Genomic DNA, 144,179 nt, shown 5'->3' with positions numbered 1-144,179 from the left:
TCATTCTGCACATATTTATTGAGAACTTCTGATGTGTCAGGCACTGTGTTAGGTGTTTGAACAAAATTTCTCCTCTCCTGGAACTTACATTCTGGTAGACAATAAAAGATTAAGTAAACAAAATATAGTAGATGTGGAAATGATGATGTTATTCTGGATCCTATGAGAAACAAATGCCAAGATGGGTTAAATGTACAGAATTTTATTAGGAGAAATGACTGTATGAAAGAACATGGGAGGATAGGCAGAAAAGGCTGGAGCTGGACATGTCTAAGAGGCAGGTGAAAGAGAGAGGGAGGGAAAGTTGAGTGGAAGCATCCTAATCTGTACTGCAGTCCAAGGGAGATTGTCAAGGCCATCAGAGCTCTGGCTCCAGGATTCCACTCAGGTCCCCCAGATTTTCCCAGCTCCAGCCTTTTCTGCCTACCACCCACACGATGGTGCCAATCAGTTGTTGCAACTCTGCTGCCTCCTAAATTCCCACATCCTCTTTTTTTTAATCTTGTCCTCTCCTACACTAGCAAAATCTTGGGTTTTCCTCTAGCAGAAATGAGATTTGAGAGGTAAATTGTTTTTAGGAAAAGATCCAGACTAATAATTGGATGACTGCCCATTTGTTCTGGGCACCAAATATGCAATTCTGACTAAGATATTTATCATTACTGCTTTCTTGTCTTTAATTTCAGCCAGGATCTACAAATAAACATAATCAGAAGTCTTGAAGGTTTGATTTTTTTTTTACGCTTAAATATGCATCCAACAGTAATCAAACTTGGCACACACCCAAACAATCCTCCCATTCTCTGGTCTCCCTAAGTATCCCTTCTGAGGATGTATGAGCAAGGACAAACTACTCTCAAGTATAATTTCAGACTCTTAAAACATGGGTTTCACCTTATAGTGACTGACGGGATGAGGGCTCTGTGGCTGGGGAACTCCAGCCAACAATGTGGGGAAACCTCAGTAGGGCCAATAAGTTTCTCCAGAGGACATTCCCACACCATTCTGCCTTAGGCTGTTACACCCAGCTGTAGTGTTCTAGGAGCTAGACAGAGGAGGAGGCTGGGGATCCAACCCCTTCTCATAAAGACTGACTTAACCTTCAGCCTGTGCCTCTCCTTGCCCCGTGTCCTTGGGCAGTCCTTGATGAATGCCACTTATAAAGTCAGGCAGCTGGTGTTCCAATCCTGGCCTTGCTACTTACTAGCTATATGGCAAATTACCTCTCTGAGCCTATTCCCTCATTTTTAAAGTAGGGATTATAGCACTTATCTCTCAGCACTTTGCAAGTATGCATTTGCCTATAGAAAGAATGCAACAAATACTAGCTATTATTATTACTAATATCAAAACTGCAAAAGAAATTAAACCATATGTTCAATGTTTGGGTTGTCCTTTTACCCTTTTCAGCTGAATGTTGATATGAAAGTGCTTAATAGCATTCAAACACATAATAATAAGTTAGTTGGTAATTAGGATTCACTTCAGCAAAATTTAATTAAAGAACCTGTAGGGAAAAGAAAACAGACAGAGCCAATTGTATAGCTTCCCAGCCTCTGCTTTCACCTAAGAGTCTCACTGGGCTTGCCTGCCTTTTTCTAAAGGGTGGGGGAATATTCACACAGTGCCGGGCTCCAGGCAGTTACCGAATGTCTCATCACATTTTCAAAGGCTCCCTCCTCTCTCTTGCGTAACCGGTGAGGTCAAAATGGGCACCTTCCTGAAAGCCAAGAGTGTCATTTCTGAACAGCGTCCAAGAAAGAACTGCATTCCACAGAAATCCAAGTCAAGCAATAACAAAAGGTGGCACTTGGTGTTTAAGCCACACTAAATACCTTGGTGGGCCAACTTCTTAATATAGTCACATTAACACCTTTGATTTCTCCAAAACCTAAAGATTCCAAAGTTTGCAACAAATTGCTGAGCAGGGGGGTCAGGGGTGGGGTGTAGAAGGAGGAGAACAAACCAACGTAAATTTACCACTACATGAAGTTTAAAGTAGCTATAGATTGTCGTATTATTATCAAAGGCAATCAGTGGAAGAAAGGCAAACAAGTGACTTGGCACTTCTGCCTCAGTCAAGGTAAGGCTCTCTCCCCTACAGATAGCGAGCAGGTAAACCAGCTTTGTACAAACACACACAGACCCACACATCCGGGGATGGCTGTGTGTTGCCAGAGCAGAGGCTGATTAAACAGTGTGTTGGCTCTCTGTGTCACTCCTGGAAAATACTGAATTGGGTAAGGAACAGTTAATAAGAAAATGTGCCTTGCTAACTGTGCACATTACAACAAAGAGCTGGCAGCTCCTGAAGGAAAAGGGCTTGTGCCGCTGCCGTTCAAACTTGTCAGTCAACTCATGCCAGCAGCCTCAGCGTCTGCCTCCCCAGCACACCCTCATTACATGTGTCTGTCTGGCCTGATCTGTGCATCTGCTCGGAGACGCTCCTGACAAGTCGGGAATTTCTCCATTTCTCCACTGGTGCAAAGAGCGGATTTCTCCCTGCTTCTCTACTGTCACCCCCGCTCTTCTCCCCCAGGAGGCTCCTTGATTTATGGTAGCTTTGGACTGGCTTCCCCGTCTGACTGTCCTTGACTTCTAGAATGGAAGAAGCTGAGCTGGTGAAGGGAAGACTCCAGGCTATCACAGTAAGTCTGCATACAGTTATAACTCATTAAGGTGGTTGCTTAGAGGAAGGCAGACCATGGCCGGCTGCCCCTGTCGCTGAGCCCTCGTAAGTGGAAAAACAGAACTGTCAGCCTTCAGGGACGCGTCCCTGTTTCTCTCTTAACCCTTATGACCCTCTGTAACTCTGGGGCTTCAGAACCTGAGTGCAGGTCAAATGTTCTTGATTTTCAAAAAAGCTGTGCCTGCATTTTAAACAACAATCAAAAGCTGTTAAGGCAGTCTGATTAACTATCTTTCACACTCTGAGTACCTTAGAAATGCAGTTTTTCCTTAAATGTCCATTTGACTGGCATTAGATAAAAAAACAGATCCCCAACTTGGAAACTTTTTTAAGCTATGAATGCCTCAAAAAGTTAGAATTTTTTTTAAAGAGAGAAAAAGAAATTTTAAAAATGACCTGAAACTTTGTATTTGTAGTGTGGTAGCATGTTCCAGAAAGCCTAAGATAATTAAAATGAATGTTAATATATGTAATTTAAGCATTAAACAAAAGTAGGTAAAAGCACGTATCAGATTAATTCTAAGATATCAGTTTCCAGCAGAGTCACAAACTGAATAAGATCCTGATAAAGGAATGCAGTGCATGCAGTGGATTTGGAAAATATTTTGTTAATACCGAGAAGGAAAATCATACATTTTTTATGTCTGTTCCGGGAAAAAGTCAAAGCCAGAAATAAATTACTTTTCTTAAATGATCCAGCTTTCTTTTTAATTTTATAAAACCCTGTATTTGGCAGTAACTTGGAAATCAGTGTCACAATCATTTATCACTAGCTATAACTTTTGATGTAATTGTTTTAGGAAGAAAAAGATCTTTGGAAAGCAATATCCCAATTTCTCAGCATTTTCTGCCACTGACATTAGGTATAGGAAAAAAATGAGTACTTTTTAAAAACTGATGCTAGATCAGGGATTTTTTGTTGTTGTTGTTCTTAAAATTTTCATTGCATAACTAATTATGCTAATCCTAATTTAGATTTTTTACTAATTGATACAATGTCTTAGTTTCACCCAGAAAACATTCAGTAAATTGAAATGTCTTCTTAGCCAATAGTAAGACACCAGAAGTCTATTGATAAGATTGACACTTTTCCATAAAACAATGCTTTGTTAAATGTCTAGCTTCTAATTATTACATTTTCCTCTCTTCAGAAAACCTTGGTCAGGATTATTGTTTGTTTTGTTTTGTTCTTTTTTGTTATTAAACTCAGCCACCATCTCAGCTGTCCTGCTTTAAGGGACAGGAACTCGACTCTGCTCTGTTGTTTTTGGCATGGGCCTTTTACATTACAGCTGTTGTCTAAAGGTTACTTTATTAGACTGCGTGAGTTGTGTGGTCACAAGCTCCACTATTTCTAATGCTTATATCTCCTAATTAGCTAATTGAAATAGACAAGTAGACCCTTGTTCTGAATTTTCCTCTTTCAGTTGGGGCACACCCTTGCTCAAGCCCTTTTTCCCTCCAGTGTACCTTATAACTCTTACCAAAGCCACACATGTTCCAAAGATACGGCTGTATACAGTTATTTCTAAGGCTAGGAATCTTAGTCACTGAAAGTTCCAAACGCAAATAGAGACAGAAAATCCTCATAATGTCTTAAAAACCATCAAGAGAGTAAGTAGGTTCCTGAATATACAGATGTATGCTTTTTTGATGATTAAAAAAAATTTTTTGGATTATTCCATCAGCCTAAATATATCCCATTAGAAGGGATTAAACAAATCTCCCAAGTAAGATCACAAAGTAATTCTAGCTTGGAAGTAATACACTTGTTTAAAGGTTGTAGGGAAAAACTGGAAAAAGTTTATGGGAACAAATTTCTCATAAACCAGCCTACACCTCACCAGGCTAAATCCAGTCACATTTGTCACCACCTAGAGGAAAAGTGGAGCAGTGGTGTGTCCATGGAAACAACACATCCACTCTCCTCCCTCTTGGACGCCCTGGGACATGCCAGCTTCCCTCGCCCTCGCCCTTGTCTTGCCCAGGAAGCCACCTCAGCTAGTCTCTTTCCCCCTAGGAAAATAAAATCAGAGTATGCTGAGAGTTTGCAAGAATTATTTCATTTTTGGAAGTACTTAAGCCTCAGAATCTCCAATCTAGACTAAAACTCAGAGTATCTTCTCATTTTAGCTTTTTTCTCCTACTTACCTACACTGAAATAATTTTTTGTATACTTCAAGAATGAAATCAGAAGGCAATTCCCCAATGCACCCAGACGTAGCAACACATAGACCTCACTTTGGAAGAAAAAAAAAAACTTTTACACTCTAGGATTTATTTGATTTTTACATTAAAATTTGTTTCTCCAATTGCTGGCTATAAAATAAAATAATCCTCACAGTTGTATTTATTCTACCTGGTTTCAAGTGCCTAAAGAGTCATTATTTTCACTGCAAAGAATTGAAAAAAATAAATATATATACGTAGAATTTGACAGAACAAAGATCCAAGTGTCAGTCTTTTTCTTTTTCTCAAAAAAAAAAAAAAGGTTAAACACATTAAGTAGTTGAAATATGACACTTAGGCTCTCAAATTGAAAACTAAATTACTATCGTGATGCCATTCATTTCTCATATCAGATCAGTAAATTGAATTTTAGATTAGTCAGATGTCTTCTCAAAGATTTACAGAGAATAAGAGCAAAATTATGAAAGTATGCAGAGACAATTGTTCAAGGGTAGGTACTTCAGTTTGGGTATACCACATATAGATTCTATTTTACACAATTACTTTCATGTTCTTCCTTAATACTTTATCCATGCACCAACTCTTCCCTTACCAAATTAATGGTCAAAGTACCCCTTTGCCTAGAAGTTCAGTTTTCAACTATAATTTAAAAACAGGGCTGCTTAAAATTAATTATTATGTTTGATCTTTAAAATGTCTCTTGAGGCCCTTTTCAAGTCAGTACACACTTGAACAAATAGCTGATCTTTCTACAAAAGGTGAGATAATTGAAACTCAATAGTATTTTGAAATAGACTAGTAATTTGAAATTCACCTTTAACAATACTGGAACTGAGGATACCCATGACTCCAGCATTCTCGAGAAGCGTGAGATGAAGGACTGAATGTACCACTGACAGAGTTATCCCTACAGAGTTACTGTCTGAAAGTGAACGTGGCCCACACTGAAGAACAATGAAAAGGCCCAGGGGTCTCTCCTCAGAAACACAAAGATTCCCTTAGGATGAGTAACATTGCGTATACTCTTAACATCTCCTCCACAGCTAACACATTTTCTTACCCCCATGCCTACAGCGACATTGGAAAATACCATTACAAATATGGATATGCTCAAACTGGAAAACTAGATCTTAAACTGTCTTGCTATCATAGACTCAGTTCTATTTGAAGGATGAACTCAGAGGAAGTTTAAGAACTAGAATCCAATTTCAGAGAACAGACTCAACTGAGGAAAAGAGAGGAAGAAGAAAGCTGACATTTTTATTCTCCTCCAGGCTTACCTTTAACTGTAAGGAATGTGTGTTATCAACACAGTCTCTCATGCCTTTATTCAATTAATGGTTATTAGGCACCTACTATGCACCAAGCCTTGTGCATTTAAATGAAAAGAAGTGAAATAAGGGGAGTCTGGAGTGTGAGGAGTGGGAATGGGAGTGCGTTGTAAGTTAAAATAGAGTGGTCAGGGTGGGCTTCACAAAGAGGGTGACGTCTGAGCCTAGATGTGAAGGAGGTGAGTTCTGTCAAAAGTTAGACAATAAAAATAATCACAAGTACAAGCACCTGCTTAGGACTGCTTCCATTTGGAAAGGAGCCATACAAAGTCCTGACACTGGAATTTGAGCAACAGAGCCAGATTTTGCCGGCCAAAGCTGCTCATGATGAAAAAAAAAAAAAAAGCTCTCACATTTCCCCCAATCCACTCCCTACTGCTTTCCACTCCCAAATACCCAAATAAATTTTTCTTGACTTGGAAATATAGGAATTTAAGAGACATGGAGTTCTTTACATAAAACAGAAATCTCCGCAGTACAAGGACCAATATTAAAACAAGAACATGAACACAGATGGGTTCTAGTTATTTCTTTAGCACATGTTCCCTGTTACAAGTGTCTCTGGGCACTCTACCTCATCTTGTTCCCTTTTTGTCAGTATCTGGGCTCTTCTAACAGTCAGTAAGACAGTTAGTGACCCAAAAGCAAGACCTGCTGTGTGATTTGTGGGGCCCAAAACACAAGGTAATGTGTTGGCCCTTGTTCAAAAGGTATTCAAAATTTCAAGGTGGTGACAACAGAGCTTTGATCTAAGTGCTAGGCCCTTCTGAGCATGATGACCTGGGTGACTTCACAGGTCACAAACCCAAGAAGTCAGCCCTGCTTCTGTATTCCAGACTGGCCATATATATTTTTCCTTATTCGCTCTATCTGAATGAATAAGAGAGTAAAAACAAGTGTAAACTAGCCTGGGTCTTTAACAAAGGCATACCTTAACATGTGTTTGGATCATTGTATTTAGAGTTCTAAGGAATTCTTAAAGTACTAGTGGCCAAAGAATGCATAATGCCCAATTGTTAACCAACATACCTCATGATTAAGACATAGTTAGAGGAACAACTTCTAATTTGTCAAGAGCTTCCAAAGAAATTCACATGAAGATGGTACATGAAGATGTAGCAATCTTCTAAATAAAAAAGTCCCATGCCGGAATATTCAACAATGAAACCTCAGCACAATTTTCCACAGTGCTGTACCAAGATTACATGTTTCTTCCAGAGAGGGAAAGGTTTCTTCAAACAAATGTGGTATGCCACACTTCTTTGCCAAACATAATAGCCCACCCATAAAGGAGACCATGTGATGAGGTATAATAATTTTGATAGCTCATTAAGGAAACTGCTTTTTGATAACTGGGGAAGGTTTTTCCACTGTGCAACAAAATGATAATGCTACTTTGCTAACTCCTCTACTGACAAAGATCCCCATGAACTTTCTGAACATTACTGGATGGTTGAAAGGAAAAGCTGCTTCTTTAGAAAACTGTGATTAAAACAAATTAGAGAATAAGCATCTAAGACTAACCAGAGTATAAACAAATGCAACACGGTTCAATGCTAAAACTGCAATAGGACTTCCACTTTATAATCTATAGTCTCAAACTACCTACCCTCTCTTAAAAAGAAATAAGAATATTTTAATTTATTTAAATGATAGTAATGTCATTTTGGGAAGAGACTCCATGAAAATTTACCGCCTTAAGAAGTTCCCTTACCCAGAACCCTGTGGCATGCACATTTTCCTAAAACATCATCAAAGCAGTTTGAATGAGATCTATACTTACAGTTTTTACATAAAATCCCAGGGACTGAGAGGATTCAGTCAAGCCACTTAAGACGTAGAGCTAGTTTTTTCTAAGCATCAAGTTTTCAATCTATTAAATGCATCAGTGATTGGCACAGGATGATGTAACATGGCAAAGTGGGCTACAACAGCTATTCCTAATCAATTATGCTAACAACTCTGGAATAAAATGGACATCTAAGAAAAAGAATTGTGAGATTTCTAACAATAATAACAGTGCCTATTCTTACATAGCATTTAGGCTATGAAAAATAAAACTTTCACATCCATTTTATCTCATTTGTCCAAGTAGCCCTATGAGTATTTTCAAAAGTATATGTTATCATTCCCATTTTATAGCAGAAAGCCTAGGCCAAGAAAAGCTAAGGAATTGGTCAAATGTTGGAACTTGAATCTATTCCTCTGCTCATCAGATTCTCTGACCACAGCATCATGATAAATTTTTATAAACATCAAAATCACACCCCTGACCCCTGTTCAGGACTTCCTCAGATTCCTGGCTGGACATGGTAGCTCATGTCTATAATCCCAGCACTTTGGGAGGTTGAGGCGGGCGGATCACTTAAGGCCAGGAGTTCAAAACCAGCCTGGCCAACATGGTGAAACCCTGTCTCTACTAAAAATACAAAAATTAGCTGGGCATGATGGTCTGCACCTGTAATCCCAGCTACTTGGGAAGCTGAGGCACGAGAATCGCTTGAACCTGGGAGGCAGAGGTTGCAGTGAGCTGTGATTACGTCACTGCACTCCAGCCTCGGTAACAGAGCAAGACTCCATCAGAAAAGAAAAGACAGAAAAGAGAAAAGGAAAGGAAAGAAAAGAAAAAAGAAAGAAAGGAAAGGAAAGGAGAAAAGAAAAGAACTTCCTCAGATTTCTATTGTTCACTCTTATTAATACAGTTTGACGTGGAGCCGAGAAGAAACTATGGAGGGTCTGCTTTGCTTAACCACATTTTCTAACCCGAAACAGTTCTCCACCTCTGCAGTCTCCTCCCACCTTCCCCAGTTTGCAAGGAATAGAAGTGGGCAAGAAGAGACTGCGGTGTCATTTCAGAAGTATTTGTTATTGTTTTTAAGAGGTTTGGAACAGAATCAAAGTCATTTTTCAGAGCACCTAATAGTTCAGGCCCCTTTTGCCTCTGCCTTCCTCCCCATCCCACTTCCTTTACGTAGCCTCTTCCCTGCAGCCAGGAATTCTCAAGACAAAGACATCCTTGCATCTTTCACAGTTCCAAACAAAACAAAACAAAAAAACCGTCCTGAGTGAGTGAACGAATGAACGAACAAATACAATCAAGCTGAGAAAGGGTGAAAGCTAATGATTGTCTGGCCTGCTGACAGATTTTTTTTCACTGAAGACTGGCCAAATTTACCATCGCCCCTTGATTATTCAGGGGTCTGTTTTGTGTTTGTTGTTTATCCTGGTTTTGTTTTGTTTTGTCACTATTTGTTAGAACAAACAAGATAGGGTAGACAAAGGAATAAAAGAGTAAAACACACGCTGGATTCTGTTTAGAGGTCTGTTAGAATGTGTTGTAAGGTTGGGAAAGAAGACTACAATTACTTGATAAATGAGGTTTAGAAAATTTGTGCTTTTTAATTCACCCCGTAAATAGTAGTGATAACCATGCCCAATTTCCATGGCTAACTTCAGAATTAGGATATTTCAAAGCTGGATGCAGACCTAATTATTGGAACAGAAGAAAATGTAGAAACTTCTTTATCCACGTCCTCACTCTCTTTACACCATGCTCAAGTTCACCCAGCTTCTCCTTGAGCACTTCAGTATCACATGGATCAACACCCCCCAAAACACCCTTTTCCATTTGAGAACAGCTCTCTGGGTTAAGAGTTCTGATATAATGTACCAGAATCTGGCCGCCTTTAACTTCCACCCAATCTTCATGACTCCTGCCACTGAAGCTATACAGTTTTGTTTCTGGATTTCAGTCATTCTTCACAGACTCATTCCAGACAATCTCCAAAATGTCAGCGTAACTGTTAGAAGTTGGTGCTAAAAGTTGATCAGAACTCTGATGAGTATAGAGACCTTTGGTGCTATAATGTCTCTTATTTGGGGAATTGTATTTCTACTGATATATTTGGAAAGCAATAAGGAAGAAAGAAAATAATAAAAATAAAAGATAAAAAAGCATCACCCCTGGTATTGTAGAAAATCAGGTTCAACACAAGTTCCACCACTCGATCAATCACATGACTTGAGAAAGTTAATGAACTCTCTAGTTTTCATCTTCAGTGTCTCTAAAGTTAAGAATTGACTTGAAAGTTCAGTAAAGAAGCCAGATACCCGCCCCATCTGGGATGTGGGGAGTGCCTCTGCCCGGCCGCCCCATCTGGGAGGTCTACCACAGAGGCCAGAAGCAATGTGGGGGCTGGACGTGGTGGCTCACGCCTGTAGTCCCAGTACTCTGGGAGGCCGAGGCGGGTTGATCACTTGAGGCTAGGAGTTCGAGACCAGCCTGGCCAACATGGCAAAACATATGAAAAATACAACTGACAAACCAACCAACCAACCAAGCGACAACAAAACAGGTCTACCCTGGAGTCACACTCTAATTTTTTCTATTTTCCTCCCTTTCTGATCCTTTATCCCACTTTCTTTTTCTTCCTCTTCCTTCTCCTTCTTCTTTGTCAAATAGAGGATTGAGTTATTATCATTGATCTACACAAAGTCCCTCTCTCATTTATTTTCTTTAATTCCCACCCCCCATTTCTATTCCCCGTCTTCCCATGTGCAACCTTCCTAATATGTTTGATGTGCATCTTTTTGTTTGTATGTACTTTTAGAAAATGTTTATTGTTTTGTGTGCAAAAAAAATTTAAAAAAAAGAAGCCAGATACACAATGAATATATAAAAAGCAGTAGCTTTCTGAAAAACAAAAATTAATCAGAAAATATAACGTGAAAATATCCTACCCTTAATAGCTATAATATTTTACAATGTTAAAATTTAAAAATAATACTAGTAAGGAAGTATGCCAGATTTAGACAAAGAAATGTTTGCATTTTTATACCTACTAAGGAAATGTGCAGTATTTATACAACAAAACTTTACCAAGTGACATACTATATGTGACAAGAGACACACACTATTCCTGAAAGTGCAGTTTTAAAACAGAAAAGCTATCATACACTTCCAAATTTATTTTAAGTTTAATACAGTTTCAATCAATATCTCCAAGGAGGTATTCTCATCCACAGTATAAATTGTGGTCAATTTATATTACTAAACATGTAAAAATAATCCCAATTTTATATGAACTATAATAAATTATGCAGATATAAATCTTATATAACATTATCAATCTCTGATTATCTCTGGATAGTGACCATTAAGAGTAACTTTTTAAATTTCATCAAGGTCTGTAGATTTTTTTTGATTGGTTGGTTGCTTGGTTGATTTCTCTGATTTGGTGGAGAATGTGGATAAATAAGGAATTAGTTGGGTTTTCAATTTTGTTTCTGTTGGAATTTAACAAAATGATTCCAAAGTCCAACTAGAAAAACAAACTATGGCCGTTAATCAATACATTTTCTATAACAGCAATAAAGGAAAACTTGAATATATCTAATTGGTAAATGATCTAAACTATGCAGTATTGGTACCAGAATCAATAGTTAGAGAAACTATACAGATAACCTGCAACCAGACCCTAATGTACATTTTTAAAAATTGGTAAGTAATAAAAGTTTCATCCTAAGTCAATAGGAAAGAATTATTTGATAAAACTTCAGATACATAGTTAAAAATTTAGAAAAACAATTACTCAGCATCTATGATGAATCAAAATAAATTCAGCTGAATTAGTCGTTCTTTAAAAGAAAATATGGATGAATAATTACTGATTCTTAGATGATAAATAATATTAAAAACATAAAAAAAGTTAGTTATTATTAAAACCATCTTAAACTTTCATCATCTGCAGATCTTGAAATAATTAAGCAATAAAAACTATTGTGAGTTTTAAATGCTTTGTTTTTAGTCATCAACTGCTACCACCTAGACTTATTCCTTGTCTAAATACCACATTCCTTGTCTGGATGCAATTCACTCTACAACTTTGCTAGGGATTAATCCATAATTTCACCAGTCTTTAAATATTCATCATTCACCTCTTTGCCTCTTCAAAAAAATTGGGTCATTTGCCACTTTCAGTCTTCTGGTATCTTTTCACTTCATCCAAGATTCCAAAGAGGTTACTTAACAATATTTTTCTGTCATGTCTATAAATTTTTCTACCCCCTGAAATGAAACCCATCAGAGACTGAAGACTAGAGCAGCTCTGTCTTCAATGCTGTATTTCCTCTTCAGCTTTGATTTCGCTTTAGACATTTTTGTTCTACCCTTTTGAGGATCAAGATTATTCTCCTTAATCAAAAATATGAAATTAAAGTAGAAACAGAATCATATTTTATCTGTCATTTTAATATTACACTACACTATGTATCTCAGCAGTTATCTTGTTGCCTTTATCTTTTTGTTCTCAGCATAACACACATGCACAAACACACACACACACACACACGCATGCACTGTTTGTGCCCTCAGTGTTTTCACGTTTCACATCTTCACATCACCCTGGATTTTTACCTTATTTACACTATTACAAATAGGTGTCACCGTCTTATCTTTATTCTTGGTTGTGTGAGCTTATCTGGAAACTCTCAGTGATAGTAAATGATTTGGTTTTATTTTTTTAAATAGTAGCTCTCTTTTCTTCTTACCCGACATCATTTTTAATTGTGTGTCCATGTTTCCATTCGTAAATTGCCCATGCCTTATAATCTATCTTCCCTCTTGAAATTTTTGCTCCATTTTCAATAATTTTTTTAAGAATGTTTCTCAAGAATCGTAAAATATACTTTTACTGAAATCTGGTAAACTTCTAATTATGCCTTGGCTTCTTTCCTAAGAATACTATTAGCATATCTTTTTTTCTAAGTTACCATTATTTGCACACCACCAACTCTGCATTGTTGGTAGTACCTAAATTCAAATAAGCAGTTTCTACTAGTGTTCTTTTCAGACCCTAAGCAATGAAAATATCAGCAAAGCTAATCATGAAGTTATAAGATTATCAGCTTCTAGCAAAATGAATATGAAAACATTCAACTATTTTAATTCTTCAATCATTGCACTAACTTGCCCCTTCCAATTGTTTCAGTTGGTTTAGAAAAACCACCTATACCCTCTTTCTAGTCAAGTAGCATGATGGCTTCTGTTTTTCTTTACTTTTATCCTTGCCTAAATGCCCACAACCATGCTTTTCTTTTGTAGAGTTAGTGAGAAGTAAAAAGAGCCCAGGACTGAGAATTAAGATCTTCTTACTAGTCTTCGTCCTGCCACTAAATACCTTTCTAAGCAAGCCACTTAACCTCTTAAGGTTTCAAACTCTAATATGTAAAATGAAGCATTTGGACCGTAGGATCACTAGATCTCTCACCACTTGCAATATCATGACTCAGTGGTTGCCCTTTGTGCTCCCCACAATCTGTTTATTTGAAATAACACGGTTCGTTCATTGCTCCTTTCAGTTATGTGGCCAAATTCACCAAGTCCTATTACAAATAATATCAGACTGACCCAAAATAAACTTCCATGTGGGTTCCCCTTCTCCTATACCCATTAAATGTAGGTGCTTCATGGAGGCTCTCCTTAGCCTCCTTTTCTTTTCATAAAAAATGTCTCTCATCGTGCTCTCATCTATCCCTTTCAAAACTCACACATCTTTATCTCTAGCTCTGACTCTTCATCTCTCTCCATCCAACATTCCAACTGCCTAGCAGATAATTCTACCTATTTGGCCCAAGGACACCTCAAACTTGGCGAATCCATCACCTTTTTTTCCAAACTCTTCCTTCTCCCGATACTCCTATGTCTATGCGTCATTCTGCTCTCTCGTCAGTTTCCTGAACATAAGAGCCTTGCATTCCATTTGACACTTTCCTTTTCCTCAACGATATGTCATCAGTTGCCAAGTCCTGACAATTCTAACTCCTTGCTAACTCTGACATCCATGCCCTCTGCTCCTTCTTGTTCAAGCTCTCATGGCCTTATGTATGAGTTGTGCAGTGGCCTAACTGATTCTCCTCTTCATATTCTCTCCTTTCCATAGCTATTACACAATGAGGCCATATTCAGCTTCTTAAAACATGCTTTTAACTCTATCATTCTTCTTCCCCTGAAAACTTTTTATTGCTCCTTATCTCAATATGTAAATAAATTCTGAACCCTTTGTCATGCCATTCAGTATTAGCTACTGAAAATCTATCCTCATCTGGTTGTTCTTAATTTCCTGCCACTCCCTATATGGTAACTTAGATTCCAGACTTGCTGTTCTAAATAATGTCCCACATTTTTTAGAATTTGCTCACATCAAGCCCTTGACTTGAATGCCCTTTTTCCATACTCCCCAGCCTCACTGTAACTACCCAAAATATTCCACTCAGATGCTACTCCAAAGCTTCTCTTAATGACATCAGCTAGGAACAACCTCTCCCTGTCTCCCCTCAACCTGCATCATACATTACTAATGCCTTAGCGATAACATGTATTACTGCTAAAGTTGTTATTATATGTTGGCTGGCACAGTGGCTCACGCCTGTAATCCCAACACTTTGGGAGGCCAAGGCGAGTGGATCACTTGAGGCCAGGATTTCAAGACCAGCCTGGCCAACATGGCAAAACTCCATCATCTCTACCAAAAATACAAAAATTACCCAGGCGTGGTGGGGCATGCCTGTAACCTCATCTACTTCGGAGGCTTAGGCATGAGAATCACTTGAGACCAGGAGGCAGAAGTTGTAGTGAATTAAGATTGTGCCACTACACTCCAGCCTAGATGATGGTGCAAGACTATGTCTCAAAAAAAAAAAAAAGAAAAAAGAAAAACTATTACATGTAATAACTTTATTTCTCAGACTATAGTTACTTACACAAATGACTTTCTTTAGCCAAAGTAGGAAGATTGCTTGAGCTCAGGAGTTTGAGACCAGCCTGGACAACACAGAAAGACCTTGTCTCTCTTAAAAATAAAAATAAAAAATATAGGCCGGGCGTGGTGGCTCATGCCTATAATCCCAGCACTTTGGGAGGCTGAGGCGGGCGGATCACAAGGTCAGGAGATCAAGACCATCCTGACTAACACAGTGAAACCCCGTCTCTACTAAAAATACAAAAAATTAGCCAGACGTGGTGGCGGGCGCCTGTAGTCCCAGCTACTCAGAAGGCTAAGGCAGGAGAATGGCGTGAATCTGGGAGGCGGAGCTTGCAGTGAGCCGAAATCCCACCATTGCACTCCAGCCTGGGTGACAGAGCGAGACTCCGTCTCAAAAAACAATTAAAAAATAAAAAATATAGCCAGGTGTGGTGACGTGTAGTCCCAGCTACTTGAGAGGCTGAGGCAGGAGGATGATTTGAGCCTGGGAAATTAAAACTTCATTGAGCTACAATTATGCCACTGCACTCCAGCCTCGGTGACAGAGCGAGATGCTGTCTCAAAAAAAAAAAAAAAAAAAAACAGAATGTAAACTCACGTCTACCAAATAATTTTTAAACACTGCACAACTCCTAATATCATCTTGAATATAGCGTTTGCACGTAAGTAGCTAAGCATTGAATAAATCAATAATCAAACAACTCAGGATCAATTCTGCCTTCTTGACAGGATTAGGCATATTAGAATTTAGCACACTGTTAATAATATAACTAAAATACTTATACTCAAGCATTGTGCTTACTTTTATCAAATATGTGATTGTGTTAATATCATTAGATCATATTAATAGATGGTCACAATAACTATAGTTGTACAAGGCGAATAAATTAATTTTCAAAATAATTAAGAGATAACCTTTAACAGGTTGAAATCTGTGGGCGTCAGTTGCTAAAATAGGCTGTCAGATGGCTAAAAATCTAGGTAAACGTCCATTGAACAAAAAGTCAAGGTAGTTGGACATTGAGAAATAAGCAACAATATGTTATTCATAATGGTTACATTAATAACCAGTAATGTATGATGTGCCAGGTTGCAACAGCTATCTACAGAAGTGCTCCAGGTTCTAGGGAAATTTGGGGAAGCAGATGGCATTTCACTTTTATTTGCTCCATGAGAAACTGGGAAGAAATTAGCTGACTATGATAACTTTTGGTACACTAGCAATCGAGCTAGATAAACATCTTAAGGTTGACTTATAGTTTAGTCTGCTATACTGAAACTAAGTTATTGTCATATTATTTTTCATTAATGCTAACAGAGTTCAATGAAATTTGGCAAAGGAACAATAACTCTCTGCTGATGAATATCTTATGAGGAAAAAGTACGCCTATCTTAAAATAGGATCTTGCCTATAAACATTATGAAATTTCCTTCCTACCTACCTCGACTGATATAAGAGAGGCATCATATTACCTCTGAGTGACAAAACATTAGTATTCCTTAGCAACTCTTGTATAAGCCTGGTGTTGCCAAAACACTTCGGATGGCATGCCTCTACCCACAGATTCAGTTACCTGATTACTAACCCCAAGACGAAACTAGCCCAAATGGCAAACTAGCCCAAACGGGCAATGAGCAGGGGTGGGGAGGCATTGCTGGGTTCAGCAATCCTGTCCACCCCACAAAACATGCTCTTCTCTATGGGCTTTTCATGGAGAGCTAGTTGCAGCACCAGCATCTAGGGAGCTAAAAATGTGCTCCCTACTAATGAGAGGTCACACTCAGTGCCTGTTGTCCTAGTGCTGCCTCCTGGCCACAGTACTTCATGAGGGAGAAGAAAAAGGCAGAAATTGTGACCAGCTTGATTAACTTTCCACTCCAGGGAATGGCACAGTGAATTGGCTAGGAGTGTGGAGGCTGACTTCAGGCTGCTTGGGTTCAAATCCTAGCTCTGACAATTGTCAGATGAAACTTGGATGAGTTAATTTCCCCTAAATTTCCATTTCCTCTTTGCAAATGGAAATTACCTCAGTATCTCTTTGTTATGACGAGTATTAAGTAAAATGGTGCCTGAAAAATAATTGCCAAAATGTTTGGCACAATGAATTTAAAATACAATTAATATTTGCTCAAATAACAACCTCTAGAGAGAGTGAAGAATTGACTCAGAGAGGCTTTCAGAGTTTTTGTTACTAATGGCCAGATTTCATCCAAAGAAGTGATTCTCAAGATCCATGCCTGTTGCCTAGCTATTTTTTTTTCAAAATAAATACTTAAGAAATTTTAAAAGTAAGCTGATACAGCCTGAGTCACACAGTGAGACCCTGTCTCAACAAAACATCAAAAAATTATCCAGGCATGGTAGTATGCACCTGTAGTCCCAGTTACTCAGGAGGCTAAGGTGGGAGGATTGTTTGAGCCCAGGACCTCAAGGCTACAGTGAGCCATGATTGTGCCACTGCACTCCAGCCTGGGCAACAGAATAAGACCTTATCACAACAACAATAATAATAATAATAATAAGCTGATGAAGTCATATATTCTCCTTACATGCAAAGAGAAACACGGCATACAGTTGGAGAGCAATATGTTGCTTTTCTTCAACAAATGTACCTGAAATTATACATCAAAAAAAGAGTTTTTATCTTCAAAATAGTCACATCAGGGAACCCATGCACTTATATATCAATAATGCACTTATATAAATAATGCTGCCAAACATTTTTGGATCTCCTTCTCCTAAGTTACCTTTACGGCTTACTTCTTTTGGATGTCTTCATTGGCAGCAAAATTTTATCCTTTGGGAGTTTTTAATTTTGAAAGCAGATTTAAAACCAACACATATGAATAAGATGGAGAAGAATGTCACCTCTGATCAAAAATGAGGAAATAAAGACCTTTTTGCATAACTAGTCAAATGTCTCAAGCAATTCCAGAGAATCTCTAAAACATTTCAAGCTAATGAAAGCACTGTCAGATTTAACATGTTGCTTTCTATGTGATTAACAAGTTATATATTTATTTAATGTTATTAAATACCTCTACAGCACTGTAACGAGCACTGTTCTAGAAACTTTTACATATATCAGTTCATTTAATGCTCACATCTTATGAAGTAGGTACTCTCAGTATCCTCATTTTACAGATGAGGTCATTGAGACACAGAGAAGTTAAGGATTTTGTCCCAAGACAGAGCTAGTAAGTGGAGGAGGCAAAAGTCAAACCCAGGCTGTCTACTTAGTATGTTTGCTATATTTTCTTAAAAGTACAACCTTTTTGTATCAGTAGTTATGCTTTCTGGGTTGTCTGAGGTAATGTAATTTAAACTTGGTGAAAGATACAATATATCTTCATGAGTTTTGTTTTACCTGAGCTAAAAGCCTTCTTAGTGTTAAGAAGCACTACCTCAACTATTTTCCTCTATCTTCCCACAGCAAGCTATACAAGGAGGAAACAGTCCCAATTTCCAACTTCCTAGTTTTCTCTTGATCCATAGGTTGACCTGTTTTTCCACATAAGGAGTCCTTTCACCCAGAAGCTTCTTCAACCTTGGACCGGATCAGTCTCTCTTCTCACGATGTTTCCTCACACCTATTTCAAAACTCGTCTCCTTACAATTCATTTTTTCTATTACATCACTCAGTAGGTCAATCTTGCTAGATTAATGGAGAAGAAGGAAAAGGGGAGTGAAGAAGGATGTTTAAGCCCTCTTTGAAAAAGTACCTTTTCATATTCTTTCCCATAAGGAAAATGCTTCAAATGTCTCGCTTTGCTCTCCTTTGCTTTGAAATAGGAGTTTCCAAAGCAGCTTCATACCAATGCCAAAAAATATCACTAACGGGCCATTCAGATAGTGACAACAACCCCAAGGAAACATAATTAAGCAAATTTTAAAAATAAAATATACTGGAACTTTTTTATTTCAGGATAAAAGAAAAATACAGGAAGAAATCTCACAGAAGCGTCTGAAAATAGAGGAAGACAAACTAAAGCACCAGCATTTGAAGGTAATTTATGGCTTTAATTTCATTTCAGTGATTTTGTATTCAAAAATTCTATTGGTACTCAAATTTCAATAGTAAAAAAGCTTTAGGAAAGAAAAAAATTTCAAGATAGTTTGACTAACATTGTAATAACTATAGGGGAGGCCAACAAAGCAGTAACATTTGCATATGAGATTAATACCTTCTAGCAAACATGTGCAAAGTTGAACACATGGTTTTATTACTTTTATCCTTTATAACTGAGTTTCCCAACCTTGAGAATTCAGCCTTGAGAATTTGGCCCTGCTCGCAGTCTTGCTTAACATCCCCAGGGAGTGCATCCAGCTAGGAAGTGCCTTTTGAAATCAATGAAAGGCCAGTCATTCCCCCAGGGTTGCAGAACAGTGTCTGGCCTGGTCAAGGATGCTTGTATTTAAAAGCTCAGTGCAATAAGTCCAATGTTGTTTGAGTATGCTTCGGGTTTTTGTTTTATTTTGTTTTGACAGAACATGAGATCATAACCAGAAATAACTCTCCATGTTTAAAATCAGATTTTACATCTTTCACTGGGTGTGGCCATTTTGTAATTACAGCACATTGCGTTTCAACATTTTATTACTTAGCTTAGTGACAGGATACAAGCAAATGACAAACAGCAGCTCCTTGTGAAAAGGCCCAAGCAGGAAACTACTTATCTGACAGGGCTGCTATCAATAGATTTAATGAATCCCCTTAATGATACAAGGCTGCACACTCACGGGGTCTACAAACTTAAGTTAAACTTGCCAAATGCAACTGACTTCATTTTTCTAATGGAACAAGTACCTGCCTCTGAAAAGAAACATAATTTAAGATTCCAATTAGCCTCATTCTCTGGATTCTGTTTGCTTCTTTGCTTCTAAACAAGTTGACATTTCCGATGTTTGATGGATAATTTCAAAGCACAGTTAGTCTCCTCCCCTTCCAATATGTCACATTGAATTTACATGAGTAGTATACATAGTCAAGAAATGTAGTGTGTACTCCTAGAAAATCAATGAAATTTTTAAAAAAAAGTGCCAAGTTGTTCCAGTGCAATTTAAATGAAGTCAACAGTCAAATCTAGAAAGTTTTTTAGATAGGCCATTTCTAACTCCAAAACCAGAGGTCATTTGCTCTCCTTTCCTCTCTCTCACTCTCACACACACACTTGCACAATTTACACACACACACACAATCACACACACAATACACACAATCCAGATCTCCCAATGAACTACTTCCTTCTTCTGAGTAAAATGATAGCTCTCTAGGTATCCTTGAGAATGGGCAATTGCTATCCTTGCAGAATGGGTAACCACAAAACAGTGGAGCTCACAGTAGAAGAGAAGATTTAAATATCCCCTTAGTTCATTCTAGAAGTAAGTTTCGCATGAAAAGCCTGACTCACTGAAAGGTCCATTTCTGAAGTAGCACCTCATTTCAGCACTTGCCAAAAACAGTCTGGAAAGTAGTACATGATCTTCCTTATTGGTTTCTCTCCAGAACACAGGAGACCTCTCCTGATCCAATCCAATCAAAACATTTATCACGTTTTGGACTGCCATATACAGTTGTGCAGATTGTGTACTGCACAAACGTACCTGAAATGATGGTGCTAAAATCTTGTCCACATTCCTTCGCCAGTCGTGCACTCTGGTTCAGGGATGCTTATAGCTGGAGCGAAAGGTTTCAATTTTCTCTGCACAAAAGTGCTATCCACTTTCCCAAGCTGTTCATTGGACAAAAGGGGTGTGTGTGGCATGGAGCAGGGCTAGGAGTTGGGGGAAATGACACATTGTCCTAATTTGGGAAATTCAAGATTAAATAAACAAGATAAATGATAGTTGTTTTAATTTAAACTACAGTATAAGTATTCTTTAATCTGGGGTGGTCAAGAAGGCACTATTAAAGGTATGGGACTCAAGTTGAGTCTTAACTGATAAGTAGAATTTATATGGATGTATATAGGGCCTTCAGTCAATAAATATTTATTAAGTACATATTATGTACAAGGTATGAAGCTAGACACTAAGAATATAAAACAAGTGAAATTTGGCCTGCGTCCTTAAAATGGCAACTGATACATAAACTCATAATAACAGTTGTTCTGTAATAAACAGTGTATGGGAGGCGTAAACTGAGAAGAAAGAGTGGCTATTTCAGTAGAGCACATTCTTCCAGGTTTTGTAGAAAATAGTTGTCTATACCAAACAGCAACAAGGCATAATTCCAAAATGGGGTTCAAAATGTGCAAAAGTATTTTTAAAAACAATTCTACAATGTCTTCACCAAATTAAAAAGCTCTGTTGGCCTTTATAGTCTGTCTCTTATTTTCTTCATCCATTTGTCCTAGTCTTCATGACTATCCTCTCCACTTTCCTGATTGCAAACTAGTTCATTATACTTCAGTGATACACATTAAACAACATAAGCATACACATTTACAAAGTGTTCCTCCTATATCAGAATACACACATTTCAAAATAGTTGTAGTAACTCACTCTGATATTCTTTAGCTTCTGAACCTGATGATCATTCTCATAATGTGCTAGCAAGGGAATTTCTGGGACATTTTTTATATCTTAATATTCAAACTATTCATACAGAGATTTTTTTCTGTATGGATCTTCTTGCCTAGTAATATGATCACAATCTCATGTTACCAGGAAACACAAAATACAGTCAATCTGAAAAATTTTTTACTTCCGTGAGTCCGTTCAATTCAATCTATGAAAAACCAATTTATTCCTACTCTACTGTAACTTCTGGGTAGATATAGAAGTGCTTCAGGAAAACCTTTTCCTAAAAAAACTGCAGAAAGACCCATCACCTGCATGTCATATATTTTCATTTAGTTCATATGGCTTTCAATTCTGAATTTCATTGTAAAGTAGATTTTATTATACTCATTAGCCTCATATACTAAAGTGCAAGTCTAAACCGTGACATAAAAGCAAAATAACTCTTTTGATTGCTACAGTATGTATGTGATTGCATCATATATCATTTTGATTGCACGTCCAAATTGAATATTTTATATTTAAGTTCAAAGAGTTCTCCACCAGGCATAAATAAAAATTTATGAAGTATGAACAAAGTTTTACAAGACTAAAATTAAAATTATTTCTAACCAGACTAAAAACCAAGAATATAGCCCCAAGTTAACCTAATCACATCACAAGAATGATTTGCTACTCTCTATAATTCAGCCTCATAAGACCACCCCACCTGAGTGTTTCTTATAGAGCTATGTATGCCATTGGCTGGAACTTTCCTTACAGGTGGTTTGTAAGGAGTAAAACTTACTTCTATAGGTGTTACTGTCTTCTTTCCTATGCATTAGCTAAAATTCCATTAGATAAAAATAAATTAGAATCAAGGTAAATTATTAAAATGCTGCTATATTCAGAGTTTCTTAGCATCTTTGACCCCAGAAGCTGAATCTTGACCAATGTTAATCATATTTACTGGGTCTGCAGGAAAACATTTTTGCAAACAGCTAAACAGCTATAATCAATGGTTAAGATAACACTGGGGTGAAGAATCTCTGGCCACAGAGTGGAGTAATACAAATTGCTCTTATGGTGTATATCGTCCACATGCAATTGCTTAAGATTCTGAAAAGGCCAACACAAATGTGATGATCGGGGTTGAAGCTGTTATTTACTAAATCTAGTGGTTTCCAAACCATATTCTGTGTATCCATAAGCTTTCAGGCCCCCTCACTGCTTCAATTAGAGCAGTCCAGAATTCATCTGTTTCCCAAACTATAGTTCCATATAACATTTGTTCATAATGTTATAAGTTATAATGTTATATTGGTTTTTTTTAAGAAAAAAAGATTTAAAAGTCATTGCCTTAGTAAAAAAAATAATCATCCTTTGGTAATTATCTATCACAACTAAACTTAATTTTAAATTTTTTTTAATTCAGAGATACTTCTATCTCAGTGGTATTTATTCTAGCATCCTTAAAAACACACACACACACACACACACACACACACACACACAAAGTTATTCTTACTTACTGTCAGTTAAATTTCAATATAAGAGGAAGAAGTCCCAAAAAATAAAGTTCCCATTCTCTCCTCACGGATTTTAAATATAGTGAATCCTCAATGAATAATTAACAATGAATAACTGAACAAATAATTTATAGGGCAGACTGGACACATAATGACAGCCCTTTTATTCCAGGAGAAAAAGAGAAACTTGAGCTCCTTGAAAATAACACGACCATATATCTGACGCTTCCTACTTGAGATGTAGACTACACGCTAATTAAAGCCTATCCAACATTTACAGGTCTTTTTCATTTGTTTTAAGTCTTCTTAGGTCTTTAAACTCCAAGACCAGGCATTTAATTTCCTCATGCAAATTCAAGAGGAGTTTTTGTTTTTTCCATCTGGTGAAACATAATTTTTTGTGTGTTGTTAAAGTTGACAAAAACTCACCAACATTTAGACAGATCAGTAAATTTTGCACTTAAGAATGTCTATAACCAGGGAGATTCTGAGAAGAAAGAAGGGGAGCTAAGTAGGCAAAACAATAAACAGCTGCCATACAGCCTAAGAATAACACTGAATGTGTTTAAGGCACAACAGCAACCTTCTGTTTTGCTCACCATTCCAACTAATCCCACAAAAGATTTTTTTAAGGCAGTCATTGCATGCTCTCACGGGGCGGGGGGGGAATATCAAAATGGCTTCAAGAAGCTTTTGACTTTGTTAAGGACACAAGATATATACCCATCACTAACAGGTGACACTAAAGACATCATATTATGAGGTCCCATTATGACTGTGATAAACATACAGTATGGCATGGTTCTGAAGACAGAAAGTGAGGGTCAGGATGGGGCTGCCAGGAGTATGGGGGCCAGGGATCTTCATGCTGAAGAAGAGACCCAAACTAAACCTTGAAGTATAAATGGGATTTAGATGCATAAAAACTGGCTTTGAATAGAGTCAAGAAGGTTACAATGAAAGAAAATACCAGATTTATTCAGGCAAGGCACTGAGAGAAAATAATTCCTCTTTAACGTGTCACCTATTGAAATTCATAAGATTTGAAAGCAGTAAGAGATTTTGGAAATCATTGACCGATATAAGAACATATCTTTATGTTTCCTGACATCAGAAAAAGGCCTTGAGGGAGAAATGGCTTCTAGATGGAATCAGCAGCGGAAAAGAACAGGAAGAGATGAAGAAGCAAAATCAACAAGACCAGCACCAGATCCAGGTTCTGGAACAAAGTATCCTCAGGTATGGCTCTCACTGAGATACTCCACAACTACCTTTATTTTGACTTTGTCCCATGTTGTGCATAGACATGCCATTCTTACTTTCAGAAGCATAATCAAATCTGCCATTTGAATTTCTTTTTTTTTTTTTAAGGCATGCTTTCACACTGTCACCCAAGCTGGAGTGCAGTGGCATGATCTCGGCTCACGGCAACCTCCACTCCCAGGGCTCAAGCAATTCTCCAGCCTCAGCCTCCTGAGTAGCTAGGACTACAGGCACCCACCACCAATGCTCAGCTAATTTTTGTATTTTTGTAGAGACAGGGTTTCACCATGTTGCCCAGGCTGGCCTAGAACTCCTGAGCTCAAAGTGATGCACCCGCCTCAGCCTCCCGATGTACTGCGATTACAGGTGTGAGCCACCACGGTCAGCCTTCCATATAAATTTCTAAAACACCAAAAGGCCCCAACAGAAATTTTACTTTAAATATCACCTGAGTATAGCAACACTAGATTTATTTTTAAACGCATATTGATGACTTACTCATACCTCTCTGAGCCTATTTCCTGCAGAATGGTAGTAACAATGCCTACCTTTTAAAAAATGTATGTGCTAAACTACCAGCACCTACCTAGCACATGGTAGGTACACAAACAACAGTCCTTCTTCACAGCCCCAGCCCCTACTCTCACCTTAGGACAGGTGACAAGTCTACAGGTGTGTTTACCCTGTCCTTCCATCATACTTCTCTCAGGCCCCCCCCAGTCACAACCATGATATTGGGAAGAAGATTCTATAGGGATACTCTACTCACAGTTTCCCTCTTCTAGTTCTTTGACGATTTGGTCACAGGTGTTCACTTCATTTCTCAACATCCTTTCCTGCTTATTTTGTGAGATCAGTACAGTCAGGCAACTGCTGGTGTAAGAAGTAATGTTCTAAAATTATCTTGGCTTGAAATAAGGTGATGGACATGAAAAAACTGGAAAGCTCAAATGTAAGGGGATTATTAGTATTATCACACGCAAAAAAGCACAAAAGAAACAGATACGGGAAAGGTCAGAATCATTTTCTAACCTATATAGGGAAAACATTTAAAAGATGGAATTTCTAGTGTTATAATCATGACAACAAATTAAAGTCTACCCATCTTTGAATAAAGACGACTTTCAAAACCTCATTCACTTTAATGTATTGCATTTACTGAGGACTATAGAAAAGATCTGAAACACAAAAGTATTTGGTATCTGTGCTATGACCACATTTTGTCCATACTCACTGCGCTATACAAACAGATCTCATTAGGCTTAAAACTGACAACATGAAAAAAAGGCTTCCTCTCTTCAAATTATTTCCATCCATTTTACTTGATTAATTGCATGCACTTGTATATTTAATAGCTAAAGTCACTGACTGCTCATCCTTATCTAGATGTTTTTGAAATTAACAATTCTTAAAAGGTTATATAATTGAAATGTTTGCATTTATAAACCCCTCAGTTGTTTACTCAAAGATTTGAAGTGCTTCTAAATAGTGGATAATAAATACTTTAAAAATAACCCAATAAATCAACTCTACAGTTTGGAAAACTCAATTCTTATCAAGGCATCCCTTAGCAAGACCTTCTCACCAAGATCCCAGCATAAGTGGGTGATTACTTTCTTTATTCCTCAACACAGAACCCTTATCTCTGAAGGAGTCCTGAACTTAATCCCCGTAAACCTTTCCCACTGCACAGACACCTACTTGCTTCCCCTCAAAACCTCCTTTTAGAGTCTTTCCACACACTGAACACCTACAACTTTCTCTGCATCTGATGATAATTGAAGTGGCTACATATACTCAAACTCCATTAACAGGCTTGGGCAGCATTCTGAGTAATCCGAGTATTAACCAGGACTCTACTGATTGCTTTTAGGCCTTGCCTGAATGCTCTGAGAAGCACATAAGCTCCCAGAAGTATTGACAGTGGCTTGTCTAGTTAGAGCTCCTTCCTAACCCAAAATTAAAAAGGAGAAGGAGGAGGGAGAGGAAGAGAGAGATATATTTAATAAGCCATAGTATACACCAGACAGTTTACATATATTGTCCCATTTAATCTTCATAACCCGGTGAGGGTAGGTATTATTACCTTCACTTCTTTCAGAGGAGTTAAGGAATTCACACAACTAGGAAGTGGGAGGTCAGGGACTGACCCATTTGACTACTCCACAGTGCCTGTGAAGTGATAGCACACAGCAACCTCTGTGGACTGAAAAGGTATTCTCTCTTATAGAATATCTTTGATGTGTGTTCTGTCCCTTTGATCTCCTTTCTCCAAAATCTCCAACCACACTTAGGGTCTCCCTCTATGTCCCCCTATTCTCTTTGGTAAATTACTGATTACATGTTTGTTTATTATCCAATTTCTGGCATCTCACTACAACTTTTAGATCTTCATGATGCTATGAATCCATCAATACTCCTTTGTGAACACCAAATGAGTTTAGTCCTTAAATATAAGTAATAATAACAGTAATGGTTCATTTTTAAAGGAAGTTGTATAATTTACAAAGCACTTGAACTTACATTAAGTCATTGAAAACAACAATCCTAGAAAGAAAGCACCAACACCTCCATTTCACAGATGAGGAAATAGGCGCAGAGAGAGAAAGTGACTTAATTAAGGCCACAGAGTCAGTAAAGGGTAGACTTAGATCTCAAAGCAAGCCAGGTTCAGTGCTCTCCAGCTGAAAAATGAAAAGAGAGCTGTAAATGCAAATGCTCTAGAAATAGTAAAACACCTAACACAGACAAGTATCTCTAATAATCAGCAAACTGCTTTGCTTAAGGAATGATCCTAAAAAGATGTATTTGCAAAAAAAAAAAAAAGTAAAGAATTTGTTTTCTTGTGACCTATAGAGGCATGTTTATCTGGTTAAAAATATAAAAACAACAGAATGTTCCAAAGCAACACACGAAGAGAAAAAATATCTATGCCTTGTCTGTATTAAGCAACCTCCCCTACTGCCCAGCATTATAAAAATCACATTGCCAAAGCAGCTTTACCTGATAATGGAACATTTTCTTCTCAAATGTTTGTAAAGCTGCTAAAAAAAAAAAAAAAAAATCAGGTGCATGTTTTTAAATTCAATCTTTCTCCTAAACAAGTACCCACAGTGCTTGAGAAGCTCTTATTACCAGCTAAATCAGTACAATTTCCTGTTAGCACCGAGTAGCAATGGAGCCAACTGATGAAGTTGAACCAGGGAGAGCCACTGACAATCCCTAAGCAGGGAAAGTAACTCAAACTCTGAATGTGATTTATCACTTGACTTGCGTGCCTGCGCGAGGGTGACATTTGCCACTCTGCCAGGCCCCTCAGCTAGAAGATAAGATTTTAATGGGAACATCAAAATAGAAATATTGCTATCCGTGGAGTCCATAGCAGGGCCAGACTTTGCCCATGAACCTTTCTTTCTTTCTACTTCCAAGGCGTTGTAAGATGAACTGAAACAGCGTTGCCTCTGGCATTCAAATCCCTGTTCTGCTGACATAGTACACAGGCTTGGCCATGTTCTTCCATTTCTTTGAGCCTCAGTTTCCTTGCCTGCAATGTGGGACAGTTATAGCCACTTCACAGGACTGCTGTGAATACAGAGTGCCTGATACATGGTAGGTGTACAAAAAATATTAAATACTAGTCCTTACTAAAAGGTGAAATTAGAAGAACAACACTGCACGGATCTTTATCCAGGTATTTTTATTTTTTGGCCAAGTTCTCTCCTCTCTTTATGCTAGTACAAAGAGTGTTTTTCTTGGAGTAAACTGAGAATACCAACCGATGAGGATTCTTTCCATTTGGAAATAATCTATGATTTTTTTTATGGCTTAAAGGCTAGAATGCTACCATAGGGGTTAATTTTTGTGGAACATTTGCTGTGGACCAGGCATCGTGCTAAACATTTCATGTATTTCACTGAATTCTCACAACTACCCTATTAGGTAGGTAACATTTAACGGATGAGAAAAATTGACACTTACAGAAGCTAACTCACCCTAAGTCATACAGCGAAACGTAAAGAGCCAGGATTTAAAACCTAATTAAAAGTCCTAATCGTAAAAATAAAATTGTGCCTCAGATCCTGCAGAAATTTTAAATGTTGAATTCTGTAAACTCTATACTTTTATAGCATTTTTAAGTTTCCAATCTATGCTATAATTTCACTTTTATGTGTACCACTTTATGTAGACATTTATCTGAATATTTAACATATTAAAGACATTCAGAGGGTACCCTGACTCACACATAACCTTTAAGTAAAGCATATCTGCTTATTCATCCTGTCGTTTTCTGTTCCAAAGAGAGGTAACATTTCAGAAAAGAAGTGGGTTTCCATGGTTTCTGTCTCTGAGTTACATTCTTAGCTTTGGAACAATATTGTGGAGTATTTTGCCTGGTGCCCTGATTAATACCTTAGGAGGAAATGATCCCAGGGGAAGGCTATATTGACCATCTCCTTCTGAATCGCTTTGCTTAAATAGAGTTTCAATTTGCCTCCCAAATGAGCCCCGTGCTTATTGCGACCACTGAACCATTTACTGCCTGATTGTAGGCACAGGTGCACTGATTTTTCTTTCCAGATATCCATGTGCACAAATTTATACCTGGTTTAGAAATCTTGTCCTAACACTTTCGTTGCTCTCCTCTATCCAATAGCCCACACCCAAAATGACACCCCCAATAAGTCTCCATAGGAGGTATGCCCCCAGCAACTTGTTCACATCCTCGGTCCTTCTTTCCTATCCAGCTGCCCCGCAGTTGTCCATGACCTCCCTTAGCCAAACTGCCCTGCACCAAGCTCCCAGCCAGACACTCTACTTCTTGAACTGTGTCCAAAGACCTCTGACTTTAATTGGAGCACACAGAGCGCCTGACAGAAATGTCATAAGCATGAAATGTAAAAGGTTAACTGCCGAGGAGAATGATGCAAATACACTGCATTCCCTTTGGGAAGGATAAGCTACTTATGATTAAATGTTCTCTAGTACGGATTTTTTTAATACTCCAAAGTGCCCTTCTGACCTTCTGCCTTCTTTTAATGAACTTTCATTTGTCCCCCAAATAGTTAGAAACCACCTTCCACAGATGATACAAATGGGCAAAGGTGTATGTGAAGCCTTGGATGTCTGTGTGACTATGTGTCATGAGAAAAGCCAAGTGGGCTGGCACAGCAGCTATAGCCACATCCCACATAACTTAAGGAAAATTCCTCCACAAAAAGAGCTGAAACCCAAGAAAATGCATTCTGCTCAATATCATGTAAAGTAATAATCTACTCAATTAACTAAAAAGAGAGCAGGCAAGATTCAATTCAAAAGGGAACCCCAAACGATGTAGAAATATAAAAGTTAAATTTTTTTGTTACTGATTATCATTTATCAAAGTTTAGCTCATCATTATTTCCATCCACGTTTAACCCCTACTTAATGCTTTTAACTACCTGTGCAGGTCAGTTGTACCTCAATGAAACTAATGTTTCATCAAACACGGGTGAGATATGCTACGTGAAAAATACTACATTCTAGATGTTTCTGCCTTCCTACCCTAACCCGTATCTAATACCACATGGCAGAGAGACAAGCTGCTCTTTTATGACAACATAAGAAAAAAAAAGAGGCGAAAAAAAACTCTACCATTTGTTTCTTATTAAATTTGCTGTTGCCTAGAGACACTCAAGAAATTATTCTAAGGTAATTATATGAGTCAAAATCATTCCAAGCATGTTTTTCACTCTCCATATTTGACTAATTGGTTTACCAGATTTATAATAGTTCATCTGTTGTTGTTTTCAATTTCCCAGATAGTCTGATTATTTTTAATTCAGGAGCTTCACTTTTAATTTAACAAAAAAAAGCCAAGTAAACCAAACTTAAAAGCAAAAAAGGGAAGAAGTCTACCCAGTCCAACCCACCAAAACACACACATACAAGCCCCTAGTACAACACCTAGCACATAGTAGGAATACCTGTGAATACATAGCTTAATAAATGAATTAATGAGTAAAATAGATGATGTATAGATGAATGTTAGTACTTAAAAATACCACCTTTCTAAGAGGACCAGCTAAAGAAGCCTAGACAATGACTTGAACGTTAATGAACTGAAAAGGAAAGCCTTGAAACTCTTTTAAAAATAAAAAAAGAATAAACATCCAGCTATTTTGAGTCAAGGGCAAAGTTGAATGGTAGTAGTGCCCTGGTTTTGGAAACAATTCTCAATGGCGTGTTTTAACATCTCACCAGCGCTTTGTTTACTTTCTCTCCATGTTCCCTTCCTCCATATGCCCTTTTATTTCCTTATCCCGACCCTTCAGCATTCTTTCTTGCTCATACTTGCCAATCTCATCTATATGTTAGTAGAAATAAAGATTAAATGGTTACTGGCCCCCACATGATAAGCTGAAAAGTAGATTACAATAACCTCTGAGGGTCCTCCCTCCACTCCACTTCCATTTATTTAACAACAGCTACCCTTTATGGAGCACTATTCTGAGAATGACAATTCTCTGAGGGAAGTCTAATTAGCCTCATTTTGTACATAAGGACACTAAATCATAGAAAGCTATAAATCTGGCAACAGTCATGCCAGGAGTCACATGTAGGTCTTTCTGACTCCAGACCCTTCCCACCAGACCTCACACTGCTTATTCTTGATTCATTCCATGAACATTATTGAGAACTTGCCATATGTAAGACTTTGAGTCTTACAGAGAAGATTCCATATAAACTCCCCCCTCCAAAAAAATCGTGTTTTTCTCTCTTTAAATCCTTTAACTTTTCAAAATGCATTTACATTTATTATCTCACTTCAAATGGTATTCAGTGCCTTGAAATACAAATTTGACACCATTAGCAGAGTTGTCATAGATCTTTGGCTGTGCTGACATGAGTAAAGACAGAACAAAGGAGCAACTGAACAATCCAGAAAGTGGGAGGTGAATTCGTTTCAGTGACCCGTTCTCCAAGCCTTGGTCATAAAGGAAGAATGTTCAAGAGCAGAGACTCATGGTAATAGAGAAAGGATCTGTGCTGCCTGCCACCAGGCCTAGACTTCTCCATTCTGCAGGAGAGTTTCCCTTGACTAATTTTACCATCTCAAAAAACTTCCACACCCACCCCCTTGCAATGCATCTTTTGTCTGCCATAAGGCAAATGTCACTTCGTCCATTTAGACCACCCAAGGTTATCTGATTCTTGTTGGTTATTCTATGTTTTATTAGGATTGGAATTTATATTTGTTGATCTTCAAACAATGGAGTCCTGTTCCTTGGTATCAAATATGAACAATTAACATCAAGAAACAAAGCAAAAATGAAGTGGGTAAAAAATAGAAAATATAGTGGCTGCTTTATAATATAGTCAGGGATAAATGTTAAGGGTTACCAAGGCACAAAGCCAGGAATTATTTCTGAAAGGAAAGAGTCACTAGCTGTCTACATCATTGAATACTTTTTGCCATTTCATTATATAATTACAAGTAGTTTATTCATAGAAATGTTTTTCTCTACAATTTTTTTTTAGGAAAAGAAAAGAGGCTTACCAGAATCATGGATAAGTATATCTTCAGTTAACTTGCCATGTCCCGGCCACAACAGTAGTTGATGGTCACTTGGGAAACTCATGACAGCTGGGTACAAGTCAAATTATTACAATTATTTCACTCCTATTAAATGTTTGGCATGTACTACAAGGTCCTCTACAAGCCCTAATTAAAAAACACACACACCTAGTTTCTGTCCCGCCAGAGCAGTTGAGAAGCCCATAACAAACCAATCCTTCATATCACATCAACCTTGAGACTATATGTTTATTTGCATTCATTTGAAAATGACATTTGTTTAATAACTTGTGCATGATAGTGGCTGATTCTCTAAAAACCAGTTTGGTTTCTTATTTTTCATGGCAAATGAAACCCTCAGTTTGCAAAATATTGTTCTGATTAAGAGGGTTTGCTTTTCTACTAAATCACTCTCTTCTAATGTTGCATGCCTACATGGCAGTTTCAAATCAGGATACTCTCATCTGCCCATAAGATAATTATTAATATTTGCAGAGTTATATTAGGAGATGAGATTCACCCATGCAAAAGCTATTCACATATAATCAATTATTCAGCTTTCTAAACATCTGCTCTCTTCCCAACCATCAGAGCAAACTAATGCTTGTTTTAATGTCCTTGTTCCCTTGCCTCTCTGCTTCTCATTATCTTAAAAACTGCTGCATTGTATTATTTGTCCTATTCTTAAATGCTCAGGATCAGAGGCAATAGATCTGACTTGTGGCAAACTTAGTGTTTGCTGTATGCCAAATGCCCTTTAATTCTCTGGCATGCTTACCACTAGCATGTGACAGTTTGCACTAGTAGGCTAGATCTTCCTTATTATACACATGCCCTTTGACAATGGCTGGTTCTAAGGCAGTTCTTCTTCTTCTTCTTCTTCTTCTTCTTCTTCTTCTTCTTCTTCTTCTTCTTCTTCTTCTTCTTCTTCTTCTTCTTCTTCCTTCTTCCTTCTTCTTCTTCTTCTTCTTCTTCTTCTTCTTCTTCTTCTTCTTCTTCTTCTTCTTCTTCTTCTTTTCTTCTTCTTCTTCTTCTTCTTTTACTTTAAGGACACCAGCCATATTGGATAGTTTTTGTTCTCGCCTACTGTCTATGCATTGAATTATTCTTCATCTTTTTTGATACGTACTTTTTAAAAATTTTTGTAAATGTAGGGGGTACAAGTGCAGTTTTGTTACATGGATACACTGAATAGTGGTGAAGTCTGGGCTTTTAGTGCAATCATCAGCCATATGTTCATTGTATCCATTAGGTAATTTCTCAACCCTAATACCCCTCCCACCCTCTCACCCTTCTGAGTCTCCAGTGGCTATTATTCCACTCTATATGTCCATATATACACATTACTTCACACCCACTTATACGTTAGAACACGTGGTATTTGTCTGTTTCTGAGTTATTTCACTTAAGATAATGATTTTATTTCAGCTTAGTGAAGAAAATATGCCTGATATGTAATAGGTCCTTAATAAGGGTTTGTTATATTTTAAAATTGACCCCAACTTTAAAAAAAAAAAAAGCTCACCTTCTAATAGATTACATTATCCTCAACTTTATTAAGAAAAGGTAGTTTGGCACTACCATTGGCCAAATTATCTATAAAGATGAAATATCTTTAACCTCTGACCCATTAGTAGTAATTTATCTGCCTATTACATATGACTAACACACTGCAGTCAAGATAACTTGACTAAAGTCAACTGTATGTACTCACTAATAGCCATTGAATTTCCAGAGAGATTATTTTAGATGAGTTATGATTTAAAAAAATAAAAAGACCTTTCATTTTTCACTGCAAACCTCAACTATTCAGTATTAGCCAGCTGTCAACACAAATCATGCCAGATTTGATACATTTTTTAGAAACACATAAATCCTTTAACCACTGGGAGCAAAGACTGATTAATTTTTCTGTTTTTCTAGTTAATTACCTGAAATGCAAGATACTAATAATTCTGCAAATCAATGAAAAAAATTATGAAAAATCTCATAAAATGTGTCACACTACAATTCATTCCCCATAAAGTTACACAATAGTCAGCATATGGGTTTTGTCACTTTAAAAGGGTCCTCAAGAGCAGTTACTTAAATGAGATAGAAAGGTTCATTTCTCTCACATACATCAAATCCTAACTGGTAGACATTCAAGCAGAGGAGAGCATCAATGTTACATGAGGTTATCTAGAGGCCCTGTTTCTTTCTGTCTTGTTGCTTTGCTACCTCCTAAGGGATGCCCTTGGCTATACGGTCAAAGCCAGCTCACTACCTCATCTGCATTCCACTTCAGGAAGGGAAGATAAATGGAGGACAGGCAGTTCTATTTTAACGGCATGACCTGACAGTTGCAGATGTCAATTCTGCTAATACCTTGTTGGCCAGAATTTACTCACATGGTACCATCTGAATGCCAAGGACACTGGGAAATGTAGTCCATAGCCAGGTAGACAGAAAGTCATATAGAACTCAGAGCATTCTATCACTAAAAAGAACAAAAGGAGAATGGATTGGGGATGGGGTGTGGAGAGAGGAAACGACAGGTTGTCAAAAAAGACTAGAATGTTCTTTCTGCTCACATTTACTAAATAGACATCATCCTCATACATATTATTACAACTCTTCCAATCATGCTGGATCACTGTTGAGATTTTCTGTTTAGATCAGTATTTGCAAGGACAAGTGTGTCCCTGAAGCTATATTAGTACCATGCTTGCTAAAGTTGCAGATCAAACACCCAAATGGACCTGCTAGATTTTTGTCTTCCAATGGGGTTTTCACAGGTGGTCCTCCTCTCCCAAGCAAACTAAGAAGGAGAAAAGGGTAAGTCTTTTTTTTTTTTTTTTTTTTTTTTTGAGACAGTCTCACTCTGTCACCCAGGCTGGAGTGCCGTGGCATGAACTTACTGCAACCTCCGCCTCCCAGGTTCAAGCGATTCTCCTGACTCAGCCTCCCAAGTAGCTGGGATTATAGGTGCGTGCCACCCTGCCCAGCTAATTTTTGTATTTTTAGTAGAGACAAGGTTTCGCCATGTTGGCCGGGCTGGTCTCGAACTCCTGATCTCAAGTTTTCCACTCGCCTCAGCCTCCCAAAGTGCTGGGATTACAGGCGTGAGCCACCACGCCTGGCCCAGTAACTCATCTTTACTAAGGAACTCCTCTACATCAAGCCCTGTTGTAGGGGTTTATGAACAATTACCTCAATTAATTCCTTAAGACAACCTTTAGTGAATACTGCTATTATTACCTAAATGAGAAAAAAAGCTTGGAGGGGTTAAATGATTAAGCCAAGTGTATTAGCTTTGAGATGGGTTTATTTTCTGTTTCCATGGGTAGAGCTGTAAAAAGTCTTTTCTTCCCCTGAGAAAGTGGGCTTTCACACAAAAACTCACAAAATACAGGTAAGCCACCAGCTGTTTCCTGTTCTCCCAAGATTTAGTGGGGAAGAAAGGGAAGAGAATCTCTAGTCCAAGGGGAGAATCAAGCTAGAATTGCTCACCATTCTAGGCAGAATTCAATACTTATCAGAGGCAAAGACATTCTGAGAGCCTGTGAGTCCCAAAAGAAACTGGATCCAGCTGGACATGGTGGCTCACACCTGTAATCCCAGCTTTTAGGGAGGCCAAGGCAAAGTGGGAGGATCTCTTGAGCCCAGGATTTAAAGACAACAAGCCTGGGCAATACATGGATACTTAGTCCCTTAAAAAAAAAAAAAATCCTTCTTTATCTAGCTTGGGGAATGTTGGGGGTGGGGGTTTGGTCCTAGCACTTCCATCAGCCGGCCTCAGAGGCACATCAGTAGTGTCATAACACCTGCTGACTCAGGCTATCCCAGAGAAATAGCCATTGGACCCTCTCTTTAGGTGTAGTCCTGGCTTTTAATAAGAGAGTTTGGGCTACTGAAATGCAAGTAATTCATCAGTCCCTTCAAAGTATAGATAAGAGCCAGTCATAAACTTAATTTCACACCTAGCATTGGTGGTTTCATTGAAACTGCAGTAATATAATCAAATTGCATTAGCCAGCTTTATATTTAAGACCTACTGCTTCAATTACTTTGAACGACACAGTCTTGTGTGGAAGCAAAGAAAGTCTTGCTATAAAGTGGCCTTAGCTTAGGAAACCCCAGATTCTTTGAAGGAGACTGTTCTAAGAACTCCTACCAGAACCAAAGTCAAGCAGCCAAAAAAATAAAATAAAATAAAGCCCAGACTTTAATCCTTGTTTAGATGGACTAACCCACTGAGCAGAAAAATCCCTAGTACAGCAAAATAACCCTAACGAAGATTAGGACAGAAATATTACCTTTATATATAATGGGTCAACACTTTTACACACTGGTGGGGCCCAGCTATCATTTCAATCTTCACTTCCTTCATTATCATAGAAAGTAAAAAATCCCTTAATATTGCTGAGCAAAATGAATGTTGTGTCTAAGTTCCCAAGAATCAATTTTTTTAAGTTTTCTTTCTACAGTGGCTAATTGGAGAGGAGTTAAGAGTTCGGACTTTGTAAGTAAAGATCTGATTTCAAATTCCATCCTGCCTCAGGCTGCCTGTGAGACTCTGGGCCGGTTGCCTTTCTAGGTGCCCAGCTTGCTCATCTGTCAATTGGAACTAACAGCAGTGCTCATGGGGGTTGCTGTAAGGACAAAATAGGCCAGTGCCTGGTGCAGTGTAAATATGCAATATGTGTTAAATGTTATAAATGCTAACACATGAAGTACTGAAAGGTAGGATGATGACTTTTGAATTTTGGTTTGTGTGGTTTTTCCCCTCATGAGTTCCAGTCTGTTTGGCTCCCAATGGCAAACTCTATCAGGCTGTGAGTCCTTGTTAACTCCACCAAAAGCTGAGAGAGATAAATGGACCCGTAGCAGCAGAAAAATTGCCTTCTGAAATAACCTCTTCCTGATGCATCCAGCATTTATGTGCTGTCCTTTTTTCCAAGACAAAAAATTGCATGTTGGAATTGGATTGGAGACATTATCTCGTGATGATTAAGGGAGGTTATTACTACAACAGTTCATGAAATGAAAGCTACCTGCTTTTACCCAGGGAGCTCTTGAAAATAACCCTCCTTTTCCCCAGCAAATAGGCAAGGAAAAGAAAGATTCCAATAATGGATAGCATTACAAATCCTTTTTCATGTACTCTGCTTATCTAAATTGGCACATGATGCCTGCCCACCATCTCTCAGAAATTGAGAGAGGTACTGACTCATCCATCAAGCCCCACCTAACAGCCTGGGAGGCACCAAGGAGGATATTTCTTTCTCTGCTGCCTGTTCCTCACCAAACTGAATCAGCATTTCAAGCAGCTCAATTCCCATTCTGAAAGGTAATACCTTCTAAAGATGGGGATGGCAGCACTTATGGAAATTCTAACCCATCAGCTGAAAGATAGGCATGTGAAGGTTAGAGAGTTACCCCACAGTAACCTCCCCAAAAGCTCTCCATTTGAAAAAATTTTAATTTTACATATATATGTATATACACCCACACATAAACACACATACATACACATATATATATATCTATGTACATGCATACGTGTATGTGTATATGTGTGTGTGTGTATATATATATGCATATATATATATATATTGCCTTCTGAAATAACCTCTTCCTGATGCATCCAGCATTTATGTGCTGTCCTTTTTTCCAGGACAAAAAATTGCATGTTGGAATTGGATTGGAGACATTATCTCGTGATGATTAAGGGAGGTTATTACTGCAACAGTTCATGAAATGAAAGCTACCTGCTTTTACCCAGGGAGCTCTTGAAAATAACCCTCTTTTTCCCCAGCAAATAGACTATATATATATATTTATATGTATATATAAATATATATGTGTGTACATATATATAAATATATATATATAAATAAAGTCCAGGCTTTATATACATATATTTTTTAAAATATATATATATATATAAAGCCCGGACTTTAATCCTTGTTAGATGGACTAACCCACCGAGCAGAAAAGTCCCCAGTACAGCAAAATAACCCTAAGGGATATATATATTTTTCCTATAGTGACTAATTGGAGAGGAGTTAAGAGTTCAGACTTTGTAAGTAAAGATCTGATTACAAATTCCATCCTATGCATTTCCCCAATACTTCATTTATACTTGCCAAATTTTTTCTCTTCCCCAAAACTACCTTTGGGAAGGGATTAGGAATGAGTCCCTAATTTAAGTCTTGCATTGTTTAAGCTTTAAATCAGGGCTGAATATTCTCTTAACTATGAATGGTCATTGAACAAGGAAAAACAACAGATACACAAACGTATATGTATCTTGGAATGGGAAGGAATAATGAGGAAAATATAAAAATATAAAAGAAATGGATATAAACAAATTCCTTATAAAGTACGTATCAAGAACTTACACTATACCAGGCATTCTTTTAGGTATCCAGGATTCCTCAACCCCAGCACTATTGACACTTTGGGCTAAATCATTCTTTGTTGTGAGGAAACTGTTCTGTGCATGACAGGACATTTAGCACCATGCCTGGCCTCTACCCACTAGATGTCAGCAGCACCCCTCACCCCTGCCAAGTTATGAGAAGCAAAAATGTCTCCAGACTTTGCCAAATATCCCCAGGGAGCAAAATCGCCTCTGGTTATGAACCACTGTACTAGATACACAAAAATTGCCCTGCCTACTAGTTGCAATTTTTGTTTTATGCTGCTTAAGGACAGTCAGTCCTCAAAAACTCAGTGCATTATCTGGTGTAGAGGTTGTCAAACCTCCTCTTCTCCACTGCTGGGCTACTGCTGACTTCTGACCAAGTGGAGGGGGTTGGGGGGGGTTCTGGGAGCATCTAGTTCCTTACTCTCAGTTATGCTTTCTAAGTCTCTCATCATTTCCATTAGCATTCTGATCTTTTAGAAAGCTTTTCTAGAGCAACAAATCTCTAACATTCATCTGATATTTATATTGTCCATAAATATTTGAAGTATCAAATCAACATACAAAAATAAGAAGTCAAGTTCTGCATTGAAGTGGAAATTTTAGGAAATGTTCTACATCAGTAGGCATCTCCTGTTAGAGGTTTGTGATTCTAAGTAATTAGTACCAAGATGTTTCCTAGTTATCCCTTTCAACTCAGAGTTGGCTGTGACTAAGGGATAAAGAATGGGAGGGAGGTGTTTGTTTATGTTTAGTTTTCACAAACATGTCATGATGTATTGTGAGACCACAGCGACTTATTAATGCAACTTTCATCCAGTGACTTGAAAACCTTCAAAAATATTCATTAACAGATACGCTGATGAGGTCTGCAGGCTTTCAACCTCATATTCTTACCATATTAGTCTAAAGAGATTCTTGGGATGAATCATATGGCATTACATTACCCATGGCTTTATCTTCAGAGAGAAACAACAACAAACACCAGTGCATTTCAAAATTCCCTAAGATGTCATTGGCCAAGCAGACCAAGAGCTTTGTCTCTATGCCCCAGTAAAAGAAAGGGGCAGAGACAGGAAGAAACTAGCTGAAGTCGTCGGGCTCATGCCTGTAATCCCAGCACTTTGAGAGGCCGAGGCAAGCAGATCACTTGAGGTCAAGAGTTTGAGACCAGCCTGGCCAACATGGTGAAAGCCCATCTCTACTGAAAATACAAAAATTAGCCGGGCGTTGTGGTGCACTCATGTAGTCCCAGCTACTCAGGAGGCTGAGTCAGGAGAATCGCTTGAACCTGGGAGGCAGAGGTTGCAGTGAGCCGAGATTGCACCACTACACTTCAGCCTGGCCGACAGAGCAAGACTCTGTCTCCAAAAAGAAAGAAAGAAAGAAACGAAAACGCTATGAAGTTGTTAACATTGACCAGATCTCTAAGTGTTGAATTGCTCCAGATTCAGGCCTTGGAATTCTTATCTCCTTCACTTTCTAGGAAAACTTATCCACTCCTGTGGTGATAAATACCAACTCCCAAATGTATATCTTCAAACCCAGACTTCTCTGAGCTCCAGTCTTGTATATCCAACTGTCTTCTCCATATCACACTTGATTGTCTCAAATTTAACACATCCCCCACAAATCCCCTTTCTTCTGTCTCCCAGATTTCTGTTCAGCCAATTGCATTTGCATGTTTCCAATCATTCAGGTCACAAACAGTGGAATCACCTTGACATCTCCCTTTCTCTTATCCCCTGCATGTAATCATCAACAAATTCTGGCAACTCTTTCTCTCAAATATTTCTAGAATCCAAGCACTTCTCACCCTTCTACTGGCAACCAACCTGGATTACGCCATCTTCATCCAGATTTTTAGCACAACTGACCTCCATGTTTGCCCCATCCAGTCTATTTTCCACACGGCAGCCAGTGTAACTGTTTACATTCCAAGTCATAGCATGTTTCCTCTCTGTTCAAAATTCCAATGGCTTCCCCAAAGCTTCTCCATGCACAAGGCCCTGCCTATCTGGCCATCTTCCTCCTCTCTGACTTCATTTCACCTTTCTACTCTCTTGGCTCTTCCTTCGCGCTCTATAGTTACTCTTCCATCTCTCTGGAGCACACTCTCTTTGAAACCCTCATGTTTCTGGCTCTCACTTCTTCATGTCTCTGCTCAAATGACACTTTATCAGAGAAACTTCCCTCACCACACTATGTGAAATAGTGCCCCCTCCTCAGGCTTTCTCTATATTCTTTATCCTGCTGTTTACAGCCCCTGTCCTGCTTTTCTCATCAAAAATATTTTTTCTTCATAAATAAATGTGTTTGTGTATATATATATATGTATGCATATACATCTGCAATATATACATATTTTTATTACACATTTATTAATGCAGGGATTGACAAACTATGGCCCAGGACCAAATCTAGCCCTGGCCTGATTTTGTACAGACACAAGCTAAAAATGGTTTTTATATTATTAAAAGGCTGTAAAAGAAAAAGGGGAAAAAAGATGAATAAGCAACAGAAAGCATATGTGGACTGCAAAACCTAAAATATTTAGCCTCTGGCCCCTTATAGAAAAAGGTTGCCAACCCCTGTATTGTCTCCCACTAGAATATAAACTCCTTGAGCTCAGGGACTTTGTTTTGGTTATTGTAAGATCCCCAGCACATAGAAGAGTGCCTGGTTCAAAGTAGATGCTAAGTAAATATTTTTAAAGGAATGAATGAAGACAATGAGTTTGTTTGTTTGCTTGTTTTTGAGACCAGGTCTCACTCTGTTGCCCAGGCTGGAGTGCAATGGTATGACCGTGGCTTACTGCAAGCTCGACCACTCGGGCTCAAACAATCCTCCCACCTCAGCCTCCCATGTAGCTGAGACCACAGGTGTATGCTCAGCTATTTTTTTTTAATATTTGTAGAGACTGAGGTCTCACTATGTTGTCCAGGCTCATCTCTAACTCCTGGGCTCAAGCAATCTTCCTGCCTCAGCTTCCCAAAGTGCTGGATTATAGGCATGTGCCACTTCTCTCAGCCCAACACTGAGTCTTAGTGAGGTCAGGTGACTTGTCTAAGGTCACACAGGAAGCTGGCAGATGAACCAGGTTTCAAACCCAGGTCCACCTGATTCCACAGCTAGGTCCTGATGTCCAAGAGCTGCTTGCAGCAGTGATTTGAACCCTCTTGTTTTCTACCAAAAGGCCTTCCTTTGTAGACTGTCTCTAACAGGCAAATTAGGTAAGCACCCTGTGGGACAGGGGATGAAAAAAGAGAGACATACAGTATGTTGCAGAAAACTTTTAAAAATTATATCATAACATATTTACATCTGATATCGACCATATTCAATGTACTTTCATATACATCACCTCTTAGTGTCACCAAATATCTGTATACGGTAATGACCGTAATCTGTAATTATGCTCATTACACACATTACAAAACAGAGTTTCAGAGAGATTAAGGGAACTGGCTTTCACAAGAAGTGAGTAGCAGAGACAGAATTGAATCCAGATTTATCACTTTTAGTGCAGCTTTCCCCTTTACCAAACTGGACCAACATATATCCCCACAGCTCTGCTGAAGGGTAAAACTGCTGCCATGGATGTGGAGGAATTTTAATACAATGGCAGTCACAGTTCAGTCACTTCTAAGAAACCAGCGGCTACTTCATTTCACTTAGAGGTCTGTGGCATGCAAGAAAACCTCCTCAGTTATAAACAGCAATCTACCAATGGCCAGAGGCAGCAGCAAAGTAAGAACTTTGAAACTGAAGCAATGAGCAAGAGAGCTGTCAAGCTGACCACATCTTGGGCTTTTATTGGTGTGACAATAGTGCAGCATTTTTGAGCTGCCAGGCCCATGACCATCTTCAAGAAGGAAGCCAAGAAAACTGACAATTCTCTTAGCTGACACGAATATCCACAGCTGTCACCTCCTGGACCAGCTGCTGAATCTAATCAGCCATCCTCTGAGGCAGCTGACTTTAGAGCTTTAGTGTATTTGGCTGAGAAACCATGTGTGTTACGTGGCTGCCAAGGGCCAGCCTTCTGCGTGATTGCCAGTGTCTGTATGTTTTTATAGAGGAGAGGTCACAATGCTGCCCCTGGAGTTCATTTGAATCTGACACGCAGCTGTATGCTGGCCAAGACACCAGCTCAGAATGCTTGCAACAGTCTAGTTTCAAATGTCTGTCTCTTTGTTGCTGTAAGTTCCTTATGCTGTGTCAGGCCATGTGTGCCCTCCCCACGCCCCCAGAAAATGTAGCCTCTATAAACAGCAGCAGTTGAAGCTACTGTACTAGATTTGGTCCATTTCTGCATCTCTTCACCCTACTCACTATAATACGGCCCAACTCTTAGGAAACTGAAATTAAATCAAAGTGTCATTTTCAATGGTAGAATATGCAAGAATTTTAAGTATTAAATGACTATGATTATTAAATCAGTTTAATAATTATAATGATTTATGCAAATAATTTATATGACTTGGATATGAAAAACTGATGAACTATGTAATAACTACAAATGTACCATTCCTTCGGTACAACTTTAAACTTATGTCTCTGTATTTTAAAAATCTCTTTTATTTGGAAATAACATTAGTAATTGCAATGAAGAAAATGGAGCAAAGGTCAAATGCTTTACCTAATATATTCCTTTGTCAAAAAAAGAAAACTTGAAAATTGTTCAAAGTCGGGCATTAGGTAACTTCCATGTATTAAGTATCATGCTTGGTGTGATGCTAAGTGTGACATTATGTTCTTAGAAAGTGTCTGGCTACTTACATGCATATTCCAAGGAAAGTTTATATATGCGGAAGACATATTTGAGAACTCTGCATTTGTACTGTGTTAAGCAATAAAAAGTATACCTTTTTGTTGTCAGGCTTGAGAAAGAGATCCAAGATCTTGAAAAAGCTGAACTGCAAATCTCAACGAAGGAAGAGGCCATTTTAAAGAAACTAAAGTCAATTGAGCGGACAACAGAAGACATTATAAGAGTGAGCATTAACCAATTTAAAACTGTAATTCTCTCTCAAAATGAATCCACAAATACTATATAATTTTTCAAAGCATATCCACATTTAGATTCTATTTTTTAAACTGTATTAATCATGGAGAATTCTTTTTTCTTACAGTCTGTGAAAGTGGAAAGAGAAGAAAGAGCAGAAGGTATGTTTTTGAATAACTTATTTTATGTTAAACTAAGTTTTTTTGGTAATTTGAAATTGTTCCCGTTGTAAATATATTCTAAATGTATTTTGAATTCATATTAATTTTACAGAGTCAATTGAGGACATCTATGCTAATATCCCTGACCTTCCAAAGTCCTACATACCTTCTAGGTTAAGGAAGGAAATAAATGAAGAAAAAGAAGATGATGAACAAAATAGGAAAGGTATATGAGAAATCTGTGTTGAAGGGCATGTTCTTAATTTCAGATTTTACAGTGTCAAATATTCACAACTTGCTATGACATATTATTCTTCCAGGTTAAGCAATGGTTCATTTTACAAAGTTCTGTGAGGTATGTGAGTCACTGCATAGGTGAGGATAATGAGGGTATAATAATAGCATTTATTCCATGCATTTTATTCCCTAACAAACCAGACAGGGATAAGGAAGATAAGGACCCGAAGGAGACAAGAAGCTCTTAAAAGCAGATTCCCTGGTCAAAAATATTTCTCCTATAGAAAATGTTTCTCCTATTTCATCCAATAGACCCTCTTTGGGGGTTACAAAGATCTTTTTTGAAAATGAAAATATTCCTTTGGGAAGTTTAGGCATTATTTACCTCCATGGGAGATTGAGTTACATAAATCCGATGCTTCAAAGCTTCTAGAAAAATGAAGGTTTGCATTAGAGCAGAGAGGAAACCTTTGAATTTTAGAGTGGAAGGAAAAGCTACTCTTTATTTGCAGATGGCCGTCATTTATTCATTCGACAAATATTTAGAGAATAGCTACTATGTGCCAGGTTCAGTTAGGCACATAGTAGGTATTCACTAAATATATCATGGTAGGGAGTGCAATACAGAGAATAAAGCAGAGAAGCTGGACAGGGAGAGTGCAGATGAGGGGTGTTGCAGTTTTTCTTGGGTAATCAAGGAAGGCCAAGAACCACCAGGCTATAGAGGAGGTAAGAAATACAAAATGGGTTCAGAAAGAAAGGTGGGAGGACACAACGAAAGCAAGCTGTAATTTTGCACAGAATTCTATTTGCTTTATCTTTCCTATTGAAATTCCAGCCATAGGGATCTTACCTGGGTCATGAAGCAAATCTCAGCTTCCCCAGTTCTCTCCAGTCCATTTGTCTCAGTGCAGCTGATATTGCTCTATTTTTTAGCCCTTCCTCCACTTGAAAACGGGAGTGACAATGAAAAGAAACATAAGGCAGAAAGAGAAGTGTGTGATTGTAGCCTTCTCCCTCCCGTTTCCATCCCAATTCTACATTTAAACAGCCTCTCCATTGTGAAAACTTTAGAACACACCTCTATAATTTCACCAGGCTGCTGGCCTGTACAACAAGGATGTAACTTCATAAAATATACTGTACTAGGCACTTTGCCCACTGTGAGGCACAGTGCAACATATTCTTCTTGACTAAAGAAGAGATTGATTCTGCCCATTGAGAAATGCAAAAGAAAGTATAACCATCTTGCTGAATTTATTAATAGGAAAGAGGATATCTTTCGGTTCCCCATTGAAATTATTTCCCATGTGGAACCATCAGCTTATCTTCTCTAATCAACTTCTCTTCTTCAACTCTTTCCATTTTTCAGTAATAATTCCATACACCATTACATAAAAACCCATGTTATTCCAGTTGGTCATTATATCATTAAGGAGTAAAATCAGAAATTTAAAAAATAGACAACATCTCACATAAAAGAACATGAAGGGTATACTTAATATAAAAATAAACACTGTGAAAGCAGGTTAGTTTACAAAAGAAAAGTTAACTAAATCAAAGATCAAACTTGTTTCTTAACAGCTTTATATGCCATGGAAATTAAAGTTGAAAAAGACTTGAAGACCGGAGAAAGTACAGTTCTGTCTTCAATACCTCTGCCATCAGATGACTTTAAAGGTACAGGAATAAAAGTTTATGACGATGGGCAAAAGTCAGTATATGCAGTAAGTTCTAATCACAGTGCAGCATACAATGGCACCGACGGCCTGGCACCAGTTGAAGTAGAGGAACTTCTAAGACAAGCCTCAGAGAGAAACTCTAAATCCCCAACAGAGTATCATGAGCCTGTATATGCCAATCCCTTTTACAGGCCTACAACCCCACAGAGAGAAACGGTGACCCCTGGACCAAACTTTCAAGAAAGGATAAAGATTAAAACTAATGGACTGGGTATTGATGTAAACGAATCCATACACAATATGGACAATGGTCTTTCAGAGGAAAGGGGAAACAACTTCAATCACATCAGTCCCATTCGTCCAGTGCCTCATCCCCGATCAGTGATTCAACAAGCAGAAGAGACGCTTCACACCCCGCAAAAGAGGCTAATGACTCCTTGGGAAGAATCAAATGTCATGCAGGACAAAGATGCACCCTCTCCAAAGCCAAGGCTGAGCCCCAGAGAGACAGTATTTGGGAAATCTGAACACCAGAATTCTTCACCCACTTGTCAGGAGGACGAGGAAGATGTCAGATATAATATCGTTCATTCCCTGCCTCCTGACATAAATGATACAGAACCAGTGACGATGATTTTCATGGGGTATCAGCATGCAGAAGACAGTGAAGAAGATAAGAAGTTTCTGACAGGATATGATGGGATCATCCACGCTGAGCTGGTTGTGATTGATGATGAGGAGGAGGAGGATGAAGGAGAAGCGGAGAAACCGTCCTACCACCCCATAGCTCCCCATAGTCAGGTGTACCAGCCAGCCAAACCAACACCACTTCCTAGAAAAAGATCAGAAGCTAGTCCTCATGAGAACACAAATCATAAATCTCCCCACAAAAACTCCATATCTCTGAAAGAGCAAGAAGAAAGCTTAGGCAGGCCTGTCCAACATTCCCCATTTGATGTTCAGACAACTGGAGATGGGACTGAGGATCCATCCTTAACAGGTAATAAAAATGACAAGGCATGCCACTGCTGTTCAGTCATGTGACCAGCTTCTCTTGTGCTAATGCAGTCTTGCCTTCAGGCTTCTCTGACCACCTCATAAACTAATATGCACTGAGATTTTTTTATTAATGCTGATAGGGATTATTATCACCACAGGAAAGTGATTAAGTCACTTCAAAAGATAAAGAAAGTAAAAATAAATCATTGCCTTATTTGATATTGTATTGAGGAACTTTAATAACTTGAATTTCATCTTCTATCATGGCATGGTGCTGCTTGTGAGTGTATTTGGGTCACTAATATGTTGGATCATCAATAACATATCTTTTTCCACTAGAATCTGATGACTACTTAATTTGTGCCCCACTGTGATTTAAACTTCTTATATAAGTTAACAAATTGCCTTAATTTTGCAAGAAAGTACAAGAAACAAATTTTATTTTCAGAGTATTTTATTACCTTGCTGTATCTTGTTTCTCTATATGTCTATAGTTTCATTAATTTTATTTTCCTAATTTTTCTACATTTTAAAATAGAATATTAGTTTATTTTATGTTTTCTATAAGCTTTAACTTTGCCTAGTGTTCCCCAACTTAGCATATTTATCTTTTCTATTTTCTACATATTTGCATTTCTCATTCTTTGTAAAATTTTTATAGCTTTATAGCTAACCAGCTATTTTAGCATTGAGTGGAAAATAACTTTAACACTTTTTTTCTACAAAAGTGATAGCTTCTCAATTTAGATTCCTTGTTATCACTTAAATATTATATTCTAGTTATCATTTATAAAGAATAAATAAGAACCTGACAAAATCAGTTATAATAGCTGTACTTACCTTGGCTAAAGCTGTAAATCAAATTACCCTGACATACAATTTCTGTATGTTTGCTGATAGTAATTTTAAATGTCTCTAATGGAAGGATTCTCATTAAAAAGCAATAAATATTAAGTACTGGCTAACTTCACAAGTCAAACTTGATAATTCTATGGAAGTGTGGTAGTACCTGCACAATTACCTACACAATTCAATCATGTTTCTTCCTCTACAACCCATAAGCCCAATATTAGGTAGCTAATAATACAGTAAAATGAACCTTCTCCCATTATTTTAAGTAGTTGAAGTAGGTATCCCAATGACAAATTTAATTACCTGAAGAATTTCTAAGCTTTTGGAAAGTATACATGTATATAACTTCCTCAATCAGAGTTGAGTGATATGTCCCACAGTAGAAAGTTGCAGATAACTAAGATTCTTTCAGTCTTAAGAAAGAGCTTTGTTCACTGATCAAACTTTGCCATCTTAAACTCATTTTAAAAACAAAAAAACACAGAAGACTTAGAAATGTCTTAGATATGGTCAATAGCACAAAGGACTTACATACGGTCAATAGCATAAAAGACTTAGATCTGGTCAATAGCAGTGACATTATCCACCATAAAACCTCCCTTTTCTGAACTTGGATATTAGCCAGCTCCCCCTGAACACCCTTATTTCTTCTCCTCTAACCTTGTCAACACATTTACCCCATGGAAAATGACAGGAAGTGACTAACATTTCCAGACAACACTAATCATGCCCCTGAACTAAAATAATGAAAACAGGAAAACCTATTCCAGACAAAGTAACAATACAGAGTTCTGTATTATCAATCAAAGTATCTTATAAACAGAATGCTCCAAATTCCTTGCCTTCCACCATGATATTGTTTTACATTGCTGTTTTCCAGTTCGGCGTACAGACTACAGAGCTGAGTGTATTTTTTAAGTAGGTTTTAAAAATAAGTAAGTCACAGTGTCATATGCCCTCACACGCCATCCATATACAAAGAATACATAACCGCCTATGTACTTCCATTTCACAAACACCAAGTGGGTTGAGCTTCTCCCCATAACTCCCCAAAAAATGCTTATGATACTTGAAAATTCACCATTTAGGTCAATTCCTTTATTTATGGTATAAATCCCCTATTTAATATAAATAGTCCTGGTAGGCATAATAGTTAAGAATTGTTAGTCTCTTTTCCCTTGGTATAAATATGGTTATCAATGCCTTATCTAAGAGCAATTTTAATTTGGAAAACAGCATGAAGAAGAAAGTAATGGAAAAAGGTGGACCCTGGAGATTCAAAAGACAAGATTTTTTTAGTCAAAATTTTGAACAGAGTAAGACATGACAGAAAAATTCAGGCAACATTATGTCCATCTGCTTAATGTAAATATAACATGTTCATAGGATAAAGCTCAATGCCAGACACTTCCACCACTGCATGGCCCCAGGCAGCTTTGCGTGGGAGCTCACTGCTACCCCTACCAATCAGGGGGTAGTAGTTGGCTTTCTTTGGTAGTCCTCACCAACCTATTCTTGTACTTCCAGCTCTATTCTGTCCTCTTAGAGATGTCAGTGGCATTCCAGGATGAAGTGGTGGGGACCTCAGCTCTGGGAGTTCACATGCTACTGGTGCTGATTGCCAATCTGCAACAGCCATTAGAGTCCAAGGGATAATGAGGGTAAGGAGACTTCTATCAAGTTCAGCCAGCTGAAACCATGCATCTAAAATGCTATGGGAAGAAGAGGCAGGGATCTGAGGAGCAGAAAATAGAAGTAAAAAAGAGAGCTGATGGCCCAGGGTTTTCAGCTGCTAAACCAAGACTTCTATTGCCAACATGCTCTGGCCCCATGCATTTACTGGAACTCTCACTATCTACTTGCCATAGGCTTGAAAAAAGGAAAGAAAGGAAAGCAGACTCTAGCAAACTTCTCTGAATGTCCACAGCACACAGGATGTGCCTGATTTATGGAATCTTACGGTGAGGAGTGACTGTAAGAAAAAGCAATTTGCCCGTGACTTGAAAGAGACTCTTAACCCCTCACTCCTACTCTGTTTTGTTGGTAGGGGCAAGATAGAGGTCCATAAAATCCAACAGTATAAACTTCACAAAGCCTTGCCTTCTGCCTTCTGTTCACCTTCTGCTATGTAACTACAGCCTCTCCCAGCAATTGAGACCTGCTTGCTACAGAGCACATTCTCTCAGCTCGTCCTAAATTCTAGGGAATACTCTTGGCCCTGCCACTAGAAATGATCATCCCTCTTAAAGTTTCAAGGGAAATAATGCTCTTTAGCCTCATTGAAATTAAAATATTTCATATAAGTAGAATGACAATTAAAATATTCATGGTCTTGTTACAGAATTAGATCCCATCCCTTCTCATATTTGTGCAAAAAGGTTTCTTAGGTATGGGGTCATTTCCATTGTCAAAAGGTAACCAATATATGGCATAGAAATGAGAAAACATGTCTTCCATTTTACTTTCCATTAGACAAAATTGTGCAATCAGTTACATAGCTTGTTCTTGGGCCATATTACATGTGAATGTAATATCAGATCATTAACATAATCTTTAGATCAGTGCCTTGAAAGCATCTCTCAACTTTTGGAACATGACTAAGGCAGCTCTACACTGAAATCCTAAATAATAAGAATAGAATACCAGAATACTCATCCAGAATACCAGAAAAGTGTTATACATTCTAAATCTACATTTTAAAAAATGCTTTCTATATTCAATATATTATTAGCAGAAGAATATATCCAAAAAGATATATTTGCCATTTTAAAACATACTTATATCTTGACAAAGACATTTTATAATCACTGCAACTTTTAATAACTTGTTCCTGTTGTTTCATTCATAAAGAAATTTGTTTTTGTTATTGTATATCCAAAGGCCAGAGCTCCTTTGGGAAAGGAAGTTGAATGAGCTGAAAGCAAACACGATCATGAAATAGAGTTTAAGTGTAAACACCATTTTATTTTGGCAGTACATAGCTCAGAAATGTACGTAAAACACAGTCATCAACCTATAGGAATCTGTATGTATGGCTAATAGGGAAACTGTGCACTAATCCTGTATTTGTTCCACTTGTACTGTTTGCTTTACTAATTTTTCTAATCTTTATAGAAATAGGTTCCTTCTAGTTCTGAACCTGCTTCTGCCCTAAGTTAACCATAGCTTATTATTTCTACTATCTTTTTGTGCTACTAAATCAATGCTCACATTGTTGGATAAAACCATCTGAGGTATGTTCTAAACTTTCCTGCATTCTATGAATGGCCATTTAGAGTAAAAATTGAGGATTTTTTTTATAACTCTCTTTTTTTTTCTTTAATTTGCAGCTTTAAGGATGAGAATGGCAAAGCTGGGAAAAAAGGTGATCTAAGAGTTGTACCACCTACATAAACATCCTTTGGAGAAGAAATGAAGAAGCATCTGCAAATTTCTCTTCTGGATATTTTGTTTATTTTTTCTGAAGTCCAAAAAATTATCATTACAGTGTACCATATTAAGCCATGTGAATAAGTAGTAGTTATTATTTGTGAAAAATTCCCAAAAAGCTGGGGAAAACAAATGTGTAACTTTTCCAGTTACTTGACATGATTCAGTGGGGGAAAACCAGCATTTTTTATTCTATTGATACCAAAGCATTTCTAATAAGAGCTTGTTAAATTTAAGAATAAAGTTATTTAAAATATTCTGAGTATAGTATATTAACTGGCATTGTAATTTTGATGATACAAAGATTGAAAGATCATAGGAAAGCATTGCACTTCATCACAGAAATATTCACCTCTGACAAATAAATATGTCATCCTGAATTAATAATGCCTTAATAAAAGTACATCACTTCTAAGTATCACTTCAGTTGGTTTGGTAGAGACTTCAAACCCTTGCACATATTCAGAAGGTGCATCCCGTAATGATCCTCAGATTTGGGGACTGAGTTTGGATTGTCCGGCCAGTGCACAGATGATAACTGGCACATTCATTCTTCTTAAATTAGCATCCTTTCTTTCACTCAGTTCAATGTGAACCCTGTGGTGCAATGACTGATTATGACCTCAGGGTGTTGGATAGAGGATGTCCCATACCCTCAAAGAGCACAGATCTGGTCTAATATTTCACTGATTCCTGTGAACAAGTTAGACAGGGGTCGCCAATCTTTTGGCCTCCCAGAGCCACATTGGAAGAAGAATTGTCTGGGCCACACGTAAAATACACTAACACTAACAATAGCTGATGATCTAAAAAAAATGCAAAATAAATCTCATACTGTTTTAATAAAGTTTATGAATTTGTGTTGGGATGCATTCAAAGCCATCCTGGGCCACATGCGGCCCGCGGGCGGCAGGTTGGGCAAGCTTGAGTTAGAATCTTAATATTAAAACTAATAAGAATGTTTACAGCATATTACTTCTAAGTATTCTTGCCAAGATATTCAATCCTAATTTGAAGCGGAGTACTCCCATGACAATAAATTCTTTCCTACCCTGCCTTATTTTACGTCCCTCCTTCCAACCCCCTTGAGATCCACTCCTACACACCTTCCCCTGAATCATGCCAGTATATATTATCCAGCTCGTCCAAGTCTTTCCATGAAAGTCTGTTTCCTCCCAGGACAGAAACTGAATTTCCCTGCTGGGACTATGTATGATCAGACTTTATCTTAATTATTGGTCTGAAGGTAATGAGAGGTCAGAGAAGCAGATGATTCTGAGGAGGACGTGCATTAACCTGCAAAGCCTGCATTCTGGCTGAGTAGTTTTGCCAGGGGCAGCTGTTCTCTAGCGGGACAGAGCTACTTCTGGTGGCCTGAAATGTTCTGGGAAACCTGGAGGTTGAAATTTTTGAAGTAAATTACTTTCAACAAATACCCCTATTCCAGGTCCAGGGATTCCTTCCCTTTCATGGCTCTAAGTTTAGCATAAGTGACCTCTCAAACCTGCACATTCCTTTGTTGCCCTGCCACCCTTAGGATTGAAGCATGGGTTTTATTTTCACACAGTTTGCCTTCTGTCTACAGCAGACATAGTTCTCTTTAAACATTGCCATGATGCCTGCCTGGATTTCTGGAATGCCCCAAAATAGTTGGCTGGTCTGAGCCTAATTCTTTTTCTTCAAAGCTTCTAAGGCAGTTATCAAAAAGCAGCCAACTTCACAGCACATGTCAGTACATGACAATATTTTGCCCCGTATTAGTCAAGTGCAGAGCTACTTTATAACCTACCTCTTCCCTTTTCACCTGTACCTCATCTCAATCCAGTATAAGGAAGAGTCTTAGTAACTATAATAGTACAGAGACAAGATACTGCCTTCTGTTCACCTTCTGCTATGTAACTACAGCCTTTCCAGCAATCGAGACCTACTTAGCAGGTATTTTGTACCTGAGTACAAACCATGAGTTATAATCAAACACAATTTGCTGCTCATATTGGTCCAGGTTTGGCAATTGAAAGCTCATTCAGTTGGCTCCTGTGCCCCTTTGACTTATCCATATAAGTGATTTTGCTTTGTTTTTTCCTTACTTTCTGGCATTACAAGATTCCCCAGTCTCAGCTTCTTAGTAACTATAATAGTACAGACAGCCAAAGGTTGTTACCATTAACTTATCACACAGTCCTCATTGCCCTCTGACCAGTGAGTGGACAGTCCAGTTCCAGAGTCCCATTCAGAGCATCTGCTGTGTAGAGCCACTCTTGGTTCCAAAAAGAAGTACAGCCTGAAATTAGGACTTGGGTACAGTAGTTTGAGAAGCAATCCCATGGGCAGGAAGAAAAGCACAGGAAAGAATGGTAAATATAATGGTATGTAATAGAAGTCAATGCTTTAGGCACCAGAGACTGAATTTTACTATAATCTCAAAAAGAGTGTACAGAAAGCAGCTAACATTGTCTGTCTGAAGGAAAGGACTTTAGGGCATTTATCCACCAGCTCAGGTCCCTCACTGAATGAGGGAGCATAAATTCCCCCACACTTCTGGATTGCACTTGCATGAGAGTCACACAGGTTCCCTTAGTGCCCAGAGTGAAAAGAAGAAAGAAGCACAGAACATGCCTCTAGAAGGATAGTAAGTCTGAGCTCACTCGGAACTGTCCACTGCAGTTACAGTGTTGCAAAAATGGACCATGGGGAAATGACACAGGCACCAACAGTGTCTGCCATGCTAGCTGTATAACCCTGGGCAACAAACAACTTACCTGAGCCCGTATCCTTATCTGTAAAATGAGGTACATGTCATATGTCTAACATAGTCATTTGAGGACTCAATTTGTCAGTGAATTAAAAGAACCAGGTGTCCTGCCCATCATCAAGTCTGGCTGAGGTGTCACTCATGAAGGTAGACACCATACACCCTCATTGTTTCATATCTTTATGTTTTGTATGTTTAGTGCTCATTTTAGGTCAATGGGGCATTTCAAGTTAAGTGGGATAGAAGTAAGTAAAGGAAAAGTTTGGGGAAGGGTAAGTGAAATAAAACTTCAGGGTATTTTTTTCCCAGAGACATTCAGTTGGTCCAGCTCTATTTGTTGAAACACTATTATTTTTCACATTGAATTACCTGGACACCTTTGTTAATTAGTTTGTCTTAGAAGTGAAAGTCTACATATGGATTCTCTGTTCTATTCCATTCATCTGCATATCTCTCATGAATACTGCACACTTTATTTATAGTGGTTAATATTGTAGTTTTATAATAAATATTGGAATCAAGTCAGGTTAGGTCCTCCAATCTTATCTTGCTTTTTTTAATACACTTTAAAAACAGTTTTAGATTAACAGAAAAATTGAGAAGACAGCACAAAATTACCACATACCCTGTACCCAGATTTTCCTATTTTAACTTCTTACATTAGCGTTGTACATCTGTTACAATTAATAAACCAGTAGTGATACACTATTATTAACTAAAGTCTCAAACTTTATTCAGATTCCCTTAGTCTAGCTAATGTCCTTTTTCTATTCCAAAATGCCAAAGAGAAAACTATGGTACTTTTAGTTGTCATGTCTCCTTTCGCTCTGCTTGGCTGTGACTCTTTTTCAGACTTTCCTTGTATTTGGATGACCTTGACAGTTCTGAAAATTACTGAGTTAGGTATTTTGTACCAGGGTACAAACCATGGGTTATAATCCAACACAATTTGCTGCTCAAATTGGCCCAGCTTTGGCTGTTGAAAGCTCATTCCGTTGGCTCCTTGCCCCTTTGACATATCCTTGTGATTTTGCTTTGTTTTTTCCTTACTTTCTGGCACTACAAGATGACCTAGTCTCATCCTATGTATTTCTTACCCCAGTTCTAGAATCAGCAATATATCCAAGAGTTTCTGTTGCTTTTATTGGAGAATGGTATAGAAAACAAAATCAGGGCACTAGGCAGGCTCATTGCTACTTTGTCTTTTTAAATATTGTCTTGACCATTTAAGGTTCTTTGTCTTTCCATGTGAATTTTAGAATCAGTCTGTAAACCCCTTCAAATGACGCTGCTAAGCTTTTGATTGGAATTAAATTTATAGATCAATTTGGAGAGAATTTTCATCCTAATATCGTTTGCTAATCCATGAACCCAAGAAACCAAATTGCAAGAAAACAAAAGGCAAGATGCCTTCTTTGTGCAGATGTGCAGAGAAGAACCTAAGAAGAAAAACCCACTGGTCCCTGTCAATTTTGCAGAGTTTTCCAAGAAGTGCTCTGAAAGGTGGAAGACAATGTCTGGGAAACAGGAGTCTAAATTTGATGAAATGGCAAAGGCGGATAAATTATGCTATGATCGGGAAATGAAGGATTACGTACCAGCTAAGGGAGGCAAGAAGAAGGATCCTAATGCCCACAAAAGACCACCATCTGGATTCCTCCTGTTCTGTTCAGAATTCTGCCCAAGATCAAATTCACAAAGCCTGACATCTCTATTGGAGATGTGGCAAAAAAGCTGGATGAGATGTGGAATAACTTAAATGACAGTGAAAAGGAGCCTTACCTCACTGTATCATTGAAGAAAAACCTGAGACTGGGTAATTTATAAAGGAAGGAGGTTTAATTGACTCACGGTTCCTCGTTGCTGGGGAGGCCTCAGGAAACTTACAATCATGGCAGAAGGCAAGGAAAAACAAGCACCTTCTTCACAGGGTGGCAAGATGGAGTGAGTGCCAAAAGGGGAAATGCCAGACACCTGTAAAACCATCAGATCTCGCGAGAACTCACTATCACAAGAACAGCAACCGCCCCCATGATCCAATTGCCTCCACCTGCGCCCACCCTTGACAGGTGGGGATTATTGGGATTACAATTCCAGGTGAGATTGGTTTGATCACCAAGGCAGCAAAGCTGAAGGAGAAGTATGAGAAGAATGTTGTTGACTATAAACCTGGAAAGTTTGATGGTGCAAAGGATCCTGCTAAAGTTGCCTGAAAAAAGGTGGAAGAGGAAGATGACAGCACAAGACTCCGTCTCAAAAAAAAAAAAAAAAAAAAGACGAGGAGGAAGTAGAGGAGGAGGATGAATTAAAAAACCGTTCATCTGTTTTAAAAATGCTTTTCTATAATGACTTTGTTTCCTACAACTCCGATAAGTTCAATTAATTTTAGCTTTCTTTTATATATTCCTTAGGATTTTCTACTTAATGATCAGTTTGTCTGCAAATAAAAACAACTTTACTTCTTCCCTAATCTTATGACTTTTATTTCACCGCTTTATTGCACTAAGGCTTTCAGTACAATGTTACATATAAATGCAGAGAGCAGGCATTCTTTGCCTTGTTCTGATTTTTCAGAGGGGAAGTATTATCTTTCACCATTGAATATAATTTTGGCTGTAGATTTTTCCTGGATGCTATTTATTACATTGAGGAAGTTTCCACTCCTAGTTTGCTAAGTTTTTACTATGAATGTGTCTTGAATTTTGTCAAATGCTTTCTCTGCATTTACTGAGATCATCAAATGGGTTTTCTCCTTTTTTATCTAATCTGGTGAATTTCATTAACAAATTTTTCAGATGCTATGCCAACAGCGCATTCTTTGCATAAACCTCATTTGGCCTTGATGTATTTACTCTTTGTGTAAATTGCAGAATTTAATTTGCTAATATTTCATTAAGTACTTTTTTAAATTATGGATTTTCAGTTTATGGTCACGGGGAATATAGTCTGTAGTTTCCTTTACATGTGATGCTTTTGTCTGGTTTTAGTATCAGGGTAATGCAAACCTTATAATATTAGTTGGGTAATGTTCCCTACTGCTCTATTTTCCGAAAAAGTTTGTGTACTCTCAATATTAGTTCTTCCTCAAATGTTTGCTGGAATCCATCAGTGAAGACATTTGGACCTGGAGTTTTCTTTCTGGGAAGGTTTTTTAGGTACAACTACAATTTTTTAATTTTCATTTTTAATTGTGGTAAAAATACATTAAGATAAAAATTTACCATCCTAACCATTTTTAAGTGTACAATTCAGTAGTGTTAAGAAAATTAACATTGTTGTGCAACAGAGCCCTAGAACTTTTTCCTCTTGCAACACTGAAACTCTACACCCACTGAACATCATCTCCCCATTTCTCCTTTCCCATCCCTGGCAACCACCATTCTACTTTCTGTTTCTATGAGTTTGACTACTTTCAATACCTCATCTAAGAGGAACCATACAGTATTTTTATTTTTGTGATGGCTTATTTCACTTAGCATCACGCTGTCCAGGTTCACTCATGTCGTTGCATGTGACAGGATTTCCTTATTTTTTAAGGCTGAATAATATTCTACGATGTGTTTATACCACATTTTCTTCATCCATACATGGGCATTTGAGTTGCTTCTGCCTCTTGGCTATTGTGAATAATGCTACAATGAACATGATGTGCAAATATCTCATAGAGATCTCACTTTCAATACTTTTGGGTATATATCCAGAAGTGGAATTGCTGGATCATATGGTAATTCTATTTTTAATTTTTTTGAGGAACATCCATACTCTTTTCTGTAACCGTTGTTCCATTATACATTCCAACCAACAATGCACAAGGGTTGCAATTTCTACAAATCCTCACCAGCACTTGTTATTTTCTGGGGTTTTTTTTATAGTAGCCATTTTCATGGATATGAGGTGATATCTCACTGTGGTTTTGATTTGCATTTCTCAATTATTAACAATTTTAAACATCTTTTCATACACTCGTCAGCCATATGTGTATCTTCTTTGGAGAAATATCTATTCAAGTCCTTTGCCCATTTTTAAATTTGGTTACTTGGTTTTTTGTTGTGGAGTTGCAGGAATTCCTTATATATTCTGCATGTTAACACCTTATCAGATATAAGATTTGCAATTATTTTCTCCCATTCTGTGGGTTGCTTTTCACTCTATTTCTTTTGATATACAGGAGTTTTGGGGTTTGACGTAGTCCCATTTGTCTATTTTTGCTTTGTTGCCTATGCCTTTTGTTGTCATATCCAAGAAATTGTATGACTAAATCCAATGTCATGAGCTTTTTCCCCATGTTTTCTTCTAGGAGTACAGTTTTAGGTCTTCAGCTTAGGCCTTTCATCAATTTTGAATTAATTTTTGTATATAATGTAACGTAAAGGGCTCACTTCATTCTTTTGTATATGGATATTCAGTTTTCCCAACACCATTTGTTGAAGAGACTTCCCATTCCCCACTGAGTGATCCCGGCACCCTCATCAAAGATCATTTGACCATAGACAAGAGGGCTTATTTAGGGCTGTCTGTTCCATTTGCTGATCTATATGTCTATTTTTATGCCAGTACCACACTATTTTGATTATTGTAGCTTTGTAATATGTATGTAATTCAAAAATCACAAAGGGTATAGATATAGAAAATTGTATTTTTTGATAAAAATGCAGATATTCCTCACTAAAAATATATACTCTTCCTGTGTTAATTCTTCCAGCACAGAAATCTTTAAATGACTATTATATAATTCATACCTTAGAGGTAAAGGCAGTGTATATTTATGCAAATCTCTGCATCCTTCTCAATACTTATTACCTTTTTTTATTACAGCCATTCCAATACAACATTATGCAAAGTGACGAGAACAGACATACACTTGTCCTTTTCCTGCTCATAGGGGCAAAGTGTTCAGTCATTCACCATTAAGTGATATCAGGTGTAGGTTTTCCTTAGATGCTTTTTATCAGGCTTCACACATGTTCAAGGGTCAACCAGAAAGAGATGTGGGCAAACAGGATTGGGGATCCCCTCTCTAGCATTTTCCTTTTCAGGATCACCCACTGACTCCAGCAGCTTCAGTTGCCCCAGCCATCAGTCCTCTGATTTCCTATGCTAGAGAAACTTCAGCTTTTCCACTGGATCCTCTGCCACCCAGCACTCTACTGACTACAACTGCCCTGAAGCTAAAATGTAGAAACAGAGCTCACTCCAAATAGTTTTCCTCCTCTGCATGTGGACCCCTCTCCAGGAATCTTCCTAGAGTTGTTAAAATTCTTTCTATATTCAATACTAGTCTCTTATGTGATTTGCAAATACAAATACATTCTCCCAGTCTGTGGGCTGTCTTCATATTCTTGACGCTGTCATTTGAAGCACATAAGTATTTATTTATAGCATAGTCCAATATAACCATTTTTTTCTTTTATCCCTGTACTTTTTGTATTATATCTAAGAAATCAATGCTTAACCCGAGGTCACAAAGATTTAGTCCTGTGTTCACTCTCTGAGGGCTTCAGGCAGCTGCTTTCTGAAGTTTACACTGGTTTTCTGGAGAAGGGTTGATTTGGTAGGCTCTTACTCAGACATTACATGCCGTGCAAGTCAGATATTTAGAATGTTTGATTTCAGGAAATTCTTATCCCAAGAGTTTGACTACCATACATCAATGTCTAATTGAAAAATCCAAAAGTGTGTTTAGGTCTTCATAGAAAACCCAGAGCACAGTACAATTTCTTTTACATATGAATAAGATATCACATGAAAAAGATATACTCTAGCACGTGCTCTAGGAACTTCCTCTCCCCTAAAACAGAGGTATATGACCAGGCATAATATACAATTACATTAACTTCTTTGACAACAAAATAATAAATTAGACAGATACCAAATTTACGGCCAGCAAAACCCCCAGTTTTTTTCTACCCAAAGGGATAATCCAAGAGCAATAACAAGACAATCTTTTTACTGAGATGAAATTCACATAACGTGAAACTATTTTAAAGTGGACGCTCAGTGACATTTCTTATATTCACAATGTTGTCGACTACCACCTCTATTTAGTCCCAAGACATTTCACCACCCCAAAATAAAACCTCATACTCATTAAGCAATTACTTTCTATTCTCTTCTTGCCCCACACCCAGCCCCTGATAGCCATCAATCTCTCTTCTCTCTATTGACTTACCTATTCTGGATATTTTATATAAATGTAATCATAAAATGTAAATTTTGTGTCTGACTTCTTTTACTTAACATAATGTTTTGGAGGTTCATCCACATTATAGCATGTATCAGCACTCTATTCCTTTTTATAGCTGAATAAAACTCCATTGTATTTATATACCACAATTTACCTGTTCATCAGTTGATGGACATGTGGGCTGTTTCCATCATTTGGCTACTGTGAAAAGCACTGCTATGAACATTAGCTTTTTTCCACTTTTTTTTATTGTGGCAAAAAATACATAATAATGATAAATTCTGTTATAGTTCAGTACATTACGCATATTCAGTGTTGTACAACCATCACTACTATCCATCTCTGAAACTTTTTATCTTCCTTAACAAACTTTGTGCCCATTAAACCCTAATCTTGGCCAGGCACGGTGGTTCACGCCTGTAATCCAGCACTTTGGGAGGCTGAGGCGGGTGGATCGCTTGAGGTCAGGAGTTCGAGGCCAGCCTGGCCAACATGGTGAAACCCCATCTTTACTAAAAATACAAAACTTAGCCAGGAGTGGTGGCACATGCCTGTAATCCCAGCTACTCGGGAGGAAGAGGCAAGAGGATCACTCAAACCCAGGAAGCATAAGTTGCAGTGAGCTGAGCCCACAGTAAGTTTGTCAAACAGGTCAAAGTTGTCTGCAGCTCCACTTAGCCTAGAATCCAGTCATGCCACTGCACTCCAGCCTGGGCGACAGAGCGAGACTCCGTCTCAAAAAAGGAAAAAAAAAAAAAAAAACGCTAACCTCCCATTTCCTTTCTCCCACCAGCTCCTGGTACCCGCCATTGTACTTTCTGTCTCTGTAAATCTGATTACTTTAGGTACCTCATATAAGTGGAATCATATTAATACAATAGTCGTCCTGTGTCTGGTTTATTTTATTCAGCATAATGTTTTCAAGATGAACATCAAATATTTTTTATAAAAAGTACACATTTTACTTGCAAAATTTATTAAGTTTAACACTGCAATCAAATGGCAAAGACACCATCAAAAACATGTACGAAGCAAGCACCTTTTGCTGGCATCACTTCATTAGATCCTCACAGCTGCTCTGTGAGATGGGCTTTACAGATGAAAGAATAGAGCCCAGAGAAGATAAGTGACTTACCCAAGAACATGCAGCTTGTAAACCAACAAGCAAACATGCACATTCAGGTCTTCTAATGTCCAGTCCTTTTTAACTTACAGGATCAGCTGCCTCCCATCCCATTTATAAGGATGGTCAAAACAAAAAGACACCAATGTTGGACAGCAAGTCAGGGAAGGAGATAGAACTTGATAAACTAGCTTTTGTAACTGATACGGGAGGGAAGTGCTGGGAAGGGCGTGGTCCCTTTAAATAATAGGAAAGGAGGGAAGGGAAGTGCTGGGTAGAGGAGGGCGTGGTCCCTGGCGAGGGCTTCACCCCCAAACCCGTGCCCACGGGCCTAAGTGAGGACAGGCACCCCTGCCTTCAGCGCCCAAGTGTTGCATTTCCCAAGACCACCCTGGCTCACCATGGCCCCATCCTGTGCCTATAAACACCTCCAAGATTCTAGCAGGCAGACACACAAGCAGCTGGACGTGGAGAGGAACACGTTGCAGAAGACACAAGCAGCTGGACAGCGAGAGGATGTGGATGGGAGCACGCCAGAGGAAGAGCACACGACAGATGCCGGCATGCCGACAGGCCACGACTGGCGGAAGGAGAAACAGTTGGCGGAGTTTGGCCAGGGCAATCAGAGGAGAGCCCAGGCAATCTAGCGGCCCAGCTCCAGGGGAAAACCGTCTCCCTTCTGGCTCCCGCATCTGCCGAGACCTACGTCTACCCAGTAAAACTTTGCTGAGTAGGTCACACCTTGCACTCATTCTCCAAGCCCAGGTGCGATCCGATTCTCCTGGTACACCAAGGCAAGAACCCAGGTATACAGAAAGCCCTCTGTCCTTGCAATAAGGCAGGGGTCTAATTGAGCTAACACAAGCTAACTATGGATGGCTAAACTAAAAGAGCACGTGGTAACACATGCCCACTAGGGCTTCAGCTGCAAACATTCACCCCTAGACATTGCTGTGGGGTCGGAGCCCCACAGCCTGCCCATCTGTATGCTCCCCTAGATTTGAGCAGTGGGGCACTGAAGAAGCCAGCCACATCCCCATTCCACACCCTGCAAGGGGGACAAGGGAACATTTCCTGTTTCACTGAGAAGGGCATTCCAGGCTGGTAACCATCTGTGACCTGGGTGCAGAGATGAGCTTGGTAGGGGCTGCACAAGGAAGAAAGAAGCAGGATGTGGATAGGAACTGTGAATATCCTAATCCGATTTAAAAAGGGCTCTTAGAAGATCTTTCCTTTCATTCCAACCTATAATGGATTATCTTAAACAAGGACCTTTGTTCTTTTTTTCCCTGCCTCATGAGAATATACAGATAAATAGAATTTCAGCCAAACACTACATGTGCCCTGAGAGCTTCCTAGTTGGCATCTGCTGCATTTGTCTTTTCCCACTGCTGCCTGGACTGGGGCAGGATGTGGAAGGGATGAGGTATTGCTTAACACACATTAGAGACAAAATCCTTGACAAAAAAAAGTACTAAAGTGAATTTGTTTCATTTACTTGATAACCCATACTATAGACTACCTTTGCCCTTAAAATTGATTTCTGCAGACGACAGAATTTTTTTATTGCCTCAGCTATTAATGCCAGCCCAACCACAAATTTCTAGAATTTCTTTCATTTCTTTCTGAAAAGCATACACATCTTTATTTTATATTGCATCGCTTCTTTAGAAGAAAACATGATTTTGCTCATTGTTTTTGGTAACACTGCTAAAGATATAAAAGCATTTAATTTAACAATAATTACTATCAAAAGAAGTAACTTTTGAAAAACTGCCCAGAGTGTTTATTGCAGAAACAAAAAGAAAAACTGAGAGGAGTGAAGACTAGGCATTTGCAATTTGTGGATACCAACCAACCATAAGCAGAATAATAATAATTTGGTCCTAATCAAAAGATTTGGTCTATTTGGGGCCAGGTGCAATGGCTCATGCCTGTAATCCCAACACTTTGGGAGTCTGAGGCAAGGGGATTGCTTGAACCCAGGAGTTCGAGATCAGCCTGGGCAGCAGAGGGAGATCCCTTCTCTACAAAAAAAAAAAAAAAAATTTTTAATTAGCTGGCTGTGGTGGTGCACGGAGTTGGTGCCTGTAATTCCAGCTACTCTGGAGGCTGCGGTGGGAGGATCACTAAAGCCCAAGAGGTCAAGGCTGCAGGGGGCTAAGATCGCACCACTGCACTCCAGCCTGGGCAAGAGTAAGACCCTGTCTCAAAAAAAAAAAAAAAAAAAAAAAAAAAGATTAAATGGCAAAGCCTTCTTTGGGCAACTCTGTATGTAAGTTGGCAAAGACCAAAATAGTGCCAACATATGAAGCACTGAAAAAGAAAAAGTTAAAATATCTTAGCCTCAACACTGGAAATATAGCAAGCCCACATAGTTGAAGACCAAACACATCAAGACTCATCTTTCCCTTAAAAGAATTTTCAGCTGGGCACAGTGGCTCGTGCCTGTAATCCCAGCACTTTGGGAGGCTGAGGCAGGTGGATTACTTTAGACCAGGAGTTTGGGACCAGCCTGGCCAACATGTGAAACCCCCATCTCTACTAAAAATATAAAAATTAGCCGAGACTGGTGGCACACACCCGTAGTCCCAGCTACTCAGAAGACTGAGACAAGACTCGCTTGAACCCAGGAGGCGGAGGCTGCAGTGAGCCAAGATTGCACCACTGCACTCCAGCCTGGGCAACAGAGTGAGACTTTGTCTCAAAAAAAAAGAGAATTTTTCTTTGTCAGATGTAGAATATAACTTAAGAGAAATTGATTAATATTTAGGCTCCTTAGTATAGAAAACTGGAAGAAAATAACATTTAATTTGCTATACTAAATTTTTTTTAATAAAGACATTCAAAAGGAAAATTTAGATTATAAGTAGCATGGCACATATAGAATATGAACACAGAAGGTTCATATCTAAGCCCTAAGCCACTTATGTTAAACACCTATAAAAGGAACAAAAACTAAACTTCCACATTATTTTACCCAGTAAAAGATGTAGGCTATTAGTAGAAAGTTGGTTAAGTAAATTCAAAAAATAAAAATATAAAAAAAGAAATAATGAAAAAAATTTTGAAAAGTATTAATAAAATAAAGATGTAGGCTACATTGCTGAGGCTATTATTCACACCATATAGAAATTAGGTTCTCGGGCCAAGCAGAAACTATAACATAATCAGAAAGAATACCTAAAGAAATAAAGTATGACTTCCTACATTTTTTATTTTAAAAATGCCCAGTTTATTTATTTGCTTTGCCTAAGATAGCTGCATTCATTATTACAGGGTCAGGAGACTGTAAAAACAAATATCAAACAATTATTATAAATAATCACAGAAAACAAACTGGAAAATAAACAGTGGTTACTAATTTAAGGTTTTAACCCATTACCCCAACCACCCAAAAAAAAGTAGACATTTTTAAAACAAAGATTAAGAGTTGGCGGAATTTAAGGGAAATGCCATCCCATAATGTTACCTAAATACTAGAAAGAAATCAGCACAAGGAAACAGGAACAAAGCAGTACAGTTCTTCGGTATTACAGCGCCACCCACTGGATAGAAGTCCTCACAGCACATATGAGATGTAGCCATAAAATAGATGAATTCTTGAAATAAGGAAGATAACACTATTGTGATTCAATACAGCATAAAAAACGTCTAACAAAACAGAACCAGACACATTATATTATTTCTACAAGTAAACAGAATATCTATTAGATGTGTTCACAAGTGTGAGTTTTATCAATTTTGAAATCCAAGTGTATAATCCCCAAATGCTATAAGGACTGAAATTTTATAGCCAAAACAATTAACACGTAAAATGCTATTTCATCTCTGTAGCTGAATACATAAATAGTATCTTTAAGTAAAAGATGCATACTTGCATTTCATTGCTAAGCAATTCATAATATATTTAAATGCTGGTAAAACCTACAATGGCATCTGCCTCACTTCTACCTTTACTAGGAGAAGTAACGAAATACACTGAGCAAAGGATATGTCCAAAAAACTAAACTGAAAAAGTTTCTAAATAAAGTCCACAGATCATTCAGATAAACTAGTAAAAATAGTTTTTCTTTAAAGTACCACAGCACCTTTGTAGTTCAAAATATATTTACCGTAGGCTGGGTGCAGTGGCTCGTGCCTGTAATCCCAGCACTTTTGGAGGCTGAGGCGGGCGGATCACAAGGTCAGGAGATCGAGACCATCCTGTGAATGGTGAAACCCCGTCTCTACTAAAAATATTTTAAAAATTAGCCGGGCATGGTGGCGGGCGCCTGTAGTCCCAGCTACTCAGGAGGCTGAGGCAGGAGAATGCCGTGAACCCAGGAGGCAGAGCTTGCAGTGAGCCGAGATCGCACCACTGCACTCCAGCCTGGGCAACAGAGCAAGACTCTGTCTCAAAAAAAAAAAAAATATATATATATATATATATATATATACCATAATATATCTCTTTTTTATCCTAGTGACATCTGTTGTGTTTTTCCAAATCATTATTTATTTTCTTAAATACCAACATTCTTAAAATCTCGGCATGAAATATTTGAGAGTTACTTCTCCTGAAGTACAATCTTGCCTTTAAGACCCAGAATTACATATAGGGCATGACATTAATTTATAGTCTATATGACCCTCTTGAATGTTGGTCTCTAAAGGCTGGACTTCAGAATTCCTCTACAGACATGACCCCAGTCTTCCAAGTGAGAATTCACAAATATGCTCCAGGCAGTCAGGACACGCTTCAAGTTTCTTTGGTTTGATGATAATTATCACTTGGCCTGCAAAAGCCAAGGTCTTTGCTTGCTCATAGATGGTTGATTGCAGATAAAAATATGATGAGAAAAGTAACATTCCCACAGACATAAACTGCCAACACTGCCTTTTTAAAAGCATGACCCTGAAAGAAAAATTGAGATATGAAAAAAAAAAAGTATTATTACCATTAAGGTTTGTGTCAATGAACAAGAAAAGGACTTACCTCTGTTTCCACTGCAGTAAATGACTGAAGGATCTGAATTCTGTCATCATCCAATATTTCAACTGTCAAGAATAGTAACATAAGTTTTTAAGGGCAGCGTTATGCAGGTAAATTAAATTAAAAAAAAAAAAACCTGATTTGTGCTGTTCACCCCAACTTCCAGGGTAGAAATTCTCCCATTCCAAGCTACTAATTATCGCAAACTTCCTGAACAATTAAGCCTCTCACAAATGCGAACAATCTGGCAAGAGTACACATTTGTTAAATAACTTAAAATATGCCTTCTTCTAGTCAATAAACACCACTTCAAAGTCATAACGATCTAAGCTCTTTAGTTTTCTTTATTTTTGATTGACAAAATATTGTATATATTCATGGTGTATGACATGATGTTTTGATATATGCATACATTATAAAATAGCTAAATCAAACTAATTAACATATGATAACTATCCAGGTTTTAAGTATATATGTATTTTAAACAGTAAGCCATCGGCCAAGCATGGTGGCTCACACCTGCAATCCCAGCACTTTGGAAGTAAGAGGCGGGTAGATCACTTGAGCCCAGGAGTTTGAGATCAGCCTGGGCAACAAAGTGAGACCCTGTCTCTAAAAAATTTAAAAACTTAGCCGGGTATGGTAGCACATCCCTGTGATCCCAGCTACATGGGAGTCTGAATCAGGCGGATGGCTTAAGCTCTGGAGTTCAAGGCTACAGTGAGCTATGATCACACCACTGCACTCCAGCCTGAATGACAGAGTGAGACTCTGTCTCAAAACAAACAAACAAACAAAAACAGTAAGCCATAATTCAGTGGTCATCAAAAGCCCCACGTATATAAGCCTATCAAGGATCAAAAGTAGTAGGACAGATACGTACTACTCAGCTCCTAAAGCCACCCCAGGCTCTCCTAAGTTTACAACATATACACTAGACAACAAATAATTTTTGTTTTTAGAAGGCCACCTTCACTTATTTTGGTGGATGAAAACCAGGCAGGACACAAAGGACATTTAGCCTAGAATCCAGGGTAGTTTAAAATGATACCCATTCCCTACTAATTTCTCCACTCCTAATGGTGGCTATAGGCATCCTGACCCTGCCTGGCACCAAAACAAACCTTGTCACTAAAGAGCAAGAGCAAAATCAGTCCTTCCTATCTAGCTGGCTTGCTCCTAGCTACATAATTATGCACATGACAACCTAAATGATGGCACCCAGTAAGTTTGTCAAATGGGTCAAAGTTGTCTGCAGCTCCATCCAGTGTTGACTTTGAGTCTCTTCTTCCTCCATCTCAGGGTTCCCTCAGCTCTAGGCATTCAGAGTTCCCAGGCCATACTGGCTCGAAGTCAGACCAGCAAAGTGAAAGTACTCACAAGGAAGACTCCCTCCCTAAAACCTAAAACCTTTCCTTTATATCTTATTCACAACTTCTAATAGTAACAAATGTAAAAAAACAAAGGCAGGAAATCTCCACAATTTCTACCACTGGCTGAGTGATCACAAATTTTTAGTGAGCTAACAATGTAATAGCCATTACTATCAGGAAACTCATTCTTTTCCAATGGTTTGTATAGAAGTGATTCTACATCACATGGCTTTTTTAGCAGGTTACCTTTGCGAGAGAGCCGATAAGCATGTACCTCCAGAACAATCTCAGTCCCAACATGCCAGGCTACAAATCCAATCATTGCATAGGTTTTCCATGAATCAGGAAGATTCAGTCCTGGTAAATCCATTCCCAGGAACATAGCTGCCACTACATACAAAAGAAAAAAGTTGTATTCAAATGTAGTCCCACCAAGAGACACAACTGTGTGTTTGTGTGTGTGTATTATCAAGTAAAACATACTAAAAGAGTTTGAGATAAAAGAAGATTAATATCTAAGACCAAATAGTTAATTTAGACTTTTAAAATTATAAGGCTAGATAGGGCAAGATGGGCAATTGATTATGAATTACCAATTTTGGGGGGCAATTTAGGGCATGGAGTTTGGCCTTCTAGTGAACCCATTACCCAAGTGGTGAACACAGTACCCAAAGGGTCGTGTTTCAACTCTTCCCCCATTCCTCCCTCTCCTCTTTTGGAGTCCCCAGGGTCTATTGTTTCTATATTTATGTCTGTGTGTACTCATTGTTTAGCTCACATTTGTAAGTGAGAACATGTGGTGTGTGATTTTCTGTTTCTGCATTAATTCATGTAGGATAATCACTTCCAGCAGCATCCATGTTGCTATAAAAGACATGACTTCATTCTGTTTTATGGCTGCGTAATCTACCAATCCTTAAAAGAGATGCACCCACATTTTCCAGATTGTTTTAAGTCTGCAATATATGAAAGGAGAAAAGTATAGAAACCACGGTTGATTGGACTCCCCCTCTGACAAAGAATCCCATAGACTATAGCAGTGTTAAGGTAGAAGGTGCCTACTTAGGTGTTTATTATACAAGGCATCCAAATATACTGCATAATTATTCCTGACTTTTGAAAACCACCCTACCCTGGAAGATACAAGCCCCATGGAAGGACCTGGAGATGGAAAGCTTGAACCCAGCAACCCACCTCAACCCAATTCACAAATGACCCTCAATTTGAGCTACTCAAATGTTTGGCCATCAGCATAGCTTATTCTGCTGGCAAAGGCAAATGCTAAAATAAGTCTTTAAATGAGAGTTTTAAAGTTATTTTAAAGACCTTAAACTTCAAACTGAAATAATGACTTAAATCATTACCTCTAGAAATTACTTTCTGGATTTCAACATTTAAGGCTGATTTCTCCTCAACAACCAATTACTTCAATTACTAATGCATCTAAAAATCATTTAAGCCAAATTACAACTTGCAGTATAAACAGCTAGCAATTATATATGAATAAGTGGCATCACAATCTCTTACCTGCTATTATTCTAGCAGCTGTTCCCATACTCCAATGAGTCCAGTTAAACATTTGCCTTCTACCAAAATAAGAACCAGTCAGTATTCTTAAAAACAATGGAACTATAATTAATTCTCAATAGAATAAAAAGCATGTAATTTCCCTTATTGTCTGGGAATTAGATATCTGAAATGCATTTTAAAGTATTTCAAAGTAACTATAATTTATCACTGAATTTTATAAAATGCAAAATTTTTCCATTTGAAAAGAGATTAGTTTGCCAACTAATGATATCTACATTAAGAGAGCATTTATATAGAAAGGCTCTAAGTACCTTGGGTCATGTAAAGGTGGCCTGAAGACTGCCAGAAGAGGCTGAAGAACTGCCAAAGTCATCACTATACAGCCGAGGTATGGGTGGTAACCTGCATGCTAAGCAAAGTTACATCATTTTAATGGCCTCAATCTCTCTCATCAATTTAAATCCTCAAGTTAAAAATAATACATACAGATGTATTCTTAGTATTTTTCCATGGCTTTAGAGATTCAATAATGATGATAATAATAATATGCAACATTCACTGAGTATACACATTGTACCAGGCATATACTTTACACACACTAATTCTCACTACAATGTTTGACAACTGGCTATCAATATCCCAATTTTACAAATGGGGAAACTGAGGCTCAGAGATATCAAGAACCATGTCCAAGGTCACAGAGTATGTACATGGTTGTGGTGGAATCCATGTACAGAATGCTACCTTTCCCCATCAGGATGTTGTAGGTTAGTACAAAAGTAGTTGCAGTTTTTGCAGTTTTTTTCAAGTTTTTTTTTTATTATTATTATACTTTAAGTTTTAGGGTACATGTGCACAATGTGCAGGTTTGTTACATATGTATCCATGTGCCATGTTGGTGTGCTGCACCCATTAACTCGTCATTTAGCATTAGGTATATCTCCTAATGATGTCCCTCCCCCCTTCCCCCACCACACAACAGTCCCCAGAGTGTGATGTTCCCCTTCCTGTGTCCATGTGTTCTCATTGTTCAATTCCCACCTATGAGTGAGAACATGCGGTGTTTGGTTTTTTGTCCTTGTGATAGTTTACTGAGAATGATGGTTTCCAGTTTCATCCATGTTCCTACAAAGGACATGAACTCATCATTTTTTAATGGCTACATAGTATTCCATGGTGTATATGTGCCACATTTTCTTAATCCAGTCTATCGTTGTTGGACATTTGGGTTGGTTCCAAGTCTTTGCTATTGTGAATAGTGCCGCAATAAACATACGTGTGCATGTGTCTTTATAGCAGCATGATTTATAGTCCTTTGGGTATATACCCAATAATGGGATGGCTGGGTCAAATGGTATTTCTAGTTCTAGATCCCTAAGGAATCACCACACAGACTTCCACAATGGTTGAACTAGTTTACATTCCCACCAACAGTGTAAAAGTGTTCCTATTTCTCCACATCCTTTCCAGCACCTGTTGCTGTCTGACTTTTTAATGATCGCCATTCTAACTGGTGTGAGATGGTATCTCATTGTGGTTTTGATTTGCATTTCTCTGATGGCCAGTGATGATAAGCATTTCTTCATGTGTTTTTTGGCTGCATAAATGTCTTCTTTTGAGAAGTGTCTGTTCATGTCCTTCGCTCACTTTTTGATGGGGTTGTTTTTTTCTTGTAAATTTGTTTGAGTTCATTGTAGATTCTGGATATTAGCCCTTTGTCAGAGGAGTAGGTTCCGAAAATTTTCTACCATTTTGTAGGTTGCCTGTTCACTCTGATGGTAGTTTCTTTTGCTGTGCAGAAGCTCTTTAGTTTAATTAGATCCCATTTGTCAATTTTGGCTTTTGTTGCCATTGCTTTTGATGTTTTAGACATGAAGTCCTTGCCCATGCCTATGTCCTGAATGGTATTGCCTAGGTTTTCTTCTAGGGTTTTTATGGTTTTAGGTCTAACATGTAAGTCTTTAATCCATCTTGAATTAATTTTTGTACAAGGTGTAAGGAAGGGATCCAGTTTCAGCTTTCTACATATGGCTAGCCAGTTTTCCCAGCATCATTTATTAAATAGGGAATCCTTTTCCCGTTGCTTGTTTTTGTCAGGTTTGTCAAAGATCAGACAGCTGTAGATATGAGACATTATTTCTGAGGGCTCTGTTCTGTTCCATTGATCTATGTCTCTGTTGTGGTACCAGTACCATGCTGTTTTGGTTACTGTAGCCTTGTAGTATAGTTTGAAGTCAGGTAGCGTGATGCCTCCAGCTTTGTTCTGTTGGCTTAGGATTGACTTGGCATGCGGCTCTTTTTTGGTTCCATATGAACTTTAAAGTAGTTTTTTCCAATTCTGTGAAGAAAGTCATTGGTAGCTTGATGGGGATGGCATTGAATCTATAAATTACCTTGGGCACTATGGCCATTTTCATGATATTGATTCTTCCAACCCATGAGCATGGAATGTTCTTCCATTTATTTGTATCCTCTTTTATTTCATTGAGCAGTGGTTTGTAGTTCTCCTTGAAGAGGTCCTTCACGTCCCTTGTAAGTTGGATTCCTAGGTATTTTATTCTCTTTGAAGCAATTGTGAATGGGAGTTCACTCATGATTTGGCTCTCTGTTTGTCTGTTATTGGTGTACAAGAATGCTTGTGATTTTTGTACATTGATTTTGTATCCTGAGACTTTGCTGAAGTTGCTTATCAGCTTGAGGGATTTTGGGCTGAGACAATGGGGTTTTTCTAGATATACAATCATGTCATCTGCAAACAGGGACAGTTTGACTTCCTCTTTTCCTAATTGAATACCCTTTATTTCCTTCTCCTGCCTGATTGCCCTGGCCAGAACTTCCAACACTATGTTGAATAGGAGTGGTGAGACAGGGCATCCCTGTCTTGTGCCCGTTTTCAAAGGGAATGCTTCCTGTTTTTGCCCATTCAGTATGATATTGGCTGTGGGTCTGTCATAGATAGCTCTTATTATTTTGAGATACATCCCATCAATACCTAATTTATTGAGAGTTTTTAGCATGAAGAGTTGTTGAATTTTGTCAAAGGCCTTTTCTGCATCTATTGAGATAATCATGTGGTTTTTGTCTTTGGTTCTGTTTATATGCTGGATTACATTTATTGACTTGCGTATGTTGAACCAGCCTTGCATCCCAGGGATGAAGCCCACTTGATCATGGTGGATAAGCTTTTTGATGTGCTGCTGGATTCGGTTTGCCAGTATTTTATTGAGGATTTTTGCATCAATGTTCATCAAGGATATTGGTCTGAAATTCTCTTTTTTGGTTGTGTCTCTGCCAGCCTTTGGAATCAGGATGATGCTGGCCTCATAAAATGAGTTAGGGAGGATTCCCTCTTTTTCTATTGATTGGAATAGTTTCAGAAGGAATGGTACCAATTCCTCCTTGTACCTCTGGTAGAATTCGGCTGTGAATCCATCAGGTCCTGGACTCTTTTTGGTTGGTAAGCTATTGATTATTGCCACAATTTCAGAGCCTGTTATTGGTCTATTCAGAGATTCAACTTCTTCCTGGTTTAGTCTTGGGAGGGTGTATTTGTTGAAGAATTTATCCATTTCTTCTAGATTTTCTAGTTTATTTGCGTAGAGGTGTTTGTAGTATTCTCTGATAGTAGACCGTATTTCTGTGGGATCAGTGGTGATATCCCCTTTATCATTTTTTATTGTGTCTACTTGATTCTTCTCTCTTTTCTTCTTTATTAGTCTTGCTAGCGGTCTATCAATTTTGTTGATCTTTTCAAAAAACCAGCTTCTGGATTCATTGATTTTTTGAAGGGTTTTTTGTGTCTCTATTTCCTTCAGTTCTACTCTGATTTTAGTTATTTCTTGCTTTCTGCTAGCTTTTGAATGTGTTTGCTCTTGCTTTTCTAGTTCTTTTAATTGTGATGTTAGGGTGTCAATTTTGGATCTTTCCTGCTTTCTCTTGTGGGCATTTAGTGCTATAAATTTCCCTCTACACACTGCTTTGAATGTGTCCCAGAGATTCTGGTATGTTGTGTCTTTGTTCTCATTGGTTTCAAAGAACATCTTTATTTCTGCCTTCATTTTGTTATGTACCCAGTAGTCATTCAGGAGCAGGTTGTTCAGTTTCCATGTAGTTGAGCAGTTTTGAGTGAGTTTCTTAATCCTGGGTTCTAGTTTGATTGCACTGTGGTCTGAGAGACAGTTTGTTATAATTTCTGTTCTTTTACATTTGCTGAGGAGAGCTTTACTTCCAACTATGTGGTCAATTTTGGAATAGGTGTGTGGTGCTGAAAAAAATGTATATTCTGTTGATTGGGGTGGAGAGTTCTGTAGATGTCTATGAGGTCGCTTGGTGCAGAGCTGAGTTCAATTCCTGGGTATCCTTGTTAACTTTCTGTCTTGTTGATCTGTCTAATGTTGACAGTGGGGTGTTAAAATCTCCCATTATTATTGTGTGAGAGTCTAAGTCTCTTTGTAGGTCACTCAGGACTTGCTTTATGAATCTGGGTGCTCCTGTATTGGGTGCATATATATTTAGGACAGTTAGCTCTTCTTGTTGAATTGGTCCCTTTACCATTATTAATGGCCTTCTTTGTCTCTTTTGACCTTTGTTGGTTTAAAGTCTATTTTATCAGAGACTAGGATTGCAACCCCTGCCTTTTTTTGTTTTCCATTTGCTTGGCAGATCTTTCTCCATCCCTTTATTTTGAGTCTATGTGTGTCTCTGCACTTGAGATGGGTTTCCTGAATACAGCACACTGATGGTTCTTGACTCCTTATCCAATTTGCCAGTGTGTGTCTTTTAATTGGAGCATTTAGCCCATTTACATTTAAAGTTAATATTGTTATGTGTGAATTTGATCCTGTCATTATGATGTTAGCTGGTTATTTTGCTCGTTAGTTGATGCTGTTTCTTCCTAGCCTCGATGGTCTTTACAATTTGGTGTGTTTTTGCAGTGGCTGGTACCGGTTGTTCCTTTCCATGTTTAGTGCTTCCTTCAGGAGCTCTTTTAGGGCAGGCCTGCTGGTGACAAAATCACTCAGCATTTGCTTGTCTGTAAAGTATTTTATTTCTCCTTCACTTATGAAGCTTAGTTTGGCTGGATATGAAATTCTGGGTTGAAAATTCTTTTCTTTAAGAATGTTGAATATCGGCCCCCACTCTCTTCTGGCTTGTAGAGTTTCTGCCGAGAGATCAGCTGTTAGTCTGATGGGCTTCCCTTTGTGGGTAACCCGACCTTTCTCTCTGGCTTCACTTAACATTTTTTCCTTCATTTCAACTTTGGTGAATCTGACAATTATGTCTCTTGGAGTTGCTCTTCTCGAGGAGTATCTTTGTGGCGTTCTCCGTATTTCCTGAATCTGAATGTTGGCCTGCCTTGCTAGATTGGGGAAGTTCTCCTGGATAATATCTTGCAGTGTTTTCCAACTTGGTTCCATTCTCCCCGTCACTTTCAGGTACACCAATCAGACATAGGTTTGGTCTTTTCACATAGTCCCATATTTCTTGGAGGCTTTGTTCGTTTCTTTTTATTCTTTTTTCTCTAAACTTCCCTTCTCTCTTCATTTCATTCATTTCATCTTCCATCACTGATACCCTTTCTTCCAGTTGATCACATCGGCTACTGAGGCTTCTGCTGTCTTCACGTAGTTCTCGAAACTTGGCTTTCAGCTCCATCAGCTCCTTTAAGCACTTCTCTGCATTGGTTATTTTAGTTAAACATTCATCTAATTTTTTTTCAAAGTTTTTAACTTCTTTGCCATTGGTTTGAATTTCTTCCTGTAGCTCGTAGTAGTTTGATCGTCTGAAGCCTTCTTCTCCCAACTTGTCAAAGTCATTCTCCGTCCAGCTTTGTTCCATTGCTGGTGAGGAACTGCATTCCTCTGGAGGAGGAGAGGCGCTCTGCTTTTTAGAGTTTTCAGTTTTTCTGCTGTGTTTTCTCCCCATCTTTGTAGTTTTTTCTACTTTTGGTCTTTGATGACGGTGATGTACAGATGGGTTTTTGGTGTGGATGTCCTTTCGGTTTGTTAGTTTTCCTTCTAACAGACAGGACCCTCAGCAGCAGGTCTGTTGGAGTCTGCTAGAGGTCCACTCCAGACCCTGTTTGGCTGGGTGACAGCAACGGTGGCTGCAGAACAGTGGATTTTCATGAACCGCAAATTCAGCTGTCTGATCGTTCCTCTGGAAGTTTTGTCTCAGAGGAGTACCCCGCCGAGTGAGGTGTCAGTCTGTCTCTACTGGGGGGTGCCTCCAAGTTAGGCTACTCGGGGGTGAGGGTCCCACTTTGGGAGGCAGTCTGCCCGTTCTCAGATCTCCAGCTGCGTGCTGGGAGAACCACTACTCTCTTCAAAACTGTCAGACAGGGACATTTAAGTCTGCAGACGTTACTGCTGACTTTTTGTTTGTCTGTGCCCTGCCCCCAGAGGTGGAGCCTACAGAGGCAGGCAGGCCTCCTTGAGCTGTGGTGGGCTCCACCCAGTTCAAGCTTCCTGGCTGCTTTGTTTACTTAAGCAAGCCCGGGCAATGGCGAGCACCCCTCTCCCAGCCTCGCTGCCGCCTTGCAGTTTGATCTCAGACTGCTGTGCTAGCAATCAGCGAGACTCCGTGGGCGTAGGACCCTCCGAGCCAGGTGCGGGACACAATCTCCTGGTGTGCCGTTTTCCAAGCCCATTGGAAAAGCACAGTTATTAGGGTGGGAGTGACCCGATTTTCCAGGTGCCCTCTGTCACCCCTTTCTTTGACTAGGAAAAGGAACTCCCTGACCCCTTGCGCTTCCTGAGTGAGTCAATGCCTCGCCCTGCTTCGGCTTGCGCACAGTGCACTGCACCCACTGTCCTGCGCCCACTGTCTGGCACTCCCTAGTGAGATGAACCCGGTACCTCAGATGGAAATGCAGAAATCACCCGTCTTCTGCATCGCTCACGCTGGGAGCTGTAGACCGGAGCTGTTCCTATTCAGCCATCTTGGCTCCACCCCTTCAAGTATTTTAATCCGCAATTACTTTTGCACCAACCTAATAGATGGCCACCAACATCAGAACAGCCATCTGCAGCCCAGCTGGGACTAGTGTCCCCATGTCAAGCGCAATCACCCCAACGTATGGTAATAGTTGGTTTAGCCCTCTATGTTTCCCTGAACTGTAGGTTCTATATGACTCCCTGTAATCCTGGAGCTTAACAGAGTCTTTGTCACTCAAGAAATGTTTGTTGATTCAGTGAATAACCTATATAGCCACTGTATTAAAAGCCTATCACCTCTGTTCAGAATGAAGATCTAACCCAAGAAAAAGGATTGAGAGTATCACAATAGTTTCTGCTGCATTCCTCCCTTAGTGATGTCATGTGCCTGCTCAGAACAGCAGATATTTGGATTAGACCACTTTGTACAATGATTTTTCATTTAAACACTCAAGAGAAGGGCTAAGAAGATGCTCTAACCTGTGACACACTTGGATGGAGGGATACTACTGTCTATTTTCAGTGATGCCCATGCTCAGTAGCACAGATTTCTATCTGTGACCTAGAAACAGGGACATAGTGGTTTCTAAGCCATGATAGGAAGTCCTTGTAAATAGGAACTAAAGGCTAACAAAAGAACAATATGAAAACATTCTCAAACCATGGACTCAGTTATCCATGGATAAAATTATAACCATGACTTTAGAGATATAAAGGGTCTCTATCTAATAAAAAATAAAACAGCAGCAGCAACAAGATTCTTGCATGTGTTTAGAATGTGCTAGGAACTATCCTAAGTACTATCAGTTATTTTATCCCCGATCCTCACAGAAAGCCTACAAGATAGATACTATACCACCCCCATTTTACAGGTGAGTAAACTGAGGGTCATAGTTAAATAACTTGCTCAAGGTGCCCCAGGTAATAAGTCATGGTGCCAGGATTTGAATCCGAGGAATCCAGCTTTAGAATGGTGCTCTTAACCTTTGTTCTATCGTATTCATAAATTGCAAAGGCTATATACTAGACAGTTAGAAAATAAGTGTTACCCTTGTCCCAAATGTCTGAATAAAATAAAGTTCTCATGTCTCAATTCATATCACAAAATCTTCATAACTTCCTTAAAAAGATAGGTTGACTGACCCATAAACTACCTAAAAAGCAGGAGGGAGATTTCCTAGTAATATCTGTGACCCAGGATTCATCAGTCTTATCCCTGCGGCACCAGCCCAAGATCTGAAATATGAAATTTTGATATCAAATTCTCATTGGCTATAAAACTGGAAAAGCATAATAAAAGCACAGGCTCTGAACTTAACGTATGTCACTTATTCTCAATAAGACTTATTCATTCATTCACTAAATGTTTACTGAGTACCTGCTATATACTTAAATCTGTCCTGAACACACCAGTGGATATCCCAGCTCTGACAGAGCTGACATAATAGTGTTGGAAGGGAGATCAAGAAAAAATATGACAAGTAAGTAAATTATATGAAATGGCATAAAGAGTGCTGTGGGAAAAAATAGAGCAAGGCTGGGCTCTCTGAGAGGCTTCGATTTGAGCAAAAACATAGAAGCATGTGCCAGGCAGAAACAAGAATCATGGCAAAGACTATAAAGCAGGAGCATACCTGGCATGTCTGCATACCAGCCAGGAGGCTGGTATGGAAGGAGATGGACTAGATGGAGAGGATGAGGAGGTCAGTTCAGAGAATAACTGGGAGCCAGTCATGAAGGTCCCTGGAAGAACTTTGACTTTTACTCTTAATAAAATTGAGAGACATTAGAGAAACTAGTTTGGGGTACAAGAATATGGTTTGGTTTACTTTTTTTTTTTTTTTTTGAGATACTCTCATTCTGTCACCCAAGCTGGAGTGCAGTGGTGCGATCTCAGCTCACTGCAACCTCCGCCTCCCGGGTTCAAGTGATTCTCCTTCCTCAGCCTCCTGAGTAGCTGGGATGACAGGCGTGCGCCATCACGCCTGGCTAATTTTTGTATTTTTGGTAGAGATGGGGTTTCACAATGTTGGTCATGCTGGTCTCGAACTCCTGACCTCGTGATCCACCTGGACTTGGCCTCCCAAAGTGCTGGAATTACAGGCATGAGCCACCATGCCCGGCCTGGTTTACATTTTTAAAAAAATAACTGTCTTCTTTGTAGAAAATAGATTGTGCATGGGCAAGGGTTGAAGTGGAGAGACCAGTTAAGTGGCTATTGCGATGGCCAAGCAAAAGATGATGGAGGCTCACACTCCTACAGCGTATCTGATGACAGTGACAAGTGTTGGACTGTGGATATACTTTACATGTAGAGCCAGTGGAACTTCCCAATGGATTTGACATGGGATGTGCAAGAGAGCACAGTTAATGATAATTCCAAGGCTTTGATCTAACAATGGAATTCCAGTAGCTACCATGGAGGTGGCAGTGGGTGGAGCAGGCCTGGGAGAAAAGATGATCAGGAGTCCCATTTTGGACATGTTAAGTCTGATGTCTTAGACATGCAAGTCAAGGTCCTGCATGCAATGTGAGCTAGACGTGTGAGTCTCAAGCCATGGGAGAAGTCTGGACTGGAGATAAAGATTTGGGAATAAGCATCAGTTTCTTCATTTGTGACATGGGATTATTATTAATATCTACTATATCTGAGATTTAAAAGATTTTTTAATAAACATACATAGAGATGAGGCCTCACTATGTTGCCTAGGCTGGTCTCGAACTCCTGAGCTCAAGCAATCCTCCCGCCTCAGCCTCCCAAAGTGCTGGGATGACAAGTGTGAACCACCACACCCAGCCTGAGATTTAAATTAGATAACACATATAAAGCACTTGGCACCGCTGGGTACAGAGTAGAAATCCAAATTATGTTAGCTTGGTGGTCATCACAGTACTAGTTAGAGAAAACCACTCACATTGTTCATGTTCCTTAGACATCACACATTGAATTGTCACCACTCTATAGTGAGAAAAATTCACTAAGGCTATAGCATGTATATAACTCATGATGCACCCTAAAAATACATTTCATTACTAAGTAATCTGTACTGACATCCTCACTCTACCCCAACCTCCAACCATGTGAAAGAGCCATCCAATGATTCAAAAGGGAAAGAAAGAGGGATCGATGCTGAAATATCTTTTTACCCATCATTTGAAAATAAAACAGCAATCTGTTTTGACATAAAATGAATTTATAAAAAAAATCCTATTTAAGATATATTTACCCTACTCCAGCCTCCCCTGTATATAAACGGCATAACAAAAGCAATGCAGGTGAGGACAGTTGTGATGAACATGAGCATCCGATGCACCTGCAAGGTAAAATGACAAATTGAGAAGACACTTACCCATGTAAAAGAAAGGTGGTGTTACCATGAGGAAAATGGGGAAAATACTATAGGGTAAGATTCACTGAAGGCATTTAATCAACTGACATCTAATCACAGTTTGCAGCCAGGTTAAAAAAAAAAAAACTTAGTATACAAATAAACTTTAAAGAAAACCCTAAGCTGCCATTCTCATTGTTCAAAAGTGTTTGCCAAGACTTCACCTGCACGGAGCAGCAGGAATGGATATTTCACACACAGAGCATATTTACTTGCCAAGTCCTTCATTTCCTTCCAAAGATATTTATTAAGCTCCACCATCGAGCACAGTGCTATAACAGGTGCAATGAGATAGTAAGGAAACAAACAAACAAAAAATACTGTCTCCTGAGGAGCTTCAGATATAATTGAGTCAATACGAGAAAAATATGTGAACTATACAATTCATGATACAAATTAGGAGAATAAGTGTGAAAATAGCCACTGTTTATTGATTATGCCAGGATAACTGGTGCAGACCAAAACTATCTTGGGGAAAGTAGGAGGCACCCTGTGTATGTGTGTGTGTATGGATGGATGGCTGGATGGATGGACAGACGGATGGATGGATGGATGGATGGACGGACGGACGGATGGATGGATGGAGATAGAGATAGAGGTAGAGATAAAACTATGACATGTGTATATACACACATCATCAGCATCATAAATTTAAAGGCAGTGGAGGATTTGAGTTGATAAAGAGAATACACAGAGTCTTCGAGCTGGGAATATCCACATGAGCAGATGAGACAGAGAGAGCACAAGAGCAAAGGCACGCAAGTACAAGCAAGAAAGTAGTCACCTGGCAGCAAACCACAGGCAGAGAAAGAAAGGAGAAAGGTGAGCCATGTAGCAGTACCCAGAACAAATCAAACAGACTGGCCCTCCCAGGTAATAGCGAGAAATGAGGCTAGATAAGGTAAACCTTACAATCTACAAATTTATATGCATATTAAGTGTCAAGGATACCCTCTTACAAAGTCAAAACTGTTCCAACAAGCAGTATTTTTTTCTACAGGCATGTACATTCTAAGTCAACATGAACTCAATGATTTTCCACTATATATGTAAATATCTATACTCCATGACCCAAGAAAGATAAGGTTTGTTTTGCTTTGTTTTGAAGGATATTCATTGGCTCTTGCTATGTTCCTTTTGGTAGACTGCCTCCCCATCTCAAGGGAAGGAAGAGCATGAAAAAGAACACACTGAGTTTCTCTTCCCACCCATACAGGAGATAGATGATCCCAATTGATGAGTTAATCTAACATTCAATGGCCCACAACCAGAGGAGTGACCCCTGCTTTGAAATACAGTAAGCCCCCACTATTTCTTTCTTCAGCTCCTCTGCATTCCTTGGCCTGACTTTACTCAGTGCAGTGCAGTGGGTGAATGCTCTTCCAACATCTCCCTCTACAAACAGAGATATAAGTAAAGGTCATTTGGGTCCAAAAGTCTATATTACAAAGGGACTCACATGGCCCTGACACATTCTCCAGTCCAGCCTGACTATTCCTAAAACTGTCTGTATTCTTATCTCTATCAAGCACCTTGTGTCCACTCTCAATTGATCAGGAAATCAAAGGGAAAAAGGAGGATCCCAAATCTACAACCGCAACCACAAAACGCATACACATACACACACACTTCATATGTCTTCATGTTGCAATATTCAAATACTATGAGAATTGCATTGAACTTTTTTCCCTCACCTACCTGAAACCAAGCTGCTTCACCAAGGAAGAAGGCTTTTGACCAAACTGGTTTGAAGAACCGGGCAACCAGTACACCTATGCTAACAGTAGTCATCCATGCCACAAACATTAAGGCACCTAGAAGTGAGATAAATGCAATAGTAGACAATCACAAACTAATCAAGCCATTGCTTAAATGACTAAGCCAAATGCTCAGAAAATATAAACAGCCAGTAAAATACATTCAGCTGACATAAGTACAACCTAAAAAGATGCTATACATCATAGTTTTACTACCATTACTCTTCCGGACAGCAAACACTTCTATAGCTCCTATTATGTGCTAGGCATTCTAAATGCTTTACATACAATAATTTAGTTGATCTTTACAACAATCCTATGATGTATGAATAGCAAAACTATTATTCCAGTTTTGCTGAATGGGGAAACAAAGCCATAGAGAATAAAGTAGCTCTTCCGAGGTTACAAAGTTGGAATACAAACTCTATCTGGTTTCAGCAACTGTGCTCTTAACCACTATACTAATAACTGCCTGTCTGCAGTCATTTCAAAATCTTCTCACATCTCACTCCACAAGGCAGTGAAAAACAAATAGGCACATTATTTCTGAATCCAATTACTACCAAACTGGAGCTACAACATGAGTAGAAGCAAATCAACAACAATAAAGTTACTTTCAAGCTTAACTGTGACGGCATTTATCGAAAACTTTACTATAATGGATAACTCTGGAAAATATAAAGGGAATATCCCAAATAAGGAAAGTTTCCCCCAAAACACTAAGAGTTTACAGTAGTTTAGTATACACTACACTATTCCCATACTTTTAAATCCCATCTTTTTAACAATAAGCCAGGCTAGTTTTCAAAAGAAATCAACTTTCATCTGTAGAACCAGAGTATATTAAGAGTCTTGGGTGTTTTGTTTTTTGTTTTTTGGGGGATGGAGTCTCAGTCTGTTGCCCAGGCTGGAGTGCAGTGGTGCGATCTCAGCTCTCTGCAACCTCCACCTTCTGGGTTCAAGAAATTCTCCTGCCTCAGCCTCCCAAGTAGCTAGGACTACAGGCGTACACCGCCATGCCTGGCTAATTTTTGCATTTTTAGTAGAGACAGGGTTTCGCCATGTTGGCCAGGCTGGTCTCGAACTCCTGACCTCAAGTGATCCGCCCACCAGACCCTCCCACAGTGCTGGGATTACAGGCATGAGCCACCGCGCACGGCCTAGAGCCTTGTTTTTAGGCTACTTTTCTTCCAACTTCATTCTATTCTTCATTTAGGCATTATATATGATGCCTAAGTACAGCACTACGTACTTTGTATGCTCTCAAATACTTGTACACTGATCAATGCAACAACAAAATTGTACCTTTGAAACCAAACTACTGTTATAATTAAACAAAATCACAGGCCACTCTTTTATTAGCATTTATTTTAATAAATGGTAAAAATTAAGGTCTCATAAAAGTTAAATTAACCCAGTAACACTTGACCCTGGCTGCAGTTAGAAACAACTGGGATAGTTTTTCAAAATTATAGATGTCTTAAAAGCTCCACTGGTGATTTTAGTGTGTAACCAAGGTTAAAACCACTGAATTAGCCCTAGTCTCCACTTTTAATGAAAATTAGCAAACATTAAGATAGATGATCCTTACCAACAGCTGTGTCAAAAAAAATAATAGATGATGCTGCCGGCAAGTGTTAGTGTTTAAACATAAAAGGTTTACAGGCTAGGCGCGGTGGCTCACGCCTGTAATCCCAGCACTTTGGGAGGCCTAGGCGGGCAGATCACAAGGTCAGGAGATCGAGACCATCCTGGCCAACATGGTGAAACCCTGTCTCTACTAAAAGTACACAAATTAGCTGGGCGTGGTGGCAGGTGCCTGTAGTCCCAGCTACTCGGGAGGCTGAGGCAGGAGAATGGTGTGAACCCGGGAAGCGGAGCTTGCAGTGAGCCGAGATCATGCTACTGCACTCCAGCCTGGTGACAGAGCGAGACTCCATCTCAAAAAAAAAAAAAAAAAAGCTTTATAAAAATTAGCTACATTATGACCACAGCCATTCCTAATCCAGCCAGCACTGAGTCAGCAGGTAAGTTGATTCCACAAAGTAGTTACACATGTAACCTACCATGAACCTTCAGAAGGAGTACAGAATGGGATCCTCCTATGTTCTTTGGAGAGTCTGTCACATCATATTTTTCATAGGTAATCAAAGGTTGCTGAGAGTGCTTGTAAATTCGACCTACAAATTAAAAACAAAATTAAACATGACAAAGAATAATTACTTCCTCAAATAAAAAAGGAATTGAGATATGGGCAGGGCATGGCAACAAAATTCCTTAAGGTAATTTCTTTCTTAAGGTAAAAATAATTAAATATCAACAGAGATGTCATTCATATGAAAAAGCAACATAAAGATATATGCAAGGGCACACAGCCTTCCTGAAAAAAGTTAGAGAATGTAGCCAACCAAGAGATGAATTAAAATGAGAACTAGGAATGGAGAACGTATAGTAAAAGAACTGGTGGTGTAAAGAGACAAGTTAAATAATAAATTAAAATAAATACTGTTAATATGGTCACAAATCATTGAAAATGTTAAAAAAATATTGAAAGATAATACATATTTTTTAAAAATCTACAAGCCATTGACCACCACTTGCATATAAAATCCTAGAATAAACTAACTGAAATTGGGCTGGGGGAAAGAGGATGGTTGGAAGACAAAGAAATGCATTTTATGATATATTATTTCACACATGGTCAATTCGAACTGACTAACAAACCAAAATTCCAAATAGTAGTGACATAAGCAAATTGAGGATACATTATTTTATTATTACCATTTATTGTGTACAAAATTAAATCAGTGAATGTATAGAATTATTCCAAATGTGTGTGGATCTGTGTGTGTTCTTTCTAGGAATCTATCTTACCAAAGATATATGTACAGGAATGTTTATAGAAATGTTTTCTATGCTGGCAAAAAAAAAAAAAGCAAACAAACTAAATATCCATCATTAGAGGAATGAGTAAATAAATTCTGGAACATACATTTTTTAGAACACTGTGCTGCATCAAAAATAAGACATTTAATATAACAAATATATATATATGAACCTTTGTCTAAAACAAATGATAAATATTAGACCACAACTATATCTCAATAATTTCCAAAAGGAAATACAAGGATACAGGTTATATTATCTGCCCAAAATGCAACAAAACTAAAAATTAACATTGAAAAGCTAGGGGGAAAGTTGTCCACCTAGATATTTACAAAACTATTCTTTTTAATAACCTTTGGATTAAATAAGAAATTAAAACTAAAATCACATGTCTTCATCAAGATGTATAACAATAAAGACACTTCATAACAAAACATGTGATGCAATCAAAGTACTATTCAAAAAAAGTTTTTACCATCTTAAAAGCATTTCCTAACACACACACACACACACACACACACACAGAGAAATCATTTCATTCAAGGTGTATTTAAAGTAACAAAATATAATCTGGGAAACCAGAAAAAAAAAAGATCGATTAAAAATAAAGGTAGAACTTAAGCTAGTAACCCTAAAAATCAGAAAATTCAATCCTCTAAAAGGATAATTGAAATCCATTGAGTTTTTGGCAGCTCTGATCACACAATGAAAGGAAACATCAAAATGTTAGAAATTTAAAGGATGGCTGGGTGTGGTGGCTCACGCCTGTAATTCCAGTACTTTGGGAGGCCGGGCACGGAGAGGGGGGGTGGGGGGATGGATCACGAGGTCAGGAGTTCGAGACCACCCTGGCCAAGATGGTGAAACCCTGTCTCTGCCAAAACTACAAAAATTAGCCGGGTGCGCTGGCAGGCACCTGTAATCCCAGCTACTCAGGAGGCTGAGGCAGGAGAATCGCTTGAACCCAGGAGGCAGAGGTTGCAGTGAGCGGAGATCCCGCCACTGCACTCTAGCCTGGGAGACAGAGCAAGACTCCGTCTCAATTAAAAAAAAAAAAAAAAAGGAAATTTAAAGGGTGACATAGCTGCTAATATAGAAGACAATTTTATATAAAAACACTGTATACAACTTTAAATCAGGCCCCAAAAATCTCAAAATCTAAACAAAATAGGTGAATTTGGGGGGAGAAATATAGAATTACAAAAATTGACCAAAGTAGTAGTAACCATGGAGACTAATAACTATAGAAAAATTTTTTTTTTTTTTTTTTTTGAGATGGAGTCTCATTCTGTCGCCCAGGCTGGAGTGCAGTGGCACGATCTTGGCTGCGACCTTTGCTGCCCAGGTTCAAGCCATTCTCCTGCCTCAGACTCCTCAGTAGCTGGGATTACAGGAGCCTGCCACTGCACCCAGCTAATTTTTGTATTTTTAGTGGAGATGGGGTTTCGCCATCTCGGCCAGGCTGGTCTTGAACTCCTGACCTCATGATCCACCTGCCTCAGCCTCCCAAAGTGCTGGGATAACAGGCATGAGCCAACACGCCCAGCCGAAAAATTCTTTTTAATTAGTCAAATATTTCCATCCAACATCCAGACCGTTATATGGGTGAGTTCTACCATACCAGTAAAATTTTTCCTTAATTTATTTATTTTATTTTATTATTATTATTATTTTTGAGACAGGGTCTCACTCTGTTGTCCAGGCTGGAGTGCGGTGGTGTAATCACAACTCATTGCAGCCTTGACCTCCCAGGCTCCAGAGATCCTCCCACCTCAGCCTCCCAAGTAGCTGGGACCAGAGACGCACACCACCACACCCAGCTAATTTTTGTATTTTTTGTGGAGATGGGATTTCATGTTGCCCAGGCTGGTCTCAAACTCCTGGGCTAAAGTGATCTGCCCGCCTCAGTCTCTCAAAGTGCTTGGATTACAGCATAAGCCACTGTGCCTCACCTGTTAAAAATTCTTTTTTATTTAAACTCTTCTAGAGTTTACTCTATGAGTTTCGTATAACCCTGAAATCAAAACTACGCATGTGTACATCCACACAAGCGCCCCACACATTCACACACAGTCACAACATAAACCAAAATCACTTATGAATATAGATGTAAAAAGCTTAAAGAAAATATTAGCAAATCAAATCAGTTATATATTAAGAGAATAATAAAACATGACCAAGTAAGGTTTATTCCAGGAATGTGAGGATCATTCACCATCCAGAAATCTATTAATGATAAAATATCATCTCAATCACTGCCCAAAAGACATTTGATGAAATTCAGCACACATTCATATGAATTCTTATTAAAGTTAGAAACAAAAGAATATTTCCTCAACACCATAAAGGATATCCACAAGAAAAATACAACAAACAAAATATTTAACACTGAATATCAGACGCATTTTCATCAAAATAAAAAATAACCACAAAAATTCTTGCCACCTCATTTATCATCCCACATTATTCAGCAAGAACTAAACAATGCAATGAGACAAGAAAGAAAATGAGGGCTATTAACCTGTCATTATTTGCACAGGATATGACATTTATCTAGAAAAATCCAAGATAATCAACTGTAAAATTAGGAGGCTTAAAATTTAGATAAATATTCAATAATGAATAACTTTCCTATATGAAAATATATTTAGAAAACATATGAAAAACAATTCCATTCACAATAATGTGCTTTAGGGAACTATAAAATACATAGGAACAAAGTAACCAAATATATATATATATATAAGCTCTATATGAAGATATGTAGAAAACCATAAAATTTCATTGAAAGACACATATGCAGGATAGGAATAAATGGAATATCCCAATGTGTTCCTGCATAGACAGACTCACTATTGCACAGAGTTATTACTCTCTAACTTGCTCTAAAATTGCATTACAATTTCAATCACAACCCCAACAGGATTTTTAATAGAATTTGACAAATCAGCTTGAGCTGGGGAGTTGGAGAACAGCCTGGGCAACATGACGAGACCCCATCTCTACAAAAAATACAAAAAATTAGCTGAGAATGGTGGCACATGGCTGTAGTCCCAGCTACTAGGGAGGCAGAGGTGGGAGGATGGCTTGAGCCTGGGAGGTCGAGCTTCAGTGAGCAGTGATTGCACCACTGCACTCCAGCCTGGGCAACAGAGTGAGACTCTATCTCAAAAAAAAGAAGAATTTGACAAATTATGTCTAAAGTTTATCTAGAAGAACAGATACACATGAAGAAGCAAAAATTCTTGAAAAAGAAGGCCAGAAGGAGAATCATGTTCTATCAAAACTCACAAACCTATTATAAAGCAATAGCAATTCTAACTAATGCAGGAATAGACAAATATATCAATAGAGGAACAGATACACTAGAAATAATTCAATTTATTGATAGATTTTTAGTATATGATAAAGAGGCTTTTAAAGCACTGAGAAAACATGGACTATTCAAAAAATGGTGTTAGGACACCTGGTTATTCATCCAGTGAATACTATTTTACCATGGCTTGTTGTAAAGCAGAAAATGAGAAAGAAGAGTTTTATGTAATGAATGCCTAGAGAAGAGAATGTCAAGAAGAAAAAGACAATAACTGTCAGGAGCTACAAAAGTGTCAAAAAGAAAATGATCAAGAAAACTATCAAACATGACAAGAAAGGCACTGGGGAAGCTAAAACTCCTGCATTCATTGAGTGGTAGTAATGAAAAAGAGACTCCAAGCCCAACAAGCCTGAGAGACAAGTTGGAAGAAAATGTGTTTAAACTCTGAATCACTATAGAGCCATGAACTAAGCATGAACTTAACCTTCATGAAAGCAGAAGTCCATTATGATTTCAGAGTTCCATTGTGTGGCTCCATTATAATTTTGCAGTCTTGCTCAAAGGGAGTTCATGCTTAGTGCAAGAACTGGCAGTAATAGGTTACCTACAGTATTCCTAAATTCTTTAAATAACAGGTCATGTGATAGCTGTGTCTCTACTTCATTAATTATTAAAATTGGTAGATTTCCTCATTGTGAATTACTTAATTACCCAAGTGATTTCTATCTTTCAGTTTAAACACTCAGTATTTCACATGACTGCTTATCCCAAGACAGGACAATGTCAGCAACATGAAGAAAATAGCAGTTAGAAAAAGGTTTTAAATGGATAGATTGTTAGGAGACTTTATTGAAATTGGATACATTTTACATTTATATGGGTTACAGAGATTATATGATTGCTTTGAAAATTGGCTTAAACCTTACAAAGTCTTACTGCTTTTAAGCAGGATTCAATTTATAAATGGTCCACATACAAAAAGCTAAGTAATAGAAGAGGCAATGATTTATGTGATAACTGTCCTTTGTTCCCCAGTGCAAAAAGATTGGAAAATTCATTCCTAGGAATAGCAATCTGCAGGTTTTTTTATTGGAGTGTTTTGTTTTGCGTGCTTTGTACTCTACCAGTAAAAAAAAAAATTAGCTTGTGCTCCAAATATACATATATTTTTGTTAATAAACAGATTCATGTTTATTGTATTATATTGTATTAATATCTATTACACCTAATACATATTGTATTAATATCTATTATATCTAATACATATTAAGATATTAATATGTATTAATATCTTATGTACACCAGCAGTCCCCAACCTTTTTGGCACCAGGGACCAGTTCCATGGAAGACAATTTTTCCATGGAAGAAGGGGAGGGGTGGTTTTGGGATGAAACTGTTCCACCTTAGATCAAAATGCATTAGATTCTCATAAGGATCACACAACCTAGATCCCTCACATGCGCAGTTGACAATGGGGTTCGTGCTCCTATGAGAATCTAATGCCACCGCTGATCCGACAGGACAGTAATGCTCACTCGCCCACTGCTCACCTCCTGCCGTGCGGCCCAGTTCCTAACAGGTCACAGACCAGTACCAGTCCATGGCCCGTCGGTTGGGGATCCCTGATGTACACTATAAAATATATTAAAATATTTAAAATTTTAACAACATAAAAGTAAATCTAAACAAAGTTCTAGTATTGTTCCCTGTATCACTGCCTTGCAATGTGCATAGCTTACTTGGGAAAACCCCATCCTAGAGCAGTAAGTTATCAAACTACAGCACACATAAAACCACCTGGGATGCCTACAAATGCAGATTCCATGCACCAACAGAAGAGACTCAGTGGGTCTGAGATGGAGTTCAGGAATCTGCATTGCTAGCAGTCACTCCAGGTGGTTCTGAAGCACATTAAGCACCACACTTGGAGAAACACCACAGAGGAGCCAAGACAGAGAGATATTCCCTCCCATGCCATCAGCACAGCAACATCAGCCAGCAAGGGAGGGGGAACAATTCTCTATTTTCACATGGATCATCCATCAACTAGGTGTTTCTGAGGGAGTGTTAGAACCATCATTTAAAAGAAAACATGTTCTGATTTCTACATTGCTAACCTATGAAGAAACATTTCACCTGCTGTATACCCACACATACAAAATTTATTATACAACAGAATTCCTCCATTTAAATGTTTTCCTCTAAAGTATAATTTTAAGTATAAAACTTTAAAAAGTATAAACCATTAAATCCCCTAGCAATTTAAGAAATCCATTTGAATCAATAATCATTTATGAAGCATCTATAACATCTTGGGCACTGATATGGTTTGGGTCTGCGCTCCCACCCAAATCTCACTTTGAATTGTAATCTCCATGTGTTGGAGGATGGGCCTGGTGGGAGGTGATTGAATCATGGGGGAACACTTCCCCCTTGCTGTTCTCGTGATAGTGAATGAGTTCTCAGGAGGTCTCGTTGTTTAAAAATGTGTGGCACTTCCACCTTCACTCTCTCTCTCTCCTGTCACCATGTAAGATGTGGCTACTTCCCCTTTGCCTTCTGCCATGATTGTAAGTTTCCTGAGGCCTCCCGAGCCATGCTTCCTGTATAGGCTGTGGAACTGTGAATCAATTAAATCTATTTTCTTCCTAAATTACCCAGTGTCAGGTAGTTCTTTATAGCAGCGTGAGAACAGACTAACACAGACACCAAAAGAAGCAGTCTGATATTATAGAAAGGATACAACTTTTGTAATTGGAAGCAACCTGGGTTTAATTCCTGGCTCTGCTACTTGTTTGATTTTGAACAAGTTCCTTGACCCTACTAGGTCCCAGTTTCCTTATCTCTAAAAAAAGCAACAAAATACCTACATGCAAAGCCTCTATGAGAAATAAATGAGATACATGTAATATGCAACAAGTGATAGCTGCAATCATAACAACACAATGATCTGCACTTTATAGTGGCTGTCTAAAAACACAAATACTTGACCTTTTCCTCATTAAAAATTAATTCCCTACATTTCCCATGTTCCTTTTCTTTTTGAGACAGGGTCTCCCTTAGTTGCCTAGGCTGGAATGCAGTGGTACAATCATAGGTCACTGCAGCCTCAACCTCCTGGGCTCAGGCAATCCTTCCACCTCAGCCTCCCGAGTAGCTGGGACCACAGGCGCACACTACCACACCCAGCTAATTTCTTTCTTTTTTTTTTTTTTTTTTTTTTTCGAATAGAGACTTGGTTTTGCCAAGGCTGGTAGGGAACTCCTGGTCTCAAGCAATCCACCTGTCTTGATCTTTCAAAGTGCTGGGATTATAGGCGTGAGCCACTGCACCCAGTCCACTTCCCATGTTCTAAAGTACTGAATACATACGCTCTAAAGGCCAAATTCCAACTGCACCGTTTACTTGTCTGGGAAAATTACTTCACCTTTCTAATTCTGAATTTCCTCCTAGATAAAAGGGATAATAATAGTACATCTCTAGCTTGTATTTTATGAAGATAAAAATGAAGAATCTATCTAAAATGCTTAGCCACTGACTGGCACTCAATAAGCACTGAGTAATTTTTACTCATTATAATCAAGCCATATTAAGAAATTATTACTCATATTAAGAAATTTTTACTCATCAAGCCATATTAAGAAAGTATTTTCAAGCCATATTTGCTGTTGCTGGTGCAAACAAGAGTAAATGATTTGACTAAGATAACTATATGTATCACCTATATCTAAATCTAAAAATGTTCCTTTAGCATTCTTCCTTCAGCTAAAAAAATAAATTAATAAAAATAAGCAAGTTAATTAATTTAAATGTTCCTACATTTTAACATTGAGCAGTATTTTAACATTGAGCAGTATTTTATTCTGCTTCAAAACTTTTGGGAGTCTGCTTTACCAAGAGTAGAAAATCTAAAACACATGATAGAATTGTAGGCTTTTCACAATTTGCCTGTATCACATTTCCTGCTCTTCCTTTCCTTTACCCCATCTCTGTCTCTCCACTCCAGACATCTACCTTCTCATTTTAAAAGGGGGCTATATTCTCAAAGTTTTGGAGCAAATTATCTCCTAAGAGATGAGTCATTAAATACTACATTGGTATTTCCTGCAGTTCCTCAAAAACCATTAGCCAAGACCTCAAACAAAATCAAATTATTCCTATTAATATGTGTTGCAATATCCACCGGTGTAGTCTTCTTGAGAATAAAGATTCAGACTCATAAAACTATGTTAGCCTGTACTTGGCATCAGTCATGTAGAAAGATGTGAGACAGGAAACATACCACACCAGCAAGGCAGTGTGAGGCATTCTCCCCTCAATGGGAGGTCTTACAGCAGCTTACTCAGCTGTCCAGGAGCTATTCTCTTTTTCCCCTCCCCACCTCCCTAGAGAAAGCTCAGGTCTAAGGAGATGAGATTCATATTGCGCCAGTTTCCCCACAGGAGCCAATATCTCTTGCAACAACCTCAAAGGCACCGCTTCTAGGTCCCCTGCAATGTTAATCTACTATCACTACACTCAGGGAAGCCCAAATATATGGCTTCTTATTAGGTGTTTATAGTTCTTCTGGTCACATGCATTTTACTAATCAGAAGCCATTTTGATCTTGAGCAGTGTTGCCTTATAACACAATGGATACTCTACCTCTATGTAGTTTCCAGCAAAATTTTTCTACCTTTATCCAGTTTCTGGCAAAATTTGACATTTATAGGAAAGTGTGTGCCTTAAAAATGGGCAATTAGAGTAGTTTTTCCAAAAATGGGGGAAAGAGAGGGAAGAAGAGAGAAAAAGACAATACTTGAAAAGACAGCTCAACAATATACTTACCGTCATTAGCTGCACCATCTGCTAGAAATATGTAATAGCTTGTGTTTAGATCAAATCTATTCTTAACTCCAGGAAGGGTAATGTTTCTTCTGAAAGAACACTGCATAACACCATCCGCCAACCTCCAAGCCATATCCTCAAGGGTATCCTACAAACACACACAATGGGTCTTCTCAGCACTTTCCAAAGATTTGCTAAAAATAAGAGATGACCAAAATCCTGCCCTGTTCAGTTTCCTTTCTCTGAGATCATATGTGCATGCTTTGTCTGCAGTATCATTGTTTTTCCACTTCCTCTTTGAAGAGAACAAGAAACATTTTCTCCCAATTTATTTGTCTTTATCCCATTTGGCAAAAAGAAAAAATATTATTTTTACTTTAAGCCAGAACCCCACAATTCCTCTATCTAGGTTAGAAATTTTAGCAGATGTACTAACTCCATCTGGCCACGAGTATACAATCAAAAACATTGAAAAAAAACAGTTAACAAGTACTACCCTAGTGGCCAAAATGCAACATGCAACTGGGGAGAAGTTCCAAGCCAGCCGTGGGAGTCAACCCCATGGCAAAGCTGTGCACATTTATGTCATTAAGTGATAGCTACTGCTCAGTCAGAGCTCATTTGCTATGTCATTAAGTGATAGCTACTGCTCTTTCAGAGCTCATTTGCTTGTCAATTGCCCTGCAAAAAAGACACTTCTCTACCAGAAATAGCCCACCTTTGACACACATGCCAAAAAACGGCACTTAAGACAACTGTCCAAGGCATCTCCGGCCTTCATCAAATGTGCTCCTCTTTCTCACTAGTCAAGAAATTTTGTCACTAATGTCATCCTCTTCTTAGAAACCTGTCTGTAAGCTTTTGAAAGGAAGCTGATGCCCTGACCATCTTAATAAACCATAAAGTACTTTTTTGTAAGATACAATCAAAAGGATGTAAGTGACACAAGCAAGAATTCATCTTTTCCTACAAAAGAAACTTCTGAAATGTAGAAAAGTTTCTCAGAAGTCATTATGAGAGGAGCCCTGCTGGCAGACCCCTGCTCAGGCTAGGTGTAACTGTGGGGGTTGGAGGCAATCTAGCCTCACAGCCATGCCAGTGATAGCCACACAGCTGGAAAGCGGGTCTCCAGGTGGAGGCTACCAGAATTTTCACACCTACCCTGGAATCCATTACAGGGTGACTTCGCCCCATTAAATGGGAAGGCTGGATGTACACAGTCTGATCTTCATGAATACATAGATAAGCATCATCGTCACCCTGAAAAACAATTGCAAATGAGAAAAAAAGCTCAAAGTAATTTCAGCATTTTATTTTCTCTTTTTAAAAAAGTACCTCAGGAAACCAAATATTATGTGATTGAAAACATAATTTACTGAATCATGAATGATGCTATGAATTCTAGAGAACTGGCTATGTAATTTGCGAGCTGCAAATAATTTTGTTATAATACAAAAGCACTAGAATTTCAGTGTAAAATAATAGATTAAGATAGACATATAACACGTTTATATGTTCATAAACCCATCACTAATAGAACGCCACTTTAATATTTTCATGTATATTCATCCAAATCTATTTGTATTATACCTATTTTTTCTTCCCAAATGGAAAAAAATAGAGTTCTGTTACCTTTTTTCAATTAACTTGCCATAAACAATATTCCAGACATTTATTTACTAATAAATATCTATATCCTACATATTTTAATGACCAAATACACTGCATTGTACTGGATATTTTTTGGTAACTTCTAAGATGGAAGACACTGTAAATAAATATTGCTACGTAGTGTACATATTCAATAGATTTAATGTTATATAACTGAGGCAAAAATACCTGCACTCAAGGAGGAATTAGTCAGTCTACCTCTTATCTATCCTTTAGTCTCCAAGGATCCTTAACTCTGAAAGTTAGATCTTATTCTTTAAAGTGATAATCAAGCCAGGCACAGTGACTCACACCCATAATTCTAGCACTTTGGGAGGCCAAGGCAGGAGGATTGCTTGAAGCCAGGAGTTTGAGATCAGCCTGGGCAATACGGTGAGACTGCATCCTAGAAAAAAATTTTTAAAAATCAGCCAAGTGGGCCGGGCCCAGTGGCTCATGCCTGTAGTACCAGCACTTTGGGAGGCCAAGGCGGGCAGATCACGAGGTCAGGAGATCGAGACCATCCTGGCTAATATGGTGAAACCCCGTCTCTACTAAAAATACAAAAAATTAGCCGGGCGTGGTGGCGGGCGCCTGTAGTCCCAGCTACTCGGGAGGCTGAGGCAGGAGAATGGCGTGAACCCAGGAGGCAGAGCTGGCAGTGAGCCGAGATCGCGCCACTGCACTCTAGCCTGGGTGACAAAGCGAGACTCAGTCTCAAGAAAAAAAAAATCAGCCAAGCATGGTGATGCATGCCTGTGGTCCCACCTACTCAGAAGGCTAAGGCAGGAGAATCACTTGAGCCCAGGAGGTCAAGTCTGCAGTGTGGCATGATCATGCCACTGCACACCAGCCTGGGCAACTGAGGGAGACCTTGCCTCCAAAAAATAGAAATAAAATAGAATAAAATAAAGTGATAATCAAAAAGCAGACTGTCAATTAATAGGGGAAAAAAGAATGAAAAAGAATACCAAAAAAGAAGCAGACTGTAACTTCAAAGTACATTTAAACAATGGCACAAAGGAATAATCTTGATTTTAAGTTATTATCCATGGTTTGGTCTTTCACTTGGTTTCTCCATAAACTATCTAACAAGGTTCTTTATGTGCTTTAGTCACCCAATTCCTTAAACAAGATCCAAGACTACCCGGTTATAACAAATCTTGCTATAAATTCCAATATTAGATTCTAACATATTTCTATAGTTTCAGATTCAACTTTATTTTTAAATGTTCCACTTTTAAAAACTCTCAAGGATGTACTCTTAGCAAAGTAATTACATACTGTTACACATATTACAGTAAAATCAGAATTAGCCCAATTCAAGATAAGAAATTTGGAGCAATCATGACTTAAACCAGGAGTCAACAAACTATGGCCGGCAAATCAAATTCAACCTAAAGCTTGTTTCTATATAGCTCATAGTTTAAGAATGACTTCTTTTTTTTTTTTTTTTTCTTGAGACGGAGTCTCGCTCTGTCGCCCAGGCTGGAGTGCAGTGGCGCAATCTCGGCTCACTGCAAGCTCCGCCTCCCGGGTTCACGCCATTCTCCTGCCTCAGCCTCTCCGAGTAGCTGGGACTACAGGCGCCGGCCACCACGCCCGGCTAATTTTTTTTTTGTATTTTTTTTAGTAGAGATGAGGTTTCACCATGGTCTCGATCTCCTGACCTCGTGATCCGCCCGCCTCGGCCTCTCAAAGTGCTGGGATTACAAGCGTGAGCCACTGCGCCCGGCCAAGAATGACTTCTACATACTTAAGTGGTGAAAAGAAGAATGTTTCATGACAAATGAAAATAAATCAAACTGAAATTCAATGTCCATGTTTCATTGGAACACAGCCACATTTATTCATGTACATACCATCTATGGCTGCTTTTATACTACAACAGAGTTTAGTAGCTACAACAGAGACCATATTGCCCACAAAATCTAAAATAGTTACTATCTGGTCCTTACAGAAAACGTTTTCTGAACCCCGATTTATTTTTTATTTTTTAAAAAAGTAGAGATAGATTCTCGCCCTGTTGCCCAGGCTGGTCTTGAAATCTTGGGCTTAAGCAATCCTCCTGCCTCAGCTTCCCAAAGTGATGAGATTACAGGTGTAAGCCACTATGCTGGGCCTGAACCCTGATTTAAACAATGCATGTTTTCTAGAATATCCGTCATGAATGAGACATAGAAATTCTTTTTTTTTTGTTTGTTTTGTTTTGTTTTGTTTTTAGTAGAGGACAAATATTTCATTCTTTCTTTTTTTTTTTTTCCCCCTTAGTATTTATTGATCATTCTTGGGTGTTTCTCGGAGTGGGGGGGATGTGGCAGGGTCATAGGATAATAGTGGAGAGAAGGTCAGCAGATAAACACGTGAACAAAGGTCTCTGGCTTTCCTAGGCAGAGGTCCCTGCGGCCTTCCGCAGTGTTTGTGTCCCTGGGTACTTGAGATTAGGGAGTGGTGATGACTCTTAATGAGCATGCTGCCTTCAAGCATCTGTTTAACACAGCCCTTAATCCATTTAACCCTGAGTTGACACAGCACATGTTTCAGAGAGCACGGGGTTGGGGGTAAGGTTCTAGATTAACAGCATCCAAAGGCAGAAGAATTTTTCTTAGTACAGAACAAAATGGAGTCTCCTATGTCTACTTCTTTCTACACAGACACAATAACAATCTGATCTCTCTTTCTTTTCCCCACATTTCCCCCTTTTCTTTTCGACAAAACCGCCATCGTCATCATAGAAATTCTTTTGTTACATAAAAAATTTTAATACAAATAATGGTTGATTTGAGGCAAACTGAGGATAAGAAGTCAAATAAAATCAATATAAGTAGAACTCCCAAATATTAGAGAAGATGATGGGGATAGACAGCAGGTAACTCTCAGTTCTCACTATTCCAAATGAAGAGTAACTGAAAGTGCTACTCCAACCTCAGGCTCCAGGCAGTTCTAGAAACCTCAAGTTTGAAAGCATAAAAGTACACCATATAAGAACTTCCACCAAATCCCTGGATTGTACTGAAGCTCTCTCCCCAGTTTGCCCCTCTCAAGTCAAGCATTTAGAGAGCATCCTATGAGAAAAAATTAAGCTGGACACTGTGGGAGAAACAAAGATGACTTTATTATAAGAATATGGCTCTTATAACCTGAAGCTATATTGTTTTGAGGCAGACAGATAGGTAAAGTTGACACGAAAAGACAAATTATGTATGGCCAGAGAGTTGAAAATGGCTTATCAGAAAAGACAGTAATTAAGCAGACCTTAGAAGATAAAACATATTTATAGGAGGACAAGGTAAAGATGAGATTAAAAGAAAGGTTTTCCAAGTTGAAGAACTTCTAGGACCAATGATATAGAAATATGAAAATTTTAAGAAACAGGTAGCTTTGCTAGCTAAAATATATAAAGGATAAAAACAGAGCTCTAAGGCTGAAAATTCCAGAAGTATTCCCAAAGTAGTGAGCACCATGCTTTAAGAAAAGAACAGTTTTTCTATAATTACTATATAATTCTATAATTACTAAAGTTTTGCCAAAGGTTTGGAGGGATATTTTTGAGACAATTTTTTTTTTTTTGAGACAGGATCTTGTTCTGTCACCTAGGCTGGAATGCAGTAGTGCAAATACAGCTCACTGCAGCTTTGACCTCCTGGGATCAAGTGATCCTCCCACCTCAGCCTCCCAAGTATCTGGAACCACAGCTGCATGCCACTACGCCCAGCTAATTTTTTATGAATTTTTTGTAGAGATGAGGGTCTCACCATGTGTGCCCAGGCTCATCTTGAATTCCTGGGCTCAAGCAATCCTCCCACCACAGACTCCCAAAGTGCTGGGATTATAGGCATGAGCCACCACGCCCAGCCAAGACGATCTTAAATGTGGCTTGGGGAGAAAATTCCAATGGCTTGTGTGAAGGATGAAATGGAAGAGGAAATCATGGAAGCAAGAGAACTAATGAAGGGTTACTACAGCAGTCCAGGAAGCAGATAGTAAAACTACAAGCCAAGTCAGAGATAGTGACAATGCAACAAAGAGAATGAAAGAGGTATGTCAAAGATAGAATCAGAAGTACCTGGAGATCAGTAGCAGTGAACATACTAGCATCCAAATCTTGATTTCTAGATCTATTTCTACTAAAAGGAAATAAGGCTCTTTTGAGAAATGATGGAATGCATGAAAGTATGAATGGAGAACATCTTGTTACACCAAAAACAAAGACATGCTCAAAAGTGGTGGAGACACATCAAAAGGGCACAGAAGCCTGCTTGAATGGGCTCCCATTGGCCGCGTTTGGGTCAATACGACCCTCTAAAAGAATGAATGGTAGTAATAAACTACAACACAATGGACAAAAGAAACCCATTAGTCCATAGTGTTACTATAAAAGGCAAGGGCAAGTGCAGAGAAAAGAAAACTCGTATTTTCATAAGAATGCCAGCTAATAAGTAAGTTAGAAGATCACCATTTTGCAACCACAAATGTAACAACTGATTCATAGGAGAAACATCAATAAATGCAAAAACCTAGTTACAGGCTATTGGGGAACAGATTATTCATACAGATTCAAAGTATCATCCCACGTATTTCTTATTACAAAAAGAAAATAGACTTCATGATACAGAAATCTGACAGACACCAGTGATCAAACATAGTATCATCAATAATAGAACAATTGGACATTATGAAACTTTTGAAATAATGCACTGATGTGGAAATAATATCCCTTAGGTGGCATTTGTGCCAAAAAGTCTTAACATAAATCTATTATATAAATTGTAGAATATTCTACAAATAACTGGCCTGAATTTAATTTATAAAAAAGAAAAAGGATTAAGTAACTGTTCTAAAGTAAAGGAGATCCAAGAGATATAACAACTAAATGCCCTGAGTAATAACTGATTGGATCCTGAATAAGAAATATTTTTAAAAAACAACAGACTTTATTGGGACAACTGGGAAAACTGGAATACAGATTGTCTGTTACATAAAATTAATGTTAAATTTTCTTAACGTGATAAAAATATTGTGGTAATTATATGAGAATGTCCATGTTCTTAGAAGACACATGTTGAAAACCTTAGAGATGAAATGTCATGATTATCTATAATTTTCTTTCAAATAATTCAAGAAAAAAATATGTATTTATATACACCACATAAATCAACTGAGGTAGATAGAAAGATAAAGTGGCAAATCTAGGTGAAGGGTTTATGGGTGTTCACTGTACTATCTTTTTAACTTTTATTGAGGTTTAAAACTTTTCAAAACAAAAAATTGGAAATGGCAGAAGGAAGGACCTGAAAGATGGATGAAAGGAAGGAATCCAAGTCAAAACCAACATTTCTCTGAATACCAAAAAAGATGCTGGCAGCAGTAAATGATGTGTTTATAAATTGCCTAGGACAGTACTCAACAAGAAACAAGCCATCAACAATGGTAGCTGCTTTCCTAACATTACTGATCACCAAGAATGGGGAGGACAAGGAGACATCAGGAGGCATAATAAAAAGTTCAGTCTTTTAGATGTTGCTTTGTGCCGTCCAGGAACACATATCTGGACAAGACCAGCCTGCAGCTGGAAATCACAGTCTGGAGTCCAAGGGAGTTCAGGATTGGGGACATCCTGGAATTGGGGCATGGAGAGATCACGTATGGAGTAAGATGATACAGCGCAGTGGAAGGAGAAGGAAGGAAGCTAATAATGCACATACTTGATAGACTTTACATTATTGAACAAAATATCTCAAATAGGAAAGAGGTTTGTACAGTACATCTTCACTTAAACTCATAGGTAAGTTCTTGAAAATTGTGACTTTAAGCAAAACAACATACAACATGGCCAATATTTTTTCCTCATCAATGTCATAACAAAATGATATTGAAGGAAATGATATTATTCAAGGACTGCTGTATGTAGCCTCCCTTAAAGTCAGAGGCTCCAAGAACCTATTGACGACATGAAGTGGGGACTTACTGTACTTGGAAATTCAGTTAAAATTCACACATTAGCAAGTCATTATTATCAGAAATAGGGTAAATTACACATTTTGATTTTAGTGATGAGGTCTAACGTACCAAAATAATTGCTAACATTAATTTACAAGCCAAATTGAAAAAGGGGTATAACTTAGGTTATCGAATGAGTGTGACATCAGATACCTTCAGTATTTAAATTTACATTATACACTCCAAAGAAACAGCAGGTCACAAAAATACCCGAAAGTTTTAAAATTAATAACCAAAAATAGAAATAACCACTTAAAAATATATTTTGAGGATGATTCATTTCCCCCAAGTTAGGCAAACAGGTGTACAGATTATTTTAATCATTAAACAGGATTGCTCTGTAAATCAACTGCACCTGCGTAATTAAGTCTTTTTTGTAAACATTTTTGACGAGTACTATACTGGAAACAGATAAGATTTCTAAGTAAGATAAATATATCTTGAATTAGAGATAAATGCTTTTGTGCCATCAATGCCTACAATTTAGAACAGAATACCTGACCTACCTGTGGGCTACTCATTACCATACTGAATGCAGTAATAGTCTTTCCCTCTTGCTTACAGGTTTCATGTAACCAGTAAAAGGAAATGTATCCGTATACTATAGCATGAATCTTGGCTATAAAGTGACTGGAATAAGTTGGGTGTTTTTTTTTTTAAGTGACTAGAGCATATATCTAAATGAGTGTTGTAACTCAGAGATGAACCTTAATGAAACTATACATTCATTCAACAGGTTAATCCTTTTTGGACTCATTTTCAGAATTTCCTTTCTAGCCAGTTTTATCACATTCACATGACAGCAGCACTACCGCCACCTATCATTATTGCTTTATAGTCACATTTTATTTTCAACTCGACCTCATTCACCTTATACACTAAATGTAGTTCATTTTTGCCAACACTAAGAATATCCAAAAGAATATGCTACAGGTCTGATGGCAATCACAAAAGGAAGCGGGGAAAATGTTTTGAACAATCAGCGCATCAGCTGAGCAAGTATAAAATTTCCTATACAAGCAACTTGGAAGGGGAAGGATTCATTATTTCTTATACATTATTTTTTTAAGTACATGGTATCTTTTGTATCTCATCGATTTAAGGTATATCTTTTGTTTAATGAAAGAAGATCGAAGTGCATTCTAGAGGTGTCTAGTGAAATATGTAGGTCATATATACATACTGAAATGGTATCCTACTAAAGAAAGTTAGTTACAACCAGCATCTTACAATACTTGCAAACACTGCTCCAGGACCAATGTGATCAAGTGCACTTTCAGGACGAGCATTAGTTTTTCTATTACAGCCATGTCAGAGTTCCTTTTCTTTTTCTGAAATATGATTCCCTAAAGAAGTGGTGTTAAGTTTAAATCCTAGTAAGAAGAAAACTCTCAAGACAAGACCCCTTGCCTGTGCTAATAAAGGGCTTTCTCCATTTCTGGTCATCCCTATGCCCCAAGGCCCACTCTGCTTGAACAGGACTTATACACGTCCTGGCCACAATACTCTTCCTGCTCCCTAGGAAAGCGAGGTGCTTACGCAGGCTTCTGCTCTTCCACACCACAGCACAAGGCTGCCACCTACAGAATCATTTAATCCATTTCAGCACTACCCAGGGTGAGTGAGAATCGGCTTAAAATAAATGCTGCCTTCTGCTGATTTGACAAAGAAGCCTATTGTGATACATGCTGCCTGGATATACAAGTTTAATTCTCTGTTTAGGAAATGCACTGATGACTACTAAAATAGGACAAAAGAGCAGGAACACATGCTTTAGTTCTGGCCACTTGAATAAACAATTCTGGTTTGAAAAGCATTACAAAAAACATGACATTTTATGCAGAACAACTTTTCTTAACTGTATTTCCTGCTTTATCGCAAAGAGATAGACAGACATAAAATGGCAAATACACTGGAAATAAAATGATCTTCCTAACTTTCCTTAGGACAGCCTGTTCTTGAAAGTAATTGCCCAACTGTTAAAATCATACAGTACTCAAAGCCATTTAACTTAGAATCTGTTCTAAGTTAGTTTCTCCTGTATGATCATTTGACCCTGGAACAAACAGTTGCAGTGATTCTCCTTTGGGTTTTTTGTTTGTTTGTTTTTTGGGGGTTTTTTTAGATGGAGTCTCACCCTGTCGCCCAGGCTGGAGTGCAGTGGCACAATCTTGGCTCACTGCAACCTCCGCCTCCCAGGTTCAAGTGATTCTCCTGCATCAGCCTCCCGTGCAGCTGGGATTACAGGCGCCCGCCACAACACTAGGCTAATTTTTGTATTTTTAGTAGAGGTGGGGTTTCACCATCTCGGTCAGGCTGGTCTTGAACTCCCGACCTCGTGATCCACCTGCCTTGGCCTCCCAAAGTGCTGGGATTACAGGCATGAGCCACCATGCCCAGCCATGATTCTCCTTTTGTTACCACTTATGTAAGTGAGAGGTACCAACCATCCATTGGTCATGAGACAATGCAAAGGATAAATAGCCTTTACTGGGGCCACTCATTTCAACCACCACCGATTGGTCATCTCTTGTGAAGGACAAGAAGACACAGGAAGCCTCCTTCTCTGGGTCACAGTTCAAAGGACTCCTAATACAGAACTTCTTGTTCCCACAGTCTGAGGCACTGAACTAGAAAAATGACAGAGGAAAAAAAATCTTAATTATCAAACAAGCAGTTCATTGGCAATGACAGAAGAATAACTACCTTCAAGTACGGGTAGCTCCCAAATTAATGAGAATACCTTTCCATAATAAGCATTCAAATAAGGAAACAAAAGACACATCCCAAATTAAAAATGATCGGAGCAGTAGTTAGGTTATGAACTTTTAAACTTAATTAATTTTAATTAAAATTTGGAAAACATACACTTGTTGGGCTGTAATTGTGCAAGAGTATTAAAGCTCCTGTAATACACAAAACATTTCACATTAAGTATGTTTTGGAGCAAAGTTTCTAATAAGTTTTGAGAAATTTTTGAGGTAATATTTCAGTCCCTAAGACTTAAATGACACTAACATTCCTGCCTAAAGGATATCCTCTAGTTCTCAGAGATGAAGTTTTAAAAAGCAAACAAATAAATTCTTAGCAAGCTATTATATTTAGGTTGTGGATTCTGCTTCTAGAATTCAGATTCAAATTTCATACTAAAATGACATAAGAAAAAAATGGTTGCCCCAATTTACCAGCATTCCAAATAACCGTAGTGATTTATTGCGGGTAGAAATAAGCAACAATCGGATGACTTAATCCAGAGCTTCTTGATAAGGAATATAAGACGAAGAGTCTTAGAAAAAAAAAATCAGCTGTATAATCTGATAAATGAGCAGACTTTGTTCGAATGCTGTGACAGTAAATTTCAGAAGAGAGCTAAACATTATGTAACTAGAGTTCATGGAAATGTAAAGACAGACCATACTAGGGTGAAGAGAACAAGCCACTGGGGAACTAAGAAACTTGGACTTGGGTCTCTGCTCATCCCTTCCCTACATCATGTTTGCCAAAGGACTTGTTCTCTCAGGGTCCCTGAACCTTCAACTACACAACAAGAAAACTGTAAGACATAGACCCTGAGGTATCTTCGAGCTCTAAAAATGCTATAAACCTTTGACTCTGAATGAACCTCCCTATAATTAGAGATTATAAACATGGCACAAAGACACAATAAAAGTTCCAACAAGAGCCTTTGACTGAATATACGGAAACACAACAATATTGTCAACAGATTCCTACTGGGAAGCTCAGGTCCAAATTGACTGTGTATTTCCCTAAAGCAGCTTTTAATTAAATAAGGATTAAGCCTAAACTGAGAGCTAGTACAAATAACAGATCTAATTGTATGGTCACACAAAAGCGCAACAATCATAATAATGTAATCAAATATAGTGCCCATATGCTATAAGATGTTGAAGAGAAGGAAAACAAAATAAGGAGCAAAGAGCATTACTTTGTCTTCTCTATGTGAATAAAAAGGTACAAAAGGATAATAAAAAGAAAGAAAAAGAAGAGGAACTAATGTTTACTGAATATCTATTAAATGCAAGACACAGTTATAGAAAACTTACATTCATTATTTTAATTCTTACAGTGATAATAAGAGCTAAATATTATTACATCTCTTTCTATAGGTGAGGAAACTGAGACTGAAAATTAAATAATTTGCCCAAAGACACATGAAAATTAGGCAAGTCAGTATTTAGGCCCATGTTTGTTCTTTCAACTGAAACAACCTTTCGCAACACGTTTTTTTTTATTTTATGCACTTCTGAATTAAGAAGTCTAACTTATCAGAATTTCCTGCAGTAAAACCCTTCTTCCTAATGTTTCTAATATGCATAACACTTTCCAAGATATGTCTTGTCAATCATAAATCTTTTGAATCAGAGGGCCTAGATGAAATTCTAACTGATGAATTTACAGGAGATTTTCTATTGTTCAGCATATACAATTCCCTAGGACTCTTTGACCTTAATGAAATGAGATCTAAGAGTTATATCACCACTTCAAGAATCTCCTCCAAATCTTGTCTAAATTTAACTTAAGCTCTTCGTTTGATATCTGGCTGTGTTTAAAAGAAAGAAAAAAAAACTATTGCTTCATCAGATTTACTTTCAAATGAAAACATATCCACTACCAGTAGAGACTACAGGTGAATGTCATGACCACACCTTGAACATGTAGGGTCTTGCATTCCCTTCATTCTAACCTGTAAGTCATAAGGTTGCAATGAACGCTTCCTTCAGATTCCTACAGAGGACCCCAAAACGTGCTACCATTACCCAGCACAGTTACTTCTCTATGCTCTTTGTCACACAAAGTACACAGAACCACAATTTCCAACCACAAATTTACCTCTTTGCTCACATACAGAAAACTAAGTACAGCACTTTACTCCTATGTAATGTCTTATTTTGTTTACCTTCTCTTCTGCATTTTATAATATATGGACATTATGTTTGGCCACATATTATTTAGATTACATTTAATGAAGCTATAAAAATGTTACTTAAGCTGGGCACAGTGGCTCACACCTGTAATCCCAAGCACTTTGTGACTCCAAGGCAGGAGGATCACTTGAGCTCAGGAGTTCGAGACCAGCCTGCGCAACATGGTGAAACCCCATCTCTACAGAGAAAATAAAATTGTTACTTACTGGTTTGGTTAAGTGGGAAACTGGAGGCAACGTTGGCAAAGGTACTATTGTAGCTTTAGGTGTTGTAAAAGGAAATGCATTTGGTTGTGAAATTATAGGACCAGGAATCTTCACCCAGTAGATTTTGTACTTCTCAACAACTGTGACTCTGAAATGCAATACCAGTGAGATTAGAAACCTAATTGTGTCCTGTCACAATCAGATCAAAACATTAAAGGAAAAAAAAAAAAGAGAGAGAGACTTAACTAGAAAAACATGACTTACTACCTAATAGGACTATTAATTTTGTCTGAGGCAAACCTCTAACCACTCTCTCCCACCCCATCACTTGATGAATTTTTATTGCTTTCTCTCCCTCTGTCCCTCTTTTCTTATTTGTCTGTTTTGGGGGCATATTCACAACAGCCATGATGTCAGACCCAGGGATAAAACTGCGCAGATTTCTACTTCCTGGCATATGAAGAACATACTAGTCATTTCAGAGTGCAGTATTCAATTCTTCCAAAGGGTGTGTGTAGCAAGCAACTACAGCAAGAAGCTATAATAGAGGCTGCATCAGTAACCATCAGCTTTCACTGGGGTCACACCCCCTTTTTCACATTCCATCTAACATACCAGTGCAGAGTTGTGTTAATGTGTGTTGGGGACCCACGCACAAAGTGAAGAAAACAGACATGTCAGGATAGCAATCCTTCCCTTAAAATATATGTCCACATCACCCCTCAGAAATCATTAGATGGCATTATAACATTCCATTTCCCCTTGTATGTAGGATAAGGAAGAAGTTCTGTTTTAATTCTACTGAGTTTCATAATTTGAGAGGCATGCAGTCTTTTCTGAGAGTCTAATCTGCACGTTGTAACACTGCAAAAGAGTAAGAGTCATCCAAATTTCAAGACTTTCATTTGTATTCTAATGCTAATACAGGAGCAAGCTTAAAAGTAGTATTATATAACATAAAGACTCCAGTATTAATTGATAGCTCTTATTAGGATTAAGGCAGTAGAAGACTTCATTCACTCAACAAATGTCTATTAAGTGCCTATTTGGCGACAGGTCCTGCACTAGGTGATAGGTATACACTGGTAAAAAGCAAAACAAACTCCTGCATCAGGAAGGTGGTGTTATTACTATACCAAAGCTCTCCTACATGCGTGAACGTCTAATAGGCACAGGAAATGATACAGACTAATTATGGTTTCAATTATGCTAGTAGTTACAGAGTTGTAAACTTTTTTTTCATTTTTTTGGAGATGAGGTTTCACCATGTTGCCCAGGCCAGTCTCAAAATCCTGGGCTCAAGTGATCCACCACCTTGGCATCCCAAAGTTCTGGGATTACAGGCATGAGCCACCATGCCTGGCCCAGAATTGTAAACTCTTATACTCACAGAAACTGTATATGATTTGGAGCACTGCTTGGAGCATTCCAGTAGACTTTAATTTCTGTTTTTTTAGATGCACTTCTGTGACTCACTGCTGATCCCTGAAATAAAGGGGAAAAGAGCTACCATTCAGTACTCAATAGCTCAGCATGGCAGGAAGTTCTATCATTTTGCAAAGTAATTTATCATTGCATGACGTTAGCATTCTGGTGAAGACTATTTTACTTAGAAGGACTCAAGCACTCCATAAATGAAATGTTGATTGGTTGAGAACATATTAGCAGCTGGCTCTGTGAATAAATGAGAGTCCACAGAAATCTAAGAACTGAAGAGAGCTATGAACACTGGGTATGTTAACACTAGATAGAGCTTGCTCATTGTTTCATGTACATTATAAATTTATATCTCTTCCATTAATAGATACAAATAGAATGCAGAAGATTCTTCGAAAAACTTCCTGCCTTCAAATATGTAGCATGATATTTTAGTAATTCCTTTCTCTAGAACAATCTTGTTTCCCACTTTCATGCACGTGGCCAACTCCTACTCATTCTTTGAGGCCTTACTTGAAGATCACCTCCTCCAAGAAGCTCTTTCCCAATTCCTTCCAGGCTGTGTGTGGCTCCCTCTGCTATGCTTCCCACTCACTGTGTATGCTTCTAACCAAAGTTATCACACTGTTCTACTTATGTGTTCATAGATGTGCTTATATGTAAAGTAAGGAGTTCTTCAAGGAGCAAGAGTAAGTCTTGTCCATCACCTATCCCTCCCATTCAGGACTATTTTTGGTGTAAAAATAAATGGATGAATGAATAAATAAATGAAAAAAAAATTAGACTCTTGTCATACTCTAGATCTCTGCCTTCAATATTAAAACTCTTCAAAAATTAATATAATAAGAGCCAATATTCATATAAAACATCACAAGCTATAAATTCTTCAAACTATTCTATCTTTCATAGGGTGCTGATGTGTAAAAATATATTGCAAGTAAAATTAAGGAAAAAGTCTGATTGTTGTGAATCCATTTAGATGTTTACAATACATGGTTAATGTCATCATTTATCTTGCAACCACCACCTTATAGTGAAAAGACCCCAAAAAAAACTGACAGAGAGCAATTTCAAACTACAGTTGACCCTTCAACAATACAGGCTTGAAGTGCATAGGTCCACTTATATGCAGATTTTTTTCAATAAGTGTAGTAGAAAAGCATTTGGAGGTTTTCAACAATTTGAAAAAACTCAGACAAATTGCATAGGCTAGAAATATTGAAAAAATTAAAAAGTTAGGTATGTCTTAAATGCACAAAATATGTAGGTATTAGTCTATTTTATCATTTACTACCCATAAAATATGCACATACCTATTACAAAAAGTTAAAATTTATCAAAACATACATACACAAACAGACCGCACATGTGCCATTCACAGAGACATATAAACAAATGTAAAAATGCAGTATTAAATCATAACTGCATAAAATTAACTGTAGTTGGGACTACAAGCACATGCCACCACACCCAGCTAATTTTTGTATTCTTTTGTAGAGACGGGGTTTCGCCATGTTCCCAGTCTGGTCTCAAACTCCTGAGCTCAAGCAATCCACCAGCCTCAGCCTCCCAAAGTACTGGGATTAGAGGGATGAGCCACTGCACCCAGCTTTTATCGTGTTTTGTGCCCTACTGTAAACCTTGAATAACACCATGGGGCCATACGAAGTGCCACTAGTGATGCGGTAAGTGTTCCTAAGAAGCAGAGAAAATTCATGACATTACAAGAAAAAGTTGAATTGCTGGATATGTACTGTAGATTAAGGTCTGCTGCTGCAGTTGCCCACCATATCAAGATAAATGAACCCCCAGTATAAGAACCACTGTAAAAAAAAAAAGAAGAAAAAAGAAAAGAAAATTCGTGAAGCTGTCACTGCAGCTGTGCCAACAGATGCAAAAACCTCACACTTTTTGTGAAAGACCTTTTCATCTCATATCGGAAATGCAGCTTTTAGGCAGGTGTAAGAATTGCTATAAGAAAGGGATACTTGTAGAATAATATTATTCAAGAAAAAGCAAAGTCATTATATGACAACTTAAAGCAAATGGAAGGTGAAGGGTCTAAAGCTGGAGAATTTAATGCCAGCAAAGGATAGTTTGATAATTTTAGAAAAAAAGTTTGGCTTTTAAAATGTCAAGATAACAAGAGAAGCAGCTTCTATTGACCAAGAGGCAGCAGGCAAGTTCCCAGGCATCATTAAGAAAATCATTGATCGGATCACGAGGTCAGGAGATCGAGACAATCTTGGCTAACACGGTGAAACCCCGTTTCTACTAAAAATACAAAAAATTAGCCGGGCGTGTTGGCGAGCGCCTGTAGTCCCAGCTACTCAGGAGGCTGAGGCAGGAGAATGGCGTGAACCCAGGAGGCGGAGCTTGCAGTGAGCTGAGATCGCGCCACTGCACTCCAACCTGGGGGACACAGCGAGACTCCGTCTCAAAAAAAAAAAAAAAAGAAAATCATTGATGATACCATCCCGGCTAACACGGTGAAACCCCATCTCTCCTAAAAATACAAAAGGCTGGGCGCAGTGGCTCATGCCTGTAATCCCAGTACTTTGAGAGGCCGAGGCGGGCGGATCACCTGAGGTCGGGAGTTCAAGACCAGCCTGACCAACATGGAGAAACTCCATCTCTACTAAAAATACAAAATTAGCCGGGCGTGGTAGCACATGCCTGTAATCCCAGCTACTCAGGAGGCTGAGGCGGGAACCCAGTAGGCGGAGGTTGCGGTGAGCCAAGATCCCGCCATTGCACTACAGCCTGGGCAACAAGAATGAAACTCCGTCCAAAAATAATAATAATAATAATACAAAAAATTAGCCAGGCGTTGTGGTGGGCGCCTGTAGTCCCAGCTACTCGGGAGGCTGAGGCAGGAGAATGGCGTGAACCCGGGAGGCGGAGCTTGCAGTGAGCCGAGATCACGCCACTGCACTCCAGCCTGGGCGACAGAGGGAGACTCCGTCTCAAAAAAAAAAAAAAAAAGAAAGAAAAGAAAATCACTGAGGAGAAAGTGTATCTGCCTGAACAGGTTTTTAATGCAGACGAAAGTGCCCGATTTTGGAAATACATGCCACAAAGGCACTTATTAGTAAAGAAGAGAAGCAAGCACCAGGATTTAGGGCAAGCAAGAGCAGGCTATCTCTACTGTTTTGTGCAAATGCAGTCAGTTAATGATCAGGACTGCTCTTACCTATAAAGCTGCTAGCTGCTAATCCCCGATCCTTGAAGGGAAACATCAGCTGCCGGTGTTTGGGTTGTAACTACAAGAAGTCCTGGACAATAAGAAACCTTTGTCTGGATTGGCTCCATGGACGTTTTACCTCTGAAGACAAGAAGCACCTTGCCAGTAAAAGACTGCCTTTTAAAGGTTCTTTTAAAGGCACGGTGGGTCATGCATGTAATCCCGGTGCTTTGGGAGGCCGAGGCGGGCAGATCACTTGAGGACAGGAGTTCGAGACCAGCCTGGCCAACATGATGAAACCCCATTTCTACTAAAAATACAAAAATTAGCTATGCATGGTGGTGGGCGCCTATAATCCCAGCTACTCAGGAGGCTGAGGCAGGAGAATCACTTGAACCCAGGAGGCAAAGGCTGCAGTGAGCTGAGATCGCACCACTGCACTCCAGCCTGGATGACAGAGCGAGACTCTGTCTCTAAATAAATAAATAAATAAATAAATGTTCTATTGATATTTGATATAGTTTGGATATTTGTCCCCATCCAACTCTCAAGTTAAATTGCAATCGCCAATGTTGGAGGTGGGAACTGGTGGGAGGTGTTTAGGTCAGGAGAGCAGATTCCTCATGGCTTGGTGCTATTCCTCGAGATAGTGAGCAAGATCTTGTTGTTGTAAAATGTGGCACCTCCCCCCCACCAACTCTCTCTTGCTGTTGCTTTCACCATGTAAAGTGCCTGCTCCTGCTTCAGCTCCTGCCATGAGTAAAAGGCCATGAGGCCTCCCTAAGCCCTCCCCAGAAGCTGAGCAGATGCCAGTGCCGGTTGTACAGCCTGCAGAACAGTGAGCCAATTAAGCCTCTTTCCTTATTAAATTACCTGGTCTTAGGTACTTCTTTTAGCAACACAGGAACAGCCTAATACAATATTAGACAATGCCCCTGCTACCCAGAACCCCACGAGCTCAACACCAAAGCCACTGAAGTCGCCTCCTTGCCTCCAAATACAATGTGTCTAACTCAGTCTCTAGCTCAGGAAGTCTTAAGGACATGTAAGGCTCTTTACACACAATACTCGATGGAAAGGATTGTCAACGCTATGGAAGAGAACTCTGATAGAACATCATGAAAGTCTGGAAGGATTACACCATTGAAGATACTATTGTTGTTATAGAAAAAGCCAAGACAGCCATCAAGCCCAAAACAATAAATTCCTGCTGAAGAAACACTGTATCTAGATGTTGTGCATGACTTTTAAAGATTTACAGAGCCAATCAAGGAATCATAAAAGAGACTGTGGATATGGCAAAAAAAAAAAAGGTGGGCGACGAAGGGTTTCAAGATGTGAATCTTCAAGAAATTCAAGAGCTAATAGACACCACAACAGAAGAATTAACAGAAGACAACTTGATGGTGAGTGTTTCCAAACCAGTGCCAGATGACGATGAGGACTATGGAGAAGACGCAGTCCCAGAAAACAAACTGACATTAGACAACCTGGCAGAAGGGTTCCAATTATTCAACACTGCTTTTGCCTTCTACGACATGGACCCTCCTATGATATAGCACTGAAACTAAAGCAAAGCAGGGAAGAATTGGCACCATATAGAAACATTTTTAAGAAAATGAAAAAACAAAAAAGTCAGACAGAAATTACAATGTATTTCTATAAAGTTACACCAGTGTGGTGCCTCTCCTGCCTCCCCTTCCACCTCCTTCACCCACCCCAAGACAGCAAGACCAGCCACTCCTCTTCCTTCTCCTCTCCAGCCCATTCAACATGAAGGCAATGGAAATAAAGACCTTTATGATAATTCATTTCTATTTAATGAATAGTAAATATATTTTCTCTTATTTTCTTAATAAGATTTTTCTCTTGTCTAGCTTACTTTATTGTAAGAATACAGTGTATAACGCATATAAATACAAAATATGTGTTAATCAACTATTTGTTATCAGTAAGGCTTCTGGTCAACAATAGGCTATTTGTAGTTAAGTGTGGGGGGAGTCAAAAGTTATACCAGATTTCCAATTTCCCCAGGGGTGAGGTCGGCACCTGTAACCTCCACATTGTTCAAGGATCAACTCTAAACACAAACCTGTATATCTTCACAGGTCAAAAGTTGTGACACTTCACTGTCAATCAATGTGAAGGAGCCAATAGGAGGGCCATTCAGATCCTCAGCATTACGTGCTTCTAGGAGAAAGCCTTTAAATGGATGCCCTGACAAAGTAACTGAGAAAAAGACAAAAGGGTTCGTTAAAAAGTTTAGTAATATCAAAAAAAAAATGTTTAGAGGTCGTACATTACAATTACAATGAGGTCTACATATGCAAAAGTACTCCTGGAGAGAAAAGAGTCATCCTATAGGCAAAGAAGCTCTAAACTGTGTTCCATAAGATATTCACTCTGTGAGATATTAATAGCCATTCCGCAAAGAGAAAAGAAAAATAGGTGATGGTCCAGGGGCAGTCCATAAGGCTAAGTTAGTTTGGAAAATGCTAGATGATACCAATTGGGTACTATGTTTGTCACCTGAGTGATGAAATAATCTGTACACCAAACCCTCATGACATGGAATTTACCTATAAACAAATCTGCACATGTACCCCTGAACCCAAAATAAAAGTTTTTAAAAAAAAATGTTTACTTGACCTCATTAGAGGAAAAAACATGAGGTGTTTTCTTTTGAATTCCAGTATTTAACACAGTGTCTGGCTCACAGTGACACTCAATAAATTCTTATTGAATTAAAAAAAAAGAAAAACACTGGATGAAAGTAAATACTTGTTTCTTTACTGCAAATTTCTTAGGGTATTTAATATCCTACTGTACAGTGTGAACTCTAAGGTTATATTACATACCACACAGAATATTCCAAACTTATTTTTCTATTTACTCTCTAAGTAACAGAGTACCTGTTAACATTTTGCATTTCTAGAGTTGCAAAAAATACAGTTTGCAAAATGCTGTGATAGATTTATCTTTAATAATCAGCCTACATTTTACCAGAGAAATTAGAGAATTATTCTTAAAACTATGTGATGTCAAGAAGGACAAGGGTTTATTATATTTTAAACAAGATAAAATAAACTTTATTTTTCTCTTCTCTTGAAGTGATAGCACAATTAATAAAAATAGTAAATAACGATAAAAACTTATTTTAAAGCCTGTTCTGGATGGGGAATACACAGACTATTTAAGTAATATAGTCATCTGGAACCAAAAACAAGAAGTATGATAGTATCTTACAAAAGAAAACAGATTTAAATGAAATCATCTAAATCAAATAATAATAAAGATTCAATAAACAGTAAAAGAGTGAAATCCAAAATGTAAACAGTTAATCCCAGCACGGTACCTTCAATCTGATCTCCTGGCCTGAATGTCATCTGACTCACATAAATGTCATGAACAGGAACAGACTGTGGACTATGACCATGTTCAGGAATCATTCCATGGCATGACTGTGTTACTTTTCCATTGGGATAATTAGTCACATAACTAATGTGCAACAGAAGTATGCAGGTACCAAGAGTAAATCCAGAAACTGCCATCTCAAAAAGAAGGGTAAAAGCACATTATTGTCATATATAATTAAAGTAAAATATAAAAGCTTTTACACAACAGGACTGTAATTCTAGGTAACTACTTGCTTTCTGTGTTCGGCAAACCATATTCTCAACATACCTGATAAAAAGAATGTGATATGTGAAGTTTCACCTGAATTTCAATCTCAGCTCTACAAATTACTGTGAGACTTTGGGCAAATCATTTAATCCTCCACTTCCTTACCTGAAAAATAAGGAAACAAAGACCCTCTTTTCAATGTTGTTTTTTTTCTCTCAAGACAGAGATCTCGCTCTGTTGCCCAAGCTGGAGTGCAATGGCACGATCTCGGCTCACTGCAACCTCTGCCTCCCAGGTTCAAGTGATTCTCCTGCCTCAGCTTCCCCAGTAGCTGGGAATAGAGGCATGCGTCACCACACCTGGCTAATTTTTGTATTTTGTTAGAGACAGAGTTACACCAGGCTGGTCTTGAACTCCTGACCTTAGGTGATCCGCCCACCTTGGCCTCCCAAAGTTCTAGGATTACAGGCATGAGCCACTGTGCCTGGCCCAATGTTGTTTAAATAAAAATGAAAATATAGCTCAAAATCTGACAAGGAAGATAATAAATAATAGCTTTCTTTATTATCAATTGGAAATAATAAACTAGTCAATAAAAGCAAAAGGTTTTACTCCACGTCATCCTAGAAAGCTTTAAGAACAAAGAAGAAATATTTCTTCTGGATTTAAATATCATCACCTGAATAAATCTATGATAAGACTTTTCCCAACTTCCTATTAAACTGATCATGATGACTGGGTGGATTATTTAATTTGTAATACTGAAAACTGAGGATAACAGAGAACCAATTGGTAGAAATAATAATTCTACTACCTGTAGCCCAGATACTTCTGAATTAAGAAACACAATTGTCAGCCCACACAATCTCCTTCCCTCCCACGGCTCCAAACTTCCTCTTAGCATCTGGATAATAGAAAACCAGCTACTTTACCTCAGTCCCACCCTCTTGTAGCCCAGATCAACCACTTTGCTTGATTCATATATTCAAAACCTGCAAATCACAGAACTCAACAAGGCTGGAGGTGATGAGCAGTGACATGATACATGGCAGTAAATAAAGTTAACACCATGGACAGGTTGCAGATGGGAAACGCCTAAGAGGCAGTTTATTATTTACAGAAAAGGAGTTTTCTATATCATATATCTGGTCATAGACAAAAATAATAGCAGCCTTAGAATCACTAGAAAAAATTATTGTTTTTTAGTTACGTCAATCAGGAGCAACTATTTAACTGCAGCCTAACCTGCTGGGGTTTTATCAGAGCCTACATGACCTGGAGGAAGGGAAATACCCAACTCCTGCCCACATTAGCCATCCTGTTTCACTTAAGTGGGGGAAGAACCTTGAAGCAGTTGTGAAGTTCACACTCCAGGGGCATAAGCTCATTAAAAGACTGAGGTCTACTCACAGGACTACAGAACAGTTCTCCTCCTCCCACGCCTTACCACCACATTATTAAAGGCCTATTTACAGCAGTTCCTTTTACCCACTGCATCACGTCCAGTTATTAAGAACAAATTACAAGGCATACTGAAAGGCAGAGAACACAATTTGAAGAAACAGAGCAAGCCTCAGAACCAGACTTAGATATGATGGAGATGTTGGAATTATTAGACCAGGAATTTACAACATTATGATTAAGATGCTAAATGCTCCAATGGATAAAGTAGATGGCATGCAAGAACAAATGCACAGAGATGGAAATTCTCAGAACCAAAAGAAATGCTAGAGACCAAAAACACTTTAAAAGAAGTGAAGTATGAGCTTATGAGTAGACTGGACATATCTGAGAAAAGAATCTCTTAGCTTGAAGATATCTCAATAGAAAAATATCAAACTGAAAAGAAAAAAAAAAGACTGAAAAAAAGAGAACAGATCCAAAAACTGTGGAACTACAAAAGGTACAACATACATGGAATGGGAATTCCAGAAGAAGAGGGAAGAAAACAGAAGAATTATTTGAAACAGAATGACTGAGAATTTCCCCCAAACTATTATCAGACACACAATACCAAGTGGGATAAATAAATAAATAATAAATAAAAAACTACCTCTAGGTATATATGATGGTTAATTTGTATGTCAACTTGACTGGGCTGAAGGATGTTCTGATAGCTGATAAAATATTATTTCTGGAAGTGTCTATGAATGTATTTCTGAAAGAGGTTAGCATCTCAATCAGGAAACTGAGTAGCAAAGATCACCTCACCAAAGTGGGTAGGTATCATCTAATCCTCTGAGGGCCTAAATAGAATAAAAAAGCAGAGGAAGGCGGAATTACTCTGTCTTCTTGATCTGAGACATCCCTCTTCTCTTGCCCTCAGACATCAAGGTTCCTGGTCCTGGGGCCTTAAAACCACAAGACTTACACCAGCAATCCTTTCCCCAACCCAAGGCCCTCAGACCTGACCAGGAGGTGCACTATGGGTTCCCCTGGTTCTTAGGCCTTTAGGCTTACACTGAACTACTCCAGAGCTTTCCTGGTTCTTCAGCTTGTAGACAACAGATTTTGAGACTTGTGGGCTTTCAGAATCACAAGTCAATTTCCATAATAAATATCTATAATAAATATAAACAAAATCTTATTTTAATCTGTAACTTTGGAAAACCCTGATTAATATGGCATATCATTTTCAAACTACAGAAATCTAAGATTTTTTTTTTAAATCCTGAAAGAAGCCAGAGGAAAAAGATAGGAACAAAGATGAGAACTATATCTGACTTTTGCTCAGAAACTACACAAGCAAGAAGAGAGTAGGGTGAAATATTTAAAGTGTTGAGAGAAAAAAGTGGCACCATAGAATTCTATACCCCAAAAAATTACCTCTCAAAAGTGAAGAAGAAATATGAAGGCTTTCTCAGATAAACAAAAATTGAGGGAATGTGTTGCTGGTAAAACCTATCTTGCAAGAAAAGTGAAAAGAAATTCCTGAGAGAAAAGGAAAACAATAAAGTTCAGAAATTCAGATCTACATAAAGAAAGGAGAGCATTAGAGAAGAAATAAGTGAAGGTAAAGTAAAAACGTTTTTCTTCCACTTAGTCTAACATGAAAGTTTGTTCAAAATAATAATACATATAATTATTTGTATATGTTTATGTATGCTTACTTTCGTATGCTTCTATATCAGCAAAATAAATGACAAGACATAAGGGATGGTGAGATAGAGCAGGGACCTCTCTCTCAGGGACCTACCTCTCTCAGCCTTCATAGAATTAAAGAAAGGTAGGACCTTACTCTGGATTAGACTTTGGCTTAAGGAAATGTTGTGGCTGGTTTGATCTTCTATCCAGACCACTAAAACTTTCTCCGTATCAACAATAAGGTGCCTTCTTATCATTCATATGTTCACTGGAGTAATCATTTTCTTCAACAACTTTCTCTTTGCATTTACAACTTGGCTGACTGGAACAAGAGGCCTGACTTTCAGCCAGTCTTGGCTTTTGGCTTGCCTTCCTCACTAAGCTTAATCATTTCTAGCTTTTGATTGAAAGTGAAAGATACATGACTCTTCCTTTCACTTGAACACTTACAGGCCACTATAGGGTTCTTAACTGGCCCAATTTCAGTATTGTTGTGCCTCAGGGAATAGGGAGGCCTGAGGAGAAGGAGAGAGATTGGAGAATAGCCAGTTGGTGGAGCAGTCAGAACATACACAGTTATCAATTAAGTTTGCCATCTTATACGGGTGCAGTTTGTGTCTCTCCAAAACAATAGAAACATCAAAGATCACTGATCACAGATCACCATAACAGATATAATGAAAAAGTTTAGAAACTTGCAAAATCGTGGCCAAGTGTGGTGGCTCACACCTGTAATCCCAGCATTTTGGGAGGCCGAGTTGGGAGGATTGCTTGAACCCAGTAGTTCAAGACCAGCCTGGGCAATATAATGAGACCCCCATCTCTATTTTTTAATTAAAAATAAAAATAAATAATAAATAATAAAATAGAAATTTACCAAAATGTGACATAGAGACACAAAGTGAGCACATGCTGTTGGAAAAATGGTGCCGACAGACTTGCTCAATGAGAAGTTGCCACAAGCCTTAATTTGTAGCCAGGCACAGGACAAGGGGGCTGGTCTCCAAACCCTGGGCTCAAGGGAACCTCAACGCTATTATCCCAACACTTTGAGAGGCTGGGGATGAAGGATCCCTTGAGTTCAGGAGTTCAAGACCAGCCTGGGCAACATGGTGAGACCTCATGTCTACAAAAAAATGAAAAAATTAGCTGGCTGTGGTGGCATGCGCCTATGACCCCAGCTACTTAAGAGGCTGAGGCAGGAGGATCCATTGAGCCCAAGAATTCAAGGTGGCAGTGAGCTATGATTACACCACTGCACTCCAGCCTGGGTAATAAAGCAAGACCTCTGTCTCAATAAAAAAAAAAAAAAAAAAAAAAAGGCTGGGTGTGGTGGCTCATGCCTGTAATCCCAGCACATTGGGAGGGAAGGGAAGGAAGATTGCTTGAGCCCAGGAGTTTGAAACCAGCCTGGGCAACATAACAAGACCCTTTTTCTTTTTTTAATAATTTTATAAATTTTTTTATAATTTGATTTTTTTAAAAAAAGACAAACCTTCAATTTGTAAAAAACACATTATCTGCAAAGCACAATAAAGTGAAGTGCCATAAAACAAGCTATCCCTGGCTGGGCGCGGTGGCTCACGCCTATAATCCCAACACTTTGGGAGGCTGAGGCGGGTGGATCACGAGGTCAAGAAATCGAGACCATCCTGGCTAACATGGTGAAAGCCCGTCTCTACTAAAAAAATACAAAAAAAAGTTAGCTGGGCGTTGCGGGCGGGCACCTGTAGTCCCAGCTACTCAGGAGGCTGAGGCAAGAGAATGGCGTGAACCCAGGAGGCAGAGCTTGCAGTGAGCCGTGATCACGCCACTGCACTCCAGCCTGGGTGACAGAGCAAGACTCCGAAAAAAAAAAACAAGCTGTCCCTGTATATCACTAATTACTTTAAATGTCAATTGTCTAAATGTAGCAATTAAAAGACAGATTGTCAAAGTGGATCAGGAAATATACCCTATTATATGTTTTCTACAGGACACCCACTTTAAATATAAAAACACATATAGATTAAAAGTAAATGGATAGAGAAAGATATACTATGCTAACACTAATTTAAAGAAAGCAGGAGTAGCTACATTAATTTCAGACAGTAGACTTCAAACCAAGGAAAGTTATCAGAGATAAAGAGAGCTTTACCTAATAATAAAAGGGTCAATTCTCCAAGAAGACATAACAATGCAATAGAGCATCAAAATAAGTGAGGCAAAAACTAATAGAACTATATGGAGAAATAGATGAATCCACTATCAGAAATGGACAGATCCAGGCTGGGTACCATGGCTCATGCCCATAATCCCAGCACTTTGTTAGGCCAAGGAGGGAAGATCACATAAGGCCAGGAATTCGAGACCAGCCTAGGCAACATAATGAGACTGTCTGTAAAAACAAACAAACAAGTAAGTAAATAAATAGTTGGGTGCAGTGGACTACACAAGTAGTCTCAGCTACTCAAGAGGCTTAGGGGGGAGGATGACTTGAACACAGGAGTTCAAGGTTGCAGTTAGCTATGGTCACACCACACCCCTGCACTCCTGCCTGAGCAACAGAGAGTGAGACCTTGTCTCAAAGAGAGAGAGAGAAAGAGAGAGAGAGAAATGCACAGATCCAGAAGGCAGAAAATCATTAAAGACATGGGTGAATTCAGCAACATCAGTCAACTGGATATAATGGATATCCACAGACTATTTCATCCAACAAAAGAATACACATTCTCTTCAAGCTCACATGGAATGTTCACCAAGATAGACTACATTCTGGGCCATAAGATACAACTTAATAAATTTAAGAGAATAAATTTGTGGGATGCCGCAAAAGCAGTGCTTAAGGGGAAATTTACAGCATTAAATACATATATAGTTACATAAATAAATCCCTCACTAAATTAAACTACAGGAATTCCTGTTAAACCCCAGATATTGTGCTGGGAGATATACACTTTAACCAGCCCTGCACCTAATTCCAGGAGCTACTAAGTAAACAGCATAGGGTCCAACAGTACCATATACCCCACTATTTATCAAACATGAAAGCTGGGGAGAATTCTTTTCATTTAAGGAGGAGTGAAAGAAACAAATGAACCAACCAAGAGCTTCTGAAAAATATCTACAACATAAAAGGAGCTTAAGATTTATCTGTGGAGAAAAAAATAATAATAATAATAATGGTTGATTATTATAGGAAACAGAATATTTAAGGAAATAACTGCAGCCAGGTGCAGTAGTTCACACCTATAATCCCAAAACTTTGGGAGACTAAAGCAGGAGAATTGCTTGAAGCCAGGAGTTCGAGACCAGCCTGGGCAACAAGTGAGACCCCCGTCTCTCCAAAAATTTAAAAAAAAAAAAATTAGCCAGGCACAGTGGCATGCCTGTAGTCTCAGCTACTCAAGAGGCCGAGGTGGAAGGTGGGCTCCTTGAACCCAAGAGGTCAAAGCTGCAGTGAGCTATGATTGTGACACTGCACTTCAGCCTGGGGTCAGAGGGAGAGAGAGAGAAAGGGAAGGAGGGACAAAGGGAGAGAGGGAAGGAAGGGAAGGAAGATCACTATTTAATCGACTTCGCCACTACTAAGAAGATTAAATGTAGTCATGTGCCACTTACCTAAAGAATGGTATAGTGAAAATAGTTACTTCAGTTTAACAAATATTTATTTGGCACTAACTTTCTGTCAGTGAAAATGGAAACAAAACTTGATATCCAGTCTCTGCTGTGCACTAAACAGCCGAACAGCATCAACCAAGTCACTAAATCTGTTTCATCAGTTGCAAAATACACCAAGTGAACCAGAAGACATTCAAGGCCACCTTCAATGCTAAAATTTTATGATTTTGGAAAAGCATATTGGGAATTATTTGAGCAAGAAGTATGAGACAAGAAAGGGAAGTGACTAAGACACCACCACCCATCATCGATTAGGAAAATATAACAAAGTCAGAGAGGAACCTGTACAATGGCAACTTCTTTGTCCTCTGTCAAATGCTGACTGTTCAAGGTAAAGTTCTATTTTCATTATAATAGCTAATTATGGTTTTCTAGTTAATGTTTTAAGGTACAACTTTTTTTCAAACTAATACATAAAATCATTAGCCAACCTATATTAACAGATCACATAATTATGACAGAATAGGAGTTAGTAATGGAAACATTTAAGTTAAAATTATAGACTGTCAACAATAAGCTATTATATTACGAAATCATCCTTTAAGCACAGAAAGGACTCCTACCAATTATGTATGATTTTCTTAAATTAATATTCACATTCTATTGTCTATACAAAATAGAAGATAAAACAAAAAAGATGTATTTTGTCCACCCAAGACAGAGCAATTTATTATTTTAAAAAACTAAAAGAGAAGTTATCCTGATTCTCTAACTAAAATATTCCCAAACCTGATGAGATTTGTACAGTTTTCTTTCTTACCTGAAAGACAAGTGCTTAGTAAAAGGGTATGATGACTGCTTACACCATGTTCTACATGTATCTCACATAAAGATAAAACCTCAAAGCAAGTATATTCTTTATTATGTAAATACAAAATTCTTGTACTTAGATGAAAATGTAATTATTATTTGATTGTGTGCCACAGAAGCAAGTGATGTTAATCAAGAGAATATATTTATTACAAAGTAAAAATTCAGACAAAACTAGAATTCAATCAAAAATATTTAGATGTAAGAAAGTCATTGGAAAAAGGAGTATGTGTTAACAAAAGACTTTTAAAAATAAATCGGTCATCAAACGTCTTAGTATTGTGCAACTCTAAGAACATGTGAGAATAAGAAAAAAGGAGGAAAACAATCTTTTAAAACCATGTCAGATGATTAAGCTAGCAAATAGTGAATCACGTCTAGTTATATTGCATTCAAGTTCTAGCTCTTGTTAGTCATTTATTTTAAATTAAAGCATCAAAGGAGTTCAAAAGTTGACATGCACACAAAAAAATTGTGGGAACTCAGCCCAGTTACACCCACTCTACATTATCTAAGATATGAGTGAAGCATGTACTGAGAGTCTTAATTAATGCATAGGTATGAGGCAACAAGGAATTCTTAATTATGAAGAAGGAGATGCAAAAAAGCAAAAACTTAGCCAAAATAGTTCACTATAAAATATCTACATAATTTGGAAAAGGGTCTCTTTTTTTTTTTTTTGCAATATATAGTGGTTTTAATTTTTGTTTACTACATCCAAAATAAGAAATATTTTTACATTATAACCCAACAAACATTTCATGAAACATTATTTACCTTTATGATATGTTATAGATGTGTATGTTTCCTATTTCCTTTTTTTGTTTTATGCTGGTTACACTCTACTGCATTATTTCACGATCTACCAATGAATCTTAACCTGCAGTCTGATGAACATTACTTTATGGCATGCATAGACCATTAAGTTTCAGCCTTGAATCAAGTTCTAAATTAGGAGTATCAAGAATTTCAGTAAAAAAGAAAAATTCTCAGAATCAAAGGAACAAACAGGCTAAGCAACAGGGAAAATTTTTGGAGATAGGAGCTGGATTTATCCAAAGAAAAATGCCTTATTCTCACTTCATTCCATTTGTGAGCCTGAACAAAAAGTATAAATATGGCTAATAAGTTAGCATTCTCACAGTAATCTTCTCTATGAGAAAGGTTGTTGTTTAACTACCCATAATATAAAAACGCAGCAATCCTTAAGTCACTTGGAAGCTCCTTTCAGAATTTCCATTAGTTGCATTCTCGTTTTTTTCTTCCATCAAGTACATTCTACAATGTTTAAGGTAAATAGCCACTTCCTACTAAATATTGTTTTCATTTTATTTTACTATGAGAATTACAAGGGCATTATTTTCTTTTATTTTGGCACAAGTGCAATACAGTTTAATTAATTTATGTCTTAAACATGCTTTTATTTCTAGGCTTTTGGCTTGAAAACAGAACCACCATTTATAATATTTGGAAACCAAAGAGTAATCTATGACAGGTGTTAATCAACTTAGAAATTTATTTTGCCAGGCTAAGGACAATGCCTGGGAGAAAAAAAAAAAAAAAAACACAGAATCACAGAACCAGTCTATCGTCTGTGCCTTTCTCCCAAGATGACTTTCAGGGCTCCAATATCTAAAGGGGAAAAGTGGGCTGGAGGGGAAAGAGGATCATGTCATTCACATGTTCCAAGACAAAATTAGCAGGTAGGGGAATAGTCAAGTATGTGTTGGCTTATGCTCAGTAAGCTGGCACTTTACATAAGATAAGATGAACATACAGTAGCTACCTGTGGAGATATCTAACCTTTTATCTGCAGCTCTCTGCTTTGAAACAAAAGGAAATGCAGTTGCTTGCATGACTCAGCTTTCAGCTTAATTTTTTCCTCCTGGCATAATGAATTGAGGTCAAGTTTCTGTTTTTCTTTCACATATTGCTTCTATTAGAAAATGAAATTGAAATTCCAAACTGAGTTAGAAACTAATCTGGTTTTGTGGGAAGTCAGGGACCCTGAATGGAGGGACTGGCTGGAGCCGTGGCAGAGGAACATAAATTGTGAAGATTTCATTTTAATATAGACATTTATCAGTTCCCAAATAATACTTTTATAATTTCTTATACCTGTCTTTACTTTAATCTCTTAATCCTGTTATCTTCATAAGCTGAGGATGTATGTAACCTCAGGACCACTATGATACTGTGTTAACTATAAAAATGGATTGTAAAACATGTGTGTTTGAACAATATGAAATCAGTGCACCTTGAAAAAGAACAGAATAACAATGATTTTTAGGGAACAAGGGAAGACAACCCTAAGGTCTGACTGCCTGTGGGATCAGGCAAAAAGAGTCATATTTTTCTTCTTGCAGAGAGCCTATAAACGGACATGCAAGTAGGGAAGATATCGCTAAATTATTTTCCTATCAAGGAATATTAATATTAATACCCTGGGAAAAGAATGCATTCCTGGGGGGAGGTCTATAAATGGCCGCTCTGGGAATGTCTGTCTTATGAGGTTGAGATAAGGACTGAGATATGCCCTGTTCTCCTACGGTACCCTCAGGCTTACTAGGGTGGGGAAAAACTCCACCCTGGTAAATTTGTGGTCAGACCAGTTCTCTGCCCTCAAACCCTGTTTTCTGTTGTTTAAGATGTTTATCAAGACAATACATGTACTGCTGAACATAGACGCTTATCAGTAGTTCTGCTTTTGCCCTTTGTCCTGTTCCCTCAGAAGCATGTGATCTTTGTTAGACCCTTATTTGTAGTTCTGCTTTTTGCCCTTTGAAGCATGTGATCTTTGTACCTGCTCCCTGTTCTTACACCCTCTCCCCTTTTGAAACCCTTAATAAAAACTTGCTGGTTTTGAGGCTTAGGGGACATCACGGTCCTACGGATATGTGATGTCACCCCCAGTGGCCCAGCTGTAAAATTCCTCTCTTTATACTGTCTCTCTTTATTTCTCAGCCAGCCAACACTTATAGAAAATAGAAAGAACCTACATTGAAATGTTGGGGGTAGGTTCCCCCAATAATCCGGGGACGGTGTACATTTGTTAGCTCAGCATTTCATCTAAGATTTGGGGCAAACCTGGTGGGCTTAGCATTGTCACCAAAAACCTAAACTGGGGATAGAGGTGGAAATAGGTGTTCACCTGTTGAGTAGCAGAGTTAGGTAGGAAGACTTTTAGAAAAATAGGTAAAACCACAGAAGGATAAGGAGATTGATAGAGCCAGCAAGTTAAGACTAAGCACAAGATATATACAGATAGCAATAAAATTTTGGGGACAAAGGGAAAGAAAAGGATTGTAGTTTTACTGTAAAGTCAAAGGAAAGGAGACATAGAGAAAGAGGGAAAGAAATGAACACTCAGTGATGACCTGGCAGTTAGAGACCACGTCTGATGGAATCCTTATAAGCAGCAGATTTATCTTCATATTAGAGATGAGGAAACTGAGGTTAAGGAATATACCCTAAATCACGCATACTTTTAGGATTTGAACCAAAATCTAACTGCAATAGCCATGTTGTTTTCACTGTTCGTCACTGTTCTCTGTTTAGAGAGAAGGTGAAAAGTAAACAGGTCCAGCAAGGATCCACGTTTCACAGGGACAAACAATGTGAGTGGGGAGCTATCGGGACAAAGGTTGAAATCTAAGTTCACCTACCTAATTCAGAATGTTAAATCTACTTTATAAGAGACTGAATAGCAATGTAGAGATTTATTTCATAGAACTAAAACTCCAGAAAGAATGAATGTAAAAATCCATAAATGCCTGAAAACAGTAAGTTGTCAATAAGTGGTAATTGCCACTATTTATAATATCACTATTAACTTTCCACCTCCTCAATATGTGCTAATTTCTTCTGAACACTACTGGGCTTAGATAAACTGAGATTTTTGCATGTTTCTCGCATCTGTATTTAATTTGTTCAAACGTAAAATATTTCAGAAAATGTGCTCCTTTTCTTTCTAGTAATTTAATTTTACCTTCATTGAAAACTTCTACACCAAAAACTAAGTTGACTTTGATAACTGAATCTCAAATTATAGGGAAACTGAAAAATAGGTCAAGTATTTCCACTTCCCCAGATAAAAATGTTTCAGACTCCATTTTCACAGAAGGAAGTGAAGAAAAAAATGATTTTTTTAAATTAACAATCACAGTTATGACATTTTCAGAGAAGGTTCTAAAAAACAAAGAGCATAAAAGTGGCACATTCAATACCAATTTAAGATTTGTCAGATCTGACAACTTAAGATGGTAGGAAAGGCTTCTTTTTTTTTTTTTTTTTTTTGAGATGGAGTCTCACTCTCTCACCCAGGCTGGAGTACCATGGTGTGATCTCAGCTCACTGCAACCTCCACCTCCTAGGTTCAAGCGATTCTCCTGCCTCAGCCTCCCAAGTAGCTGGGATTGCAGGCACCTGCCACCATGCCCAGCTAATTTTTGTATTTTTAGTAGAGATGGGGGTTTCACCATGTTGGCCAGGCTGGTCTTGAACTCCTGACCTCAGGTGATACACCTGCCTCAGCTTCCCAAAGTGTTGGGATTATAGGCATGAGCCAATGCACCCGGCCAGTAGGAAAGACTTCTGAAAAAGATTTTAGAGTTTGAGTGAAAGTACGACAAAGTAAGGGGAAAGGAAGAAAAAAACACTGGAAAAAAAGTAATTTGAAACTCTACAATCTAATCCTAGTTTCTGTAATCACAGCACCATCAGCAAGTAATCTTTCAATTTTCTTTTTAATTTTGTTTTGGGGGGGTGGGGGGAGGGTCTCATCTCACTCTGGCACCCAGGATGGAGAGCAGTGGTGCGATCTCAGCTCACTGCAACCTCCACGTATCAGACTCAAGCAATCCTCCCACCTCACCCTCCCGAGTAGCTGGGACCACAGGTGCATACCACCATGCCCAGCTAATTTTTAAATTTTTTTGTATAGACAGGGCCTCACTATGTTACCCAGGCTGGTCTTGATCTCCTGAGCTCAAGCAATCCTCCCACTTGGACTCCCAAAGTCTTAGGATTACAGACGTGAGCCATCTCACCTGAACAATTTTTCCATTTTCTTTATTCATTTTCTGGAAAAATGATTGGAAACAAATATCTTATTACATGATACACAGGTTTCATTTGGATCACTCCATGTAGCCCTCACAATAATTCTTTCCTTAAAACAAAATTCAGTGCTAAGTGGAATGGCCCCTTCACTAAACACCCAAAACTAATAGATAAAACAATAGCAAATACTATTAACCTATAATTTAATAATGTTACTATTTATTAAGGGCCTGCTCTATTCCAGTCATCGCAGTCCTGCTTTGCATGTATGAATGCTAATCCTTGGAAGAAACATACAAGGGTTTTTTGTTGTTGTTGTTGTTTACTGGTATGGAAACTGAAGCTCACGGAGCTTATAAAAAAAAATAGTGCCCAAGATCACACAGGGACAGAAATTTTAAAACTGCATTTCGTTATAGTAATTTAGAGGTATGGAAGAAATAATAGTAGAAGAGTTAACAATTACTAAGGGCTTACAACACATCATGTCAAGGACTTAGTATGCATTCCTCACAACAACCTAGGGAACTATGGGAGGTATTATTGTCCCCATATGTAAAATAGGACACTGATTAAGACACTTGCCAAAGTTACAGAAAATGAGAGGTGAAAAGTAGGGTCTTTGGCCTACTTTGTGAGGTTTTGATCACCAAACTATCCATAGCTTCAAATCAGACCCTTAAGGCTGACATGGTAAGTAAATAAGGCATTATGGAGAAAGAGGGATTCTGAATGAGCATGATTTGAATTGGAGCAATGGGAGAATCAAAGGTACAAATAAAAAAGTGAGAATGGACTTTTGGGGGGACTGCTCTCTCCGCAGAAACTCTGTGTTAGTTTTTCCTAATAAAGTTTATCACATTTTTCTGCCACATTTTTTGGAGGCAGTAAGGAAGTCTAACTAGAATCAAAATCAAATGTCAGAAATAGTCATTGTAAAAATATTTTAATTAAGTCTGGTTCCTCTTTTATGTCTCTTTCATGAAGATGTCCTTCTCCAAGACTTTTTGTCTTGGCTTTTCTTTCTTTCTTTTTTCTTTTTTCTCTTTTTTGCCCTATTTCTCTGTAGGATCATCACTTCCACAGCCTCAATTATAACCTCTAGGATAATATTTCTTAAATCTTTCAATTGCTCCACCCCACAGCTCTACAATGCTGTGACACAGGTTTCCAACTGGGTATGGACTTCTGTTTAGATAACAAAAAACTCAGTTTGTCTGAAGCGAAATTCATATTTTCCTCCAGACTAGTTTTTGAACCTCACTTTCCTAATCTGATGGTGGTCTGTCAACACATTTCTCATCAGCAGGATTTCAAACCCCGAACTCTCAGGATTGGATTCTAAACACTCTCTTGGTCCCCAACTTCCACACAAGCTCTGCAGATTCTACCTCCACCAATTCTGCACTGTACCTATCCCTCTTGCAACTCTCTTCTACTTTCCATTCTATTACAGTTGTCTACTGTTTTCCTTTCTGCCACCATCTCCAAGCATGAAGACTTCATTACCTTCACCCAGATTAATAAAACACTTTCAACTGGTCTCCCTGTTTCTGTATCTCCTCAACACAGGATTATTTGCCTAAGGTACAATTCTCATTATACCTCTCCTCTCCCCGCAAAACACTCAGCAGCTTCCCAAGAATTATAAGATTAAGAAGCAAAGGCACTCGACATTTAATATTTTATACTTTTCTACACAACCCAAATTTCAAGGATTTTTTTTCCCTATACTGTAATAACAATGTGCCATCTGCTATTCCAGGAATAAGCTTCTCTTTTTTCTCCTGAAGTTTTGCCTTCTAAATGGGACCCCTATTTTTCTCCTAAATGGGACCCCCTATTTTTATATGGACAGGAATTTGGTTAAATTCCTGTCCATATAAAAATAAATGTTACACTGAAAAATAAGATACAATAATCTCTGTACACTATGCTCAAACTAGGTAGAATTGTGTATTCCCCATTATTTCATGTAATATGTAAAAGAGTAATAATATCTGATATAAGCAAGGATGTGAAGAAACGAGCACTCTCATACACAGGGACAATGGTAAACTGTCACATTTTTAGATGTTAACAATATCTTAGTAAATTAAAAATGTTTATCCTCTGACCTGGAAATTTCATTTCTAGAAATGTATCTTACAGATCGGGCACAGTGGCTGACACCTGTAATCCCAGCACTTTGGGAGGCCCAGGCGGGCAGATCACCTAAGGTTGGAAGTTCAAGACCAGCCTGACCAACATGGAGAAACCCCATCTCTACTAAAAATACAAAAGTAGCCGGGCTTGGGGGTGCATGCCTGTAATCCCAGCTACTCAGGAGGCTGAGGCAGAAGAATCGCTTGAACCCTGGAGGCGGAGGTTGAGGTGAGCTGAGATGGCACCATTGCACTCCAGCCTGGGCAACAAGAGTGAAACTCTGTCTCAAAAAAAAAAAAAAAAAAAGAATGAAAACAAAAGAAATATATCTTACAGAAAAACCCATACAGTTATGCAAGGATTATTTCCAGTAGCAAAAATGTTGGATAATTTAAGTGGTTACAAAAATAAACTATGCTATACCCAAACTATATAATACTTGCTAAACATTAACAAAAATGAAATAGAATAAACAGATAACAAATACACCAGCTAATAATTATTGAGTGCATTCTAGGAGGTAGGCATTGTTTTAAGTACTTTGCAAGTATGAACTCATTTCACAGAAATCCCAAGACATGAATCTGCATGTTCTTAAGAAGATACATGTTCATGCTCCACTGAGGAATCAAAACAAGAAAAATGCAAAATGATATAGAATGTACCAAAATATACATAACTTAAAAGGAAAAGAAAAAACCTTTATACATGCTTCCAATTGTTCTCAACCGTGTTTACCACTTAGGAAGGTATGTGTTTTCAGGATGGAAGAGAAGTGGGCTTCCTTTCTTTAACGCCCATTATAATGTGCATTTTTTTAAAGCATGTGGTGTTTTATAATTTTAAAAAACACTACAAAATATGTACATGTAAGACTGCACAGAAACTGATTTGAAGGTAGTTAGATTTTTTCTTTTTTCTATTTTCAAACATTCTATGTTACTTTTACTATTTTTGTTTGTTTTGATAAAGAAGACCTTTACCCCTCTTTCAAGATCCATTTAAAATGCCATCAACTACTGTCCTATGATACAATGAAGTGTATGGACTTTGAAATATCACAGACCTAGGTTTGAATCTGTCCATTAATGTAATCCAGCAGGCACCACCATAGTGACCCTGGACAAATTATTTAACCTTACTGAGTCTTAGTTTTCTCACTTGTTAGAGACAATGCCACCAATATCAATGGCTTGCATGAGGATTAAATAAAATACTATCTCCAAAATGTCTAGCACAATGACCACCATTAACAAAGTCTCCCATATAAAACTGGCTTCCTTTCTTGGATTCTTGCCTAATTCCACCAACCTGAAATAACTGTTCACTCCATAAGCTTTAATTTTTCCTAATAAATTTTATCATGTTTTTCTGCCACATTTGGTGACTTGTCTTGTGGTAAACCTCTGGATATCGGTAAAGGTGTCCTACACATTGATCTCCATGCATTCTGACTAGCAGACAACCTTCAAAACAGTACTCGTACAGTGTGATTGTTACGTGAATTTTGAGAAAATCCAACATTAAAAAAGCAGACAGGTGTGAAACAGAGAGTACACTTCACCAAAAAAATCAACATACTGGCTAAATAAATGACAAATTAAAACTCACTTCTCCAACCTAACAAAACCATCTTTTAAAAGGTCTTTGTTTTCAATAAGCTGATAGATCAAATTAAGCCCCCAACTTCAGTTCTATCCCAGTATAATACTCAAATCTTACTACTTTTTTAAAAATACAGAAATGGCTGGGCGCGGTGGCTCAACGCCTGTAATCCCAGCAGTTTGGGAGGCCGAGGCAGGCAGATGACCTGACGTTGGGAGTTCGAAACCAGACTGACCAATATGGAGAAACCCCGTTACTACTAAAAATATATAATTAGCTGGGTGTGGTGGTGCCTGCCTGTAATCCCAGCTACTCAGGAGGCTGAGGCAGGAGAATTGCTTGAACCCGGGAGGCAGAGGTTGCAGTGAGCCGAAATCCCGCCGTTGCCCTCCAGCCTGGGCAACAAGAGCAACACTCCGTCTCAAAAATAATAAATAAATAGGCCAGGCGCGGTGGCTCAAGCCTGTAATCCCATCACTTTGGGAGGCTGAGGTGGGCGGATCACGAGGTCAGGAGATAGAGACCATCCTTGCTAACACAGTGAAACCCCACCTCTACTAAAAATACAAAAAATTAGCCGGGCGTGGTGGCAGGTGCCTGTAATCCCAGCTACTGGGGAGGCTGAGGCAGGAGAATCGCTTGAACCCGGGAGGCAGAGCTTGCAGTGAGCCGAGATCGCACCATTACACTCCAGCCTGGCGGACAGAGCGAGACTCCCTCTCAAAAATAAATAAATAAATAAATAAATAAATAAATAAATAAATAAAATAAAAATACATATGTAAATGAAAATATCTGAACTGAAAAGTTTAGCTATGTTAAGAAATATTCCTAATAACACATTTACAATTTGAAAAATCCCCTTTACCCTTTAGGGCAGTATAACAAGAACACACAAAAATAAGTGCAGTGATAACACCTTGCCACCCTGGAGTCTTTCTGAAATTTTAACGACACACCAGGGCTAGGGAGTGGGCGGGGGTAAGGGGACTAAAAGTTCCAGATGAAAAGACACTTTAAAAACCAAATAAGGCTCTAAGTAACCCTGATATAGGTAACCATGCCATTAGCTTTAAATATAAAAAAAGAGTTCCCATAGTTTTAAATTTAAAATTAAAAACAAAAAAAAAACTCCTGCAAGAATAAAGTCGATGATTTTCAGGATCCCAAACACGTCTCTACTTATAACCACCCATTTCTTGGAATTAAAGCTTGTTAGTTAAAGTCACGGGACATATTAACCTAACTCGTTAGTGAACACTCATTAGCTCAATTCAAGCTCCAGAACATAGTTTGGAATACAGCACCCGTTCCGCCTGGCCGACTGCCCTGGTCAGCACAGGCGCTGGCTCTCCAGTCTGTCGCTAAGCTGGATTTGATTTTTAACGCTTTACAAAGAGCTTTGACATTAAGGAAAAAGACGTGACACTTACCTTGAGAAGCGAAGGCAGCCTAACCAACTTCCGGTTTTGTTACAACTTGTATCACATTTCAGCAGCTGGGTGGAGCCAGTTAAGCCTTGAGCCAAAAGGGAACCTTTCCCAAACTAAGCTGCAGAACTTGATTTGCAAGACCAGTGCTAGTTTTAGGACTCCATTTCTGAAAATTTAAAATTCTGTTTTACACAAAGGAACACTATTTGCCAACTAGTACCTACTTCGCCACAAAAATTATAATTTTTGTGTTTAATTGCAAAACTATTTGAAAATACCTATCTGTTCTATAATAGTGCTAAGTAAAAGCAAATTAACTTTTAAAAAGTGGAAAAAGATCAGATTGCGTAGAACTGAAACCTTTCTGCAGTGTGAATGATATAATGCAAAAGAAATATTTTATTTTGCAAATTACACCCTGAAATTTAGGAGTTTTGTTTCTTTTTAAGCCTTTAATCTGTTTCACAAGACTTTTGCAAAAGAAAAATTTTAGGGCTAGGAAAAGACGATGTAATTGAATTTTTTAAAATCTTTTTTATTTTTTTATTTTGTTGTTTTGTTTTCCTGTTTTTTACTTTTTTTCTTCTCTTTAATGTAATTGAAAATATTAAACATTCCAATTCAGACCTTGAGTGACATTGTAATTGCCCAGTGGGTTCACCTTGCCCGCTGTCTAGACAGAGCCGATTTATCAAGATAGGGGAATTGCAATGGAGAAAGAGTAATTCATGCAGAGCTGGCTGTGCAGGAGACCGGAGTTTTTTGTTTTGTTTGTTTGTTTTGTTTTGTTTTGTTTGAGACGGAGTCTCCATCTGTCGCCTAGGCTGGAGTGCGGTGGCATGATCTTGGCTCACTGCAGCCTCCCTCTCCCGGGTTCAAGCGATTCTCCTGCCTCAGCCTCCTGAGTAGCTGGGACTACAGGCTCCCGCCACCATGCCCGGCTAATTTTTGTATTTTAGCAGAGACAGGTTTTCACCATGTTGGCCAGGCTAGTTTGGAGCTTCTGACCTCAAGTGATCCACCTGCCTCAGCCTCCCAGAGTGCTGGGATTACAGGCATGAGCCACCGTGCCCAGCCCAGAGTTTTATTATTACTCAACACAGTCTCCCCAGGATTCAGAGATCAGAATTTTTAAAGATAATTTGTCGGGGAGGGGCTTGGGAAGTAGGAGTGCTGATTGGTCAGATTGGAGATGGAATCGTGGGGGGTCGAAGTGAGGTTTTCTTGCTGTCTTCTGTTCCTGGGTGGGATGGCAGAACTGGGTGAGCCCGATTACCGGTCTGTGTGGTATCAGCTGATCCACCGAGTCCAGGGTCTGCAAAATATCTCAAGCACTGATCTTAGGTTTTACAATAGTGATGTTATCCCCAGGAGCAATCTGGGGAGGTTCAGACTCGGAGCCAGAGGCTGCATGACCCCTAAACCATAATTTCTAATCTTGTAGCTAATTTGTTGGTCCTGCAAAGGCAGACTGGTCCCCAGGCAAGAAGGGGTCTATTCAGGAAAGGGCTATTACCAATTTTGTTTCAGAGTCAAAACAGGAACTGGATTCCTTCCCAAAGTTAGTTTGGCCTATGCCCAGGAATGAACAAGGACAGCTTAAAGATTAGAAGCAAGATGGAGCCAGTTAGGTCTGATCTCATTCACTGTCATAATTTCCTCAGTTATAAACTTTTTGCAAAGGCGCTTTCAACATATGCAGACTGGAAAATAGATTATGACCCATGCCTTGACCTGTGGAATGCTGGTTATCAATCAACCCCAGTAAATTCTTTAAACCATTTTTAAAGAGAGAACAGAGAAAGGAACACCATCACGTTACTCTTTCTCTTAAAGAACTAGTCACAATTAACAAAAGCCCCTCTCTACAGGATTTTAAAGAGAGGCTTTAAATAAAGATGACCCAGAGTTGGTTTGCTATCCTAAAGCTGCTGGGAACATGAATAGTTTTAAACTAAGTCAGCTGATCTTCAGTTCTTCAAAGCCTCAAGTGGTGAAATAGCCTTCTGCAGATAACAGACCCTTTCCAGGAACTGCCCCATTGCATGCCAAAAGTATGATATGTCTATAAAACAAAAACTCTTTGACTATATTGTCAGGATCCTACATCCTAAAGCACTCTTAGGAAGTGTTACGACACAGTGGGAAGAACTGAATGGAGACAGAGGCTAGCTCTGTCTAAAACAACCCTTTCACCAGGCTCAGTGGCTCACATCTGTAATTCCAACACTTTGGGAGGCCGAAGGGGGGTGGATCACGATATCAGGAGTTCAAGACCAGCCTGGCCAAGATGATGAAACCCTGTCTCTACTAACAATACAAAAATTCGCCGGATGTGGTAGCACATGCCTGTAATCCCAGCTACTCAGGAGGCAGAGGCAGGAGAATTGCTTGAATCCAGGTGGCAGAGGTTGCAGTGAGCAGAGATCACATCACTGCACTCCAGCCTGGCCAATGGAGCAAGACTCCATCTCAATCAATCAATCAATAAAACACCATCCTTTCTAAGCCTATCATTTCTCTCCATGTCCCCAGCTATAATTCCACCTTATCATTCCCTTCCAGATCACCTCTACCAGACTCTTCATCAACTCATCAGTTGTCACAAAGGAGGCCAATTTTATTAAAATTCGTTTAGTGGAGCTTAGATCCTAAGAAGTTAAAGCTACCCTACTGGTTACCATTCTCATGCCTCTATATCAGCAGTTCTCAAACTTTTTTTTATTTCAGGGTCCCTACACAACTTTGAAGGATTATTCTGGGAAGTGAGGAGCGCCTCTGCCCGGCCGCCCCGTCTGGGAAGTGAGGAGCTCCTCTGCCCAGCCGCCCCGTCCGGGAAGTGAGGAGCCTCTCTGCCCGGCCGCCCCATCTGGGAAGTGAGGAGCGCCTCTGCCCGGCCACCCCGTCTGGGATGTGGGGAGCGCCTCTGCCTGGCCGCCCCGTCTGGGAGGTCTACCATGGAGGCCAGAAGCAATGTGGAGGCTGGACGTGGTGGCTCACGCCTGTAGTCCCAGCACTCTGGGAGGCCGAGGCGGGTTGATCACTTGAGGCTAGGAGTTCGAGACCAGCCTGGCCGACATGGCGAAACATACGAAAAATACAACAGACAAACCAACCAACCAACCCAGCGACAACAAAACAGGTCTACCTTGGAGTCATACTCTAATTTTTTCTATTTTCCTCCCTTTCTGATCCTTTATCCCGCTTTCTTTTTCTTCCTCTTCCTTCTTCTTCTTTGTCAAATAGAGGATTGAGTTATTATCATTGATCCATACAAAGTCCCTCTCTCATTTATTTTCTTTAATTCCCACCCCCCATTTCTATTCCCTGTCTTCCTATGTGCAACCTTCCTAATATGTTTGATATGCATATTTTTGTTTGTATGTATTTTTAGAAAATGTTTATTGTTTTCTGTGCAAAAAAATTAATAATAAAAAAGGACCAAGTTTTAAAAAAAAAAGAAAGATTATTATGTACATCAGAGATATTTCTTTATGTGGGTGATATCTATTAATATTTTTTGTATTAAAAATTAACAGAAAAACTTAAATATTCAAAAATTTGTTTTTAAGTGACAATAATAGTTACATGTTAACACAGTATCTTTTCTGTTGCTTATATTATTGTTTTTCAATAATAAAAAATTTAATGAAAAAGTATAGCACTTGTCAAAAAAAGAAAAAGTATCATTAAGTTGTTGCAAATCTCTTTAATGTATGGCTTAATAGAAGACAGTAGGATTCTCATATCTGCTTCTGCATTCAATCTTTTGTGATATCATGTAACACCTCAGGTAGCCACTGGAAGACTCCGCTGTATATTCATCAGAAAATGAGAATGAAGAAGGCAAATAAAGTATAGCAAGAACAATAATCATTTATTCAACACCCATTCTAACCAAGGCACATATATTATCCTATCTATTATGAACATCCTACAGCTGAGAATGTTAAGGACCTGCATGGCTAAGTAAATTGCTGAAGATTAGACAGAGAAGTGGTAGACAGGATCCTAAGCCAGAACCACTGTCTCCACTGAGCACCGCTGCCAAGTCTGAATGAAGTCTGATGGACTAAACTTAGGAACTTTCCTGCCCTATTATACTTAGCATTTCAAACAAGTTTACATTCAAAGAGAACATCTCCAGTTGATTAGACACAGCCTCAACTCAATACATCCAAAACCCACCATCTAAAATAAACTCATTCTCACTTGGCCTTTAATTATGTTCATCTCACCCAAACAGCCAAATTCACCGTCTCTTCTCCATCTCCACTGCCACTATTCTGTTTTATGTCCTGGACTATAGTGTCAACTGAACTACAATCATTATCTACTAAGTGCTTCCAGTTTCTCATAAACCTAATTAGCTATCCAACATAATATGGGATAGCTAATCTTTCTTTCTTTTTTTTTTTTTTTTTGAGACAGCATCTCACCCTGTCACCCAAGCTATAGTGCAATGGCACAATCTCAGCTCACTGCAACCTCCGCCTCCTCGGCTCATGCAATTCTCCTGCCTCAGCCTCCCAAGTGGCTGGGATTACAGGTGTGCACCATCACACCCAGCTAATTTTTGCATTTTTAGTAGAGACTGGGTTTCACCTTGTTGGCCAGGCTGGTCTCAAACTGCTGACATTAGGTGATCTGCCTACATCAGCCTCCCGAAGTGCTGGGATTACAGGCATGAGCCACTGTGCCCAGCCTGGGAGAGCTAATCTCTCTCAAGTATAACTCACATCTTGTAACTCCTATGCTCAAAAAAAATCTTTACTTAGGCCAGGCGCAGTGGCTCACGCCTGTAATCCCAGCACTTTGGGAGGCTGAGGCGGACAGATCATGAGGTCAGGAGATCAAGACCATCCTGGCTAACACGATGAAACCCCGTCTCTAATAAAAATACAAAAAAATTAGCCAGGCGTGGTGGCGGGCACCTGTAGTCCCAGTTACTCTGGAGGCTGACGCAGGAGAATAGCGTGAACCTGGGAGGCGGAGCTTGCAGTGAGCCAAGATCGCGCCACTGCACTCCAGCCTGGGCGACAGAGCCAGACACCATCTCAAAAAAAACACAAAAATCTTTACTTACCTACTTATTACTTATTACTGCATGAATGAATGTCCAGATTCTGCAGACAGATGTTGTGCCAAACCTCTATTGATTCCAGTGGGGATGGCAGAAGGTTCAAGAGGCTGACAGACCCAGAGCCAGCAAATGAGATATGGGGTTTTACTGGGGGCTTACACACAGGGGAGAATTCAGTGGCGGTAGGCTGACCCCATGGCCCGGTGGTGGCAGTGAGAGGTGACAGCATGCTGGCAGTCCTCACAGCCCTCACTCGCTCTCGGCGCCTCCTCTGCCTGGGCTCCCACTTTGGTGGCACTTGAGGAGCCCTTCAGCCCACCGCTGCACTGTGGTAGCCCCTTTCTGGGCTGGCCAAGGCGGGAGCCGGCTCCCTCAGCTTGCAGGGAGTGTGGAGGGAGAGGCGCGAGCGGTTCGGGAACCCGGGCTGCGTGCCGCGCTTGCGCGCCAGCTGGAGTTCCGGCTGGGCGTGGGCTTGGCGGGCCCCTCACTCAGCAGCCGGCCCTGCCGGCCCCGGGCAATGAGGGGCTTAGCACCCAGGCCAGTGGCTGCAGAGGGTGCTCTGGGTCCCCCAGCAGTGCCAACCCACCAGCACTGCGCTAGATTTCTCACCGGACTTTAGCTGCCTTCCCGCGGGGCAGGGCTCGGGATCTGCGGCCCGCCATGCCTGAGCCTCCCACCCCCTCCATGGGCTCCTGTGCGGCCGAAGCCTCCCCGACGAGCACCACCGCCTGCTCCACGGCGCCCAGTCCCATCAACCACCCAAGGGCTGAGGAGTGCGAGCGCACGGCATGGGACTGGCAGGCAGCTCCACCTGCAGCCCTGGTGCAGGATCCACTGGGTGAAGCCAGCTGGGCTCCCGAGTCTGGTGGAGATGTGGAGAACATGTATGTCTAGCTCAGGGATTGTAAACACACCAATCAGCACCCTGTGTCTAGCTCGAGGTTTGTGGATGCACCAATCGACACTCTGTGTCTGGCTGCTCTGGTGGGGCCTTGGAGAACCTTTGTGTCCATACTCTGTCTCTAACTGATCTGATGGGGACGTGGAGAACCTTTATGTCTAGCTCAGGGATGGTAAACGCACCAATCAGCGCCCTGTCAAAACAGACCACTTGGCTCTACCAATCAGCAGGATGTGGGTGGGGCCAGATAAGAGAATAAAAGCAGGCTGCCCCAGCCAGCAGTGGCAACCTGGTTGGGTCCCCTTCCACGTTGTGGAAGCTTTGTTCTTTCACTGTTTGGGTCCACACTGCTTTTATGAGCTGTAACACTCACCTCGAAGGTCTGCAGCTTCACTCCTGAAGCCAGCGAGACCAGGAGCCCACTGGGAGGAACGAACAACTCCAGAGACACTACCTTAAGAGCTATAACACTCACCGCAAGAATGCGGCTTCATTCTTGAAGTCAGTGAGACCAAGAACCCACCAATTCCGGACACAGCAGGGTGGACAGGACACCCACCTTACATACAGGACAGTGGCTACAGGCTGGACAGAAGAACCTCAACCAATTGCAAAAAGCATGCAGTTTATATGGCATTTTCACTTAGCACCCTCCCCCTAACAACCTCCACCTGCCAATCTTCATTCAGCCCAAAACTTGGGGCCTCAATTCCCTGGACAGCCTGTGTTCCATAGGATGGACAGGGGACACAGATGTTCGTCATAGACAGGGAACAAATCTCCAGATTTGCCACTCTTGGATTCCCTAGTTCGGAACTCTGAACACACATTCAGGTGAGTCTGCGATATGGGGTCATTCTCAGGGTACGCTTAAGTTACTGCTATCAGGTGCATTCACCAAATAACAGAGGGCCAAATGAAATAATTTCTGTAAAGCACAGTGCTTGGCACAAAAATAAGTATTTAATAAATAGAAGTCAATAGCAAAAAAGTTTTGATAGTGGCTTTTTAAATGAAATGTCCCTTCTTTGCAGTGCTATAAATAATACATTGTTCCAAAATTATCCATGGACTTCTGACCAAACTCTGGTCAGTAAATCCATGTTTTACTTTCTGACAACATAAAGCCATTCTGAACATTTAATTAGTGGTAGTAACATTCATCTTCATATTTTTCTTACCCACCAGTTCAAGGTCACCTCACATTATGCTCCTCTAAACACAACCCAATTCTTATTCAAAATAATGTGACCTCCCTATGATAACAGATCCTGAAGAATATCCGCCCCTTCGTCCTCACCCCTAGCTAGAGCTGTCTGTGTCTTCCAGAAAGAGCTAACCTTATTACTGAAAACCAGTTTTGAATAATCTAGATAAAATTAAACTCTTCAAAATATTTTGTCCACCTAAAAAAAGATACTAGAGAAAATTGTCTCTAACTGTGTTGGGTTTACTCAAAAATAGAAATGAGGATTATAATCTGGAATATATGAAATCAGTGCCTTTGGCTTGGGTAGGGTATGGGAAGCTATTACTAGCAAAAAACATTTACATAAACTGCTTAGAAACAGTTCCTTATTTCCAAAGGCAGAGTTATTGTCATTTCTTTGGTAGAGATGACGTTACTGGGCAAGTGTTCTTCTGAGATCATCTTATCTGAATTCCTGCAGGCCTAAAGAATGCCTAATGATAAACTATCAAAGTAAGAGATGTATGAAGGACAGAAAGTATTTTTAGAAAGTTCTTGGAAACAGTTCTTATCTCAGACATGTAAGCATGAACCTCCTTTTTTGGGGGGGCCTTCGTGGTCCTATTTTGTCTGAGTGTGACAAAAGTGGTTTCACCCTGGTATCTGCAACTTCCACAATTTTCACCATTTTTTTTTATTATAAAGCCAGTTGGAGGTTATCTAAAGTCTACTCCAATGCAAATACATAGAAGATAGCTCTTTGGTGGGATAGGATGTGGCCTTCTATTAATTATTTTCAAGTGAGATATTTCTGGCCTGGCATGGTGGTTCATGCCTGTAATCCCAGCACTTTGGGACGCAGAGGCAAGCGGGTCATTTGAGGTCAGGAGTTCAAGACAAGTCTGGCCAACATGGTGAAATCTCATCTCTACTAAAAATACAAAAATTAGCCGGGCATGGTGGGGGGGTGCCTGTACTCCCAGCTACTCAGAGGCTAAGGCAGGAGAATCACTTGAACCCAGGAGGTGGAGGTTGCAGTGAGCCGAGATTGAGCCACTGCACTCCAGCCTGGGCGACAGAGGGAGACTTTAACTCAAAAAAAAAAAGAGAGAGATATGTCTTTGTTGTAAGAGACTGTCCTTTGCATTGCAGAATATATAAGCATCCCTAATCCTAGCTATGAAATCTCAAAAGCCCTTTTCTTCCCCATAGTGATAATAAAAAAAAAAAAAAGGGCAGCAACACATTTCCAAAGTCGTGGCCATAAGCAAGAATAATGCCTCAATCCACTCTGTAAGGCTTCGATTAGATGGATGACTCTGGGTCCTAATGGAACAAAGCATTTTGCTTTCGAAGAAAATAAATGCCAAGATAGAAAAGAACTAGAATACTACCTCTTCCTAGTGAAGAATAATGCAGCTTCTTCAAGTTGACACAAAAATTCAAAAGAAGTTAACTTAAAATAAGTCTAAAAAGGCAGAGGTATGTAGTGAAAAGAGCATTAGATCATCCTGGATAAATCACTTATCCTGTCTATTTTTGTTACCAGAACAGTAAAGATAAGGAGTTACAAGCAGAACAGTATATTCTCTAAGTTCCCATCCAAATTCTAAATGCGGGTTTCTGATGGATAAGAAGAGACAGAAAATAAGCCAGACTTTCTGGGCGGGCATGGTGACATGTACCTGTGGTCCCAGCTATTCCAAGGGGCTGAGGCGGAGGAATCACTTGAGCTCAGGAGATTGCACCACTGCACTCCAACCTGAGTGACACAGCAAGACTCAGTCAAAAAAAAAAAAAAAAGATTGAGAGGCACTACATTCAATAAATATTTTGTCAAGCACCTACTATATGGCAGATCCTGTGCTAGGCCCTACTTGTATAAAGTAGCTCCACATTTACTCTAATATACTGTGATTTCCTAGGTGGGTAATACAGGAATAGATGATTGATAGATTGATAATTACCTAATAGATAAATAACCTGATAGACACACAGTTCTTATTGCTTTCCAGATATCTGACCTGAGCATACTCTTTGTCCAATACCCAAGAGTGTATGTTTTATGAAGGTGAGTTCAGTTTGTACTTGCATAAGCACACATACTGTCACAGCTTCAATTATCATGTTGATATTAATAAACACCCAATATATAATCACAACACTCACCTTTTATATATTAGTAAATGCAAGTACTGTTTTCCTAACTGCTTTCAAGGCAATTGAACATCTTTCCATTCAAAAACTGAATTCACTATATTTTCTCTTCTCTCAACATTTGTGGTAGATTGAATGATGGCCCCCAGAAAGATATCCACTTCTAAATCTCTGGAAACTATGAATGTTACCTAACAGCAAAAAAGAACTTTGCAGATGTTCTTAAATTAGGATCTTGAGATGAAAAAATTATTCTGGATTAACCAGGTGGGCCCTAAATGCAATCACAAGTGCCCTTAAGAAAGAAAGGCAGAGGGAGATTACACATGGTTACAGTTTATGATAATAATTATTAAGAATAGGCAGCTGGGCACAGTAGCTCATGCCTGTAATCCCAGCACTTTGGGAGGCCCAGGAGGGAGATTCACCTGAGGTTAGGAGTTTGATACCAGCCTGACCAATATGGAAAAACTCCGTCTCTATTAAAAATACAAAATTAGCCGGGCGTGGTGGTGGGCACCTATAATCCCAGCTACCCGGGAGGCTGAGGCAGGAGAATCACCTGAAGCCGGGAAGCGGAGGTTGCAGTGAGCCTAGATCGCACCATTGCACTCCAGCCTGGGCAACAAGAGCAAGACTATGTCTCAAAAAAAAAAAAAAAAAAAAAAAAAAACCTGGAAGAGGCAAGAAAAAATTCTGAAAATTCTGCCCTAGAGTCTCTGGAGGAATATGTTTTCACTGACACCTTAACTGTGGCCCAGTGATACTGTCTCTGGACTTCTGGCCTCCAGAAATGTGAGAACTTAGTTTCTGTTGTATTAGCCGCCAACTGTATACTAATTTGTTACAGCAGCCTCAGGAAACTAATAACTTCCCTTTCTAATTTCTCCTTGTTTATCAATCAGTAGTACCCATTCTCTTCAACACTCAAACTAAAACTAGAAATAATTTTCAATTTTGTATCCTTTTCATAGCTTATAGCTCTGAGTTTTTCAGCCAGGAGCCACAGCCCATTGATCAGTGGATTGTAAAATCTTTAATGGGTATACCCAAAGGAACTGACAGCAGAGTCTCAAAGAAAGATTTGTACACCCATGTTCATAGCAGCATTATTCACAATAGCTAAAACATGAAGGCAACCCAAGCGTCTAATAGATAAATAAGTAAAATAGTAAATATATACAATGAAACATTAGCCTTAAAAAAGAAATTCTGACATACACTACTACATGAATGAGCCTTAAATATGGTGAAAGAAAGACAAATACTGTATGACTCCACTTATATAAGGTTGTTAGAGGAGGCAAAATCATAAAGTAGAACAGTGGTTTCCTGAGGTTGGGGGTACAGAGAAATAGGAAATTATTGTTTAACGGATAGTTTCAGTTTTACAAGATGAAGAGTTCTGGAAATGGATGGTGGTGATGGTTACACAATATCATGAATGTATTGAACATCACTGTGCTATACACTTAAAAAATGGTTAGGATGGTAAATGTTAGGTTATGTGGATTTTACCACAATTTAAAAAAAAATATTTAGTGAATCACCACCAAAAACATTTTAGTAAAATAGAAAAGAAAATGTCAGAGTACATTATATATGATAAGGATAAATAAATGTTGTTTCGTAAACTTTTTCTAATTGTATCTGTGAGTAGATATGTCCTGGTTTATGAAATAAACTGGGTGACAGTCCAAAATCTTGAAACAAACTGCTTTTAATATCTCATCAAGTCAATTATCAATCAGTTTCTTCTTTCTAAATACTCACATGCAGGTGTTTTCCCCACTTATTTATTCTAAGCAGGGCAATGTGGTGCTGTGGAATCAGATGACCCAGGATTTGAAGATAAACTCCATCCCTAACTTTGTGATCTGGGGGTCTCTGAACCTGTTTCCTCATAGTAAAATGAATATCATATTACTCTCCTCATAATGCTGCTCTGAGGATTAATTGAGATAATAAACGTAAAGTGCTTAGTTCAATGCCTGAAGATAAAAATTGTTCGAGAAAAGGTATGCAGTATAATTATCTATACTCTAAATCTTTAGACTATAGCAGTAACTTTCTAATTAATCTAACTTCATCTCTCATCACTCCCATCAATCCTGTCCACAATGGCCCAACCTCAGTTTAATCTTCCTAAAAGATTCCTTTTATCAGTAATGTACTGTGATTTACCATGGTTTATACAGTGATATCTGTACTCTTTCTGACATTCAAAGCACTCCACAGTCACGCTTTGAGCATTCTTATTGCTTTTCCACCTGGTACAGCTAACTCAGTCTATTAAACACTCATTCCCATCTCTTCACCTTTGCTCATGCTGTTCCCTTATCTTTCTTTTCTTTTTTTCAACTATCCAGACATTGTTGAGAATCTCCTTTCTTTCCACCTATTTAATACCAGACATTCTTCAAGATTTAGCGAAAAGTCGCAATTTATCTATGGAACTTTTCTGGCAATTTGAACTAATATTAGTTCTGCCATCTAAAAAACGACTTCATGGTCAGGTAAAAATCATGCTTTCTGAAATCAAATTCACTTAGGTTGAAATCCCAGCTCTGCTCATTAATAGCTGGTTGACTTCAGGCAAGTTTCTTAACCCCCTAATTTTACTTTACTCACTTGTATAAAAAAGATGATACATAAGTGGAGTTGTTGTGATTATCTTATGATAGAATATTTCATCACACTAGCATGGGAGTGATCTTAAAGACTTCCTTATACACAATCTTTAATGTCTTAAACACAATCTTTAATGTCTTACATCAAAGTGAGAAAACACACATTACATAAGCTGTCATTCCCACACTTGAGCAGCCATCATTAATTACTTGCAATGCTCTTTACTACTGACCCCTGTCATCAGCCAACAGCAGGGTTGAGTACTGATCACACCAGTTATCTAGGTGCTTAGGGAAGCCGTTTGGTAACCAAACACTTTCAGCTGCCTTCTCCAGGTCTAAACAGTTAACAGACTGTTTTCTGCTGTCCCCGAAGGGCCAAGTTTGCTCTTCTCTGGCCTATAATGAGATATTTTAAGATGCTGGCAATAATTCTCTAAAAACAGAGCATTGGAGAAACTCTTGATTTGAATTACTGATAACTTTACCCCACCGAGGGCAAGGGAAGCAACAACCAGTGCTATTTCTTTTAACCCTGATCAACATGAAATTTGGTGAATACAGAGAGAAAACTTGAGAAAAATAGACCATGTTTTTCTCAAGACCATGTTAAAATTTTTAGCCAAGGAAGAAGCCACATTTCTTTTTTTGTTTCTTTGTTCAGTCTCCATATAGACTGTCAAATTTGAAAATTGCCAATGCCGACTCTATTTTTAGTCATCATGGAGGGATATTGGGAAAAGTTTTCAATTAGCAATAATCACACCTTTGATAAACCTCACTGGCTACAATACTATGATACTGCCCCTGCACAAAACTAGAGATCACATTTATCACATTTTTCTTTTCTTTTCTTTCTTTTTTTAAACAGATAAACTATTTTATTCTAAGATAATATTTCTGTGGTTTCTGCAAGGGGAAAACCCAAAAGTGGTTGAAAACCACAAAAGAACCGAAAGAATGATTTTGATGTTTCTCTTTTTGTTTTCGTGATGTTTTCTCCTCCCCTGGGGAAAAAAAAAGTAATTTTACAATATTTTAGGAGATAATTTTTTTTTTTTTGAGACAGGGTTTTGCTCTGTCACCCAGGCTAGAGTGCAGTGGCACAATCAGAGCTCACTGCAGCCTCCACCTCCCAGGCTCAAGCAATCCTCCCACCTCAGCCTCCCAAGTAGCTAGATCACAGGCACATACCACCATCCCCAACTAATTTTTAAATTTTTTGTGGAGACGGGTTATCACCATTTTACCCAGGCTGGTCTTGAATTCCCACACTCAAGCAATCCTCCTGCCTCAGCCCCCTAAAGTACTGGGATTACAGGCCTGAGCCACTGTGCCCAGCCAGTTTTATTAAAATTCAAAAAGCAAATAATTAGACATACACATCAAAAGCTACATTTATGAGGAATGACCAATAATTAATCAATATCTTCTTTTATGAATAAATTTAGGGTTCTGGGATACTCTGTGGACTAACATGCAAATGAAATCCCCATACAGTCATTTATCAGGGTATTGGTTGTTCTCAGCTAAAAGATACTGATTTGTTTTTCTTTCTGGTATTTTATTAGAATGTTTACTATGCTAACAATATTTGTTTTTTCATACAACTACAGAAGGGGAAAATGTTAGTGTTTAGACAAACCATAAAATTCATATAGTGGGGACTATTTCACTTGATGTTTCTGGACAGTTTCTTGGCAGACTTATCAGACAATTCAATTAT

The 144,179-nt window shown here is 38.7% G+C and overlaps 2 protein-coding genes and 2 pseudogenes across 3 annotated transcripts; 2 read left to right on the top strand and 2 right to left on the bottom strand.

Moving 5' to 3' along the window:
• The first annotated feature begins 2,128 nt into the window (after positions 1-2,128).
• On the top strand, positions 2,129-51,008 carry PALMD (palmdelphin). The gene is made up of 8 exons (XM_030825007.1): positions 2,129-2,648; positions 18,899-18,979; positions 24,118-24,242; positions 43,116-43,230; positions 43,369-43,402; positions 43,515-43,628; positions 45,224-46,321; positions 50,502-51,008. The coding sequence occupies exons 1-8, from the start codon at positions 2,604-2,606 to the stop codon at positions 50,543-50,545; spliced, it is 1,656 nt and encodes a 551-aa protein (XP_030680867.1). The 5' UTR covers positions 2,129-2,603; the 3' UTR covers positions 50,546-51,008.
• A 2,560-nt stretch (positions 51,009-53,568) lies between these two features.
• Positions 53,569-58,022, top strand: LOC105738386 (annotated as a pseudogene).
• A 5,857-nt stretch (positions 58,023-63,879) lies between these two features.
• On the bottom strand, positions 63,880-130,522 carry FRRS1 (ferric chelate reductase 1). 2 transcript variants are annotated; one of them, XM_030823248.1, is made up of 17 exons: positions 130,494-130,522; positions 112,756-112,860; positions 112,427-112,622; positions 111,164-111,300; positions 105,841-105,935; positions 104,451-104,598; positions 101,746-101,928; positions 92,810-92,908; positions 91,649-91,796; positions 82,686-82,799; positions 80,561-80,676; positions 78,701-78,787; positions 68,850-68,947; positions 68,536-68,594; positions 67,255-67,398; positions 65,639-65,700; positions 63,880-65,557 (listed from the first exon to the last, which is right to left on the bottom strand). In XM_030823248.1, the coding sequence occupies exons 3-17, from the start codon at positions 112,620-112,622 to the stop codon at positions 65,465-65,467; spliced, it is 1,779 nt and encodes a 592-aa protein (XP_030679108.1). In that variant the 5' UTR covers positions 112,756-112,860; positions 130,494-130,522; the 3' UTR covers positions 63,880-65,464. The 2 variants fall into 2 exon arrangements, with proteins under 2 accessions (XP_030679108.1, XP_030679107.1); XM_030823247.1 differs by lacking the exons at positions 112,756-112,860; positions 130,494-130,522 and having other exon boundaries at positions 65,203-65,557; positions 67,283-67,398.
• Positions 130,523-143,117: 12,595 nt separating this feature from the next.
• On the bottom strand, positions 143,118-143,272 carry LOC115837683 (annotated as a pseudogene).
• Between the last annotated feature and the right edge of the window lie 907 nt (positions 143,273-144,179).

This window comes from Nomascus leucogenys, chromosome 12, assembly GCF_006542625.1.
Source record: "Nomascus leucogenys isolate Asia chromosome 12, Asia_NLE_v1, whole genome shotgun sequence".
NCBI lineage: Eukaryota > Metazoa > Chordata > Mammalia > Primates > Hylobatidae > Nomascus > Nomascus leucogenys.
This window is presented reverse-complemented; position numbering and strand designations above follow the sequence as displayed.

Coding starts and splice junctions, on each gene's coding strand:
- FRRS1 (XM_030823247.1), bottom strand. CDS start 112,622: ATGGCAGTTTCTGGATTTACTCTTGGTACCTGCATACTTCTGTTGCAC. Junction 78,788..80,560: donor GTGAAGCAGCTTGGTTTCAG/GTAGGTGAGGGA, acceptor TTTACCTTGCAG/GTGCATCGGATGCTCATGTT. Junction 68,595..68,849: donor CCACCTTTACATGACCCAAG/GTACTTAGAGCC, acceptor TTATTTTGGTAG/AAGGCAAATGTTTAACTGGA.
- PALMD (XM_030825007.1), top strand. CDS start 2,604: ATGGAAGAAGCTGAGCTGGTGAAGGGAAGACTCCAGGCTATCACA. Junction 18,980..24,117: donor TAAAGCACCAGCATTTGAAG/GTAATTTATGGC, acceptor TCCTGACATCAG/AAAAAGGCCTTGAGGGAGAA. Junction 43,231..43,368: donor CAACAGAAGACATTATAAGA/GTGAGCATTAAC, acceptor TTTTTCTTACAG/TCTGTGAAAGTGGAAAGAGA.